General features: G+C 40.4%; 1 protein-coding gene across 1 annotated transcript; it reads left to right on the top strand.

Annotated features, from left to right (window-relative positions):
* Positions 1-33933: 33933 nt before the first annotated feature.
* On the top strand, positions 33934-137709 carry ATXN10 (ataxin 10; the record flags this gene model as incomplete). The annotated part of the gene is made up of 11 exons (XM_084272372.1): positions 33934-34058; positions 39871-40062; positions 43000-43082; positions 63674-63770; positions 64704-64868; positions 77557-77637; positions 83417-83582; positions 88650-88758; positions 92056-92225; positions 118560-118623; positions 137039-137709. 11 exons carry the CDS (start codon positions 33934-33936, stop codon positions 137224-137226), a joined length of 1440 nt encoding a protein of 479 aa, XP_084128498.1. The 3' UTR covers positions 137227-137709.
* Between the last annotated feature and the right edge of the window lie 6470 nt (positions 137710-144179).

The raw sequence follows: 144179 nt of genomic DNA, 5'->3' as shown, positions 1-144179 counted from the left end.
AGCAACTGCTTTTACAGGTTGCTGACTTGCACAGTGGCATTAAATAGTTTTATATATCCTCTCTGAGCAACCAGCCAACAGCACTACTGTTGGAGGAATATGAGAAAGAAGCATCAACTACTTTAGCTTACTTTCACAAGAAGTCAAAAGCCAAGTGTCCTGTGGGGCTGTCCCTGGCATTGCCATGCTGGGTGTCACATGGCACAAGTTGCTGGGGCATTTGAGAGCCCACACACAAGTTGAGCAATGTGCACCAGTTTTGGTGGTCGGATGCACCCTGTCTCGCTCCCTGAGCCCTCCTGACAGCCGGGTTGTCACAGCCTGCCTCTGTGGGCAGTCCCAGGGCTCACAGCCCACCACCTGCAGCAGCCTGCGTACGTACCAGGGCTCCGAGTCTGCCCTTGGTGCATGTGTCAGATGAGCACAGATCCCTCCACATCCTCTCCATCAGCAACTCCCCTATGTCACATGTCTCCGTGACTAATTTCAGGGGGGGTTTGTGAAGGTAAAACATTGCTTGCCCTTCCTCTGCAGAAATGGCTGAATGACAGAGGGATGTTGGCTTGACTGCATTAAGTGCCTTGTCTACATCTTGCCTTTGTCTAAATGAGATTGTAAAGTGTCATAGGTCATCTATGGCCTATGTTCTGTACTAGATTGGTGTTAAAGTTCCTGTAGAACATGGTTTGATTCCCCCAAGTTTGTGTCATGTAACTTTGTTTTTCTAGCAAATTGTGAGGACACTATTTGTAAGAGCAGCATGCTGCACTTGTGTCTATCTTTTGCATGATAATCTGGTGTGTCTCAAAACAAGCAAATGATGCTATAGACATCAGAATAGATTCTTTGGGGGGGGGGGGAGTTAAAATGAATCTGAAGTAATTCCAATCAGAATTTAAGATGAGGCTGTCACAATTTGGTGGAATCAGAATAAATAAATGTACTCCTTTCTTTTTTCATTTTTGGGACAATCAAAATCTGCTTATAAAAGCATTCTGCAATTTTTTTCTACTGTGGCCAAACCCACTGTCTTTTTATTATGTCTTCTCATTCAAAAGGTGGTTGTTTTCTATAGCAAGGTTCCAGTTTGGGTCCATCGACTGCTGCTTTCCATTTGGTTTTTGGTATGTTTAACACCCATCCAGAACTAATTAAACAGATCCCTTGTGATCTGTGGAAAAGGCCATTCTCTCCAAAAGGAAAAATAAAATAAAAAATCCTGGTCTTCCCTTAGCTGGGATTTTTTTGCTGCCTCTTTAAAAGACGTCAGCTGAGGTCTCCCAGGGATGCTCATTCCAAGGGCTTGCAAGCCAGTCACCCTCAAAAATAGAATTTGACTGTTCCCTCTTGGCTGAGTCTGAAGCAAGCAAGTGTTGATGCGAATGCCAGAGCCACCTCTGGTTGGCTGGGATGCACTTAGCCATGAGCTGAGAAATACCACTTCTCCCAAGGAAAGGGAGAGGGACCTGAACCTGATTTATACCTCAGGGTCCCGAGTTTGGATGAGGTTTGTGACCTGCCTGCAGGCAGCCCCGCACCCTCCCCTGCCCTCTGCGCCCCTCAGCTTCTGCCCATCGTGGCCGGGGCTCCCCGGGCGGCCCCGCGTGCCTGTGGAAGACGCCCTTCCCTCAAATTACCCGTCTGGTCTGATGCTGAGCGGTCCTCCCTGCTCTGAAGCGGGAAGGAATGCCAGAGCCCTCCCCCGGCATCGCTGCTGCTGCTCTCTGAGCGCCTTTGTTCCCCGCTGCCTGTGGCGAGCGCAGGAGGTGTGAGGCTGCGTGGAAATTGCTGCTACTAGACAAGAGAGACATAAAGTACACCCACCAAGTCTCCAGAATCATTGATCTGATGAAAGACTTTTCATTCCTGCTGTGGCTAAGAATGCGCTATCTGTTCCATAGTGGGCCCTTTTTTTGGTTTCCTTTCACCTTATCCTATTTCATCTTTTTTTTTCCCCCCTCTCCCTTTTCTTTTATTGGATTCTCTTCTCCCTCTCCTTATTTTCACTCCTTGCATCCATCTTTTTTTTCTTCTCCTACCACGGGGTGTTTACTTGTAACTGAGCAACAGAAGTTAAACATCTCCACCAGCCCCAGGAGGGAGACCTTGAATTGCTGCAGAAAGAAGACCGGTCTTGGGGCCACTGCAGACAGACATGACATGTTTCCGTAGCCCAGACACTTTGCTGTGGCACCCTGAATCACATCTAGATTGTGCCAGGATGGACACCTGCATGGGACACTTCATGGCCAACCTCTTTTAAACTTCTTTTCCTACAGCTAAATCCATGTACCTCATCACTTCAAAGTGCAATAGCCAATGTGAGGACTCAAAAGCCCTCTTCTGTAAGATACTCCCATTTGGGAAGGTACTTTGTCACTCCCTATGGGACAAGAGGCCACACAAGGGGTGGCTGAGCTTCCTGCATCTGTGACAAACAGAATATGTGAATCAACCATGCTTCAACCAGGCAGGTTAAATCCCTGATGACCACAGAACCAATATCAGCACAAGATACAGATGGGCATTTTCCCTTTTGCTTCCAGATCTGTTTTTCTGAGGGTTCCTCTTGCATGTGCTGTAGACGAGCGCACTGGCTGATGATACATGTCCTTCAGGCCTGCAGGGCCATTTGGGGGACCCAGCACACTGTTTAAAAGCTGCACTTCAGGGTGACACTTTCATCAGTCCCTCACCACAGGCCCAGACTGATGGATTGCAGCAAGTGGCACTGGGGGGGACCCCCTCATGGAGTCCGAACCACATGCAGACACAGGTTCCCATGCTATTTTCCATGTCCTACTGATAGCATGTTCTCATGTGCCACAAAATGTCAAGGCCCCTCCATGAACTCATGCTACAATCAGGTTCTTGGTATGTTAGAAGACATTTGGGGACTGCCTGTGCTAAAAGGAAACTGCCAGAGCTGGCTGATCTCATCAGAAGACCTGGGGACTTTGAATAACAGCAAGTTGGGACTTTCCCTCCTCTCCTTCACCCAGTGCTTGTTGCCCTCTGGGGAAACTGAGGTCCAGAAGCACAAGAAGGCTCTTTCTTGAAATGGTACTTCACAGAATCACAGAATGTTAGGAGCTGGAAGGGACCTAGAAAGATCATGTAGTCCAACCCAATGTTGGTAATGACAAAAAGTGAGGATTAATTTTCTGGGCTGATGGATGCTATTCTGGTAACTGAGTGTGTCATCCAGTCCCTCTGTGCCTTTATCTGTGCATGTGCCAGCAGCTCTAGTAACTTCATACCTTCCACTGAGCCACCCACCACGAGGAGCAGGGAGACAGGAGTTGTGACTCACTGCCCTCTGCTTCATCAATGGAAACTGGGCTAAAGGAGCTCCTCCTCTCTGTGGTAAGAGGAGCAGAGAATCTGACAATTCACAGGGGGCCACAGAGGTACAACGTGGGATTAAATGGTACACAAATTGTTTGAGATCCCAGGATGGCAAAGCACAATTATCACACCTAGCTTAAGTCAGGTGTTGGTATTGCTCTGCTGGAAATTGATCCTCTCACTGTATTTAAGTAAATTAATTAATTAATTAATTAATTAAAGAAAAATAGTTGTATGCCATCTGAGACCACAGGTGATAAATATCTTGGCCTGGCAATTCTCACAGAGTGACCTCTGCATGTTGATTCCTGAGACGGTGATTAGCTCTTTTGTTTTGCCATTAGCTGGTGGTTCTCACATGAGTGAGATCTGGTGCTAGTCAGGCAGTGAAGGTGGGGGAGAGCTGATAAAAGAGAAATGCTTCTGGGTTTATCTAGTTGGGCTGATCCTGGCAAAGGCAAGAGCAGCTTTCTCTGAACCTGCCCCATTGGTGACCTCAGACCTGCTCAGAGGGACCACCCTCAACTATGGATGTGAGGTAAGTTAAATTACATGCTGCTGAATTGTCCTAATACTGCCAAAATTTTGGGCAGAAGTTGTAATAATGATAAAAAAGCACCAGTGTAATGGATACCATCATAACTCTGTAACTACCGTTTAGGTTTTGAAAATTACAAATATGTGTTTAACTAAGGCTAACCAGAAAGTACTAGATGGTGCTTTAACTGTGGCCAGCTGTCTAGCATTTAGAAATTAGAAAAGAATGGGGTTTTTCCCTTCCAAAGTGGAAAAATCATTGTATGTCTGTATGTATCGAGATGGTGACCATTTGCCCTGCTCTACCAGGAAGCATCAGGTTATCTGTGGCATTGACAGATGACAAAGTCCTTTGTAAAACAACTGCACAAACTTTAAAGAAAAATGGACTCTGCAGCCTTCAGTTTATTATGTGTATCACCTCTATGGAACAGAGACCATGTTTGCAGTGATATGTTTGGGGGTTTTTTGATAAACACCATTAGTTTACAAGTTGTACTAAGCTTCACTTTCTTCAGCAAAAATGAGCTTCTTGAGTTATCTGTGAGAGACTTATTTTGATGACATATGCAGGCAATTCCATTCTTTCCAATTCATGTACCTCTGGCTGCTAATCTCTATAGAAGTGTTTATTGTTACAATTCCTTTTTACCCCTCCCTGGAGTAAGCTTCATACCTGATCCCTTGTACCACCTCTCTCTCCTTAAGTTTCTGAGATGTGGAATAGCTGGGAACATGGAAAGAGTATTTTGGCTGCCAATGTCTCTGTCAGTCAGTCAAACAGAATTGAGATGTTCTGCCCCCATAAGCCATAGTGTTTGTATAGCTTCTGGCTTGCTCCATGTCATTTGGAGACCCAGTGAAGAAGGTTATATGGACAGGATGAGCAGGTAGATGCAGCAAAGCATCTATCTTGGCAAGCCAAGAAGCGGGTATTAATGCAGTCTGAAAATGTGGGATTCCCTGAACTCCTCCTAGGCAAAGGTTAGGCTGAAATCATTGGTGGTTCAGGCTTGACTTTGTTTTTGATGTCTGGCCAAACACAGTTAGTTGACAGGTGTGTGTGACTGGAAGATTGCTCTCATTGAAGGGCACTGACAAAATGTGATGATTTTTTTTTTTAATTATTATTATTTTTTCCCTAAGCCCACAAGATTTCCCAGACCTGCAGGCAAACAGCTTACTGAGACAGGGCTAGCGAGCAGCTGCAACAGAGCTCCAAGACTAGGGTAGGGGTGGGCTTAACCTAGGCAGTGGCAGAAGGACTTTAAACAGGCCTGAGGGGTTGGTTGAGGTTGGATCTGGGGATCTGGTGATCTGCTCTTCAGCGGTGGCTTTGTACTTGATACTTGGTCGAGAGGCTGTCACTGAAGAAGCCTTTCCATAAGGAGACAGGAGGGAGAAGCAGCAGTTTGGTCACCAAGGCCTCTCTGATATCTCTGCAGAAAAGCCCAAGAACCCCTTCTTGAGACCCCATCTCCTCTGAAACATGGGGGAAGTGGGTTTGCAGGATGGACTGGGAAAGACCTGGTACAGCTTCTTTTCCATGGCAGTCAATTATCTTTTAGCAAAAATTGAGAAAACACTCCTGCTGAAGCAAGGAGAAAACCAAGATCCAAAACTTTTGATGTCCCAGGTGGGAAGCTCTGGGCAGAGCTGAGTGGACAATTGTGCACTGCTCAGAGCAGCTGAGGGGAGCTGCATGAGCCTGAGCCCATGGAGGGTAGAAATATGATTGTAACAGGAAGAAGGGTACATCAGGTCTTTGGTCTCTACGTAACACCAGGCACAGAGGGAAACTATGCTGGTTCTACTTGTTTCCAGTAGATTCTGTGCGCATCGTACCAGACCTGACTTCCTATCTGCTAGGGCATGGGTTTTGGTGGCTTCTCCAGTACACGCCAAGGAGGCCCAGTGTGGGGTTCCCAAGCTACCTAAAGCAATGTTTCACAGAATCATAGGGGTTGGAAGGACCTTGAGAGATTGAGTCCAACACCCCTGCCAAATCATGGTCCCTAGGACAGGTTGCACAGACAGCTGTCCAGATGGGTCTTGAGTATCTCCAGAGGAGACTCCACAACCCCTAGGCAGCCTGTTCAGTGCTCTGTCACGCTCACTGGGAAGACGTTCTTCTGCGTTGTTATCCAATTACTTCCCACAACTGCACTGGGGTTGGGACATTTCTATGTTTATTTCCCTTCCTGGCAACACTACTAACAGCCTAAGTTGGTGTCCATTGAAGTTAGTGAAAATTTCCTGCTTTGTCAGGCACACAACACTATACAGAGACCTTGGGCCTCAAGAGACCTAAAAGGGAAAATGAGGTTTGATCTAACAAGGAAAATACAGAATTGTGTGGACAAAAAAGCTGCTTTCTGTCATCTCTCCATGCTCCTCGGAGGATAAGCAGGAGCAGATGCTATCAGGAGAGGAAGGTGTCTATAAGCAGTGAAGAAAACCTGGAGAAAAAGCTTTTTCAGTATTATCTTAATGGAAGAATGCAGACTGGGTGGTGACTGGGCAAAGCAGCTGAAGAAGTTCAACTGAGAACTGACCAAAATGAAAGAGCAATGTAGGCAGAAGGAAAGATTGAGCAAGGAGTTAGGGAGAGCTGGCAGTTCATGGGTTTGCTTTTCCCTGTTTCAATCTGATTAAAGCAATTTCAGCCCAGTGGGCTTACAGCTAAGTGGCGGAGCGGCTGCCAGATACAATCAGTGCAACTGCTCAGATGAGAGAAGAACATTTGATAGCTACCTGTATGTAAATCAGATAACAAGTTATTTATAGACCACAAGCTCCAGCATATGAATCACTTGGCTGGTTCTTGTCAGAGAAAAACAATTAGACCTCCCAGTCTGCCAAAAGCTGTATCTGGGGAGACCTCTGTGTGAAGTATCACTGAGGGTCTGGGGGGATCCCTCTTTGGGGATCTATCAGTAGGATCTACCAAGTTTAAATCCTATTATTTTTCTGTTATGAATGATAAAGCAGAGTTAAATTAGGGTTTGTTTTTTTTTTTTACTTAATTCACTGGAAGCAAAAATCTCATCTTTTAAGCCATTCTATCAGCCTCAGTTAACTTGAATCTTTTTATTAAAGTAGCATTTTAGAAATGCACATACAAAATAAGCATGCTCTCATTTTACAAAAATGTAATATAATAAATAGACCAATACAGGAAACAGCACAAATGATGTGCCATAAGAATGACCAACAATGTCTTGTCAGAGGTAACTGTCACCAAAGAAGCTCAATTCTACCTGTAATCTTTGTTGCCCAGTGAATCTTCCCATAGGGCCACCAAGGGTTGGTAACTGAACCCTCTTAAAAAGGCTGTTGAACTGAATTCACTCCAGTATCAGGGTCTTTTTATAGAAACTGGCGTAACCTTTAAATAAGAAACTCTAAATCACCCTGTTCTGCTCCATTTAACTGGAATTTGAGGACTTCAGTCAAAAAGAAGAGTCTGAAAAAATCATCTATTGACAGATCCCCAGACTGGGAGGGAGGTTGCGGGCTTGATTCAGCAGGAAAAGAGGGAGTTATAAATGCTTGTTTTCTTCCACTTCTGCTCCTGACCACGAACATTTGGAAAAGTAAACACAGATGAGGTAAGTGCAGTGAGGATTCTGAGAGAGGATGCCATAAAGAAAGACGATGCTATAACCAAATTAGCCGTGGCTGATTGACAGTGCTGTGTCAGGGACTATCAGATACAGCAAAGTTCAACAAATCAGCTTCAAACCACAGGAGCCTCACTCAAGGTGTTAAGTCCCACACAGGTGAGATTAAAGGAAATCCAAGGATGTAATTATCTGCAGTATGTTAAAGACTTTACCAGATTTTTCTGAAGGAGGAGTTTGTAAAAGCAGGAATATTACAGCCTGTTCACGGGCTAAATATCAACCTGGCAATTATGTTGTGCTTATTTAATTTCCTTTGCAATTCTAATTGCATATACAAGTCTCCTTCCTCCCTGCCCTCTACAGCTCTTCTGTACCTGCCATGCTCTTTGGTATTTCTTTGGAATATCGTGTAAGCCACCGTGTCGATGCAAACAACCGCCGCTCTGTTCTGCAGCTAGTAAATGTTATTTGAAACTTAATTCCCACTCAAATAAGGAGCATTCAGGTAATTGCAGCCCTGGGTCTGGCTCATAAATGCAACATGCTAAAATAACTGAGCAGCATCCATCTCTGAACTTACACCACACATGTGTCCTGTCCAGACAATATGCTTTTATCCTCTCCCAGTTGCGGTTCATGGCCCAAATTTGCCTTCCTGAAGTCAATGGAGCATTGCCATTAGTTTTGACCAGAGAATTTCATTAATGACTGAACCTCTTTCTCTGTCTGCCCCTCTCTCCACCCCCCATTTTCTTTTTGTTTGACTCTTCTACAATGCTAAATGCATTAGGGCCTCTATTACATGTCACTCTTTTTATTTACCAAAAAGGAAACTCTCATGGGGGTAAAAAAACTCAACAAATATTTGATAGGTTCTGTGGAGCCAAAGCCATTTTCCACATGGCCAGATTTCTGAAGATGTGCAGATGCCTAGTGAGACTGTCATAAGAGTCAAGACAGATTAATTCTCTGTGGTATTTAGGTATGTCAGTGTGTTGGGGTTTTTAATCTATTCCTTAATCTCCTCAAAATTTGGCTGTATAACAAATAAGAAAGTGTTTGCTAAGGTATTTACAGAAAGGCATTTACTTAAACACCTTTCTTTCCTGACTAGAACATAGAAATAAAATATTTGGCTTGCTAGAAAGCACTTTCCCACTGCCCACCCTTAAATTTAAACCAGAGTTTATATACATAAATCTTGAAGCAAATCAATGATGGGACTGGCCCTCCGACGAAGACAGAGGGATAGAAATGCTGATACCCTGTAAGACACCAAGGCAGTATGATTCAACTAACTGCAAGCCACCTACAGAGCACAGCAAATCACTCCTTGTTGAATAGTAGAAGCAAGTCTTCTGGCTTGCAGCCTCTTTACCTTCGTCTCACGGTCAATAAATCTCATTTGGAAAGTAATACTGCCCACTTATCCTTTCAGCACCAACTGGCTGTCATCACCATGCTGTATTATTTCTGGCCTCACGGTATTTGCACTGCTGACCTGTTATTAGTCAAGTTATATTATCATCCACAACGAAGTTGGCTTGTCAGAAGCCAGTAGGTAGAACTGTACCGGGTCACTGTGGAGCTCATTGATGGAAATAAAAGCACTTTTTCTGTGGGAAGGAAGGAAAGAAAGATGAGGAGGACAGGTCCCTGTGATGGGGTGGCATCTTTTCTGACTACAGCTGGTGACAGAGTAGATGTGCACCCTGATATGAGGCTATGTGTTGCCTGAGATGCTTGGAAGCAGCAGGTTAAGACTGCATATTTAAATGTGTTACATATCTTGAAGAGGTAAGAAGCCATTCTGGAGGACTGAGCTTTACGTTCCTGCTGCCCTTGATGTTCTCTATGGCCTTGAGTGAATTGTGTAGGCTTTGTCTACACTAGCAAGTGGTGAAGCATAAAAGAATCTGATTGGAATGGGAGTAGGTAAGGAGTTGATGTTCACTCTCCAAAAACACATAAATCCTAGAGTATGTCTTTTTTCCTTGGGGGAAGGGGAGGAAGAAGTCTAACCCCATGTGTAGTACTGAACTGGAGGACATTAGGAGCTCTCTTGGTATGCGTCTTGATTGACTTTTGTCCAGGGTGAATCCAGTTGTTACTCTCACCTCTCCACAGTATAAACCAAAGCAAAGTAGGTGGGCACAACCAGGAGATTAGCTTCAAAAGTGCACCAATTCTTGAGTTATCACTTCTTTCTTCAAAAGACTTTACACTTTTGCAAATTTGTTCATTCAAATGGTTTCAGTGAATCACATTTTAAATTATTTTTAATAGAAATATATCTCTTTGGAAATATTGTCATCCTCCTGGCAGAGGGAAACTGGATGCTCCTTCTTCCAGAATAGCTGAGGTCCTTCTACAGACTCTGTCTCACAATAATACCACAAGTCTTATCGCAGAGTTGGGAAGCAGTCCATGTTGGGAAAGGACAGAAACTGTCTCAATGTTGTGATAGAGTACTCTACTTCAGCCTCGATATTTTGGGGACTGCGCGTTTACGCTTTTACACAGAAATGATTACCCCAAAACCCAGATGCTCTTTATGAAAACAAATCTGTTCAGTCCAAATCTCAGCATCCCAACAAATAAGAGGCAAAGCATCTTATTGGCACATGCTGAAGCTTTAACCTGCCACCAGTGGAAAGCCTCAGTGCACACATATGATGCAGCATAAATCTACGGTTTATATAGGCGCAAGCACCTAGTGCCTCTGTTGGCCAAGCTTAGAGTTCTGTGCATCCAGGTGACCCAACCCAGATCTGAAAGAGCAGCTCCATAATACTCAGAGGGGTTATACATCCTGTGGCAGGTGTCCTTCCCAAATCCAGTTTGAGAAGCTCTTACTTCTCAGCAGTCTTTTCAAACCCTGTGCGGTGTTTCACTGTCCCATCACTACAGCTAATGCATAACCCTTTAAGCACTTCTGCTGTAAAACAGGTCTTTCATGTTGTCTGTATTAAAAACATCACTTCTTTGCTGTAAAGGCATTTTAACCCAGGTGCTCTTAGCAGTCCAGCATATAGGTTATCTTAAAAGATCACACAAGCACAACAAAGCAACTGTAAATAGCACAAGAGTATGAAAAAGAACCCCCAAATTTATCTTGGGCTTACCACAGGAATAATTTAAACATAGCTCAATCTACCTATCTATGCTGGTAGTGACTATAAATCCTTTGTCCACAGCCTCCCTCCACAGTCCCACATAACAGCTGCGTTCTTTGGGCAGCTCGAAACGTGGGATGTTTATCAATCAGTCCCTAGAACCTGATGGAAATAGTTTAACCCCTTCTCCACAGACTGTGAGAGGTTTGGCATTTTTTTTTTTCCTTTTTGGATCTGTCAGTCCCAAGCCATAAAACTTTTGCCAGGGGGTGGAGATGAGGAAGTCCCACCTATAGAAGTAAACTAGCCAGTGTTTATTGCATCCTTCACGTTTGCCATGGGCATATAAGGAGGAACTCTTTCACTGTGAGGGTGATGGAGCACTGGCATAGGCTGCCTGGAGAGGTTGGGGAGTCTCCTTCTCTGCAGACATTCAAAACCCACCTGGATGCGTTCCTGTGCTATTTAGTCTAGGTGATCCTGCTCTGGCAGAGGACTTGGACTAGATGACCTTTCAAGGTCCCTTCCAACTCCCATTGTTCTGTTATTCTGTGATCCTAAGGAATAATTATTTCTAAACCAAATAAAATAAAAATCCTGCTGTGTTGTAAGCCTCCTAGCTTGTAAAGCCTAGGTAAACGCTTTAAAACCTAACCCCATCCTTTTTTTGAGCACCCAATTTCTGTAGAAAGCGCAGGGGTTAGTTGCATCACTTTCTAAAGCTACCTGAAAGTGCATTGGTTTTCTTTATCAGAGGATTCAAGTACAAGGATGCTGCATGGATCAAAACCACCTGGTGCAGCAAAAAAGGGAAATCTATGGTAATTGATGGAGACAAACTCCCAACTCTTCTGTTAGGTTTTACAGGAATTGCTGGCAGCACAGCCTACCAGTACTTCTGCTTAGTGCTCCCTGTTATGCCACAATTTTCAGCACGAGGATCTTGCCAAACTTTGTGTTTAGGCAGAAATTTTCTATGCCTCAGGTCAGTTTTGGCTTCATAGCCAGTTTTGGCTTCTTAACCAAAACAAGCCTGATGCTTTCAAGCACAAAGCTGTGGCAAATCACAGTGACTGCAGACCGGAGCTGAGGGGTGCCAGAAGAGGGGGTGAGCATGCCACAAAGGAGCACATGATGCGGTGCCTGCTGGGAATGAAAAGTCTACATTTGCAGTTTTCCTGTATTAAAGTAAGCGTGGATTTCTCTATTTTTATACCCTATTTTTGTGATGTTATAGGGGTTTTTGTGAATTTTTTTTTTTGGGGGGGGGGGAGTGGAGGTAGTGGGGTTTTTTTTTGTTTGTTTTGGTTTGTTCTGGGTTTTATTTTCCTGGCATGGTCTCAGGCTGCTGAGCAAGAGCTCCTTAATTCCTGGGTGGGATGGCCTTTCTGTAAGCAGGCAGCTTTTTCCATCCCCAAGAAAATCTACAAAAATACAAAGAACTGAGAAACTTTTGAAAACCAGCAGCCTATAAATGCTCATTCAATAGAGATATGCTTTAGCATATTTGCTATTTTTTTTAATTGGGCAGAATTTAGGTGCACACCTCTTACAAATCAAATCTTCAGACCTCACCAAGGTTCTCTAGTATCAAACCATCTTAGTTTTCCTCACCAAGTGCACTACAAGCTTAAATATCTGCCATGGAGCATGCCTGTGTCTAGCTAACCTTTTGAGGTACCTGCCTTGCTCACCTGGGATTCATGTATCGGATATATCTGCAGCCTCCCTGTTCCCTGGAAAACAGAGTTTCTCAGGTGTGTTAGGCCTTTCCTTTCACAGGCACTAGCCTTCAGGATAGGCCAAATATTCTGAAGGAAACCTGGTTGAAGTTAGAAAATCAACAGGTACAAGCTGGAGCACAGGAAGTTCCATGTGAATATAAGGAAAAACTTTTCCACTGTGAGGGTGACGGAGCACTGGAACAGATTGCCCAGAGAGGCTGTGAAGTCTCCTTCTCTGGAGACATTCAAAACCCTCCTGGATGCAATCCTGTGTGATTTAGTCAAGGTGATCCTGCTCTGGCAAGGGGGTTGGACTAGATGATCTTCTAAGGTCCCTTCCAACTCCCAATATTCTGTGATTCTGAGATAAGAAGAAACCTTAAAATCGAAAATGGGATTTGAAGGAAAAATGCCTGCAGTCATTGGGGTTAAAAAAAATGATGAAATTAACTTTTCTTCTTCAAGAAAGAACATTTATTTATATAAAATCTCTCAAACCCAAGGCAATTCTCAGTCCCAAAGGTTGTCATGTAATTGTGGTATGGCATTCAAGCTATTCTGCTGCAAGAGTCTGCCTTCAGCTATATTTCTTGAGGAAGATTAAAGGTATCCGATCTAGCTGCAGTGGCACAGAGCTGTCACAGTATTACTGTGGTTACTTTAGCTTAAGTCATTATATTTTGAAATGGAAATAATGAATTCAGTGCAAAGCTGGAGAAAGCTTTGTGGTGACTTTAATTACTCAGTTCTCATTGTGTAACTGGATTAAAATGGCATTGCAGAACAGTAGCACTCTACTTGACATCCCACTTTTTCTTCCTTAGAGGGTTTTCCACATCTTGAGCTACTTATTTTATTTTTTTTCCTTTCTCGTGAGATCTGGGATGCCAGTTTGGATGGTTTAGGTATGCTTCAGCAATATTAGGATTACTTAGTTTTCCTTTAGCTTTTATGTCAGGTTGATGTATTAAATGTAAGATGGGGAAAAAAAAGGTACTTTAAAACTATAGTAGGTGTCTTTTTCAGACTGTGTTTGCCATTAAGAGCTGCTTGTAAAAGGATGCACACGAGAAGCTGTTTGGGAGGAGTTTGATCAGGTCTGGGAGAAGTAAGGTCCATCTATTGAGTCTTTATCCATCAGTAGCTGGCATATCTACACACATCTCCCTTCCAGGATGTATTACTATGCTCATTTTTAGTTTGAGGCTTACATTTTGTGAAATGGAGCTGTGCAGTATGGGCAGAAAATGGCCAGAAGCTCAAAGGAGTCAGCACAAAACTATAATCTGGAGTAATGTCCTGGGAGAGCAGGAGGGACAATGCTGTGCTCCTGTCGGGTGTGACTGCTATGCTGCAACGTATTTACCCATGCATTTATGCAGAATTTTGTCTTGCCAGCTTCCCTGGGCATACAAATGAAGGGCAGGAACAAGGGCCAGTCTATCCGTCCCAGTCCCTTGCAGAGATAATGTTCTCGCAGTTAAGGAATTCGCTCTTATCCGGCCAAGGTCTGTAATGGAAACCAGGCTAAGCAGGCCACCATCTCTGCTTGATCTCTCTGGATCACAGCTCCTTTCCTGCTTTTACCTTTCCTGCTTCCTCACTGCTCCTCCAGCCCCAAGGAGACGGTGGGTCTCCCCTTTGTGTGCGCCAGCTCCTCAGCTCCTGCTTTCCAACAGCAGTATTTCCCTGGGCCGAGTTGAGCTAAGCGTTTCCCAGGTATCTGCTTACGTGCCGTGGTCTGAGACACAGAACTAGGCCTTCGGTGTAACCCACAGCTATTGTATTTGGTGCTGTCATGGGGCTACTGAGCTGTCCCTGACAGTAAGCAGGATGCAGATGTGTGAAGAGGGGCTCTTGGCTGGGGTTGCAAGTCCAGACACATCTCTCTCATGAGAAATTTCTCTTGCGCACAAACCAAAGAGTAGCTACTACTAGAGTTCTCATGAAACCATGATCGGGAAGAATCCTGTAGTCAGAATAAGCCAGGGAACAAAGCTTCCCTTTCTCCTGTGAAGAGGTTAACCCACAGGCCAGTAGATTTAGTTGACAAAAGGACTGGAAAATCTGATACATGCAGACAGATGCAGACACATATGAAATATAGAAAGTAGTTACCTGTAGGCCTAAGGATTAGAATACAAATGTATTAAGTCCTTGTGAAGGTGGGAACGTCAGTATAAACACTGAGATGCCAGTTTCTATACCGTCACGTAATGGTCCATTTTTGATGCTTGGTAACGTATGGGGCAAGATTACCTATTCAACTGATGAGCGCAGAAGCAACCTGCCCCTCTGATGGCACGGTGTTGCCTGGACAGGATGCAGAAATGATTCAGGTGTCTGAAATTTACTTGAGATCTATTCAGGATTATATTGAATCCTGCCTGGCTTCTTGCTGTCCCTTTGGAAAGATGTGTTATCTTCCATAGCTCCTACATCACCTCTGCCAGCCTGGCACAGGCATCTCGGCTAGCCTACGTAATCTCTTACGGCACTGTGCATCTGTGTTCAGGCACCTGAATCGCTCCCCTCAGGAGCATGTGTGGAGCCTGAATTCAGAGAGAATTATGGCCAAGCAGGCAATAGTGGATTTCCATCGTTGGGAAGAGCAATGCGCTGTGGAAGGAAGAAAAAAATTATGATAGATTACACAGGGATTGCCTGGCTAAAACGCTACCAGCTGTGCACAGGAGCAGGGGGGTTGTTAACTGCTAGCAAGAAAGGGAGTAAAATGCCCACTTTGTTAGCTGGGGGAGACCCAATTTGTAAAGTTCAAATCTGCATTCAGACCAAAGTCCAGGGTTATTTCGATCAAAGGAGGGTAGCTTGCTGGGGAGACAAAACACAATAGCTGGGCCGGCCTGGCAGGGAGTGAGCTGAAGCCTTCAGCCAGCCAGCTTCTCATCGCTTGGAGCGTTGAACCTGGATACAGCTGTCTGGGAGTGAATTAATGCACAAAGACGCTGCGTTTGGGAGCACCAAGGCTCTGTTAGACAGATAAGACCTGAGGAGCAGATTAGATTGCAGTGTGCTAAGGGAACATCTGTTTTGGGGAGCTGCAGGAGGAATGGAAAGAAAAAGATGGTACAATGCACAGAAGTTAAGTTTTTTGACTTTACTGTCAGTTATTTGAATTATTGGATTTCCAGTAAAGTTAAAGGAATAAAATTCCTGACCGGACAGAACAGCTCAGCAGCAGCAGATGCCAGCTTTGCATGATGGTTGCAGAGGCTTCAGAGAGCTCAGAGTGCTGCATTCCCAACGAGGATAACATCACTGACCTATTTCAGAATTTCACCTGCCTCCCACTGATAGATGGCTGCTTATTTTTATGCCTGGAAAACAGTTCTGCCCAATAACATAGGTGCATTGAGTACTGCAAAGGTCAAGCAGCTTGAGCATGGGAAAATATTTGTGAATGAGGCCCAAAAAAACTACTGAAAGAGGTGATTCCTGGCTTGAAGATTAGTCTTCATTTAGAGACTGAGAATTTATTGCCGCCCAAACCAGCATTATCAGCTTTCTGTCAGCAACAATCATCAGGATTTCCTTTCCCAATCAACGTGAGCTGTGACCTCATCGTTACAAAGGTGAAACCCTGACAGGGATTAAAGGCTAATAGAGAGAAATGAGGTAGCAGGGCTAAACAAAGAGGAGATTGTTACATGGCAATAGGGAACTCGGGCAGAATGTTACAGCTGAAACATGAACCACCGAGCCAAAGGGGAAAACCAGAATATTTTTAAGAGGAGCCTGAGTAAGGCTGGTTCTCTCTGTCTTTCAGTGGAGAAGGAAGGCAGCCTGCCATCCTCGCCATCAGAGATTTTTTGAAGCGGGATTAGCATAGCCTTGTGGTTTGTCAAGTGTTTAATTGCAATTCTGCAGGGACGCAGCCTGAAAGACACTGGAAACCAGTTTAACAATCATGCCTATCATTATATAGACCAAATTGCTCCTGTGCACATATAATATTTAGTAGTCTGAAACAGAGATGCTGAGTCTAGGAGCAAGGTTTAGAACATGAAAAGTGATGAAAGGCAAATACATGTCTGATCTTCATCAAAGCAATTTAATCCACAGCTGAACAGTGAAAAGAGGTAAAAAGGATTTTATGTTGTTCATCTGTGAGTTATTAATTTTTTTTCACTCATCCCTTCTACTTTCTGGAACCAGCACGAGAGGATATTTATTCTGGGGAAATTATCTTCTCCTAAAGGTCACTCTTGGCTGCTGCTGTATCTTTTAATCTTAGAGCTCACCACAGAATTGATTCAAGTCCCAGTGGAAGCAGTCTGTGCCATAACTTCCAGCAAGCTCTGGATCAGTCTCTTTGGCAGTCTCCAACCACCTCTCCTGGAAAGAACAGAGGTATGACTTGTGCTGCAGTCCAGATCCACGTGTTTTGGAAGTTCATGGCACCCCGGTTGTTTTCTGTGCGTTTCAAATGTCTTCAGCCCACATATACAGGGTACCATCTCCTCCTCCTGTGTGCTGTGCCCTTTTAAAAAGGGACCAGATATTTCTGTGCTCCAGTGGGACAGAAAATTCTCCTAACAGTGCTGAAGGTATCTTACTTACTGCGGAACCTTACTGCATCAAGTCTCCAGGCTGCAATCATCTGTGCGTGTGCAAGTGGAAGATTAGAAACCAAATCCAGCTCGAAAGAGCAAGAAGAGTATTGCATTTCATGTGGACCTGTCACATTTGATGTGGTCTACTTGCATTATGTGTCTGGCACAATGATTTCAAGTGAATCTTAAGCAGAAAGGCCATAGGAAACATTTCTGTTATGATTTGTGTGTGTATATATATAATCTCAGAGTCCATGCTGATACTGAGCAGCCTTCAGAAAGTACTCGGAATAGAAATATCTCCAGCCTAATTTTAAGGCTTTCTGTGAGGAACCACCACGTCTTTAAAACCCCCAAGGTCCTTTACTCGTTGTATTTTAGAGATTAATGTCAGCCACAAGTACAAGAAGGTTAAGTCCTTTTCTACTAACGAGATAACCAACTCAAGCAATCTGGTAGATCCCCAGCTCCCGAAAGGTGGAGCTGCAGGAACAGACTTCAGCTGCTTTTGAAATATTTTTAAGGAGTCACGTGTGGATAATCCCCAGCCCAGGGGAAAGCATTGAGATGCAAGGTTTGTATCTGCAGAGGGTAGCCAGGCTGAAATTTGGTTCCCAACTGATGATTTAAAAACACGCAGCAGCTTTCAGAGGCTGGGCAGAGTCAGTGCCCTTTCTGGGCAGAATTCTCCATTTGTGGCGTGGCTGAAACTTTTGACTCGAGAATGTTAAAATATTTAATTACATGAAAATCTTAAAGATACCAGAGTTTAGCAAAGCTATGGCTTTAACTCTGTATTTTTAATGCTATCGGGCTAACAAATACAAAGCCTACTGGGGTACAAATATAAAGAGTCCTGTAGCAAAACCCGAAGCTGCCCGACATCAAAAGGCAAGTGGCAGGCTTTAGATTTGTTAGACAACAGGTTTTGGAGAGGAAGACACATATATCACACTGAACCAAAGGGGTAAATTTAAAGTAGGCACAATGTAATTACCTTACCTGGAATCAGGCCAGGAAAACAGACTGGGTTCCTTATTCTCAATGAAAAGTGCATGAATTTATGCTTTGCAAACCAGTTACCATAAATAGTTTATTCATTTATATGGTCAGGGGTTTTTTTTCAATTTATTTTTTAGTGACTGACCACCTGCAAACAAAGCTAACTTCTTTTTTTTTTTCCTTCCTATCTTCAGCTGTGATCAAACACTTGCCAGGATCCATTTCAGTTGCTGCCTTTCTTGCAAAGTCCTTGTTTTATTTTATTTGTGCTTCTTGTGCTTCATGGATGACTGGATCTCCAGGCGCAAGGAAACTAAAAAGATTTCAAGATCTCAGCCTACTTAAATGTCAGGTTTGAATATTTTTCCTGACACCTGAGTTTGGGGGAGGTGTTTGTGCAGACTTTCACAACACTGGAGCGTTTTAAAGGCAAATCTAAAAAATTTCACGTTGTGTCAATGTGTCTTTATCAGGAACGACCACTGGAGGTTTCCCACTGGCATGTGGCATAAAGCACCTGCATCCCCTTCAAACTACAGGGTGTGCTGGCATCATAATTCCCACACAGTCCTGTGAAAGCTCTTCTACAGAATTAAGGTATGTTCATTAGAGATCTTTAGCCTTGTGTGTTTAAATACATTTTTATTTGTATTATAATCAACTTTAAAGCATGCCAACTAGGGAAAATAGCTGTGCTTTCCACAACATAACCTATTAAGGGCAGCGATCAGCATTACTCTGCTACAACTAGCAGAGCCCGCCTGGTTTCCTCCCTCTCTCTGCAAACACACTCCAATTTGGAGTGAGCTGGAACTATTTTTTCTTGCTGTATAGATTGAAGACAGATTTGATGTTTGCATTGGCCCAGGGCCTGACATGGCATTTGTGAGGATGAACCACAAGCATGCGTACTCCAGCTAAGCTATGCTAAGAAAATCTGCACTACAACCAGAAGCTACCATCTCCCCCCACCACCCCCTTTCCCAACCGATCAAGGCAAGGAGGAAAGCAAACTTCAGCCTTCTTTCTCCTTTCTAACTTGTAGCCATGGCTTTCTCACTTACACCTCACTGGTCTTGACAGGCACATGCTGAGACTGCTTCGCAGTGCTGGGGACAGTCAAGGCTGCGTGAGCAAGCTTTGTGGGACAGCTTTTGTGCAGGTGGTGGGGGGACACACATGTGGAAGCAGTCATAAATGGATGGCACCTCGCCTTTATTTTCCCCCCAATAATTTTCAAGGCAACACAGCTAAGCTTTTGTGGAGAAGTTAATACGCCCCTAATACCGGGTAGTAAATGAGCATGTTCCCAACTGGAACAAGGATGACAGAATGCTCCAAGGAGGCAATTATAACTCTACATACCAGTTTTATCAGTGGTGTGTTACTGGAGTAGCTCTGCCCCTAGCCCTGGCTAGCAGTAACTCTCACCACGGTGAGTAAAACACAAAGAAGTGTTTTGTAATAAGGTTAATCCAAAATGGTGCAATACAGCAGTTTGGCATGTGAAGCAGCTAATGAACTGCAGACCCTTTTGACTAGATGGTCATCAATTCAGGTCTCACCCAAGCTGGTAGCAGCCAAACTCCCCCAGACAGAGACTCTGCTGTTCTTGGGCATCTTTCGCAGGGGTTCGTGGCTTTCTCACCACTGCCCAAACATCCAATACAAATAACACCTCCCAGCCTGGTAGCTTGCCTGAGATAGATTGGTCCTGCTCCAACAGAGCTGGTAATTAATCGTGTTTCAACAGGTATCACTTTATAGTTCTCCCTTTGCTGAGGGTTGTCAGTGGAAGTGTTAGAAACTCAATGCAAGCTGAGAGCCAGCATCTGTCTGTCCCTTAGTATGGGAAGAGCCCCTGGGATACTGGCTTGATGGTATTTGGGTTGTACTCGTTCTAGGGGCAAACCCAGATGTTCTTTTCCAATAATTTCACAGACTGAGAGAAGGAGGAGATGTAACGTGTGTTAGTAGTGTTAGTACACATGAATCAAATCTGACTTGGAGCGTAAGGACTTTCCAAGGGCCAGGCCCTACAGAACAAACCAGCCCAGGTTCAGTACATTAAGCACAGTGCTCAGAGCAGCAATAAGTGATTGTAGGGTGGGAATGGTTCCTGTGCACAGAGATGCTCATCCTTGTTTGGGGTCAAGGGGAGTTTCTACATCCCGGAGTAACCTCCGCTGCCAGAGTAACTTACTCTTCATCGGTGCTCAGCAGGTTCATCTCCTGGAGGTAACTCCTAAAAATGACTTCATTCACAGAGTGGCTGGAAGAAATACTGTCATTTGAGGTCATTAATCTAATTTGACCAATATATTCAGTGGAACAAAGTGTGTTTGGTTTTTGGGGGGTTTTTTTTGCTAAACCAGCAAACTCAATCTGTACTTTTGTCACATCATTCCTTAAGACTGTATTGCTGGCATTTAGTATTTGCAGTTCCATATGCAAACTGTGACAAAAAAGTAGATGTGTGTTGTAATTTCTACCTAGATTAGGATGCATTCTGTTTCCTCTGGTTTTATCCAAATGCTGCAAAGCTTTTAATGAAAATTTCTTTCATCCTTCACATTAAAATAGTCCTAAATGTTTTTCAAAACCTGGATAATTTCAGAGAATTATCTATCTGGCATTAATAAATTTTCACTGCTTTCGAAAAAAATCTGAAAGACACTTCACTTAATCCAAATTCCAAATTTGAGCAAGATAACATCATCCAAAATTTGGAAAGGTTTGCTCAGCTCTGAGGCAGATTTATAAACTGCCAGAAAGTGGATATAGTGTGATGGGGTCTTTTTGTTTGGTGATTGAAATACAGAAACCTCTTTCCATTTAAGGTTAGCAAGAGCTAACTGAGACATTCCACCTGAGCATCTCCTCTAAGTGAATTATTAAGAATGGAAAGGCAGACACACTGAGAAACTGCAGTTAATATGTTCCATGACACATTCCTCAGTCATTTACACATCCTTTTTGTGCTTAATCATTAAATCAGTCAATCTTTTTTCTGTTCAGTATGAGTCTAACTTATATAGTTGCTTAGGGGCCTCAGATACTTTTATCCCTCAGAAACCCTGCAGTGATTAACGAGACATTTTTATAAATCAAAGAAGAAATCAGGAGAAGAGGTTTTGTCTTTATACAAGCAGACTGGCTTCACTTCTTCTGGAGTTTTTTTTCTCTTTACTTCTGTTAAGAAAAAATAATCTACCTAGTTTCTGGTGAAGTCCTCTTAGCAAGATTCTTAAACACAAAAGACGAGTGGGATGGTGCTATTAAGAGATGTTATTGGGCAGAGTGTCTGTAGAGTTGAAAATGCAACTTGAAAAAGGTGTGTTTTGAGAATCCTGGCTTGAGGAAGGAAGTTGGAAGCTGCTGCCTACCTAACTCTTTGTTTGCCAGAGGTCAGTGAGTGATGAGAAGATTATGCAGCAAGTAAATAATATTGACTAACGAGCTTTGACACTCTTCTGAAGCTTTAAGCTTGCATTTACTTTCACTTCTTCTGCATCAGTGTGAATAAATCTTCTTAATTAAAAAAAATCAACATCTGGAACAAACATTGATTTGTCATGTAAACCACAGTGCTTGACAAGTCTTCTTGCTGTGTCTGGCATCAGCAGAGTGCTGTGGGTGAGCATGTGGCTGTGCCTGTGCTGTGTGTCTTCAGGAGACAGACTCTGCAGGGTTATGTCCATCCACCTCTTCTTGGGGATATTTTCCTTGGACCTAATTGTCTAAAGCTTTCCCTTGACTGGCATCCTCCTGCTCAGACAGGTGTGGGCAGCCCCATGGCGTTCCATGCTGTGAGGGAAGAGAAGGGATGTGGATGGCAGTTTCTGGTTAAGGAGATGCCCTTGGCTTGCTCAGGGTCGAGTTTGGGCTAGGTCTGCTGTAACTCTGGGCCATGTCACACCAGTCTGGGTAGCACTAATTGTGAAGTCTATCTTGCTTTCCAGCTCTGACCCGCTTCCCCAAAATCACCCGCCCTGTCACACTTTGCAGGAAGGGTCATCCCACCCTCTCACGCTCCCTATCCCTCATTCCTGCAGGTCCCCATCTCCTCCCTTGTGCTTGAGTACTGAGCCACAACGTGATGGACCAACACTGGGAGCTGATCTGTGTGGACATAATGTGGCAAAAGCACAACAGTCGGATCAGGTCACCAACATATTGATGCGTGGCCACAGAAACCATTGCACCAGCACAGCTTGGGAGGTGGTGAGGTGTGGGATGTGAGCAACCAAAAGCAGGCGGAAGGAAGGAGGGCAGAGTCCTGGAGTTGCTTTCCAGTATTCCCACTGGATCAGCCCTCAGAATCAACTCATTCTTCTGCCACGTTCCTAGACCTCAATCAACAGAGTAAAGGTAGGAACCAGCACCTGGAGCGGAGCAGAACTACCCATTTCCAAGGGCTGGGAGCTCCAACTTATGTTTGCAGCCATCACTTTTGCCTAGCTCAGCTCCATGCGGTGGATCATTGGAAGTCACCACTGGAGCAGAATGGAGGCCAGACAATTTCAAGGCAGATGATTTAAGTCATCTCTGGTTTCTGAGAGGTCCAGGCTCCTATGGGGTATTTGCTACTCTTCCCCCACCCCCCGCCCCCATTCCTGTCTACCTGCCAGGAAATGCTGTGGGGTGAAAGGGGGTGAGACTCATTGGCAACATCTTCTTGATGTCTGCAGATGCACCAAGGGCTGAAAGGCCCCTGAACGCTAAGAAGGGCTGAAATATGCTCCAGTTAATGATACGCCAGTAAAATGCCAGACAGCAGACCTGCATTGCCCTTGTTTAAAGGAATATAGGGGAGGATTGACTGTTGAAAGCCAGGGTACCCTCTGAAATAAGGAGACGAATTCCTTAGAAAGCCTTTTTGCGGTGTATCAATATGCATTGCTAGGGGAGTAAAGCAACAAACTCATTTAAGACTGGGAACATTGTTAAGCTGTGAGCACAGTGGCTGAGTCTGCTGTGGTGTTCCAATCTCAGCCATCCTTAATGGGATGAGAGAAGGGAGGAAGAAAAGACAAAACCGGCCCGTTCACAACCGGCCCAGTCATTATGTCTTCCTTTGCAAACAAGGGGCGGGGGGGGGAGAAAGGAAAAGTGCTCTCATGGGAACCTGTACGAATTTCCTTAAGAGGGTGTACTTTAGATGGAGAATAAGCTCAACTCTGTGAGATATGGGGGTTACTAGGGTAACAATGCAACGTGTTGAATACGAAAGCAAATAGATGTATAAGCCTAAAGTAAATCATTAATGTGCATCAGTATTTTTGAGATGGGCTGGAGTGACTTATATATTGTAGTCCCTCTTTATTTAATATTTCAAAAGTGTTCTTTGATTTAAAAGCAAACACTTACTAGGCCTCTTTTCAGGCAATTATGCTCCCTTTTCTACACCGTGCTCTGAGGAGAGACTGGTTATTGATGCCACCTAATAGAAAGAACACACAAACTTGATGGAGTCGAACAGAACAGAGGGGGCTTTGGTACATCAAGGAACTTAAACGCAGGCATTATTTTAAGGTTGCTAATCATCCCAGAACTGCTCAGCTTCCTGCAAAATTGCATAGGCTTCAGCACCTTATTGAATTCAGGCTCACTCAGTCAGCCTGCATTATTAATTGCAGCATACAATTTTTTGGTAACTCTTTTTTAACTAAGCCTTTCTCTAGCAACAAATGCAAAAGGGGATATAGCATTGAGGCTGCAGATAACTTTTCCCCAAGCAATTCTTATTTTCTTATTCCTACTATTTCCTTTTTTTTTAATGCAATAGTTCAGTCCAGGAGACCTGTTCACAACTGCATGATGAATAACTCCTAAAGTAAGTTTAAAAACTCAACCAAAGAGATTTCTTACAGGATCATGACTTGGCCTTGAGAGGTTTGGAAGCTCTAGTTGCTAATGGTTGCTAATAATAGAGAATGAACTTTTCCCCCAAGATCCAACCATTGTTCCAACATCTTTCATTACTATTTTAGTGATAGACTCCAAGTTTGGGCTGCATGTTTAGCAGTGCTAAAACATGGTTGTTTAAACCACCACTAAGATAAAACAAATAGAGCTCAAGGTACTTAACTCATCAAAGTTTAGAACCAGCAACAGAAGATTACTTCCCAGAAGAAAAAAACAAAACAGTATGCCTAGCATTATAGAATGGAATTAAGCTATGATCTGTAGTTACAAAATCTCTGTAACTACTTTCATTAGTCCAGTAGAGAAATAAAATTCTTCTCTGATGTGGGAAGTGTTAAATATGTGGCAATTTATTCAATGCTGGAGCTTTTACCAGTCATAATGTATGTGGATGATTTAAAAAAAAAAAGAAGTTCTTAAGAATTTAAGTGGTGGTTCTTCTCAGGATTATTTTTGGAAGCTCCTTCTTACTGTACATCATTCGTGTCCCTTCTGCCTGAAATGTGACAGTGAGTTTGTAAGCAGCTTCTGCTGCAGGTCTGCAGAAGGACATGGGTAATGGCTAATTAATGTTAGTGGTCTAACAAAACATTTTCTTCTTGCAAATCTTGCCTCTTTTAGACCATTCTGACCATTCCCACTATCTCCAGATGCAGAGGACAGTGGCTGCACAGCTAAGCCTTGGCACAAGGAGGACAGGGAACTCTGCCGACCTTCCCTGGGAAGCTTGCAGCCGGATGATGGTGCCACACCACATCACTGCTGACAGCTCCCTGAGCAGATTCCTTCCATGGGTAATTAGCCTTCACGAAGCATGAATGGACTAGTTTTCTATCAGGAGACTGAATTTTAGCTGACAAATTAGACAGGTTCCCTGAGGCCAGAGTTATGCAGCTTTGCCAGTCTCACTAAAAATGTGATTTATAACAGATTCCTCGGTACAGGCACTCCTTGCTTCAGGAATGAAGGTACACGCCATACTCAGACTCTTCACCTAACATGATGGTCTTAAAAACTTTTGTCTTCTGCTAGGAAAAACTGATTCTGTTACCTGCTTTTGAGTTATCAAGTGACTCCTCTTTTGCCCAACTGAGCGTGAGGGTATTGGGAATCTACAGCCTGTATTCATCAGTCAGGTGTAAATTGCATTTTAGGGAGTATGGGGATGTTAGTTTGGGATCTTACACCAGATATAGCTGGACAGAGTTTCTAGCAGGGAAGAAGCTCGACATATTTTCTGTAAGATACATCTCTGGCTTTGGGTGATGTTGTCACAAACCAGAAGCAGCAGAGTGGAGACTGTGGCCTGCAGAGGTCAGGTCTCTCTCCTTGCGTTAATTACACAAGAAATAGCTCATCTTGCATTCCATCCTGCAGCCATCCTGTGTGTTCTCTGCATGAGGCCATGAACAGTGTGAATCCCTGATGCCTGTTACCTCTGAGCATAGCCCCAGGGGCGTGATGAGCCTGCTGTGATGATTCAACCTACAGGCAAGGATGGCTATTTCATCAAAGCACAGATAAAGGACAAAACCAAAGTCTAGCAGACACGAATGCCGTATTCTGCTTTGTTCACCTTCTTGTCCTGCCTCTAAATCAGACCACATGGGGAGACAAATGAGGTGTTTTCCCAAGTGTAATGGGAAGACCCAGAGTCTTCATTTGCGGAGTCACAGGTAACAAAAATGATGGGCAAGGAGAAAGGGGAGAGAGAATTCAGGGGGAAGGGGGAAGCATATGTTAGTTCTTACCCACTGAGGCTCTACCTCCAACTCACCACTGTCTCTTCTCCTTGTTTGCCCCTCCAGTGAAACCAGCATTTGTATTTGGTGAATATCTGTGCTTGCTCAGATCAAAAACCAGACTAGCCCATTCCTGACACTGTCTTGAACATGCCTGTGTTTGCAAGGTATTAGTATTTATTTTACTTATTAATTTATATTACTTAATAACTGCATGCAGCATTACTGATGTACCAGGCACATCCAGAGGCTGGCAAATGATGTGGGGAAAGCCTAATAAAACCCAGGCACTCGAGATCTAGCAAGTGGATGGTGTGTTGCAGATAGCTGCAGGCACAGTGCACTGATTTTGTTTCTACGGTTTCTGGGCTTAAGGAGGATACTGCATGGGTGAACAGATGGGCAACCCCTTCTTTCAAAATCTGCTTTTGTGTCCATGTGCACTGGGAAGTTTATAGCTCCATAGCTTTACTGCTCCCAGTCCTGAAAGGGTGTGGAATTTTAAAATATAGCAAATCACAATCCTGTCACATAAATACAAGCAGTGACTTCTGCAGAGGCTGAATCTTGTAATCAACATGTGCAGAAGGAAGGACACTATCTAATTTCATTTGTATCTGTGGCTGCTTAAGGAAGTTAAGATGGTGGTTTTAAAAAATACATATATATCACATAACTTTATTCTACTGACATGATCTTGGAAAGAAAAAAAACATAGAAAACATGAATGGATAGATACCAAATTAATTGAACCTTTTATGGTTTGAAAGAATCATAATTTAAAGCTGGTATAGGACATTTTTAAGAAAATAAGATCTGATTTTTTTTTTAACTAGATCTTCATGAGTTTCATAGTATTACAGTAAAATCAGTAGTCACAATTTTCACTACTCATATGACTATTAAACTTTTCTTATAGCTGCAAAAGTTTTATTAAGACCTAAAGAAAAAGGTTCTGGTGAATTTTAGTTTCAACCCTTTATTCCTCAGAGCTCTATATAATTGGATATATTTTTATCCTGAAGAGGATAAAAATAGGTACGTAGGTAGATACATAATGAATGTGGCAACATCTGAGTTACCAATAATGATTATCTTCTCAAATGCTGTTTCTTAAGGGGCTGTAAGACTGGACACAGGGGGAAATGGCCAGCCTCTTTTCAATGGTCTGTGGGGACAGGACAAGGGGCAATGGCTGCAAGTTGGAGCACAGGAAGTTCCACACCAACATGTGGAAGAACTTTTTCACAGTGAGGGTGACAGAGCCCTGGGACAGGCTGCCCAGGGGGGTCGTGGAGTCTCCTTCTCGGGAGATATTCAAGACCTGTCTGGACACCTCCCTGTGTGACCCGTCCTAGGGAACCTGCTTTGGCAGGGGGGCTGGACCCGATGATCTCTGGAGGTCCCTTCCAACCCCTACAGTTCTGTGATTCTGTGATTTCACAAATGCTCTGAAACTAAACTTTGTGGGCGTTTGTTTCTTAACACCCAAGATACAAATCCCAGACCAGCTGCCCTCATCTTACAAAGCTTATAGTATTGTACTTATGGAAAGCCTCCTGAAGCCTTGGGGTAAGCTATTTATTTAGAGCCAAATCTCACATTCCACAAACGGAATTAACTAATTAAAGGAGCAGGGACCATCTGCAGCGGATGGTGTGTTACCTGGGCAGGGCCGACGGCGGGAGGGCCGCTTCCAGGCCGGGCTGCGCAGCGCCGCGTCCCGCCGCCACTAGAGGGCAGCCTGGCGGCAGCGCCGGAGGGGCGGCAGCCCCGCTCCGCGCTCACGGCCCGCGGCGCAGCCACCGCCCCTCGCGGCGCAGCCACCGCCCCTCGCCGCCAGCCGCCGGCAGCAGCGCAACACGGGTGATGCTCCGAGGCACCACGGCTCGGTTTGTTGGGATGTTTCCCCCCCCCCCCCCCCACCTTGTTCTTTGCTCTCTAGCCCTTGTCTTTTCCCTCTAGCAAATTTCTCTGCGCTGACAAGGTCCGCCGGTGCTGACAAATGGGAGCAGCGCCGAGGCAGGCAGGATTCCCCCTGGGCATTTCCCGGCATCCATCCCCTCGCGAGGGGCCAGGCTTGACACATCTGCTCATGAGGACTACTTTGCTCACGAGCTCCTCCAAAATGACAAAATTAAGGCGCATTCCTTTTTACCAGCAGTCAGCAACCAGGTCGTGAGGGACCTTCCTGTTATTTCCATTCCTTTTGAAGGATGTTTATCTTTATTTTCCGAGAAGAAGATACCACTTCATAAAGTATTCTCACCGCTCCGACAGTATCTTTTATAAGGAGCCAGGCTGGACTGCAGGTTTAGCAGATGAATTGAATTCCCCAAGCAGCAGAATTGGGGGAATAATTCCAGAAACGTGCACAGGCTTTTGGAGGTTTTTGTGCCCAGCACCGGTGGCTTCTGCAGCCTCAAAGATAAGCTCCCCCTGTGCATCACTGCAAACATCATGCAAGCCCAGCATGCCTGGTTTAATGTGCAGGTGGAGAGCAACTACACACTGTGTGCAAGGCAGTGAGTCTGCTTAAATTCCCTTTCCTGTGTGATACAGAGTTACTCCCTGTATACACAAGAGCCTGGTGAGCTCAGTATGGAGCACAGGAGTGATTTATGTGTAAGTACTTAATTTTTGGATGCTCAGCTGTCCAGTCTGCTGAAGGCCAGTAATACTGTTGCTACTATCAGGATGCAGGAAAAGCCATGATTTTCAGAAGGGATGAGATCTGATTGTATCTGGGAAATCTGTATTATATGGCACAACTTCCAAACATAGCACTGCTCGTGGGAGCATTTTCACGTGGGACTCTAGAACTTAAAATAACACTGGATAGTTGAACAGGTCACAAAAGGAGAACAGTAACTGCACACACTCACCTTCACAGTTCTCAAGAATCATCATTTCCCACAAAACCTTAAACTTCCTTCAGGTCTCCTGTCTCTATGCAGCACGATGCATTTCTGGGTATACCTTTCTGTAAACCTGACACTTACCATCACCTTCCCCACATCCATCTTTCCTTCTTAATTCCCTTGATCAGCATCCATGGCAGCTTGCCCTGTGGAGAGCGGCTTTGTGATACTGCCTGGAGCATCCCTGTCCTTTCCTACAGACAATACACTGCAGTAGCTGCATTTTTTCCCTGCCAGAGTGTTAAACTATGTGACCATCAAATGACACCCAAGAAGAGAAAAAAATCTGACTTTTTAAGCATTTAGTTTCATCCAAGTTCAGGAAAAAGAAAAAGGTCATGCACAGCATCTTATGGGGGGTGAAATGGACTGTATCCCACCTTCTCCTCCACGCATCCATATTCTATTTTGGCCATGCTCACCTCCTTGGTCATTCTGATCCACACTTACCCTGTATCTTGCAAAAATGAGAATGTCAATGTCCAAGTGGAGACCAGTGATAAGTGGTGTTCCTCAAGGGTTGGTACTGGGACTGGCACTGTTCAACATCTTTGTTGGTGATAGGGACAGTGGGATCGAGTGCAACCTCGGCAAGTCTGCTGATAACACCAAGCTGTGTGGTGGGAAGGGGTGCCATCCAGGGGGACCTTGACAGGCTGGAGAGGTGGGCCTGTGCAAACTGCAGGATGTTCAACAAGGCCAAGTGCAAGGTCCTACATGTGGGTCTGCACAATCCCAAGCACAACTACAGGCTGGGCAGAGAATAGATTGAGAGCAGCCCTGAAAAGGAGGACTTGGGGGTGTTGGTGGATGAAAAGCTCAAATTGATACAGCAATATGCACAGGTCAAGGGAGGTGATTCTGCCCCTCTGCTCTTGTGAGGCCCCACTTGCAGTACTGCATCCATCTATGGACCCCCCAGTACAAGACATGGAGCTCTAGCAGCGCATCCAGAGTAGGTCCACAAAGATGCTCGAAGGGCTGGATTACCTCTCCTATGAAGACAGGCTCTGAGAGTTGGGCTTCTTGAGCCTGGAGAAGAGAAGGCTCCCGGGAGACCATATTGCAGCCTTTCAGTACTTAAAAAGGGGCCTATGGTAAGGATGGAGAAAGACTGTTTGATTGTCAGAGAGTGAAGTAGTAAGACAATGGGTAATGGTTTTAAACTAAAAGAGGGTAGATTTAGATGAGAGATGAGGAGAAATTCTTCCCTGTGAGGGTGGTGAGGCCCTGGCACAGGCTGCCCAGAGAAGCTGTGGCTGCCCCCTCCCTGGCAGTGTTCAAGGCCAGGTTGGATGTGGCTTTGGTCAACCTGGTCTAGTGGAGGGTGTCCCTGCTCATGGCAGAGGGATTGGCACTGAATGATCTTTGAGGTACCTTGCAACCCAAACCATTGATTCTGTGATTCTATGAGGAGGAACTTGATTTTGGGTACCAGATATCCTAAGTGGCATCTCACCAATCCAGCTGAATAGGACACGGTTTGTGTTCTTCCATATGTTCATGCAGTTGCCAAGCATGGTGATGATAATGCTGATCCTGACAAAAACACTCCATGCAGATGAGGCATAAAAATTTTGTGAAGGGCAGATGACAGTTACGAAATTCCTCATTCACTCTGGAAATTAAACTGTATCTGAAAAATGAGGCATGAGTGTCTGCAGTGACTCTGAGCCTGACAACTGCCCGGCACACAGCATTTCATCCGTATTTACTTCTTGGAAGACATCATTTGTTTCCATGACAAACTACAAGGGCTTTGAACATCTCCAGGGCCTTGCAGGCTTTCTTTCCAGACAGAGAGATTTCTTTCTTATGAAGAATTAAATTTATTTCTGCTATTACATAACAAAGGAGTGACACGTACATCTCAACATCAAATGCAACCGCTCTTTTATGGCCCTCAGACACATGTGTAACATCTCATCTGAAGCCAACTAACCTCTGGAGTTGTTGGCTTGGGACTGCAATAGCTATTCTTGGGATTAAGCCAGTCTGCAGTATCCATTTCATATGAAGTCTTCACTGCTCTTGAATGCCTCCAAGACCCATAAAAGCTATTTTGTGTTCCACCTCTGGTGGTTACAAAGATGGTACTATCTTCTCTCCGACGTGCTCTCCGTCTTCTTAATACAAGTGTTCAGAATTCCTTGGGTCATTACTATAATTTTCCTGGTATAAGCAGGAATCTGAGGACTGGCACGAGGGTACAGTGTGCTCCATGGCTCGGTGGATCCACCATGGGACTCGCTATTTGGCAACAAAGGCTAATCAAAAGCATTTTCCCGAGTGCATCAATCAATTTCACTGGATTCTATTAAATACTAGACCAAAAATAAATGCTTTGGTCTACAGCTTCAAAGCTCTGTGGCCCAAATCATACCTAATCTAATGCAGGCCCAAAATAAGAGACAGAAAACTAATATTTATGCCGGAAATACAACATGCTGTGGGATTTGCTTCTTTAGTGTGAAGTAACTTTTTCCAGAGCCCAAATTTTTTCTTACCTCCAATAAAAAAAAAAAAAGGCAAGGCTAGTATACATATTTTGATTAAAACAAGCGACCAACATCTGAGCCATGATGGATTCAAAGTCTCTGACCAGTTTTGCCTCCTGCAGAGCCAGCATTTGCTGAAATGGGGGAACACTCTCACTCCAGAGTTACTCTCACCTGTGATGGATCTTTCTCTGTGCTCAGCTTCAGACACCAGTGGCTCAAGAGACTGGTTGACCTTTTAATTTGCTGTAGAATGCTTAAAAATAGGTTCTGCATCTTTTTATTTTCAGATGGATTACTCAAGTTTGGGTGGATTATTTCCCTCTTTGTAGTTCTCTAAACCTGTACTAAGAAAAATAAATATTATTTAGACCGTAGGCTCTTTGGTGGGGAAACTGGACCTTTAAGGGGTCTGCCTGTGTTGGCAGGACCAGGCTGATCAGATGAGCTCAAGATTTAACATCTGTAAGTAATCTGGTAAAAATGACTAAATTCTATAATTGATCTCCCTAAGACTCTACAAAACTCCCTTATAGGAAGCCTATCTCAAAGTATTGCATAGCCTTGTAAGAAAGGTGGTTTTGTGCACGTTGCTGAGAATGAATAAAAGCATGGAAAGACTGAATTGAGGAAAGCCAAAAACGTTGTGGTTGTTTAAGGTGGGAAAATAAAATGAAAAGAGATCATATATATAGGCAAAACTATTTTTTCTGAAGGATCTATGAATAATAATACTATTGATTGAGGACATATTGGATGAAACAGGCAGCAAGTCTGAACAGGGTAAATCTGGCCTATGAAAATTGTTGGAAGAAGATATCACCAAGATCAGGACTTTGTTAAAATTGCCAGGAAAAAGACCAGCAACCAACAAACTTTTCTGTTCTGCATTGCCTTGTAAGTGTTTTTAAAAAGAAAATATTTATACGTGGAGCTGCTCTATGCTATCTTACATTGCCCCAGGGTAAGAATGAGTTACTTCTGTCTCTATGTCTGTTGGAGTTAAATTGAAGCCTTAACAATGTACTAGTTTCAATTAGGAAACTAATACATCCCTGTAGATGTCCTAGACATCTATGGTCTAGTCTGTATTTTCATCTATTTGATCTGAAGTATTCTGCAATGTAACTCCTCAGTGCACTGCCTAAAAAATCTGTACACTTAGTGAAGTAAAAGCTGGTTAATGGCCACCTTAAAACATCAGATGTCACTGAAAAGAAATCTCCAAAGACTAATGCTTATAAAGGGTAAACAAAAAATTGTTGCTTACAAGAGTTGCGTTTGACAAAAGACAGGCAAAATGGCAGGTAAAGGATGCTAAAAGTTGAATAAAGTCTGACTGCTGGGCACACTCTCTCCCTACTCAGAGAATAAAAAACAAAATACGCAATTACATACTTGCAGTAATTTTCAGAGAGCACATGTGTGACTCTAGTTGGATTTCAGTATACTCTACTGCTTCCTTCATTAAATTTGTAGCTTGCTGGTTGCTCAGACCCCCTGAATTGGTGGTGACAGCAAATGTGCAGAACAATGTTGTTACAGGCTGTAGTTGTATCTTCCTCAGAGTTATCACCGTTGGGTACAGCATACTGATGCTTCACTGTTCTCAGTCTGAAGTTTCACTGCAGTTGAAACAAGTTACTCTTTCCTCATGAACAGGCAAATCTTAAAAGTTGTAGGAACTGTTAAAAGGAAGAACTCACATGACTGCAAAGGGTCTTAACTGCCATCTTATACTTAAACAAATTCTACTTGTTATTTGAAGCTATTTTTACTATAGAACTGTCAAGAACAAGTTGTTTCTGCATTAGTAATACACAGTAATTACCAAGAAGAGGCCTGGACACGGCACTTTAAAAAGTATGAACAAGTTTGAGAGTGGACATAATAAAAAGTCCACACCACTGGTAATCCAAGACATACAAGTTTATTAAACAGAATCATAGACTCATAGAATGTGGAAGGTTGAAAGTGGCCTTTAAAGGTCATCTAGTCCAACCCCTGCTAAACCAGGATCACCTAAAGCAGGCTGCAAAGGCCCAGGCAGGTCTTTAGTATCTCTAGAGAAGGAGACTCCACAGCCTCTCTGGTCAGCCTGTTCCAGTGCTCTGTCACCCTCAGAGTGAAGAAGTTTTCCCTCATGTTCAGATGAAGCTTCCTGTGTTCCAGTTTGTGCCTTTTGCCTTGTCACAGGGCACCACTGAAAAGTCTGTTCCCATCCTCTTGATGGGCATGCACCCTTTAAGTGTTGATGAGATCCTTGTAGTCTTCTCCAGGCTGAAGAGACACAGCTCTCAGCCTTTCCTCACGCAAGAGATGATCCAGTCCCCTCATCACCTCTGTAGCTCCCCACTGGACTCTCCAGTATTGCTTTCAGGTTCCTTCCAACTATCTTTGTACGTTTAGTTTAGTTCCAGTCTAACAAGGCCTTCTAGAGTGTTTGGCTAGGAGGAGTCCTTTTATCTATGGGAAGCCTGATTCCTACTCATCCCCCCCAATATGTTTTCCATATCTATGCTTAGAACATGTGAAAATGCTTATTTGGACCACTTAGAAGTAGATATCTCCAAAAGCTACAGGGATGAAGGGTAGAACCACACCTGTGGCTCACCTCCAGCCTTCGTCCACTCCCCGTGGGGCACAGCCGAGCAGCAGCCCCGGGGGCCACCGGGGGCCCTCGGAAGGAGGCGGAATTGAAAGCCGTTTTTCACGGGGGCTGGGGGGGGGGCGGGCGGGGGAAGAGAGAAGGTGAAGTGTCACACCCCCACAGCCAAGCCTGCCATTTTACCGCCAGGCCCCGGGCCGGCCCCGCGGAGCGCCGCGCCGTGCGCACCGCCCGTCCGCCGGGGCCGGGCCGCCGCCATTTCCGCGCGGCGGGGGGGCGGAGCTGGGCTGTGCCGGGGCAGGGCGTACGATGGCGGCGGCAAGAGAGCTGTCCGCTGCGGCGGCGCGGCTCGGGTGCGCTATGGCTGTCGCGCCGGAGGCCCGGCTGGAGAGTGTCCGGGCGCTGGCGGGCATGTTCCGGGAGGCGCAGCCCAGGTAGGAGGAGGGGCCGTCGGCGGCCACGTGAGCCGGGGGAGGGAGCTCCGGCGGCGGGAAGCGGCGGTGCCGGCGGGCCTGGGTGCTTTTTGCGTCGGCGTGTCCGCTCGGGTGCCGGCCGGCAGAGCTCGCCTCTGCTCCGGGCGCAGAGCTGCCCCGCGGGGTGTGGGCTGTGAGCCGGAGGCTCCGCAGTGAAAGGGGCCCGCGCCGCCCGGTGCGGCCGGTCTCTGCTGGGAAGTTTCCGCTCCCCGGACCGGGTCCGTTCGTGCGGAGCACGGCCGTCACCCCTGGGGCCAGGGGGAGAGCCATCTGTCCCGTCTCCCCTCCTTTTCCTTGGGGTGCTGTGAAGGGCTGGCTGTCTGCTTGTGTCCCCGTGCACCTGTCAGGGAGGCCAGGGCAGGGAGGAGAGCTTTGTGTCTCACCAGGTGACGACAGTTGCTTTTCAGGGCAGGTGTGCTCAAATGCGTCGTGTCTGTGGGAGCCCTCGCAGGGAGCAAAAAAGCCACAGTTAGCCCTGCGGGGCAGCCTGGAGCGGGTAAGGAGCTGCCTGAGTGAGGCCCTGCTGGGTGATGGAGCTGCACCTGTGTCCCAAGGCCTGGGGACGATGGCTGCCGTAGGCTCTGGTTGAAGGCACATGCTCTGCAGCACGATGGGCCGCTGACTGCAGTGGGGCAAAGGGTTGGGTACCCCGTAATTGCCTTAAGAAAGGGAGAGAAAGTTCGTGCTTAATGGAGGAAGCAAATGGCTAATAGGGAGCATCACTGTCCCTGTAGCATTGGGAGGGGCTTTCACACTGTGGCACAACGCTGTTGGCTTTGGCAAAGTTTGGGCATGCAGGGGTTCAGCTGCGTGACTGGGCTTACAGTAAGGGTTCCAGGGAGGTAGCTGTGGGTGGTGTGAAGCTCATGTTCATCCCAACTGTAGCTGTTGAAGGTTATAACTCATATGAAAGAAGAAATGCATAAAATGGTAGTTGTTTGATTTTGTTTGGTTTGGTTTGTTTTGTTTTTTAATTCTCAGAGGTGGGGGAAAAAGTACTTTACAAATATTTTCCTAGGATCTCAGTTTCTCTAGGAAGAGAGGAGGACCTGTGTGGATTTTGTGCTTAGTCACTGATGCATTCTCTGCCAGTTTCTTACCTTCCTCCCTAAAACCTCTGCCACTGTTTGACAGAGGAGTAGATATTCCCCAAAACTACTGAGTTTTGTGGGTGCAGGCAAGCTGCAAGAGAGACACTGTAATTGCCCTTCCAGAAGAACAAAGCTGTAGTGTTTGTTAACTTATGTCCTATAGAATGTGACAGAACAGAGCAAACCGGTGGATGTTTCGTATTTGAAGGTGTGATATTCAGTTGCAGTTCTCTTATTATGTGATTGTTCAGTGCTCAGAAACCAAACAATTTTAAAAATGTGAGTTCTAGTGGTCTCAAATTCAGAAGTAAATAAGGTGAGGAAAGTAATGCCCCAACTATGAGACTATGGTGTGGAATTTGGTAGACTTGAATTCAGCAGTGTGCTTTACTTGAGATTTCCAGTGCTTTGGAGCAGGTCGCTTGATTTCTTTAAGCTTCCTTTACTAATCTACAATAGGAAGAAAATGTCTTTATTTCCAGGAGTATTACTTTAAAGGCTTTTTAGTCAATCTCTTTGCGGGAGTGGAATTATGTAAATATCTGAAAGATGAAACTTGAGAATTGCAAAGTTGTTTTTCACTTAATTCCTGACTAATGATTTTTGGAGCCCTAGCCTTTTGAATAGGGTTGCATTAATGTTTCTAACTCTTGCGTTCACTAGGATATTATCTGGTATAGTTTCTGGTTTTAGCAATCAAGCACTTAGATCTTCCACCGAGTGACAAGAATCTTCCTTTTGGCATGGATACATGAATTCTGACTCTCTGTTTTGACTTAACAAGAAATTGTGCGTGTCTTTCTTGTCTGAGGGCTGCACCCTTCTGCTTCCTTTTGTGTTTCTGCAGAATACTTGCTGCTGGAACCAAGGACAGGTGGCAGTAGCATATTGTGAAGGGCCTGTCTGATGCAACAAAACATAGGAAACAGAAGTCCATGAAATATCCCCAGAGCAGGTCTGTGTGAATGTCAAGGCCTGTTTACAATAGAAGGTTACTTAACAGGCACTTTGTTGTTTCATTGATAAATACTTAAAGATTAGGGAAAAGGTTATGGAAGGAAAACATTTTCCTTTTTAAAAACACATTTTAAATACTCATAGCTGCTGGTTTTGTCTGTATGTGAATCTTTGTTGTACCAGTGAAAAAAAGTTATTGTTTTGTTTGGGGTATTTTAATGAGGGTAAACATTGCTGTGGAGCAGTTACCTGAAATCTCTCTTGACTGATATCTTAATTTCAGCTAAACGCTTCCTGTCTTCACTAAATTGGGAATTTGGGTTTTTATTTTAATGAAAATGTCACTGTAGCATACAGCCAGAGTGCAATGATAAATGCTTAAGTACAAGAGTTGCATTTAAATTTTACCTGAATAGAATCCTACTTTACCAAACAGACTTTAAGCCATTCCTTATTTATATGGAACAACTTTTTGTTTGTTCACTTCAGGTTTTTCTTTTCAGTTGTAGGAACAGACTTGATTTCTGCCCAGAAAGTTATGGCTTAAGGACGCTAATTTTCTTTCATAGTATGTGAAGAGAAAGATTTGGAGTTCTGTCTCTCCTCACTGATAGGTAGAACTCCTGCTTCTGTGGTCACAATGAGGACAGATGCTTCCTTGTGTTCCTCACGCTTCTGCTGTTAGGGCAGGCAAGAGTTTCATCTTCATATTTTACTGGAAATGTCTGTATTCATAGGTGGTGTTTTACTTTCAATCTAATATTGAGAAAAAAGTTGTCACAATGGCCCAGTGTACTTGTGATCCAGTATCTGACTAAAACTCCTGCTGCATAACTGTAACAAGAGTAGGAATGTTTCCAGGTTAAGAATAGCTGTAAGGTATCTTTTTACCAGTAGTTTCATAAGTAGAGGCACAAAAGTACTTGGAGCTTTTTCATTTCTCAGTTTCAAGTAATTGAATGTTGTACATTCAGTGCACATGGTCTTGCACTGACTGATTTCTGTATTTTGAAGTTGGGTCAGGAAATTACCAATTGCATGTCCTAATCCAACACACAGTTTAGGCAAATACAAAGGAAACTGCAGTTGGGCTGAGAGTTTTCCTATTTTAGAATAATTTCAGTGTTTAAAAACTCAGCTGACTAACAGCTAATGTTCTGTGTGGCATCTTCACTCAATACAGAAAATGTGGCTTTTGTGTATTTGGGATGGGGCCTGGCTGGGTGCTCCTTTACCAGACTGTAGCTCTTGTGCTGTTTAGAAGAACTTGTGCCTGGATGCATTTAACCACATATACTGTGGTATGTCAGCTACTGAATCTTCTTTTGGCATGCGTGCCTGTCATGAAGCAGCAGGAGCTCTTCTTGTAAGTTGAAGGTTCAGGCCCCATGAATGTATTTTCTTGTGTCTTAAAAGCAAATTCCAAACCTTCTTCTGGTTATATAGGGTCCACTTTGTGACTGAGGGCCAGCTTTGCTTTTGGTCTTTGTTGTGCAGCTTTGATATTTCCCCATGGTATTACACTCCTCCCAATAATTCCCACTAATGCTGTGGTGGGGGTTGTTTTTACTGTGGATGGAGATCGTGTAAGTGTACTGGTCTTGCTCAAATGTGAGGTTGTAGAGTAAAATACATATTTCCTGGAGATCCGAAATCTAATTTTGTAATAATTTAATGATTTGTGTACATTGTTGTATTTCTTACAGTACATGGTGCTCTTCCTTTCTTGTAACTCTACTCCACACCCTAAAAGACCTTAATATTGGATGTACTGTACTGTCATTAAGATGCAGATGAACAGGGAAATGTCACTGTTGGAGCAACAAGAGTCATGAGAGGCGTGGAGAATGTGGACTGTCAGAAAAGGCTGACAGAGTTGGTTTTGTTCAGTCTAGAAAAGAGAGCATGGCAGGAGCAGATGTGGGAAATGTGACGGTCTTCAGATGCCTAAGGGGGTTATGGATGGCATGTGTAGACATGGCACTTGGGGACCTCATCTGGTGGTACACTTGGTAGCATGAGGCTGATGGTTGGATCTGATGATCTTGAGGGTCTTTTCCAACTTAAATGATTCTGTGATGCTATGGTTTGATTTGTGGATGTGTGGTCACTTAGAATAAAGAGTAGGTGGAATTTCTAATTGTGCAAGTATGTAAACACTTGAGCAAGCAGCAGAACACAGGTAATCCTGTGTCATCCACTAATGTTTAATTGAGAAACTTTAAAATTCTCGTTAGGAAGAGTTTTCTGTGTGAGCATGTTCTGTTTAATTTACATCTTATCTCACTTTCTTCTGTTCATAGTTTTGGAGATACGCTGCAATCTTATGTCTGAGATCGTAAATTTTTCTGTTTGATCTTGAGTACACAAGTCTGTTGGAGGTTCAAGGAAGCTGTGTGTGGATTTCCCTTTTCTTTGACTTGTCAGAAGTATTGGGTGAGCAGATTTACTGAACTTTCCTGTAGCAATGCCATAGGCACTCTTTGGTGTGGCTTCCTTTCACCAGCATGTAGTATCACAAGTGAGTTAGTGATGTTTAGAATGTGTTGCCCTCATGTCCTTTCTGAACTTAAAATCAGGGAAGAGAGTATGTGAATATCTGTAGTTTGGAAACATTGTGTGTATCTGAGTGGCAGATTGTCTGCAGATGTGCATGTCAGTTCTGGGAAGTTTGGTGAAGCCACCTGGTGCAGCAGGATCATCTCTCTCATCCATTCATGCAGTACCTCTTACATGCTTATTGTGTTGTAGTGTTGCTTTCCCAAGTCTTGACATTCTAAGAAGTGGCGTTTTTTGCTTTCTTTTTTTGTTGTTTGGGGAGTTTCTGCACAAGTGGACAGAGTTGGCTTTCATTTCTGGCTTTGATTCGCCCAATTCAGAATGATGCCAGGGAAGCCATGGGCATTCTTGGCGGCTCTTTCTCTCTCTGGTGGAATTTGTGGCAGGCTCTCTTATAATGGCGATTCTGATACCTTTTTCTGAAACACCTAGTGCTGGATATTCTGAGCTGTGTTCATTAATTAAATCCATTTCTGATTCTTAAACCAACGTGCCGTGTCGTGTGTACTCATGCTAACTATATGCGTTTGTTTGTTGGCTTTTTTCGATTCCAGAGAGCTGTTGGAGGACTGTAGGAATTCTGAGATGAAAAAAACTCTCCCACAGCTCCTTTTCTGCAAAGGCCTGTGGGGCAATTATTTGCATATATTTTGCTCTTTCTACTTGGAAAACCTTGTGTACTAAGGATAGCTGCTGATTCACAGATTCTTAGGGGTTGGAAGAACGTTAGGAGTTGGAATGGACCTCTGGAAATAATCTAGTATATCCCCCTTGCTAGAGCAGGATTACCTAGAGAAACCTCTCTGGGTAACTCATTTCAATGCTCGGTCACCCTCATGCTAAAGAAGTTTTTCCTCATATTGGGGTGGAACTTCTTGTGTTACAGTTTGTGCCCGTTGCCTCTTGTCCTGTCATTGGTCACCACTGAGAAGAGTCTGCCTCCTTCCTCTAGATAGCCACCCTTCTAAGTGTTGATGAGATCCCCTCTCAGTCTTCTGTTCTCTGGGCTGAACAGCCCCAGATTGATGCAGAAACATTTTCAGGCTTACAATAAGAAGCATGGCTGTTGTAGTATGCTTTTTGACAGTGACTGGGTTTTGGGAGTTTTTGGTTGGTTGGTGTGGCTTGATTTTTTTATTCACTACAAATTTATTTATTTATTTCAGAGAAATGGCAGAAGAAAGTGTATTTCAGAATCTCCTGGAAATCCTGATGAGCGCCTCAAGGGAAATTGAGCAGGCCTGCAAGGACTCCCGTGAATTGGTAGATCTAGACACCTGCCTGCTGCTCATAGCAGAGTGTTTCAGATGTCTGAGGAATGCCTGTGTTGAGTGTGCCAAGAATCAGCACGTCATGAGGTATAGTTATGATCCATTTTAACCCGTACAGAAATATAACCTTCTGATGTTTGTCTGGTTTTATATAGAGATTCTTATTTTACACTGTTGTGTTAGTTGATTTATTAACTGAGATTTCCTGCTTGATTCAATCACTTGAAATGAAGTATGCAAGGAACAAAAATAGCTGACCTATTTGTATTAGGGTTTGGGGCACTAAATGTTTGTGTCCTTAAGTACAAGTTGATTATGCAAATGACATTAGCCTTTTGGAAGAATATTGGACTGTTCTTTTTCATCTTTCATCTGCTTAAGTTTTTGGATAACACGATGCATAAGTAAGTAGTTTCAATTATCAGTTACAGGTTTAGTATGGTTTTTAGGGTACATCTAGATCTGTCTGGAACTCATGGCAAAATACAGCACATAGAATTGTGCCTATCAATCCTGATACATATACAGGTAAACTGATAGTAATGTATAATAAGAAGGTAGTTTTTAAAATACTGGGGAATATAAAGGTTTGTTCCTTCCAGAGTCAGTTTTTCTGCTGTTTGTGCTGTGAAGAAATCTGGGGTCTGAAGGAATGGGAAAAATTTTGCTTTTAATAGGTGGTATGTGTATACCAGTGTGCAAGTCTGTATTACATATTTATAAATTTATCTTTGGCTTCTCTTCTGTGTTAAAACTTGGTGGGGAAAAAGCATGTGTTTATCTAACAAGCATCTGCAGAAGACAATTACTCAGCATTTATATATGATCATAGAATCACAGAATGGTCTGGGTTGGAAGGGACCCCAAGGATCGTGGAGCTCCAACCCCGCTGCCACAGGCAGGGACACCAACCTACAGGCCTGGATATACAACCTCCAGGCCTGATGATGTGGTATTTTTAAAGTAACTCACGTCTGGGCATGGAGGTTTGGTAGAGATGGTATTGCTGCGTTCCCAGGTTTCAGCCGTTCGGTCTTGGCTGATCTCTACTCCAGAAAGTTTGACTGATCAAGTATGAATGAGTTAAAACCTGAGACCTTCCTGTCTTTATGCTGGATTCTCAGACTTTTGGGTTTTTATTCCTGTTGTGTGCACATCCTGGTCTGTGTTTTGTTTACCTCCAGCATTACTGATCTTTAGCTGTAGAATTATTTTTGTCATTTTTTATTCCAAGTGGCTTCACTGGTCTATATTCACTTGTTACCACATTTTTGCATGTCTGGAAGTGGCCAGGTTGGATGGGGCTTTTAGCTACCTAGTCCAGTGGAAGTTGTCAGAGTAGGTCTCTTCTGACCCAAACCATGATGAGATTTAACCTGTGGTTCATTCTCACTGGAAAAAAGGACAAATGATTACTTGAGCTTCCCTGCTTCCCTCTGGGAGTTTTCATAGAATCATATAATGCTTTGTGTTGGAAGGGACCTCAAAGATCATCTAGTTCCAACCCCCTGCCATGGGCAGGGACACCCTTCACTAGACCAGGCTGTTCAAAGCCTCATCCAACTTGGTCTTAAACACTTCCAGGGATGGGTCTTCCACAACCTCTCTGGGCAATCTGTGCCAGTGCCTCATCACCCTCTGTACAGAATTTCTTCCTAATTCCTAATCTAAATTTATCTTTTTCTCAGCTTGAAGCTGTTGCCCCTTGCCTATCACTACACTCCCTGGTGAACAATCCCTCTCTCACTTTCCTGTAGGACCCCTTTAAGTATTGGTAGGTGGTAATTAGGTCTCCCCAGAGCCTTCTCCAGGCTGAACAAGCCCAACTCTTGTAGTCTGTCCTCATAGAAGAGGTGCCCCAGCCCTCATCTTCATAGCCCTTCTCTGAACTCACTCCAACAGCTCTCTGTCTTTCCTGTATTGGGGACCTCAGAGCTGGACACAGGACTCCAGGTGGGGTGTCATGAGAGCAGAGTAGAGGGGCAGAATCACCTCTGTTGACCTGTTGGCCACGCTGTTCTTAATGTGGCCCAGGACACGGTTGGCCTTCTGAGCTGCTAGCGTATGCTGCCAGCTCATGTTGAGCAGTGGTAAGCAAATGGCTGAAGGCTCAGGCCCCAGAGGGTGACAGTGAATGGGGGAACATCAGACTGGCAGCCAGTCACTAGTGGGGTTCCCCAGGTCTCCACTTCAGTCCATTACAGCTCTTGTGAGTGTGACCAGCCAGCCAGTTCCTTATCCACTGAGTAGTCTATCTGTCAAATCTATGCATCTCCAATTCACTGACAAGGATGTTGTGCTGGACAGTGTTGAATGCCTTGTGTAAATCTAGGGAGATGATGTCTGTCATTCTTCCCTTGTCCACCATCTCTGTTACTCCATCATAGAAGACCAATAAATTTGTCAGGCATGATTTGCTTTTAGCGAAGCCATGTTGGTTGTCACTAATCACCAATCCTTATTCTCCATGTGCCTAAGCACAGTCTCCAGGAGAATCTGCTCCGTGATCATGACAGGCACAGAGGTGAGACTGATCGGTCTGTAGTGCCCTGGGTCTTCCTTTTTCCCCTTTTTAGAAATGAGGGTTATATTTCCCCTTTTCCAGTCAGTGGGGACTTGACATTTGTGTGCTTCCCTGTGAACTAGCCCTGTTGTTGGTTTGATGGTGGTCGCTAATCAATTTGTTGTGATGTTTATTACTAAGTATTGTGAAATTTATTACTAGGTAACCTATCTTGATACTTTTTCTGAACACTTAAACTTGAAATGAAGCAAAGTTTTTACATAAATAGTGCTGTTAATATCACAGGAATAAACTAATTTTTTACATCTGATTTAGAAAACCAGCAAAGAGAAAGGAAAGGTACTGTGTCCAAAATTGCTATATATACAGGCTGATGCAGTAAGCCAATGAACTACTGAGGGTGTTAAAGTGAAAAAACTTTTTGCTTTATTTGAGTGTATGTCATAAAAAAGTGCTTTTTTTTTCTTTTTTTCTTCTTTTCTCCCCCAATTTGTTAATAGGAATTTGGGTCTCATTTCTACATCCGTCCATTTGATCAAATTGCTCCATGGAATACAAATCAAAGAAGAATTGTTGTTGACTGGTAAGGCTGTGGACTTTGTTAAAGATACAGGGTACACTGTATTTTTTTATGTGGGAAAACCTGTGTTAGTATGATGTTACCTTTCTGGTACTGTGTTGTTTGGTTTGTTGGGGTTTTTTTCATAAGTAACCTTAATTGTTTCTTGAGTTACAGTTAAGAAATGGGGGACCTTATGCTGCTGTAAAAAAAACCCCTTGGCCCAAGTCAAATCCAATTGTATTTTCCCTAACCCTTTCCTGTAGATTGTTAAATGAAAGATATATGGAAGCTTCTTTAACCGGGATATTTGAACTGCAAAAAGGGAAATTTCTTGTAATACTTCCATCCAGAATATATGCTCCTGTTTTACTGTCTTTTTATTTTGTCTTTTTTTATCTGCTTCTGTGAATGTTGTGAAATGAAGAAATGCTCCTGTGTAATATTGATGACACACAAACTAATTTATCCAATTCCAGGAAATTAATTCGGGTTGGGGCTCTCTTGAAGTTACATTTTAATTTTTCTTTCTGTATTGTGGTTGCTGGACAGTCAGGTTAATATCTGCTAAGAACAAAATACTGATTTGAGTAGTGTTCACATTTCCTAAATGGATGAGGATTTTTTCCTTTCCTTTTATGAAGTGAAGAGAAAATCTACCTATAGGATCCTTCTTCTTTAATGACAGTTATTGCTACTGATTTCTATCAAACCCATTTCACTGGATATTAAGGCATTTTCAGTAATTTTCTCACTGTTTCCCTGTGTGTGCATGTGGAGCTCCATACAGGGCACCGGACCCCAGTCTTTACTGTCTGTGGTTGCAGAGTAGGGAACATTTGGTTTCTCCTGCTGCTATTATTTCTTTTCACTCCCTTTACCTAAATGAGGTTTTTACTGGGTTCCTGTTGCTGCTTTTCTATCATTTTGTGGAAGCCAGTGAAACTACTGCCATGCAGAAACTGACCCTCAAACACCTCGCTAGGAGGGAGCGGTGAATTTCAGGATACTGTTCTTCCTTTTGCTTCTATATTTGGCTCAAAACGAAGCCTTTCAGGCATGTGACGGTATTATACTTAAACCATGCTCACCCCTTCACCCCTTGATGGCATCCTACTTCCACGGAAGTGCCAGTGATGGTAAGCACAGCCTTCAGTGTGGGAGGAGCAGAACTAAACCCTGTGGGTGTCAAGAAGGTGGCCTCTTCAGTGATCATCAAGAGGAGGAACTGATTGCACACCGGAGTCACTCTTCAAGCTGTGACACAGGATCAGACAGGGAGAACTGAGAAAAGGCATGGAGGGCAAGAGTATCTTGCCCCACAGTTTTAAACACTTTCACAGACCAGTAAGAGAATAGGAAAAGTGATGGAAACTAAAATGCTGGTTTTGTTCAGCCTGACCTTGTCCTTACTAGGGTCCTTGACAACAGTGAGCTTGAAAGGCTGTCCTGGGAAAGTGGACTTCCCACCTTTGTTTATTCAAGGCATCAGGAGTTGTGGTGTAAGAATACAACCTTGCTGTGGTGCCTCTTAGCATCTGCAGGAGAATGAGCAGGGTGTGGTTACAAGCATGGCCTAAGGTCTCTCCTTCTCTCCTGTGACTACTGACCTCTCTCTGATGGGTATCATGTGCATGTGTGCTGTTCTCCCACTCCTGGGATCGGAAGAACCAGCAGTGAATGTTACTCAGCCAAAAAGAGAGCAGGGGGTGGGACCCAGTAATTTGATTAACTGCTTCAGATTCCTTTTTCTAGCCAGACAATGTCATAAAATCTCTTTTTGTCACCATTGAAAATTAAAGGGGGCGTTGACCAGATTTTCAGCTGACAGTGTTTCAATAAGAAGTGTTTTGTGACTGTTACTGTGTACAGCCATTCAACGTATGACTTGGAATTATTACTAAAATTTGATGCATTAATCCAGGAGAGAGGCTTTCTTTGATACTCTATGTAGTATTGATCTTACTGAGAAACAACTGTGGTGGGCATGGCTTTGGTATTCCATTTACATTAGTACGGCAAAAAAGATCTATAGACAAGCATTGCTAATTCCTTGCCAAGGGATCTGATGAGCTTTGTTCTAAGTGAAAATTAAGCTGGTGCCTAGAGCACCAGATCCTTCTGCAGGGTGTACCTCAGAAGTTAAATTATGTTCAATTGTGCAATATTAGTCATACTTTACAAAGTGAGGCAAGTTGCTAAATTGGATTGGAATAGCACCTTTGAAACAAAAGAAACCCATGGAATTAGTAAGCATTCTTGTCTTTATTAACTATATTCTTGCTTTGTGATCCTCCTTACATTTCACATAGGAATTCACTAGGGTAGCATGTGTATTTTGTTCTAGCAGATAATCAGGTGTTGAGTGGAATAATTCATGTCGTTCACTTGGATGTGTATCCTATTTCCTCCTTCAAATGGTTGCTTGGATTTGATAATCCCTCTTGATACCTATTTCTATCCTTAAGGTTTTTTTAAATACTTTCATGCTGCTCCCATAGCAACAAAATATAAGGATGAAGAGGTAATGCTGTATATTACAGAGGGAACGACACTAAATAATGTTTCAGTTCACGTCCCTGTGAAAAATTCCCAGAGCAAATAATTGAATGCTAAAGAAATTTGAAGTTCCAACATCATTGTATTTAAAAAGAAGAGAGATGGAAAATTCTTTATGCAGACACAAAAAAATACTTTAACTTGCTCTGGTATGTTTTCATTCTTACCCATTGGTAACTGCTAAGACTCGTAAGTCTGAGTGGTCTGGAAATTTTTGTAGGAAAGTTCAGTGTAGTACAATTTGTAATGGATAAAACCAGAAATGAAATAAAGTATATATTCTCTGGCTGCTACTGTGACCAGTGTGGTAGCTCTAAGGGAGGGGACCAACTGCCTGTTCTAGCAATACATGTTAAAAGCAGCAAAGGAGGAGGTGCTGTGCAAAGTGCTGTGATTAAAAACTGTTGCTAAGACTTGTTCATTTAAATCCAGGCTCCTTTGTATTTTCTCCAGGGGAAATACTTTTTTGAGCAGTTTATCTTAGGCTCAAATGTTATATACGTGGTTATCTTGGATCCTTACTTCAGTCTGTCTACTGAAGCAACTCTACTGCAAGTTTTCAGCAGATCTCTTTTTTTTTTTTTAATGCTATAAAAAAGTTAAATACATTTCTATAAGCTTGTAATGTACTTGTCCCAGCCAGCTGTGGAAAAAGCTGTTGTCTTGAGAACGTGATATGCCACTAAGGCAACGGGCCAGAAAACGTGAAGGTAAATTAGTATGTCTGTCCTGGAATAGCTCTTTAAGGCTTCAGATAGGTTTAAAAATAACCAGTTAATTCATACATATGGCATATAAAGATTGTTCAGCCCCACCTGCAAGCCAGCCATTCCTGTAATAATAATCTCCTTTCTTTTTAATACATATACAAAAGAACACTTTTAGGCCTTTCCCATGTGGTGTTGCTACAGATAGAGGTTTGTCCCCACTTTTCCTTGCTTCTTACTCCCCAAGTTAGTTTTAGTTGCATTCCATAGCCTAGTTTCTATTCTTGTAATTGCTTACAATACGGAGCAGTAATTTGTCTTAAGCAATTCATGTGTTGTAGTACTTAGAGAAGGAAAGTTGCTTTAAGGAGTTACACAGTGAAAACCAACAGCTAGGTGAGCACAGGAGGTTGGTGGAAAATGATGTTCAACAAATGTTTAACAAATTTTAGCCCTTCTGGGCAGCTGTCAGATGAGCCATACATACTTACAAATGTACCCTCTTTTCCTATGGCTCCAGCAGCCCTCCCCCCTCCTGTCTACAAGAGGTAAAATTTTTCTCTACTTGACTGGGAAGTTCTAAGTGCTGCACTTCTTGGATGGTGTATGAAAACTGGACTTTACCTCGGCTTTCTTAAAACTGTGCATGCTGAAGGTCTACGAAACAGGTGATTGTGTAAGATGCTACTTAACCTCTTTGATTATGGAATCTGGATTTCCCTGGTGGGAAGAGAGACAAGAGTACAAACAGTGCCCCTCTCTCCACAGTTCTGAATTAATTCTAATAGCGATTGAAGAAGATGAAGGAACTGTACTTACTGATGCAGAAATTCTGCACACAAGAAAGTCCATTACGTTTATTGTCTAACTGGTTTGAGACCAGAGTCTTCCAACAAATAGCATATAAGATAATTTTTTCCTGAAACTCCAAGTTTAACTAAGTCTCTGCAGAATACAGATTTAATAAAATTTTTTAATACCTTCTCCATGTTCCTTTTGTTTTAGATTTTTTTTAATTAAAAAGCCTCCTTATAGCAAGCTTTTTTTTCTGCTGTGGGTACAAAGACCAAGAACTCTTACCAGAGGAGCAGGCTGATGAAGCTGCCAGATGAACTTGAAGTGAACTTAAAGCAGACGCAGATCTCTTAAGAGCTAAGAAGTAGTTCAGTATGTTGGGGATTGCAGCAGACATAGGAAATATCCTTGTCAGAAGCCCAAGTAGAAAATCTCCTTCACTTCATCGCATGTGTCTTAGTTTGGTTATGGGGTTGTTTTGGATTGGGTTTTTTTTTTCCTTTTTCCCTATGACAAATCTGTATGTTTCCAGCAGACATTTGGGATGGTATGTTGAGGTCTGTCGAGGTGATGGATTTTTAGATTCCAGAGACCTGGATATAGGATTCATCTCTGAAATCTGGAAAAAAAAAAAAACAGATAGCTTCATTTTCCTCAGTAAATTGCAGAGAAGCAATGTTTTGAAGCGAACTTATTTTCGGTAGTCTGTGTCCCATTTGATCCTTTCATTGATTCCCATCCCTGCCCCATCCTGAACAGAAAGAGCTTTAATCTCTTTGTTTGTAAATAGACCTTCTCAAACCTTTCACCGCTTCAAAATATTGCCGAAGCTGAAGAATGTGCTTCGAATTCCAACATAATTGCTTAAAAAGTATTTATCTGCCAAAATACTTGTCTGTCCTCTAGGATGAAAAGGCATTGAATGTCTGGTAGCTGCCCTGGGTGGGACAATTTGTTGTGCAAGCTCTCTGAATGAGCTGATTGTACTCTCTGAGCAGAACTGAGTGCAACTGCACCTTATGGGCCGCGGAGCAATGCCGTGCTGTTGGAGTGTGCCTCAGAAGAGGTGCTTTGAGCATCACACCCGCATTGCTCGGTTCCAGGCTGCTGGTGATACTCAAGCTAGCTGTAAATCAAGTAGCAGGGGTATTGTTATGCTGTGCTGGTGCCATGCCTCTTAGGTTTTTCGGGGTTTTAACCAACTGGGAGGTAATCTGTATAAACTTGCTTTAATGGAAGAATGTTAACAGCGTATGTCAATGTCATGGGTACATCTAGAGATCACAGTCAGGATCAGGGACTGAATGTGCTAGCTGCTGTACAAAGATTCAGGTTGTTCACAGCTCTTAATGTTATGAAGTCCAGAAACATTGGGTACATTACAGTGGATGATAAGCTTGAATCCTCGAACAGGAATTTGCCTTTGCTTCCAACTTTCTGAAGAGTATTCAGGTGTAGTTAAACTGCAACAGATACTGTATTCAGAACAAAACTTAAAACATTCCTTTAAAAGCAGTGATGAAAGATGAATCTATGAGTTTTTTTAATACTGTGCTTATTATAGTAACGGGCATTTTCTGTTAGGATGTTCAGCAACATGAATATCATATGCCTAACACCTGTTCGCACCTTTCTTGAGGGAGGATGTGTGGGGAAAATACGGAATATCTGGTTTTAAACATTGTTAAAATACTCCAAATGCCATGTGCTTACAAGGGGCCTATAAAGAAAGGTTTCTTGCTTTGGGCATAAAAGAAAGCTTGTGATGCTGTTCGGGTAATGATAACCAGAATGAATCCAAAACTTTCTCTTTTTTTCTTGTTTTGGGTTTTTTTTTTTTTTTTTTGAGGGGTAGTTGTTTGTTTATTTGTTTTGTTTCACCTCTGCCTGCCAACAGCTTTAATAACAACTTGGGTTCAGCGTCAAGCGGTATCAAGTACTCACACTGATTTGGACTGGATCAGCTATCTGCTGTATTTTCTTTTAGTTAATGAAAAAACAGTGGCTCTTGACGCATTGCTGCATTATGGGTTGATAGTAGTCTAGGAACAAAGTGTGTTGGAAAGTAGATTTTAGCCTGCCAAAGTAGAAGACGAATACTTTGCAGAAGAAATGGCAATGAGTAACCTTGGAGCTCAGAACTCTGCAAAAATAAAAACAACATTGCTCCTTCATAGAGATTAAAACCAAAAAGGCATAAGGTTGTGTGTGTGTGTACCTCAAAAATAAGAGGTAAGGAATTTATAGGCTATATGTAGCTTCCAGAGATACTAGCTCTTGCAAAAGCCATATGGGAAGGAGGCATTTCTTTGATGAAATAACAAGACAAAAACTTTGTTTTGAGATCTGCAGGAGGAGAACATCACACAACTGAGCAAAGAAGGATATTTGATTTCTCTTAAGGCTCTTGAAGGTGAAGGCATGCTGTGTTGAAAAGCCACTGAATGAAGCTGCAGGAGTTCATGCAGTACTAGAAAATCATGTTCACAATTTGTTATGAGAGATTCCTGAAAAGAAATGGAGGAGAGGAGACAAGGAATTCCCAGTAGCTGCACCTGGGTACCTTGTCCCTTCTAAAAAGTTGTTATTTCAAGGTCATTTTCAAGCATTTACAGAAAAGATGATGTTTAAGCAAATGGTTTTAAATCTAAGTAAAATGGCAGCTTGAGTTACATTTGCAAAAGTATTCCTGAAAAGAAAAATGAATGACTACCAGTTTAAGTGATTAAAGTGATTTATACTTCCTCAAGAGAGACCAGGAGAAATAAACATTTTTGTTCTGTCCTAGTCAGTGAAATGAAACATAATATGCTGCCTTTCTCTGACCTGTTCCTAGTTCTGTACTCAGCCATTTGCAAACTGGAATTGCACTGGAAAACAGAGACCAGCTAATTTTGAGGAAAAGCAGGGGAAGGTGACACTCTCAAATTTGCCAAAGATCATCACATTAATTTTTTCTTCATTCTTTTTTTTTTAAATGGGCATTCATGTGTCATTAACCATTTCTTGATTCTTATAAATATCTATTTTCTTTCCCTAGAAGGCAATGGCAACAGCAGCACTGTTACTTTTTGGTCTCATAAAAAAAATTATGTACTGGCAATAGGAAAAAGGGGTAGAAATAAATACTCTGACCTTTTTAGGATACATCTGAATGCTCCCTCTGCCGAACCAGTTAGCTTGAAAATCAGGACAGCTAGGGCTTAAGTAATGGCAGAGGAGTATAATTATCTATGACCTATTTTTAAAACTTTCTTTATTTCTCTACATTATCATTTGGAAAGATGGCTCATTCAGCAATGGAGTTTAAAATGGCAGGAAAGCAAAACTGAACAGTCAACTATGGAACCTAAATATTCTTTATTGAATGCCAGTATTGACCAAGGGAGTCTATTCCTTATCTCTTCTGCTTCTCTTATTTTCTGTTCAGTATTTTTCAAGTTTGTTTTGTTCTGTAAAACATTTGCATTCTGCTTTCACTCCCTTTTTTAGCTTAATCACGTTACACTGAATGGTTTGATTTCCAAATTACTGCGTGTGTTTTATATATGAAAAAAATATTTTGAAATATGCCTGGAAAGTGGGATCAAACAGTAAATTTCTGTGACGGACATCATAGCTGAGCAAATATCCAGAGCTCACGCAATGCTTTTGGGGAACTATTGCGCAGTTTTACTGCCTGTAAACGGAGATCCCTCTTTGCTCTCTGAACAACAAGTGTCTCCACACAATCTTGGTTTTATGGATTTGATTGTAATGTGACTACAGTTGAAGATGTAGCTTTTAAATTGCATCCTGGAGACTCTTGAACACACTGGCTACTATATTTAAAGCAACAGGACTAAGGAAGGAAAGCTAATCCTTCCTCTCTTCCCACATCAGTGCCCTCTATATTTATCTCTGGAGGAGGAGATAAACTGTTTTGCTGGGGGATTATTTTGTTTTACATTTGTTGTTTTGAGGGGGTTTTTGTGTGCAAATACAGTAAATTATTACACTGAAGATTTATGTGAGTCATGTTACATGCTGATTTAAGTGGAATGAGAGAATAAGTGGTTAGAAAGCTTGAACCGTTTTACTTGTCGTACGGAGTCAAAACATCATGAACAGTTAATAGGTGACATTTGTCAATGTAAACTCGTATTCATATTAGTTTTTCTTTCAAGGGAGTGGAAGTGGGAGAGAACAGTTCCTGAATGTACCCACAGTCCTTGGGGTTAGTTCCCAAAAAGCAGCATGAAAGGGGCACGTCTCAGTCACTTGGGAGAAAAGAGAATTTAAAAATCTGCACTTCCATTTATTTTTGTATTTGGGGTTTCCTTTTGCTTACTGCTAGCGTAATTAAGCTACTTATATTTTACAGCTTAAATACACCAGATGCTAATTTAAACAAACTCTTTTTAGCCATATAAATAAGGGACAGCCCTGGTCTTCAGGGTTGCCAATTTCTGTGTGTGATCTTTGCTTTGTCTGTCTAGGCTTTTAGTATGGGGGACTGGTGCCAGTACTTTGCTGCCACTATTAAAGTGAAAACTATAATTACATTGTCAAAATAATATTTATAGTATTTTCGGGGAATAATTGTGGGAGTGTGACGAATATATTATACTCATCAAACTTTTATGTAAACATAAGCATGAGTTTTTTATTTGACTTATTGGTGTTGTTTTTGGCCTTTGTGTTTTTCCAATCTGTAAAAATAATATTGGGATTTTCATGGTCTTTGTAGCATTTGCAGAGTGTATGCCCTAACAATCAGTTGATACACTATCTGGTAGAAGGAAACTGCTATTTGCACTTGTATGGGGATTTTGGTTTCATGTTTCCATAGTTTAAGAAAATCCTCTGGGTTTGAGTTTTGCTATCCTTTAATTATTATAGCTCAGAGCATTTTACTGCTTTGCCAAACAGGAAAGTTGTAAGTAATTGGTTTGTTCTCTTGGTACCATTTGGGGTTGTTCAGGTTTTCTTGGGTCCTTTGTGTATAGCTTATTAATTTGTTTGGGTTTTTTTTTAAATTTTATTATTCTTTTTAATTGCAAGTGAGTCTGAGTGTTTTTGCAAGGTGACTGTGAGCATTGCCCAGAAATATCTATGCTATGAAGCAAGCATGAGGTTTTCTATTAACAGACAGTTGCCCCTTTGCCAGTTAGTGGTGCTGGCAGGACTCAGGCATTGTCCTTGATAGACTATGGTATGTTACCAGATGTAAAACTACTCTAGCCCTGCCATGTGCTGCAGTTTTAACTTTACAGCTGCTCTGTCCGTGCTGTGTTTTGGTGAGTATTGCCACAGGTTTTTAATGGATTGTCTACAGAAGATTCGCAGCGAGGATGAGCGCTGCGCAAGCTGCACCCTTCCGAAGCCTATCAACCTAATGCCACCTTCTGAGGGCACAAAGGTTCTCTTGGTCCTTGCGGTTTGGTCGAAAACCCATTAAAGGCTGTGGAAACACTGATTTGCATGGGCTTTGATGCAGGTCATTGTTCCAGGTCTCTGTTCTTTGGCCATTTTTCAGAAACTGCAAAACAGGGAGCCAACTTTTACACTTCTTTCAGCTGTCCACAGAAGGAAAGGAGCCAAACCTGGACTAAGATGATGAATTGTCCCGACTTAGCAAACAGTGAATTCTCTTTAGCTCTTGTGTGTGCAAGAGCGATTAACTCTCCAGTCTCACACTGCAAAGCCCACACTTTGAATCTTGTGCACTGTGTACAGGCACACCTAACTGTGCCCAGCATGGTTAGTACCCTGAACTGTATATTTACATGATACAGCAATAACAGTAATTTTGAATAAATGCCAGTGTTACCGTTATTTTCAGCCTGACATCTGTGTTCATGCACATGGCTTGGCAGTGGCTTCTGTTATTAATACAGGAACTTTACACATGCCTTAATTTCTTTTTCTCATTGTAATAACACCTGGAGTGGAGTAAGGTTTAAGAAGAGCCAAGTTCAGATCCACTGAAGAAAGGCAGCTTTAGGAGCAGAGGTGCTATTAAAATGCAGCAATTCCTTATCTCAGTGGGGGAAGGGGAGAGGTAAAAGAGGAGGGAGTGAGACTTCCAGGAGAACCTCAATCATCATTAGTAGATCCTGGATACCACAGGCAGCTGTAGTAGTTGTAGGACCTGTTGTGTTTGAGTGTAGTAAGCTGCTTCTGTTTATCCCTTGTTAGGTCTGTAGAAGACTTCCTTCTTATTTTAAAGCCCTTTCCTTGTGGTCTAGATGTCCTACTGAATTTGAATCCAATGGTTCTTGGTAGTGGGGTTTTCCTACCTTGGGCTTGATTCTGTACTCAAGTCCTGTTGCTCTTATTGTCACTGACTGACACAACCTCTGCTGAGCTGAATTACTAATTTACCATGGTCTGTGAGTATAGAAGTTATTGCAGTGGCTTGTTGTGGTGGAGTTTGAACTACTAACCAGATCCTACCTAATGAGGTTCATCCGTCAGATACTGATGACATGGATGGCATTGGAAGCAGGTTTTGAAATAGTGACAATAAAGCTAGTGTTTCCAACAGTTTGATGGTTTACTGATGATGAAAACTGCCCATGGAACTCATGGAAAGTTTGTTTGATTGCTGTACTGGGCAACAAGAGGCAGTAACTGTCACAGAGTCAATGTAATTCATTTTGCTCCTTGTAGGAGAGAGACTAAACTGAGCTAATACCCGTTGTTATAACAATTAGTAGGTCAGTGGGCTGTTCTGTGGGTTTCCCTTTCCTCGTTGTTGATACTGCTTTTAGGCAGTGCTGCCTGCTAGCTGCCTTGTTGTTTTGTTTTTTTCCTGGTCTTACAATTTGGAGGCTTTCTAGTACAGCCTGCCAAGATGTTGCTGATTTATGACACATGCATAGTGGTTTTATAATGTGGACTGATACCCACTTGGAGCACAAAGGAAATGGGAGTTTGCTGATGTCTATTTAATTAGAATGGTTTCTGGTTACTTTGGTTGAGGCTTGAAATGAATGGTAATGCCTATATTTCTGTGGACCTTTAAATACAATGTTCTGTAAGCCCTTTCCTTCCTTCCTTGCTCTTTACTGTCCCCTACCCTATCAGCAAATAAGATCAACAAGATTAATAACGAAGCAGGTTTTGCATCTACATAAATACATGTGAATCAAAGCTTGCAGAAATAAATACCTGTAGATGTAAGATGGTCACCATTGTTTGACTGTAAAGGTGGTGGTAAATCACTGTTCTTTTATGGATGGAAAGTTTGTTCCTAGCAGTTTTGTTTTGATGTTTTTGCTTTGCCCTGGCACGGTGTGCTGAATAGGTAGCTACACAGGGCAGCTCTGTGTAGCTGCCATGGAATTTCTGATCACCTTATCTTGCAGCAGCTGCTCAGTGGCTGTTTCTGGCTTCCCTCTACATCAAAGGCAGAAAAAGGAACCAGTGTAACATGCTGCTAGGCTTTGGCCAGAAAAGAGCCATCAGTGGGGTTTGCCAGTTGTATACTGACCCTAATAGATCCTAAGGTTACTGGCAATAATGGGCATACTGCAGGTCACATGATTCTTTCCCATCTTATGGCTGTGATGGAGGAGAAGAGATACAGGATACATGTATCGTAAACACTATGTTATGTTCTTACAGGATATGACCAGATTGAGGTTGGCTTTGCTTTTCTCAGCAGGGATGTCAGGATCGTAAGATCAAGGTGGGAAGAATGGGGCAGACAAACCTTTTAATGCACAGAGCTTTCTAAAGACAGTAGAAAAGTAATTTAACTGTTTTCACATGTACTGAGAGGAAATGACCCTACTAAAGAGTCTCCCACAGAGGCCCAAGAGTGCTGTAGATCTTCCTCCAGGGAAAATGAAGATGGATGAAAAAGGCAAGGAGCTGGAGGAAGATCCAGGCATAGAGAACAGTGTAAGTCATCTGCTTGTCTTTGGGTAAACTGTCATCTATTTGGATATAGATCCAGGTAGTTACAATTATGTAGAAGTTAACCATGGCATTCTCTCAACCTTATGATTGTCATGGCGCAACTTCCAGGTTCTACAGTTGGGTATTCTTCTGGTGGAAGAGGAGGGGGTTTTCCAGACACTATCTACAAGATTTGGTGGGGATTTTTTTTCCTTCCATTTTGCTGCATCCTTTTTCACTAGCAGCTTTGGGCTTGGAGAGAAATGCCTCATGCCTGTTCAGTGCAAATTCAGTGAGAATTTTAGGGAATATTGCCAGGGTAGAAAGGAAGAGTTACAAGTAGACATCGAGCTATTTCCCTCTTGTACCAGAAGACATCAAGCTATGTCCTCTGGACAATACATTATGGTGATACAGAATGGACTAACAAGGCAGTGACAAGGCAAGCTGCTATTATATGTATAAAATAAATGAATAAATAAATAAAGGCAGTGGCCAACAGTGTGGGTACTAAAGCTGTTGCTATATATTAATGTGGGTATGCAAGTGAAAATACTATATGTAAGTTTACTACTTGATCTCTGGGTATTGCAAAAGGACCGTGGTCTATATATTAGCCAGTTACAGAATGTAAGTGGTCCAGTGTGTGTGTGTGTGGAAAGGTCTGATATCCTTTCCATAGACTTAGAGCAAAGACATTTAGCTTTCCTAGGGAAAATATAAGCACTTCAGTGGAAATTTTGGTTTAAATGAAACAACATCCACAGTATGCCATCAAAAATAATTGGAGAAATTTGCTCATAATCTTGGTTAGTGTTTAACATGTTAATCTGTTCTTTTTTTTACCCTCCCAGACCTGTACAAGGTATCATGTAGTAGTGTGTCATATGGTTAGATACCGCGAATAACACATAGTGGGTGGCCAGCCCTTCTTGTTATTTTTCTTGGTTTCCTGGCATGCTTTAAGTCCAGGTTGAGACTCCCCAGTACTTCAAACTTGCTGATTTTGCTAGAGCAGGGTCTTTAAAGACATATTGTCTGCTAGGTTTAGGCTCAACTTTTAGGTTGATTCAAGAAAAAGATTTTTACATCCTAATGCATGCAGGAAGCTTATAAATGCAGTTCCTAAGTCTGCAAGCACTTACACGTTTTTTACTTCACATAGGAGAGTAATCTCAGGCATGTGTTTTTGCTGCTTGTGGGGGTAGAACAGGAGTCCCATTTATTATGCTTTTAGATTTTAATAGATAGCTTATTAGTCTTGAACACACAGTGTTTATTTTCTAAAAATGATGCAATTAAAATGCAGGAAGGTAAAGAGAATGGTACAGTTAAACGTATTTAATAAGCATTGCTAATACTTTATGAGTTGGTATCAGTATGAAACTGGTTAGGCTGTCAAGATGACTCTTTTCCTAGTAAATGCATAAGTAGTGGTTTTTTTTTTTTAAATCTACTATTAGGAGGTTGTGCTAAAACTTAATTAGATGCTAATTTGATGAGTGGTCAGATGGTTTCTTCCAGTTCCCCTCTAATTCACTTGTAACTCCACACTTTTAATAGTGCGGTGGGGATTTTTCTTGTCTCTGAGTCAAATTCTCCTTCTTAGTAGGAACAAAGTGTTGATATTTTGCCTAGATGTTTATCTTCCAAGAACAGAATGGTTGTCCAGTCACTGCACATAATGTTCTGTTAATATTAGAGTTGGCATTTCTGAAGGGAAAGAAAAAAAAAAGACCCAAGAGTGTTAGGTTCTTTTGGAGGTGGAGGGGTTGAGGAGTGGGAACAGAAACTTATTAAACACAACATTCTTGGTATTCCACAAATGGTAAAAAAAAAGGGGTTACTAGTCTGCACTGCAGCAAGTGCAGTATGATCAAGGTGGAAATATAATCGGTAGCTAGACGTTCATTTTATTTACAGAAATAAAATACTAAGCACTATTTTAATAACTTTAAATGACAGAACCCATATATGTATTGTACATTCAATCTGAGTAGTCTAGACAGACTGTTTTCCAAGGAAAATACATTTTCATCAGTATTTGTGGTATGATTCATGGTGGTGAAGAGGCAAATAACTCTTTTTATGACTGGAAGTTGCTTTAACTTGCAGCCACAAGGAAACAAGTCAATGACCGGATGATAGTGGTGGAAACTAGCATTTTATAGTAATAGAGGTCTACACCTTATGCTGAGTTGAAGGTTTTATTTTTCCAGGGATGGCAATTTATCACAGAATGTTCAGCTATTGTTTGCAGACAACCAAAGGTGGTCATTGTAATGGCTCACAGTCCAAAATTTAGATTTGCAAAGCTTGCAGGCAACTTGAAATGTGTACAGGCTGTTGGGAGGCTGTGAGTTGGTCTAAGTAGCTGTAGACCTTCATGCATGCCCCCAGTGCAGAGGGGACACACCAGTTTATGTTTTACGTATGGTTAGCAAAGCATTAAAGGGAGATAAGCAAGCTTGCTAGCCTTGTGTTTGTAGTCTGGCAGAGATACTGTGTAGCTTCATGCGTGTTTTGATTGGATTTATTTTTTATCTCTCTGTAACTCCAGTAAAGGAAGAGGATTCTACTTATAACTATCTCTGTGCTGTCTGCCCCAAATAAAAAGAATGGAGATCTCTTGTTCTGACTGTAGTAAGCTTCTGCAGCTTTTGTTTTTCAAAGTGTTTGGTAAGTGAGTTCATGGGCTCCTGTTCTTGACTAGAATACTGTAGTAGGAGTTTGAAAAATAATTCTGATTATCCACCAGGAAAAAATCTCACATTCTGTAGGGAAGATGTAAAAAATTGTATGAATATGAACTTTTAAATAATATATACTAAAGCACAGTATGTTTCATAACAACGTAATGGTTGTGTGTAGAAATCTAGTCAGGAAATCTACTGGGTGGAGGAGAAATTACAGTTAATCCTGTTGATAGAGCCTTATCAGCAATAAATTCTTCTAAGTACTGGAACTTTAATACATTTTTTTGAAATTTCACCTCGCTGTATGGAGCAGAAGGAAACAATGTATTGTGTTTTTTAAATCATAATGCTTAAAATCTTTGTCCTAATAACATGAAGAATTACAAATTTTCACCTAACACATGGTCTGATTCTGCAAATGGCACTGTGAGATGACGTCTCCGTGAGGAGCAAGACGCAGGGTTGGGCCAGTGAGAGGTTCGTGTGTGTCCTTCAGACCATCTGGGTAGTGCTGCAATGTAATCATTGCATGGAAAGTGTGAGCTAGAGCTTGGATCTGTTACTGTCTGATCATAAGCAGCTGAAAGGAACAGAGCTCTGACCTTGAAGGCACTGAGCTGCTGGAGCGCATTTAAACCATCCCCATGCAGGGCCATAAAGTATCAGCTGCATCACCTTTTGAATGGGTGGCGTTGAGCAACTCCAGAAGATCAGTTTTACATGTAGATGAACATCTAGGTACCAAAATTGATTAGGAAGTCAGTGTTTTCCCTTGTACACGTGGCCCTGTTGTATAAAGAGGTTATTATTGTAGAACCTAGAAAATTGTCCATAACCCATTGCTTGTTGTGAAAGTGGCATGTAATCCGAGCATTTGCATTTGCTGAAGGACCTCCTGCTTTTATAGGAAGCATGAAATCTCAATGGGAGGAAAAATTTCTTCAGCTCTAGGGTTGATCTGTGTATCAGAAGTTACATCTTAGTACATGTAATTTCACAGTGGTTGACCATCAGGTTAAAAATAATCTTGTTGACCACACACAGCGTAACGTTTTTTTTTTAAACTAAAATTTAGTTGTACCAATAGCTACAGAATTAGTTGTTAAAGTCAGTGCTTATTGACACCAACAGTTAGGGGGTGGACTTAGGACTGATTTATTTAACACTTTATGGAAAAGACATACTTTTTTATAAACGTTACAAGTAGTATTTCCCAAATATTATCTAATGCAGCTAGGAAGAGTGGTTAATGAATACTTTTAACTTCATAAAGATCTGTAAGCTTTCAGGGGGAAAGTGAAATACTCTTGTCTTCTTTTTTTCCTTTCTTTTCTCTTTTTTACCTTTTCAGAAAGCATGTGGCTTATTGAATGGATGGCAAAATAGTTTCAACTGGTGCACTGTGCGATGGAGTTTGTCTTAATCAGCTTCTAGTTTTTCTTGTCCTTGCTGTAAGGACAATAATACTGTGGAGGAGGAGAAAAGCAGTATCTGTATTGTAGAGATTTGTAAGCATAGTTGAATTATATGTTGCAACAGTCAAGTCCAATAGAGTTAAAACAGAAAAAAGAAATGGAAATTGCATGTTGAGAAAAGACTTCCATAGTTGGGAATGCAACACTTCACTTTTATTGTAGCATTTACATTTTTTAACACATTCAAACCTTGCTGTGAATTAACTGCTATAGTGGGATTTAGATATCTGGGGGCTTCTTCATTAAACAATAAATACCAAACCACGTATTTCCAGTGCTCCTATCAAAATTAAGTTTTTCTTTGTGCTAGACCAATATATTTTACCTGGAATCATCTTTGGAGAGAAACACTGCATATGAGACATTTGCAAACTCCCAAGACCATCAGGTGTACCTGTGGGTTTTTTTGGGAGAAGTATTTGTTTGTTTTGTTTTACTTTTAAACATAAACATGCAGGATACTACTGTGATGTGATTCAGAGAACATGATGTGATAAGGTTCTCTGACTGTGGTGGTGTAATGACTTTTAATGCTATTTGCCCCTCTTCATCATTGACTTTCCATCTGTGACTGCTGGATGTGGAACATACAGAATGGATGGAGTTGGAAGGGACATTTAAAGACCATGTAGTTCCAAGCCCCCTGCTATGGGCTGGGACAACCTCCACTAGACCAGGTTGCTCAAAGCCCCATCCAGCCTGGCCTTGAACACTTGTAATGATGGGGCATTCACAGCTTTTCTGGGAAACCTGTTCAAGTATCTCACCACCCACATCATAAAAAAAAATTATTTCTTCCTTACATCCAATCTCAACCTCCCTTCTTTCAGTTTGAAGTCATTACACCTTGTCCTATTACTAGGTAAAAAGTTGCCCTTAATCATTTTTATAAGCACCTTTTATCTATTGATAGGCTGAAATTTTGTCTCCATGGAGCCTTATCTTCTCCAGGCTGAACAAGACCACTTCTCTCAGCCTTTCCTCATGGGAGAGGTGTTCCAGCCCTTTGACCATTTTCATACCCCTCTTTAGATTCACTCTAACAGGTCCTTGTCTGACTTGTACTGGGGACTCGAGCTGGATGCAGGTCTCCAGGGGAGGTCTCCACCATGTAAATCTGTCTTGTTAATGAAGACTGTCTTGTCCCACTTGGTTAAGGTGAATCTCACCAGCTCCCAGAAGACCCAGCTTCTCAAAGGACTACAGAAGCCAGAACATAAATATTCAGAGTCCAGTACAAGAACCATATTTGGCATATGTCATTGACCTGGCATCACACTATGTACTCTGAAATGGTTTATATTTTTTGTTATAAGAATTACTACTTTGTTGTTGGGAAAAGTTCAGGCGTTGCAGAAGCAGTGCAGCAGTTGTGAGAGAGCATATGAATTGATTTGACAGATTGTGAGGTAGGTCCTGTTACGTCCTGTTGTGTGTGAGCTACACAAGAGGCAGCTCAAATTACCTCAGGTGTTTGTAGAATCATATAATTCTTTTTCAATTGAGATTCATCACTTGAGATTGCTTGCATGGGGAAATGTTGTGTCATCAAGGCATCCTCTTTTTCTGCTTAGTTGTGAACAGACACAGGAGCTTTTGTCTTGCAGATTATCCACTTGCCCATATATTGATTTTTATCCTCTAACTAAAAGAACAGTGATAACCATGAGTGGTTAAAAACAGGCACTTACAGATGAAATCAGGCTTTTTTTCCATGGTATATCCACAGAATCATGACCTTTCCTTGGATCCTTCTTGCTTGTTCAGGACATGACTGTTGAACAAGGGCAGTTGGTATTGGTTGCTTTCATGAATTTTAATATCACAGAATCACAGAATTGTAGGGGTTGGAAGGGACCTCGAGAGCTCATCGGGTCCAACCCCCCTGCCAAAGCAGCTCCCCAGCTCATATTGCACAGAGAGGCGTCCAGACGGGTCTTGAATATCTCCAGATAAGGAGACTCCACCACCTCCCTGGGCAGCCTGTCCCAGGGCTCTGTCACCCTCACTGTGAAAAAGTTCTTCCACATGTTGGTGTGGAACTTCCTGTGCTCCAACTTGCAGCCATTGCCCCTTGTCCTGTCTCCACAGACCACTGAAAAGGGGCTGGCTGATTCCCCCTGCATTCCATGCTTAAGATACTTATAGACATTAATTAGATCCCCCCTTATTCTTCTCAAGACTGAACAGCCCCAGCTTATTCAGCCTCTCCTCATAGGGGAGATGCTCCACGCCCTTAATCATCGTTGTAGCCCTTCTCTGGACTCTCTCCAGGAGATCCCTGTCCTTTTTATACCAGGGAGCCCAGAACTGGACACAATACTCCAGGTGGGGCCTGACCAGGGCAGAGTAGAGGGGGAGGATCACCTCCTTTGACCTGCTGGCCACACTCCTCTTGATGCACCCCAGGATCCCATTGGCTCTCTTAGCCACCAGGGCGCACTGCTGGCTCATGGCCAACCTGTCATCAACCAGGACCCCCAGGTCCTTCTCTCAGAGCTCTTCTCCAGTGGGTTATCCCCCAGCCTGGACTGATTCAAGCAGTTGTTCCTTCCCAGGTGCAAGACTACACTTGCTTTTGTTGAATCTCATCTGGCTTCTCCCTGCCCAGCTCTCCAGCCTGTCCAGGTCTCGCTGGATGGCAGCGCAGTGTTCCTGCGTGTCAGCCACTCCTCCCAGTGTGTGATTAATGAAGAGTTTTTAGATATGTCTTACTGAACCACAAATGCATTCATAGCATTTCCTCTTCCTTACTGTAAGGATAGCAACTTTTAAAAAGTCTTCAGCTTTATTTTTTTCTTTCCCTAGTCTGTAGCATTTTTTAACAGCGTACTCAAGTGTAACTAGTAGTTTAAAACAGTCATGCAAATTTCAGGCAAATACTAGAGCATAATTATAATCAGAATATAATTAACCAGCCTCATGTCTCTTTGAGAGATCTTTCTCAAAGTAGAGCAGGTAATACTACTTGTGGTGAAATCCTTACCCTGTTCCTGGGATTCACTGCCTTGTTGGGGTTTTTGTTTGGTTTTTTTCCTAGCAGGGAAGCATTTCCATAAAATGTCTGCTAGAAAGGTATCGTGCCCGTGCTTGCTGTCCTTCAGCAAAAGTCTGAGTCAGCAGGATGAGAACCAGATGGATGGGAGAACCGGAAGCATCGTGACGAGCAGAAAATAATCTTAAAAGTGCAGATGTGCAGGGAGGGAGAGAACAGAGATCTTAAGGACTGAAGCATAAAGGAGAATATCATTCAAAATGCATTATGGACAGAACATAGATATATTGGATTTTAAAAATATATATGGAAAATAAGTTAATATTCCCTAAGGCCAAGTGACCTCATTTTAGACTTGCTTTCTTTATGTTCCCAAGAGGACATATGCCCAGACCTCAGTAGGAAATCTGGCTGCCAGCTGGCACAGCACCTTTCAAAGAGACCTAATTTTATATTTTCAGAATCTGGCAATCTTGGCCACCTCCAGCAGTAATAGGCTGCTGCTTCTAATATCTGTTAAACTGCATTTTAACATACAGTCTTAAGTTTCTTTGCCAACCTATTAATAAGGGCCAGGCTATTGAAAGCTGTCAATAGAACCAGAAAAAAGTGGTTTAATGTTGCCAGGTCTGTGGGTTCATGCTTTTGTTTTTCAGGAGTTTACATCTTTTGGCAGGTTACAGGATACTAACTCATATAATGAAATATTATCTTCCCATATATTTAAGTCTGTACTGAGGAGACTGGAATAAATCCTTTGTAGCAATAGTAGAAATCTGCCATATTGAATTCAGTGTTAAAATTGGAGGCAAATTACTTGGAGTACTGGCTTTAATTTTTCTGGGATAGAAATCAGAAACTATTGAGCACATCATCATAGTACATAATGATTTGTCCAGCAAAATAGAATGTAAAGTGGGTAGCAAGGGAAGAGATTCAGTTCTCTGGCTCTATCTCAGGGAGGATGCCAGGGGAGTGCTCTCAGTAGCAGGCAGAGAAGTCTGCTCTTGCTGAGTTCAGGTGATGACAGGCAGCCTATTTGTGTTAATTTAATACCAGGAAGAAAGCTGCCTCAGGTTTGGAAGAGGCAAAATGACTACTGCCATGTGGCAGTCACTGGTTCAGCTTGGGTCTCCTTCAGTTTCTGCTAACTGTAGCTCCAAGTTTGCAGTGATTTCAATCAGTCTTAAACCCTTCAATTAGTTCTTGTAATCGCTAGTAACCAATGTTTGATATTCGTGTAAGTCTGAGGGAAATAAATTGATTTATTTTGGGTATAATTGCAAAATCCTCTGTAAAATTCTTTTCATTAGAAGCAAAAATGCATGTATTTATGAGCAGTAGCAGTGAAATACTGCACTCAAAGCTTAATTGCAGTGGATTCCCTAGTATGTAGCTGTAATGTTGAAGTTTGTCATTTATGTGTAATTTATTAGTGTTCCTTTGAATCCCTGTTAATATCTTTTCTGGTTTTATTGGTTGGTTTGTTTTCTTTTTCCAGCTCTTCGTTGTAGTCTCCAGTTTCTTGGAAATGTTGCAGCAGGAAATGGAGATTCCCAGAATAGCATTTGGAAGTGTGCTTTCCCAGATCTCTTCTTGTAAGCATGGATGCGGGGGGGTTTTTTTAAATGTAATTTCTGTGGTTATATTGAAATCTTTTTTACATGATAACGGTGACTCTGCTAGCACCATGAAGCTTTGAAAAATAACTTTGGTGAGAAAGGGATGGCTGAGACCATATCCTGTAGGTTATTTTTTTTGTTCATCAACCACAGTGCTTGTTCTAAACTGACAGTAGATTGATTTCATTTAACAAAAACTAGAAGAAAACTCTATCTCAACTTCTAAGATTGAAACATAAACTTTGTTTCAGAGGTGTTTTTAAATAGTTACAATAATTTCCAAGAACATAGCTTTTTTTTTCTTTTTTAAATTCACTTTAATGCTTGTGAACCTGTCAGTATTTGTGGATCAGATGGAATTTACAAAAGTCATTTGATCTTTGTGTCTTTCAATCCTTTTGCACCCCTCGTAGCCTCAAAGACTCTCATCCTGCAGGTTTGACAACGAATGTGTAACAAAATGTTACATAAATGATTTTGTGTAGATGCATGACAATATTGTTGATGTGTTTGGCTGGGTTTTTTTGTAGTGAGCTAGCAACAAAGGCACATTCATTCAATTTGATAATAATTCTGAGTGTGTTTTTGGAAGCCCATTTGTCAGCACTGGCTGTAGAAAGACCTTACGATAATAAAATCAGATGATTATTATGTTTTTACCCTATTTGTAGATTTCCAGTTAGCTTCAGTGTTTCAGGTTTTGTAAATTGCCTGTTAAGTTGGACCATCAGCTAGGAGTTGGATGTTTTTCTTTGTAGATCACTTCTATCCCTCTTGGCCAATGACAAACTCCAAATTGTCTGAAAGGCAGCAAAGAACAACAGCTCAACGAGCTGAATACCACTAGCCTTTTTGTTTTTCCAGAGTCAGTTTTAACTTACTGCCCTTCATCTTTATTTTCTTTTGAAGGAAATGCCTAACGTACACTGATGAGAAAGTTGTTGCCTATTGTTGTATGGTGCTGTTCACCTGCCTTAATCCGGAGAAAGTGAGAGAACTAGTGGATCCTGGGAACTTGACTGTGGCTCTTCAAGTCCTGAAAGTCTACAGAGAACAGTTGGAGTCTGAGTGGTCGTATGTATCTTAAGACTTTTATGTTTTTTCTCCTCTCTCACTTAAATGTTTTTCTACTGTAAATCTCTGTTTTAAAATGTCTAAATTTGGGATAATGCTAAACAAGAAATGAAGATCTATTTAGCAGATAGATAATAAATAATGTTTTGATTGCTGATAAAATGTGACTCTGTTTTTGTTAAGGATATAGCCAGGAGTTTTAAAGTCATGGTCTGGTTGTTTGGCGGATTTTTTTTGTTTTTTAATAAAACAGGGTTCTAAAATTCAAACTAATTTATACTTGTGTGCTGGCTTAAGGAGATTTTTGAAATAAAGTTAAAACGTAATGTAGTCTTACAGACTGCAGTTACTGGGTTATGCTAGCAAGACTTGTGTGCCTAATGCTTGTGAGTACTACATAAAATGGAGGGAGGGGGTTGGGTTTGCTTGGGTTTTTTATCAGGTGTTTGTCTAGTGCAACATGCAATCATTTTTATACCAGAACAGAGAAGATGTTTTGTTTGTGAATCTTCTGCGTTTCATTTTCATACTATAAGAGCACCTAATCAGTGGTTTTACTTCATTGAGCTTTTACATTTTTTGCTAATAGGCATTCTTGCAAATATTTTTGTCAAATGAGGATACACACCTGCTTTGGCAGGGGGGTTGGACTCAATCTCTTGAGGTCCCTTCCAACCCCTACAATTCTGTGATTCTGTGATATACATTCAGTTAATTCTTATATAATGCATTGCAGAAGAGGGGGGGAAGAATAGGGCGTATGTTTTTGTAGTATTCTTTTGAAGGCCATGTTTAAATTCTGAATTTAATTAGGAAGGTTTGTCAGGGTTTTACTAGTCATTTGGAAGGTCTTTAAACAGAGGTAAGATGATGGAATGAAAAACAAAATGTCATTTAGTAGTTTGCTGTTGTACTGGAAAAAATGACTTGAAAATTTGTTTGTGACTGGGCTTTTTTCATCACCAAGTCCATTTGCTTAGGTCACACATAGTTTTCAGAAAGTAGACTTAAATTTTCAGGATCTGGTAACCAGACTTCTATTTCAAAAGTGGAAAACTGAGTCTTTAGTTTTGACATCTGTCAGTAGCAACACACATGAAGGATTGCTTTTCAGATAATTATCTTGATTATCCTTCATCTTCTTTATGTATTGAAGATACACTGAAATGTATTTTGACTGAGATATGAAAGCCTGGAAGAGCTGGGAGAGGTTGTCACGGTGTTAAATTTATATTTTGAAGGTAATTGCAGAATAAATGCAGTGTCAGAATAAACACTGAGGTATACATTTCCCTGATCTTTCTAGTTTGAAGTGCATTCTGTTGATGATGTGATGACAGGTTCGTACCTCCTCTCTGGGTGTTTGACATAGATGGGAAATGGTCTCTTTTCAGAGTAGCCTTGAAATGCAAAAGGAGCAAACTTCTGTGAAGACATCTGCCCATGATGAAGGAAAAGAGATGGGTATAAAAGAGGAATCCTAGTCCTACCATAAATCAGTTTCAGGTTGTTTCCCCTCTAATTCTTGTTAGAATGCTGAGTACCTCATACAGGGAATATACAAAAAACCATTTAATTGTTTTCCAGGCATTGAGAAAATACTTGTATTTGGTTTTCTATCATAGTACTTAAATGTTGACTAGTTAAGTCTCAAAGCTCATTATCAGTTTTCGCAACTGAAAAAGCAATGAGTTTGTAGTATAAGTTTATTGGAATACTGTTGTCTTGAAATGAAATTGGAATATTTCCATTTATAATGTTGGCATTGTTGTCAAGCCAAGACAGGTGAAGTGCATTCACAAGTGCAGAAATCTAAACCTGAGGTGGAGTGTATCATAACAGTGCGGTATCAAGCAGTGAATAGATACTCAAATAGTATGACCTTGAAAGTGAAAAAGATAATTCCTTGTGAGAAAGGGACCGGCTTTTCTCTCTTTGTAGCTCTAAAGCTTTGTTGTGATTCATCTTGCACCTGTTTATTGATCCTCACTTAATTTATTCTTCTAATACCCCATTTCTTATATCTCCTGTGTGAAGAAACATGTTTACTCTCTGGTTTTCCCTTGTCGTCTTCTGTTCTTATTGTGAGATAATATTTGCTGTGGCTGAGGATAATTTAAATGGCAAACTAAGTTGTGTCTTCATATTAGGTTGGGTTTTCTAAGTGATTTCTATCCTCAAACTATGATATATTACAGTACATGTAGTATCTTTGGTCTGTTTGGTGCAAAGGGGAGATAAGTAACATTTTCATATGCTTTTTTATATTAAAAAATGGTGTAACAGGCTTGTTTTTCATCTTTTCAATGGATGTCTGCTAATGTATATCTTTCCCTTTGCAACACTGATTTTTTTTTTTCTCTGTTTTGGGTTGTGATTTTTCTTTGCTTTCTCTTTTTTTTTTCTCCCCTTCCCATTCAGTTTAGCCATAGGTGAGTGTGTTACACTGATACAATGCTGTTATCTTAAACCATACTTGCACCTTTTTGAGCCTTTATGGCATGGTCCATTTCTGTCTAGTTAAGGGTTTGGAAGAGCCTACAAAATTAGTTGTCTTGTTACAAGTAGAACAATCATTGTAAAGTCTTGTAACATAATTTGGATAAAGAAAGGAAAAAAAAAATATCAGGAGTGTTTTTCTTAGCTTGCCATTACTAACACAGCATGTATCTCATAGGCAACAAGTTTAGCGTTTTCGTTTCTAACTTCAGAGATTCACTTAATCCTTTAAATGACTGGCTACGTTTTCAGAAGGTACCTGAAGCTTGTATCTTGGGTTCTTCTTTGCATTTCTCTGTCGTTTTTCCATTGAAAAAGCACATACTGTATGCGAGTTCACAATATTACACCTGAAGTCATACACCTGCACCTCCTTGTGCAAATAGTTGTGGGATTTTTCCTAGAACATTATCATTGGTTTATTTTGAGGATAGTTATGAGTCTGAAGACCTGTTCTTTTGTTAGCACTAATGCTTCCACTGTGAGAAAAGTGATGGATGGATACAGTTGTGTAGTGGGTGATCATACATTCTGTCGCTTGCTTGCTTTTTCCTCTTGCTGAGCAGCAGGAAGCAAGCTAGCCAACTCTTGTGCTGACTTTCTTATGTCCTGCCTACTTGAGCAGTTTTATCTGCCACTTCTGCAGGTTTAAGGCGAAGCTGTACTGATGCCAGTCATGCATCTGTTTTCTGTGGCAAAATGTTGGGAAAAACTGTTAGTAAACTCTGTTTGCTAAGATAAAGTCCTGCTCTGTTCCTGCAATCAAACAGAGCAGGCAGTGTCCAGAAATTGCTTCCCAACATGTGCTTTGCTGTCAACAGAAAAGCTGAACAATAAATAGGATTTCTTATTTTGATTGAAATAATATTGTTTAATTTGGCTGGTGGAAGTTGAAGATGCTTGTCTTCGGTATAAGGAAGTTTTGGGGTTTTCTGACAATGATAAATGAAAATCTAAGCTTTGTCCTCGGGTCAGTGTTGTTCCTGACATGTAATGCTGTCTCTTTAGGGCAGCTTTTGAAATTTCGCATATGCCTTACACTGGTAGAAGCTGTTCTTTCATTAGAGCCTTCTGTTTCTAAAACATTGTTGGTTATAAAATGTGTTGCAGTTTCCTACAATTAGGTGTGAGAGAGACAGACACAGTCATTTTTGTTTAGAGTAAGCTTGGACTCTGGTGTATTTCTGTTCTTTCTTTGGTGTCATAGAATCGTAGAATGGTCTGGGTTGGAAGGGACCCCAAGGATCATAGAGTTCCAACCCCCCTGCCACAGGCAGGGACACCAACCTCCAGGCCTGGATCTACACAAGGTTGCCCAGGGCCCCATCCAACCTGGCCCTGAACACCTGCAGGGACGGGGCATCCACCACTTCTCTGGGCAGCCTGTTCCAGCACCTTACCACATTCTCTGTAAAGCACTTCCCCCAATACCTAATCTAAACCTTCCCTCATTCAGTTTTAATCCATTCCCCCTTGTCCTGCCATTGTCTACCCTTTTAAAGAGTTGATTCCCCTCCTGTTTGTATGTTCCCTTCAGGTACTGGAAGACTGCAATGAGGTCCCCCTGCAGCCTTCTCTTCTCCAGGCTGAACAAGCCCAGCTCCATCCACTTCTCTTTGTAGGGGAGGTGCTCCAGCCCTCCCCTGTCCATTTTTATCTTTGCATATAATCTTCCTATTTATAACTATATCTGGGTTCATTACTGGAGCAGGTTTTTTTTTTTTCTTTTTCTTTCCCTCATTGAGTAACTGTTACTCTCTGATATGGGAGAGGATGCATGAGACAGTCACGTAAAAGTGCATGAAAAGTTTTCTGTCCCTCTTCTCATGAAGTTGAAGGTGAGCCTGAGCCGCCTCTCTGGCTGGACTGTAGAACAAATATTTTGTCAGCAATTTATTGAAAATTTGGAGCTGCACTTCGTCTCTCACTGAAATACATACCACTAGGATTGCTTAAACGAATTTACATAGCCGCGGTATTTGCAACAGAGCCAGTGCTCTGTTGTAAAAATGTGGGTCCCTCACGCCCCAGCTAACAAAGTGCTCAGGAAACATTTTTAAACAGCTGTTACGGCATTATCTGGCTGAGCCAAAATACAAACTTTTGTTCCAGGAGGTGATGCTTGCTGCTGGACTCACAAATTACTGAAATTAAGATGCTCTTTCTGTTGAAGTTAAAAATATTACTTAATTCCTGCCTACCTTCTTGTCTCTCAGCTGGAGCATCCGGTTTTGTATTACACCAAATAAGAAATGAATGCCACAAGTGTTTATTCTTCTTGGCTGGATTTTCTTGCTGTCAAATGCTGCTTTTAGGTATTGAAAATCTCTGAATAGCCGGGGGTATTTTGCTTACAGGCAAAACTTTTATTCATAATTTTATTCCCTTTTCTTTTGCACTGAAACTTATGATTTAATGTTTCTCTCTGTTAGTGTCCAGTGAATTCCACAAATAAACACTTAGGATGCTCAATTTATTTTTGCAGTTGCTGCCATGAACCATTAGGACAGAGTGAGGACGTCCAGAACAAATATTTGGATTTAAGGCCATTGGCTGAACTGTAGTCTCTCCCATGGGGTCCTCGCTACTGCATTCGGCTTGCACATGTTGGGTTTTCTACTCTTCACCCATCACAGGAGGGCAAGCATGTCTTTAAAATCTTTTTGTTGTTGTTGTTGAATTGGCAATTCCTCCTCTGTTCATGATCCCATATTCATATTTAGAATCCAGCTTTCCATGTCCTAGCTGGAAAACTCCTTGGGGAAAGTTCAGGAGGAACCTCTTTCCAAGTATGATGTCTTTGGCTTCTCCTTCCAGTCTTGCAGCAGTTCTGTAGGGAGAACAGATGAAACCTGAGATTATTCTGAGCAGTTTCTCAGATCTGCTTTTTTAGAAGCAGTTGTTGGTAGTGGACCTTTTGCAATTCCTATTCTGTCTGCCATAAACCCCTCTCCCAGTTTAAGACAGCAGAGGAAGTATCTTGGATGTAGCTTTCTGGAATTTTCCTGTCAATTTGCCTACTTCTGAAACTGAGAGATCTTTAGTAGAAGACAAGCTTCTCCTGTTGGGGAACAGGGAATGTTTAAAGTGTTGGCTATGCTTCCTGAGACGGGTAGATTATGGGAGATAAGCCTCAGTTTAGCAATTTCTGAATCCAATCAGTGATGGAAAGCCAAGCCATCCCCTTTCTAAGCCGTTTTTGAAACAAAGGGAAGCTATTTTTCAGATCAACATAAGGATATTTTGAGACTATAAGAACAGATTAATTTTATGAACGTGTTTATAGGGTGACTGCATAACAAAAGTTGCTTCAGAACTTGGAAGAAAGGGAGGTAACAGTGCTGTGATGCATGCCTAAGTTTCTCTTCACAAGTGATACACTTTCTATTAAGTATTTTCTGTGGCCTGCTGTAAAGTGAGAAATAGTTAATAAATTTAAGAAGGTATTCTGTTATACAGGGAATGCCCTGGTCAAATTTTGTGTCCAGTCCTTGTATCATCATACCTGTTTATCCAGACCAGATGGTTTGAAGACTCATTTCATTAAGCTTGTGGTTACTTGTGAGCATCAGAAATGTTTCTGTCTTCTGAAACCTGTGAAGCTGCAGAATGTAATTCACACGTTAAATATTGTCTTGATTTAAGAACCGATATCACCTCCATTTCTCTCTTAGAAGCTTGATCCTCTACACAGTTCCAAGATTTTTGTATTGTTACCCCTTTTTCCATCCTTAATATTGGATGCTGAGTAGCATTTTAAAAGTGCATTAATTAACATATATTAAACAATCTGTTTTTAAACTGCCTCTAAACTCTAGTCAACACAGCTTCTGAACTTGTTTCAGGATAGGAATCCTGTGATCTTAGATACTAGGAGATCTTCTTAAGGTTGCTGTTACTGGTCTGACTCCCAAGAGCAATGATCTGAGGAGGCAGATTGTGTATCTCCAGCAAAACATTGCCTGACTGGCTGTATACCCCTTTGTTTTGTAGCTTTTGGCTAAAATGTTAGAGCAAGAAGAAACTGGAAGTTTTCAGGATGGAAAGATGTTGCAGCTTACCTGTCTGGTCCTGAATGTTTGGATCCACAGATGGGCTTGCAAAGAGTGCCCAGAGCTTGCTGCCCTCCAAAAGTTTCAAGGAGTCTGATGTTACAGAAGACACTTCAATGCAAATGTCTTTGCAAAGACACTGGCTCTGCAGAAACAAGTTAATTTCCTTTTTTTTGTTTTGATTTATGGCATACACTAATTAAATGATCCTATCTCCTTGACTGTTCCTTGCTGTGTAGTTGTCTTCTAGAAAATGTGGTGGTGTTTGCAACATGTGCTTACTATCTAGGCCATTAGCTTAAGAATTAATGGCCTCTAACCTCGATGACAGATATCGGTGCTGCTACAGCCTGATGCATGGGTGACCATCCCTGCCCTATCTTGTCCTGAGACCTTGTCCCTAAAAGTAGGCTCTTCTCAGAGGTTGGTTATGATCAGTTGCATCTGGCTTTCTCTGCTTGTGATTGTAGTTGTGGGATTAGCATTACCTCTAAAATACTTCGTACATGGGAAGTGTTTAAAACTCTCAATGTCAGTTCTGTTGTTTCTACCCACTTGTGATCTTTTTTTTTTAATTTTAATTTTTATTTCTTTTAGTATTTCTTAATTCCTTTCTATCTGTTCCCAAATACCAAAAGATCCATCTCTCACATTGTGATGGGTCTTTCTGCATTATGCATCTGCTTCTTCCACCCCTCCACCTCTTTCCATTCAAAGGGATGAGCATGGTTTTCAAGCCCTTGTGAGACAATAATTTATTTTCTGTGTATCATCCATCTTTCCAGTTTACCTCCTTAATGGTATGCTGATGTAATTCTTTTGAAGTGTTGACATATGAAGTTGAGCATATCTTAAATATGTAAGCAAATATACTTACTCTGTAAGCTAATACTCCTTTTCCAGTGCTACTTGCTTTCAACAGCATCTGCCTAGCAAAGGATGGGAATTGGACATATCCTTCCTTTAGGAGACAAAGCTGGAATACAGTGTTGACTAACTGAAATGTATTTCCTACTCACTGTGTTTCTGTGTGAATACTGCCAAGGTCTGAAGAGTTCTCTGTAACAAACTCCCTTGCAGCTCCAAAGGAAGAAGAAAGCACAAGCAGTATCCCGTGTCATATGTGCAGTATGCTGAAAAGGCTTGCCAAGCACTGCCTTTTTTTTTCCTTTTTTCAGTAAAAGCTTTTGCTGAAAACATGCAGAGAGCTATGCCTTAGGCTCTGGAAAATTGTGGACACTTTTAAAAGGTATTCCTCTGTGTTTCCCCACACATCCACATCCACTCCCTTTTCGGTTTGTATTAATCAACAGCAGAAAAGCGTGTCTCACAGTTTAGAAGCTACTGTATTTAGAAGAGAAACCAGCACAGAATGCCACACGAGATCTATTTTTGAATATTGAACCTGCAAACATATGTGTTTTGTAAAATAATTAGGAAAAAGTAGTACAAAATTACATTATAATTTATCCTAACCGAGACCAATGTGTATTCTAAAAGCTGTTTATTTTAGAAATACTTTGGTGGTTCCATTAGAGATGAGGGTATAGCTTGTGTCATCAGTTTTTCCAAATGTATGCATGGGGCAGTGTAGCTACTATGGAAAGAAAAAGCAGGTTGTATTTTTGATTTTTGAAGAGCAAGGAACAAAAATCCTCCATTTTTAAAATGAGAGACATAATATGCCTTCTGGCTTCCAGAAAAACGATATTAAGAGTGTGGTCAACTGTTTGGCATTGGAAGTAAGATTTTCTGAACATCCACTCTTTTTCAAACCACAGCTCAATGATGACTGTAAAGTTTAGGATGTGGGGCTCCCCCTCCCCGTTTTTTGCCTTTGGTTATTTTGTCCTGGCTTATGGAAAGAAGTGTGGACAGAAACTAGTGCTGCTGTGGCAAGGAATCTCACCCATGGGCAGAGATTTAAAGGCAAAGATGGAACTCCTCAGTAGAGTGCTCAGTAGAGTGCTTGTTGCTTAATTGGTATGCGTGTGGTGGAGAAACCAGAAAATGTTACTTTTTTTTTTCCTACCCTTTTTTTTCTTTTTTTTTTTTTTCATTTTGGGCTGGCAACTCTTAACAGTTGAGGGTGTCCCCCACCCCCTTCTTCTACTCTCCAGAAAGTATTTCTTATTTTTAATTCCAGGAAAGTTGGAGTTGTGTTGCAGGTTCCAAGTTCAACTGTGGTTTTAAATAGTACTGTCAATTGGAAAAGTTTCCTTAATTGTAGAGATCTGAGTAGCTTCTACTTTCTATTTGCAGTAGCAGTGTGTTGGCACAGCTTTCCTCAGTCTTTCAAAGCCCAGTCACACATTTATTTATCTTGTCACCTCTTTCTTCTTGTGTATTTTGTGGAGAAGAGGGGAGCAGGAAGTTATTGTATTGCCAATCATCTTCCATTTTTCTCTTGATAGCTTTTCAGGAAAAAAAAAATCCAACTTTGCACATAAGTAAAAATAAACCTCTTTGTAGTGGCTGTCAGATGTAGCTATCAAATGGAAGGTGTCTTCTGAGTCAGAAATATGGCAGATAATCTAAACTCGGTCTTCTAGACCTGAGACTTGACTTCATAGACAGTATTGTGGTCTGTAAGGAGGATGCAATCGCTATGGATAATGCCTTTTGAAGATGGAAAGTTGTTCGCTGTTGTGCTTGGTTCAGCTTGAGACAGGAGTATGGGGATGGTTGACACTTGGGGTTGAGCCTTAAACAGGGAAATGTGTTGCCTTATTCTTCTTTTGATAAGGATGGGCTGGTGTTCAGAATTAATCACCTAGTTTCTAGAGGTCTTTGACAGCACACACATTTCATTTCTCATTAAATAGCTTTATACTTGTAATTGTTTTCTAAATACTTTTGATAAGGTGCTTATATTTTTGTGTAGGGACAAAAATACTTCTGCTTCTAAAATATGTTCTGGTCTGGAACAATTCCTCATGAAGCATATTGCTTTATTTAGTGTCTAAAAAGGTGATAGAGCTTTGAAAGGCTAGCTGTCTCAATTTTCTTTATTCTTCAAAACTTGGAATGATTTGTTACATTTGTTTGTTGAACTGCAATAAAAATAACTATTTTGTTCTTACTAAATATTTTGGATGGAGTTGCACTGTTGTAGAATGATGAAAAATACTTCTGGTTTTGAGATCGGAAGAAAAGTTTGCTGATCAAATAGGGAATCACCATGTCTTTTTCTTCTAAAGCATTTGTTGGGGGGGGTTCCCTCATTTTCTGAGCCCAAGCACACTGTTCTCTAAACTTGTTAATGGGATCAAATCAACTTAGTATGTAGCATGACATTTGATGATAAAGTTGATTGCTTACACCCGGCTTTGATTTGAGCAAGCTTAGTGGCCATTTGGACTATACTGAGTGCAAATGTAGCTTATACCATTTCATCTTGGCTGCTTCTCAAGTTCAATTTGGTACAATGCAGCCCTTGTGCTATTGTGAAGTCTTTGAACTGAACATCTCCTCCTGTATTTATCTACTGTGTAAGCACTTGATTTTTTTTTTTTTTAGGATTATAGCCAAACAATTTTTAAAAAGTCAAGAAAATTGGCATATTTAACACTGTTCATTTGTTACTGTGCTACGCTTGCATAACAACCTTAATTTTCACCATTTCCTTCACTAAATTACAGTGGTCCTCAACTTATCCCAGTGGTTCTGCTGTTGGCCCCCAAAGACAGTTTAAATCTTCAACCAAAGTCTTTTGTGTGTATCTGAAATGTCGTATTAAGTCAGTAACCCAAAACTGAATGTCTTTTTTTATTTCAGACTTGTGGATGGTCTTTCTTCTCCTCTTCTCCCCTACCCAAAATGAAAACCAGGAGAGCTGAAGACTGAAGTTATTAAATTTAATATTCTGCATCCTTGCTTAACTACCACCAAAATTTCAGGGCATGGTAGCTAAAGTGTGTTATGCCACTGCTAATTCTTCCGTAATCTCTTGGTGATGCTCTTGTAAAATATGCAAGTGCTCTATTCTTTATGATACAGTAATGCAGGAAGAGGATGAGGGAAAAGAGAAACTTAGGTACAGAAGCACAAATTTCTGAGGTGTCGCATCTTGTCATGAAATTAAAAGGGTAAGAAGCACATATAGTAGTCTGTGCTCCTTTCTAAGCAGAAGCTGTATTCTGAAATACTGCAGGCACCTCAAGCAGTAGAGGTTTAGTCTATCCACAGAGCATGGAAGATGTGTGTAAATAAATACAAGTGTGCAGACCCAAGTAGTGACTAAAACACAGGTCTTCCACTGTGCAATAGTAATCACAAATGTGCACCTAGTAGCATTAGATCTTTTTGTGACCATTAATCGCTTTTTAACTACAAAGCCAATAGCCGAGACTTCCTCAAAGTATTGCTAATAATGGCAATTAAGGTTTAAATTCATAGTCCCAACTGCAAATTTGAAAAAATCAGGCTTCAGATTGTCTCCTTCAATACTCTTTTACCACAATTTCTTGTCAGATGAAATTTGTATGTTTGTATGAGGCCAAGTATGCTGTCCTGCACAGCTCCGATGATCATGATTTGCTTTTGCAGGTCCAAATAAAAGCCTTTGCTTCCACTTGGATCCTTAAAAAATTAAGTCATTTGTTACCATTCTGAAGTTTTAGCAATTGTATGCTGTGAATTGTTGGTTCAGAAACTGTGGAAGTATTCCCCTTGACTGCCTTGCTGATGGCTTGGTTGGGTTGTTAGGGCTGAGTCTGCGCTGCTCAGTTGGAATACATTTGTGCTGTTGACTTTGGGAAAGTTTGTAGCTTCAAATATGTATTGAGAAACCCTTGAATCAATGCTATGCTGCTCGGAATGCCAGTTTTAAGATTCCCTATGCCTGTATTTTTTTCTTTGAATGTGAGTACAAATATTTAAAAAAAAAAAAGCACAGCAAAAAATAGCTTTTCTTTTCCCTCCTCCTCTTAAAAATGTCTAGTTTACAGTAACTGAACCAGATGCTTGCTAAGTCCACAGTTACCATTAGAAATATAATAGCTATTAATCTTTCAGATCTCTTGTTCTCCTTTTTCCCCAATTGTCATTGAGTATTTGTCCAAAAAATACTTCGTTGCAGCTGGGAGGCTTCTTTGTGATCTTCCTGTTGGCCATGTAGTGGCTTATGGATGCGGAAAATGAAAGGCTGCCAGCACAGTGAAGAGTAGGGAGGAGTGGGGGGAATATTGAAATCGCTTGGGTTGTATATTATTTTAGCTATTCTTTCTCAGTAGCTTCCTCAGCTCAGACAGTGCCCTGAAATTTGACCTGCAATTATTTTATGTTTAGTAGATAGACACTTGACTTTAAAAGTGCATAGCTTAGTATGCATATATCTATGCAGCACAGCTTAGTATGCCTACACCTATGCAGCTTATGTAAGTAACACTGTTAGTACTCAGGAATGTAATTAGAGGGGAAAAATATTTTTCTGGAAGTTGGGTTTTTTTCACCATAATGCTGAGAGTACACAGCATCTGCTGTTCACTGCTGTGAACAGTGCTGGGGGAAGTGATCAGTGTAAATACTGGTGGAAGCACAAGAGTAGAGGGAGCAGACCTACCTGCCTCGTAGAGTAAGAAGTTCGGTTTGGTTATCAGCTCAGGTCCCTATTACACAAGAAGGGATATGTTTTGCAAGTTGGGAACAGTATTTTGCTGCCTTGCATCTGACAAAGAAATTTCTGTTTGATGCTTTGTTAGTACATTTTGAAGAACAAAATTACTTGAGCACTTTTTGGACTGTTTGATGGGTTTAAAAGCAGTGTTGTGATGAATAGTGTGATAGCTTTCAAGCTTGAACTTTGGCTTTTTGCTGAGATGCATAAACAATTGGATGGGTTGGTTTTTTATTTGAATTGTGGTGTGCCTTTTGTATAACTGGCAAAAAACCCTCTAACCCGCTTTCCTTCAAGCATTTGAATAAAAGTGTGCTGAACTGATGGGAAATGACCATTGCTGCATTTGGAAAAATACAGGAGAATATTTGCGATTATTTTGTGACAACTTGTATCTGCCAGCAAATAGGACCAGAAACATGTCACGTGGTCATTTACAAGTAAAAATAACCAGCACCATTTGGAACAGATGCTGGTTTTGTAACATCAATAACACTTTTTCTTTTTTTTTTCTCTTTAGGTTCTTGATTGTTACAGACCATTTGCTGAAATGTCCAGTGTTGGTAAAAGCCCTTTATGCCAAACTGAGCAATCAAGAAAGGTAACCCCAAAAACCAATGTGGCTTTTAGTATTTAGCATTCCATATAGAGTATCCTGTTCACATGATTGAAAAACTGTGTGGTTTCATAGTTGGCACAAAATCTCTAAATACATGTTTCTATGTCAGTAATGGTTTTAAATTGGTTGGTTAACATTACAGCTTAGCCACAACTGGCAGTGATTTATGTAGGGTTGCAGAATCCAGGTTGGCGCCATTACTTGGTAAAGAAATACTTCAAAAAAAAAAAAAGGACAAGATTTCATGCCTGTGTCTTGATTCCATAAGAGCACCACACCCTGCAGTGTTTTACAGCCGTATTTGAAATGTCCTCAGCTGTTCATACTCCTGTTGTAATTTCAAGAAATTAAAAGGAAGCCTTTACTGAAGTTGGAAGTATGTCTAATGCTGGTTAGAAGAACCTAAAAAATGTAGATGTGCAGCTGCCCATGATTACTTAATCTTGTAGTACTTCTGTTACTGAAAATAAAAAGTGCTTCAACAAACTTTCACCTTGAAAGAAAACTAGTTTTCTTTTTTGCTGAGATGCAAACTCAAGTGTGTGAGTATATGTAAACAAGTTTGACCATATGATCACAAAAGCTCATTGCTGTAATTGGGAAAATGCTCATTTATAACTGCTTTAAAGAATGGTGGGAGATAAGAAAATATTTTGTTAGCATAATCAACTCAGGGAAAACCTGTGCTATAATTCTGCAACTCCTCCAACTGCTTGAAGATCTTGTGATCTTGCTTATGTATTCAACGTGGCTGCTTTGTTCCCCATTTGCCCCTGTAGTTTTTGCAGGTGAAAGACAAAGCAGTAACCAAAATTGTCCCTAAATGGTTTTTTCTCCCCGTGTTGTTGGGTTTTTCTCCTCACTAAATCCATGGTGTTCCTACAAATGGGGGTACGGATGATAATGGGAGATTATAAAGAAACAAAAGGGATGGCAGGCAAAGAGACATTATATGATAGCTTGAGGACCACAGATAAAATATAATTAGTGTATAGGTATGGGATGGAAATGATAGAGGGGAGTAGTGTCTTCCTCCTTTATTCAGGCTGATCAAATGGGAAGGAATGAGCCATGTGTGCACTGTTCCTGGAGGCAGGGACTCCTTAAACAGTTAGCAGTAAAGGCTGCTTGAAGTGATTGAGCTAGGTTTAACTCTTTTAGGGGATGTCATGAATGGCATGCATGTTTGCTTGTTTTCAGAATCCCTTTGAGGACAGCCAGGACTGGGTTAGGGTGTTTGATTGTATTGAAAGCAATAGCTGTGATCAGTTTCTAGAAAGTCCCAGCTGGACTTCTTGCACGCAACATGTGTGATCAGCTACCTGGATTGAAAGGCCTTTGACATAAGTTTCATATGGATGATCACATGTGGGATGGCTAGTCATAGCGTACTCACTAAATTTTATGATCAAATATTATTCTGAAAATCAAGTACACTCAGTTTTTCCAAAAATATGAGCACGGTATAGCTTATTACAAATTTGATGCTGATCAATTTACTGTCAGACATATGAATGGGGTATAGAAACAGTCCTTTTGCATGTGAGCTATAAAATAAAACCCTGCCTTTGCATATCCATATATAATGTTAGCATATTTAAGAATGCATTCTTTTGAGATGTATAAGGAGACAAATCCGATTCAGATAAAAACATCTTGACTGTCATTAACTGGAGAAAAAAGTAACCGTCTAAACCAAAGCATAGGGAATTCATTGTTTCAAAACGAGACAAGGAGCCTCCACCGCAAGAGCTGCCGCATTGGGTGTCCAATAAGGCTGACTAAGTCATATAAATTAAGAAAGGACAGATGTGGTATTGAGGTGTCTGGGGAGAGCAGCTTGAGCTCATGAATATATGGTCACTCTCAGTTACAGTGTTCTCTATCATGCTCGTTAAATGCACTTACTTTGAATGTATTTACTGAAACAGAGTTAAATATGCTGAGAAAGTTTGCGAATACATACGTTAGTGGTGACTCTTAAAGTTGGCAGTTGCCTTGGATAACCAAAGGGTAGGCAGTTGCGTAACCGCAGTTATTCGCGCTATCCGCAGTATTCGCACTATCCAAAGTATTTCCTGTAATTGACATCTCGCGCATCTGCGATCCTGCAGCCATGGCGCATGCCACCAAGTAGCTCCTGTAGAAGGGGGTCTGGAATCTGAGTTTTCAATTAAAAGACAAATTCCTGACTTCTGGACAACTTTCTCTTTTATTTCCAAACGAATTGAAACACTTTGATGTTGCACATTTGTGTTTGCAAATGGCCTGAAATGAATACTGTGATAATATGATCGACCCTTTTTTCAGGCTTTGAAAAGTGTATGATGGTGTGACAGGGCCTGATGTTTCTCTGCGAGGGATTGTTGCAGAAACATATGGCTGCAGTATTGAGCCAGAAGATCGTAGATTCTTGAATTCTTTGCCAGGTTTGAGATTCTATTGCACATATATGCAAGTATTTGGCAGAAACGTTTAGCAAAAGCCTGCTTTGCTTTAATCCAAGCTAGTCTTGAGCATGCGTGAGGTAAATGAATCCTTGGTAGTCTAAATTGCATTGTAAAATCATAAAAATGAGTATATTGGTGTTGTCGCTTTTAGGAAGGGGACGTGCTTTACTTAACAGCAACAAAAATGCAACTGAGTAGCTTCATGTCTTTTTTAGAAAGAGACTCAACTACTTCCATCTTTAGTTTTGATCTTTGTGTTATTTCATGTGAAGTGTTCTCCATGAATGACGTTGCCGTTGATGGAATTACCAGCAGGGAATTGGACACTGAAGTAACATAAGCGGCACCAGTTCTTGCTTATGGTCGGCTACAGGGTCTCTAATGTTAATGTTGTGTCGGGCTTTTGTTCTCGGTAATGCTCACAGCTGCAGAATAGCTGTGGAGGTAGCATTGGGTCATAGTTCTGCTGATTGTTATTTAATAGACTGCTTACAAGTATCGTTTGAAGGCGAGAAAAATGGAAGATTTTGAGAAAGGACCTAGTTTGTCTTGTACAACCATTGCTGTCAGTGAAGTGTTTTGAGAAAGATAAGTCCCAATGGAGAGTTTCTGGCACTTGGTAAGAGGTTACAAACCAAACACACTTGATAGAAAAATTGTTTGGTGATAAGAAATTTGCTAGAATTTTATGATACTATTTTTAAACAGGCTTATCAGGACGTTATTTTAATTTGCAGTAATGAGCTTCCAGATTTAAATTACACTTTAATGCTATGGTTTATTTGCAGACTGTAGGAGACAGCGATGTATTTTACTGAGGATTGCAAATATTTTATGCCAGTTGTTCTAAGTTCTTGCCAGTTTGGTCAGCTTCAGGAATAACTGGTTTAAATTTGGCTAAGGGGGTGGGGGGGAAAGGCAACAGATTGAGAAAAGGTTTTCTATGTGGAAAAGAATGATCACTTCCAAATAGAAACATAATCATAAACATAATGTGTAAAATTATATTTTATATATTAAACTGAGTGTTACAAAACTCCAGATGAGACATGCCAAAGCTGATACTAACAGTTGTCATATCTGTTGTGCTTAGCTTTAGGCAAACAGGTAGGACCAAAACCTGCTGTCTGAATGACTAAACAGTTGTGAGACTGTTTAAAAGAAGTAAGGGAAGCAATTGTGTGGGAGAACTAACTTGGAAAAATTTGTGTGAATCTTGGAGGAAAACTGAGCGAAACAATAGAAGAAAGGAATGTGAGGGAACTTGCATCTGTGCAAAAAGTGTTGCTCTCTGAAACCTGCTGTCTGAATGGCATGACTTTCCCCTGAGTCTCAAGCAAGATGGGCACGTCCTGAATGCCTGGAAGAAAATTCAGAAAAATGGTTTTGACATGAGTGCCTGAAGAGAATGGAAAACTTTAAAAGAGATTACATACAGGTTGTGTTTTAATGCCCCTCCTAATTCTCAAAAAGAATTATGGTTGCCTGAAAGGGCAGCCAGTTGTATTGCAAGAGGAGGAGTAATGCAAAAAATTCCCTTGTTGGCAACAATTTCATCTCTCTACAGTTTATGCAAGTACATGGTGACCCTCCCTCTTCTTTACAGAAGGATTCCTTGTCACGGTTAAATGTCTGTTATATGGGCTATTGGTGCAACAATAGCTGACTGGAGTTCTGTTATGCAGGAGATATGATTTACAGAATTATTCCCATAAAATACTAAAGTCTGTAACCAGTCTGTTTTCCTGGCTGAGCATATGCTGAAAAGGCTCTACACTTGGTAAAAACTGGCATGTGAAATGTAGCCCTGTCTAGGGGATGAATGACACGTCTGTGCACTGAACTTGATTTCTGCGTAGTGTGCCAAATCGGAAAGCCATCGTTCGGTTGGGCATGTCGGGTAACTGGATGCTGGTAGTTTGTCGATGGGCAAGTGTGTAGTACCCAGCTGTAACCTGCAGAGCCAACAGAACAACTGTTCCATGTGGGTGCTCTGTCAAATGCCTAAGTGAAGCCTGTGAGAGAGGTTACCAGTGTTTGACAGCCTTCTGTCTGGAGCCCACCCTTTCCCAAATGTGAGAGTGCATTTCTGTGCTACTGTGTTGAAAAAGCTTTTTGTCCTCATTCAGATAATCATTTAATGCAGCTGTATGAATGACATTGAGGGTTGAGTTTAGCAGGACCTGAGTAGCTGTTACGTGATTAATAGGGACGGCTTCTCAGAGGTTAATAAAGTAGTGATCTTGCTTTTTCCACAGAAAAATACATTTCTTTTCCTCTTGTGACAACCTGCTTGGTAAATTTAAAATAATAAAAAAAAAAGGGGGGGGGGAGGGGAGGAGGCGGCGGCATTTGAACTATTCCACATGTTTTAAATGTTAGTCCTTCCATCTGAACTGCAAATACTTTAGTGAAAGAAGACCCTGAGCCTGCTCTTGAATTCGTTCAATAAATAGTGCTCTTCGAGGTTGAGAGAGTTACGGTGGGACTGCATTAACCCACATGCTCCCCTGCGCCAGAGCTGAACAGGAAAGTTGTAGGAGGGCTTCTGCCACGTTAAAGTCCTGTTTCCACAAAATACTCAAGAGTTTGCCCTAACAACACGACGGGATATTGGAAATAAAGCTACGTTAAAGCTGTTAAAGTAAATGACCCAAGTACATTTTATAAACCAGCTTCATTATGTATCCACTTACTTGCTGGTTTAATATACTGAGTAACTCTTACTGGGTGTATATGTGTAATTAACTTGGATTTACTGTAGTCCAGCTAGTGGCAATTATAAAACAGCTGTGAAGAACTGAGTGTACATATCAATTTTTATTTCCCGTTTCTACTCTGAATTTCTGAATTGGTTTGTGCTTGGGGAGGAGAATTAGTGAAGGATTGTGTGCAAGGAAAGGGCTGTAGAAAAACTGGTATTTTCAGAGGCAGACAAATAGTCTGGGTTAATTTTGCTGAACTTAACAACAACTTTTGAGAGCTGTTTTGGTGGAAAATTTAGACATACAGAATATGCACTCAGTAATGTTACATCAGGATGTAAGAAATTAAAAATTCAGATAGATGAGAAAAATATTGAATGTCTGGCCATATTACATTAATTGAATGATGAATTTAATTAATTGTATGCAGAAAGAAACCAGCAAGCAGGAACTTATTGCCAGTGTTAATAGAGGCTTCTTTTTAGAAATTGGCTCTATTAGTAGTATGCTAATTGTTTATCATTTTTAACAATTGTATCTCATTATTCTACTGATAATTGTATATGGCTTAGTTAATTTGCTTAACAAATTATTTTCTGATTCTAGAGTTACATTGTTAGAGCTGATAATGGCAAAAGTAAACGACAAGAACACAGTTACCAGTGAAGAAATGAATGTGTTGGTGAAGCACGCTGCCTTCATTGCAGGCTGTTTCCAAGAGAAATGTGAAGCTGTGCTCAAGTTAACTTCTGCAGCAGATGCAGATGATGAGGTATGATGGATAAAAATCCTTCTAGTACTAGATTCTGAAGTGGTAAATCTTCATTGCAACTGTTACCCAGGTAGCACATGTATATGTTGTGTACTTAATAGTGACAAAACAGTGACAGAGTTCACACGAGATTCTGTAAGACAGCAGCTCAATTTTTTTTTTAATTTGAGACTGACAAAGAATACAGAATTTTAAGATAGAAATAAAACCATGACATTGTTAAAAAACCCTCAAAATTTAAAAAAAATCTTCAAATTTTCACATATTTACTCCTATTAACGTTCTTACTGAGGACCATGTGGGTTTGTTCCCCCCCCCCCCCCCCCCCCCCCCCAGCAGTAAAATAAGTAAATCCTGGGTAGGTTGTTTTTTGGGTTTTTTTTTTAAACCTAAATAACTGATGATAACTTGATAGTTAATACATTATTAAGGTCCCAAATACTAGTACTTTTAAAGTGTATTTGGCTACTTGTTAGTCACAGGTGTTCCTGTTGTGTTTGGGACCTGGAGCATAAGGGTCTCATCATGGAGGGCTGTGGGGTATGTGTAATTGGCCTGGTGCAGGGGAGCTATCTGAAACAGTCATCCTCCCTGCTAACAAGGGCTCTCATTACTGACACTTCCCCATTTCCCAATGATTTGGAGCTCTCTGGTGGACCTCATGTGGCTCTGCCAAGGCAGCACTCCTGGAGCCAGCTACAGTCTGCAGCATCAAGTTGCAGAGCTTGCTGGGCTCTTAGTGGCAGACAGCTCCTGTCTCCTGAGCACCCGGACACTTGCCCCAGCTCCAGTCCACTTGGAAGAAATCTGTTATTGCTTCAGACTTAATGAGCTGGTTCTGTTGAGGATGGCCACAATGAAGTCCCTTTGCAAGCTAAATAGGAAGGCTTTTATGGGTCACACATGGTTTGTGGGTTGCACTTTGGGAGCCTCTGATGCAGAGTTGAGTCCTCGATGGCTTTATTTTATTTCCTCCTTATGAAGTATCAAAGAGTTGCTGGCTACTTGCCACACCATATAGTGCAGTAAGGAGGTTTAGGCCATGTAAGGGTTAGAGGCCTTTTCAAATCATCTGGCATTCTATTTTTCCTCTTACTTTGAACAAGCTGCTTGAGGATCCAACAATGCCTTTGGGAATACAGAAAGCAACTTGCACCATGACTTATGGGGACTTTATTTGTGCTGTGTTAAGTTGTCCTACTGTGAGCAGGCAGTGCCAGGTCATATTGGTCTTGGTTCTTGATCCCTCTTATGTAGGCAAAGCTTTAATGTTTTCAGCCAATCTAGGGGTGAATTGTTTTTTTGGTTTGATTTGGGTTTAAGACAACTAGTCGGAAAACTAAAAGCCTGAGAAATCTAATATGATTTAGTGAAACATAGAATTAGCTAATCACTGATTCTTAATGATGGATCTTCCTTAGGTTCAGCACTGTAATTAATGTATTTTCTTAATAAGATATTTTAAAGGATATTTTTTAAAAGTCGCATCTAGCTTCTGTCTTGCCAAATAGCGACAGTGGTACATTGAAATTGTGTTAGCCAATATGTGTGCGATCGGAACCATACTGTAATTAAAAGTAGCCTGTAATAGTTTTGTTTGTAGAAACTCTTGAGAATGGCTGTCATAAATAATTTCCTACAAGAGTGAAAAAAATTGATCTTTAAATGCTTTTGTATGATAGTGTTACACAGTGTTTTACTTGCTGATTTTTTTGTTTGTTTAAAGAGATGCAAGGATTTCAAAAGTGTGTTGAGGGGTGTGATGAAAACATCAAAAATCACTGAGATGATAGCTGGCTGCATAAAAAAATACCCAACCACCACACTGCAATCTCTCTTTTAAGTGTCTAAGAAGCACAGCTTTCAGCACACACACCCCCCCCCCCCCCCCCAGACCCCAACAACCCCCTCCCCTCAACTGCTTAGTCTAAGTTATGTTAAAAAAACTGACGGCTATTGGAAAAGGTATCAGTTTGGCAGTAAGAGGACATATGCTGAGACAATTCCATACTTATATTTCTTCTCTTCCCTCCTTCTCTCTCTACTGCTCTTCCCACCCCCCCCCCCCCTTTTTTTTTTTAATCCTGTGTAGTTACTTTCCAAGTATTCTGTGGTTTCAGTTCTTGGAAAAAACCACTTGTTTGCGCCTAGCAGAAGGAGGTCTCTGTCCAACTCGAAGGTGCTGGGACAGCAGTATTGAGAGTATTGCTGCATAACTTGGCCTGCTTGACACTGACTTTTTATCCTTCTCTGACATAAAGACAATGTACGTTAAGTATCACTATTTGGTGGGAAATGCGATTCATTTAATGAGCACAAAATAGAAGTCATAATAGCAAGATAAATAGAAAGCAATGGCAAGAACAGTTTTTAGAATGTTTGTGGATATACGTTACATGTATATATTTATTCAAGATATATGCTTGCCATGGGAAAAGAGAAATTTCACCCTAAATTCATAAACCTGTTTCTTTTCTTGATAGAAATGATAAAAAAAAATTGCACAATTTTCTCTTCCAATTACATAAATGTTCTAGGTTTTGCATAAGAGTTATACTTAACTGAAAAAAAAAAAGCAGTTAGGCATATTGAGTCTGCCACTAAAAATGCTTTAGGCAACATCTGTGATATGAAACTGAACTGGACTTTTCCATGGCTCTGATGCCAAGTGCCTTGGTCAGGCTATGTTGGTACTAGTAAGTCATCTTAGCCTCCCAAACTGGGAGGCCACATTTGAAAATTGCCTTTTGGGAACAGTCCTTGACCTGGCCTGCTTCCCGAAATGTTGTCTGGGTGTCCCATCCAGGGTTTAATTTATTATATGTAGAGTCTGCTGCACTCCCCCCCCCCCCCCCCCCCCCGAGGAACCTCAGGTCTTGCAGCTTCCATCTCAAACCAGTGAAAAGCTAATCATATGCTTCTGCAGTGCTTAAACCAATGTTTAAAATAGCTTTTCTGTTATAGGCCTGCCTTCAGCATCAGTGTGCTTTCACTAACTTTCAAACATATGTGCAAATTAAAACCCTTCTCTGGATTTTAAGTTCTTACTTCATCTGTTTATGAGGAACATCTTTTCTGAGTCTCAAAATATATTTATTTAAATACTATTTAATTATTTCCTTATTTACTTTTCAGATTATGTCCAGATCAAGGTGGCTATCAGATTTCAAAATATTTTGGGTTTTGAATAGCATCTTGTTGCTAAGCTTAATACGGAAGTATTTTGCTTTATTGCCGTTCTTTTGTATAGGCAGAAGGCAAAGAAAACCCCAAAGAAACCCCAAACTTGTGGGGGAACCAATCTGAGATGTCTGATTTTCGTTGAAGGCATAAAGTTTCAAATGGCCTTCTGCCGTTCTTTTGTATAGGCAGAAGGCAAAGAAAACCCCAAAGAAACCCCAAACTTGTGGGGGAACCAATCTGAGATGTCTGATTTTCGTTGAAGGCATAAAGTTTCAAATGTAGATAAGAATTTGGGGGTTCTCTTGTGCTTTTTTAAATAATCTGATCCTCTTCTCAAATTTAAATAGAACAGTTGCTGAACTGAGCCAGATCTTGGAATAAGGGAAAGGAATAAGGGTGATGTTAGTATAAACCCCTGGAAGAAATGTGTAGAGGACAGTGAAAAAAGGCATTATTAGAAAAAAAAAATTAGGGCTGAGAAAGGAAAAGCCTCACCTCATAACATCTGCTGTTATAGGGCTTCTATTATGTTCATGGCAACTTGGTACGCATATGCAGCAAAGGCTGTTGTACGTTACTGGTGTGATTTATAGTTGCCTGTTGATACTTGTTTACTTTATGGTTGTAAAGGACATAACCTTTTCTTGTGCAAAGGTAAGTGTGTGAGCTGAAGAGGCTTTTGGTTAAGCTACTGTCTTGTAAGAATGCAAGATGGCTTAAAAACTGTAAATCTATACCTACTGTCTGTGAAATACAGTTGGGGTATTCCTATTTTGTAACAAGGCAGTGACCAGTGTATACAGAGGCTGGTTTTGTGCTGTTGAAAGCAATTTATTCAGTAAGTTAGGGTGAGACCTGGCAGCTTCCTATACCTGTGTGAGGGAAGAAAAATGAAAACACAGTTTTAGGGACCCTATACCATTATATTTTTTTTTTTCTTTAAGGAGCATGAGAGACAAAGAATGGCTATAATCATAGTACTTAATTACTGAGCAATAGTGTTGGTGATTTCAATTCTGTTGTATTGATTATATGGATGTTAAAATCTTACACTGCTGGTAAGTAAATGTCTCTTCGTCCTGGACCAGACAAGGCAGGAATGGTTACTGTGACCTATGCCTGAGCCTTTTCATGGCTACTTGCAGTTTATGTAACACACGTTGTGTGGAATCCTCTTGCAGTCGCAGTCTGGTTCTTGAGCAAAAAGTCTGGTGTCAAAATTAAGCAGTATGCTCTTAAGGTAGTTTCTGTGAGCGTTGGATTGTCATTATAAGCACACATCAACATAGTCTGTGAGAAAAAAATAGCTCTGGCTGAACAAATAATATGCAAATAAAATTGTGTGTCTCATACCTAACCAAAAGGCTGCATCTGTGATCCCAGTCCTATTTACCCAAGAATAATGTAAATTCTCGCAGCCAAAGTTCATTTGACCACAGAACTTTACAGAATTCCTGCGGATAACAAATTGGTGTCTTGCAGGCGGTGTTTGTGTCTTTAAAGTGGGACGCTCCTGCTGAATAAACTCAAAGAAAACATTTATACAGAAATAATTTTCTCAGCTAGTAATTTTCTGCATTTCTGCTTTTGGAAGCTACTGTGTTTTTGTTAAAATTTTATCCCTTATGTCTCTGTTTTGGTTTCCCCATGATTTTTCAGGTCACATATAACACTGACTGTAGAAAATAAGTTATTGCAATGTAATATGCTATTGTTATTGTAGAAGGATGTCCTCATTTTATATATAAATTTGTTCTTGGCAGGTTAGGAGATCTGCAAAGAACCTGAGGTGCCGAGAATTCTGTCCTCAGCTTAGATTGTCAGATTTATGTTGTTATGGTATCCATTGTAAACCATTTTCAGAAATGTAATGTTCATTTACAGGAAGCACTGGTTACAATTCGTCTTCTTGACGTTCTTTGTGAAATGACATCAAACAACGGACAGTTAGAACATCTACAGGCTTTGCCTGGTTTGCTTGAGACAGCCATAGGTGAGTGAAAAGCCACAAGGTTTATTAAGTGTTGGCTTCCTCCAAGTCATGTTGCTCTGTGAAGAAAAACATGTTTTTCACGGCCGGTGGTAATTATTATTCTGACCTTTTAATAAAATAAATAAATAGGAGATTGAGTTAATCTACATTTTCAAATATTTGATTTGTTCCTGGAATTTTTCTGCTTCTCTACTTGCTCTGTTGGCTCCTATTACCCAACAGAGCCTTGATTCAACTGTCTGCAATGTGCTATTTATACAGGAAGAGTTGGGCAAAGGAAAGCTGCTTCCTATGTTCTTCCACTGGCTGAATGTGTGTGGAGGAATTTCCTCAAGAAATAGAAAAAGGATTTTTCCATGCCTGTTCCCTTTCTGTTTCCCGAATTACTGAACACTGAAACTAAGTATAGTTTGCATGTTCTTAACCAAATGCAGTGACTTTTAAAGGTCAGTTTGAAAGAAGCTTTCTTGTGCTGAGAAACAAGAACTGAAGAACGGTACACAAAGTCAGTTAAGCCATGATAGTCCAGAGACTCCCTATGTACTTGAGGAGAAAGTATGTGAATACTGACCCGTGCCATCCTTAATCTTGGCACTTTGAGACCGACACATCTCACCGTTTTCTGATAAAGTTGTAAAAGTTTATGGATTTTAAAGAGAAGTAAGTAATATTTTGTCTTTAAAACAAACAAACAAAAAAAAGCCTGAAACAGCTGTTAACTATGAATATTTCGAGATGTTTGGAGGGTCCTTGCTGTTAAAAAAAAAAAACAAACCCAAACCTAACAAACGCACAAGAAACCAACCAACCAAAACAAATAATCAATAAACAACAAACAAACCCTTGTTTTTGATGACAGGTTCATAGTTACATTGCGTATAGTAACTAACAAGAAGATAGTGTGTGTGTGTATCGAGGGAACTTAGAGTTATGCATTGTATCATTGGAATGCTTGTACAAGTCTTTCAACTTAAGGAAGACTTTCCAGGAATTGTGGATTAGTGAAGTTTCACAGCCTGTAGGTCAACCCTCCTTTCTATAGCTGGGCACAGGCTGACTTTTCTCTGCAGCTGTCCCCAGGCTAAAACAGGTGCAGCCTGAAGTATTGCTGCCATGTTCATCCTACATAGTTCCCACAGGCCCTCCTCAGCCAACAGGAATTTACCAACTCGCATAGTTTGTCTTTAAGACTACATTTGCCTACATGATTCCTTTAATTCAGGATTAGCAAAAAAGGGAAAAAATCCATGTTGATCTTTGACCTTTATTTAGCATCTAGCTCTGAAGATCAGAAGAAGGATAGACAATGCAGAACTTCTTCATCTAATAGATGTTTTGATGAAGTTGTTCTCTTCAATTTATATAATGAGAAATTTCCCTGTTGGAAATCACTAAAAGATTGATTCAAAGATCTGCGAAATACCTGACTGATCTTTATGTATCAACTAAAGAGTGTGTTTTGCTATTTCAAATAATCGTTGGGTGAAGTTACAAAATAGTACTGCCACGTTAATATCTTTTGCACTGTCTGCAGCTTGATTGCACAGTGTTTGGGCAGGTAAATGGTCTTTTGGGTTCAGGGCTATTTTGGAAGAACTGCTCTTTGGGATAATGCGAGAACAGCAGACTGAGGTGTTGTAGAGAGCTTGGGTGACACCCTGAGAGCAGTGGCTTTAATGCGTTGATATGTGGTGTTTGAGTGGAGCAGTTCTGTCTGGGCTGGCATCATGCATGGAAGGTGGCTGTTTTTCTTCCACCTTTTCTTATCAGGTAGGTGCATTGCTCATTGCATTTTCCTCTGCGCCGTAATAAAACTTGGAGAGTTTTATTTAATTATTTGTGTGTGTGGGGGGGGGTTACCTTTTTTTCTGTTTGTAATTCTTTCATTCAGGGGTCCCTCTTAAGGGCAGGCAGAAGGTCTGGGAAGGCTGTGGGATTCTCTCATCTATTTGTGTGTGAGGAAATACTAAGACTGTAAGGCAAGGGAGCACACAGTGGATGCGAGGAGAAGGATGTGAGATACTGATGGCACTTTTGAATTTACAGGACCAAATAAAGTTATATGAAAGATGATTGTGTTTAAAAGCTGGTTTATGATGGTTGTCTTTTTAGGGGCAATCAGGAGATTTATTGTTTTTTTCCTAGTTTAAAATACAAACAAATGAAGGGGTAGCTCTCATGCAGGGAGCCTCTAAGCCCTGTTATATAGTTGAATATTTAAAAAAACCCCCCACCCCTTACCAAAAATTTAGTTCACCTTTTTATCAGCACATAACATATCAGCATATAGATATCTTTTTCTTCTCCTGTATCAGCCATCTAGAACTGAAACTGTAATATAAGTTTCTTCTGATTTAAGTCAAAGAAATCTCAGTCCCCTATGGATGTTGTCACACCTGGAGCAGAAGGAGCATGGCGCTTAATTACTGCCCTGTGCCACAGTGTGGTTATGCTACGTTGTTACTGTTCCAGTGTCAGTTACACAAAGCATCCTGGGGACAGTGACATGTCAGACCCTTTATCGGTATTTCAGGTTGCGTAGGGAAAAATTGTTTCTGATTTTTAAATGTAGGCTTAGCTGCTGGTGAATTGGCTTCTCAGAGATATGGCCTTTCAGGTGTTCACAGGAGTTCAACTTGTCTTCTGGGTGTGGTCTCTTTGTGGAGTGTTGTTTTCAAAGGTTTTTGTTTCCCTTCTCCCTGATTTCTCTCTGGAGAGAAGTAAAAAAAAAAAAAAAAACAACCCTTGTTGCTGTAAACGGGCATTTATAATACAGGAGCATCAGCATTGCTCAGTTGACAAGATTATGGCACTAAAGGATTTGTGAAGACGTGTCAAAGTGCTCGATGTACTTGAAATCTTTTCTCAACAGAGCTAGAAGCAGATTGGAGAAGACAGGAAAAAACGTAATTCTGGGGTTAATCCATGTTGCTGTAACAAGTTTGAATTAAAGGAAATTATCTAAACCCCTTAGTTTTAGAAATACACTTATGGTGCCTGTATTGTCAACAGATTGTGGCTCTTCAAGTAGAGATGGATAGCACCACCCTTCAGACTTTAAGCACTATACAAGCATGTAAAAGGGATGCAAACTACCTGCTAACCTTGGGATGGCCTTGTATGCTTATACTAGCACCAGCTAAGAAACTTAATAAAACTCTCAAAGTTCCTTCGACATATTGCACAACATCTGAAATTATGTTGATTAACTTTGAACCTAACAATTAGCAATAAAAATTTGTGCAAAGTGATGATTTTTCATGTGACAATTAATGAAAGTATTTTTGTTTTCTGTAGATACCCTGAGATTAACTCATCTTGCTGGGAAACAGGCTGTAAATGTTTTCACTGCCACACATGCTATGACAGAGCAGGAAGAAATTTCACATCCAGCTGTGGGCTTTAAATCTCATCTCATTCGTTTGATTGGAAATTTGTGTTACAAAAATAAGGAAAATCAAGACAAGGTAAATTTATACATTTTTCTGTAAGAACATATAGTCAGGCATACACCTCTGTTCATGGCTCATGTCATGAGTCATGTATTGTTGTATTGTTGTAAATGTATTGTTGTTCTACAAATAGATATTAGACTTGGTCTTGTAATTTACTACTTTTTCCTTTACTGTCTGCATTGGTAGAACAGATGTGTTAACTTCTTAATGCCAACATAATGTCTGCCTATTACTTCAGTCCCATAGACTGCAAGCCCGGACCAATTCCTTTATTGTTTTCACATTTGCACTTTCTTTGAAAATAAAATGTATGAGACTAAAGCTCAACTTCACTTTGAAGGGAAATGGATGGGACTTGTTGCATGAACTTAGTTTTTAATCCTTGAGTTAGTCTCTAATGCTTTTTCATTCTTCTACCCCTTGTATTTTTTCATGCCGCTCTAAGAATGTAGGTGTGCTTCTATCAATTAGAACTCTATGGTTAGAATTCCTCTATGGAAAATGTAAGTTTGTTTCCACAATGAGGAGCAAGACAGAACAGCAGCATGTTTTTAACTATGAAAGTCCTTTTTCTTCACATGATAAAAGATGTGGCTTTCCTCCAAGGCTTAGACTAACTTAATTTCAGCAGGAAAAGCGGTCATGAAATAATGTTGTCTTTTGGTTCCTCTGAGTACCATGAAAATTAAGTAAGTTATATTTCTCATGTGGCCTAAACAACTATAGTCTAGACACAGTACATCGTGTATAACAGTAGCCTGAGCCTGATGAAAGCTTTCTGTTTCTCTGGCTCATCCTTGTGAGTTTCGTGTAGAGAAATCTTCTGTTGATTCCCATATCTGTCTTTCCTCTTAGGAAGTAATATGGTCATATACATGGGAAATGCAGACACGATCCTCCCTTTCCTCATTAACATTATGGTGTAAAACAAAGGATGATAGTATTTCTGAAAAATATTACTAATCCTGTTAATGGCTCTTGGATAGCTCTGTCTCTGACCAGTTATGCTGCAATATATGTGTGTATGTAAGTGAAATATGTTTTTGTGCAGTACCTTCTGCTAATGGAGATGAGGGGCTTGCTTTAATTTTGAAAGGGTTGATTTACTGCCTATTGTTCATTTTTGCTGGGATTTTCAAAGGGCCCTGGAGCAATTAGGCATGTAGGCTAAGTGTTTTCAATGGAAGTTGGGTATTAACTTGCCTTAAACTGCCTGCACATATTATTGCTTTATGCTGTCTTGAAAATTACTTAGATTCTTGTGTGTGATATCATGGAATGTTACTTGAGGTCTGTTGAAACTTTAGAAATGCCAATATTATGATATCCTGTCTGTACCTTCAGTCTGTTTCATACGTTCAAATTAGTTCTAATAAATGCACTTGGCATTTTTTTAAGGCAGTTTTCATACTTAAACACGTGCTTGTGAGGATGGGGCAAGCAGCCCATATCATTGCACAGATAAGAAAACTGAAGTTTTGAGACGGGAGCGTATTGTTTAACGTGGTGGATGCGTCAGACCTAGAACTGAATATAGATGGGTTTAGTTCCTGGGTTCCCACAGATCATTTAAGAGCAGTATCTCACAATATAGGTGTTATTTTATATCCGTTACTGGGTTTACAGGGGTTTATTTTCTCTATTCAGTGAAAAGTAATGTAATGCAGGCTAGATGGTGTTTTTTATGTAACAGCCCAGCTGACCAATGCATCTGAGAGACCTTGGGCTTCCCTACTGGATTTTGTGTGAATTGTAGACACAAGCTGGGGAAGTGGCTTTTCTCTTCAGTCAGTTTATCTAATTTTTTGGCATGGGAGGGCTGCACGTCACTTACCAAAGGCTCTTGAAGGGCACTGTTAGTATTCTGACTCTTTAATGACCTGAGGCTGTCACACTTATTTTCTCTAATATTTTTCAGTAATTTCCAGTACAGGTCTTTCTGGGCTCTTTTCCCAGTAACAATGATAATGCAGAGTAAACAGAGTAATAGCATGCTATTACTAATTATTTTTATAATATAATCCTAGTGCTTGGTGTTGGTCTTCCTGACCTGTTCTGAAAACATAAGTAGTCTCCCAAGACTTGGGGCTTGAATGGTGACTTAGGCTAAGCACTGTGAGTAGACAGTGTGCTGTTAGTGTCTCTAGGAGCTTCTTCAAGAGTTGAGTGACAACCTGCTTGCTCCCTGGGAGGCAAGTTGTGAGCCAGGCTACGCCTCAGGAAGCATGTGTCTCTTGAAGGACCTACTGCATGAGGCACTGGTGACAGTGTTAAAGCAAGAGCAAAGTGGGAGTATAATTGCTTTGCAAAGGCTGCTTCTTCATCTCTGTTTGTGGTCTCCATCTGCTATAAAAACTGTAATTGCAAGGAACTAGTGCACTGGTTTATTGGTAATGGTGAAAAATCGTGTAATACTCTGGAACAGAGAAATATCTTGCTAGTGCTTTAATGCTTCTTCACTTTTTCAAACCACTCTTTGTTTTTAAAAAGCATTCATTAGCTTGTAGTCTGTTAACATTTGCAATGCATTCTTTACATCTTTTCTTCCTCATAGCTTTATTTACACTATTGTGATAAGTTCTTAAGATATAAGGGAGTGGGTAGACATTTAAGCCATAAAGCAAGATGCAGTTATTAAAATGGGTCTTGGCCAGGCTCACTGCCCTCTTGCCTGTTTTGCAAGGCTGGATGGCTTGGCATTTATAAGAAGAGTGTCTGATAAAACATTAATTTTAGACTGATAAATGTTGGGTACATGCATGTCCTGAGCTGCACACACCTTTGCATGAAAAACAGAACAAATAAAAGGGTGGGGAAAAAAGTCATAATGTGTTGAGCTAGTTCTGCATCAAACCTGCCAAGAGCCTGCAACAGATGTGCAGTTCTCCCGTGCGTTCTCTCTCTGCAGGAGGAAGACATGTCAAGCGCTATTGTCATACAGGTGGGGCAGTCCTGTGACTTGTATTTTGCTGTGTCACCTTCACAAAGATACGCTGTATGTTTTGTTAAATATACTGGAAGGGAGGAGGTGCGTTCTTGAACTGAGTGGATATTTGGGCTAGTAGTTGGTGTATAAAGTTATCAAAAGGAAAAAAATCACCTCTGACCTTGCTTAACTTGCCTTCCTAACACCTCAATTTTATCATCTGGACAGAATTTGTATTGTTTTCTTGATTGGAGGCTCTAGGCACTTATTTTCCACTCTCACTTTTAGAACTATGCAGTCATGGATTCAGTGCAGCTCTTTCTGCTGCTTTAGTATAGAAGAACTGTTATGATAAAGAATAAAATGTAGGAAAGAAACCTAAAGAATGAAGTGTTCATTATTTGATGCTGTCCGGAGGGACCTTGACAGGCTTGAGATGTGGGCCCATGCAAACCACATGAAGTGTAAAACGTCCAAGTGCAAGGAACTCTACAAGGGTCAGGGCAATCCCAAGCACAACTACAGACTGGGCAGAGAACAGATTGAGAGCAAACCTGAGCAGAAGGATGTTGGGGGTGCTGGTGGGCAAGAAGCTCAACATGAGCCAGCAGTGCACACTTGCAGCCCGGAAAGCCAACCGTATCCTGGGCTGCATCCAAAGAAGTAGTGTGACCGGCAGGTCAAGAGAGGTGATTCTCCCCATCTACTCTGCTCTGGTAAGACCCTACCTGGAGTACAGCATCCAGCTCTGGAGTCCCCAGTACATGAAGGGTGTGGAGCTGTTGGAGTGAGTTTAGATGAGGACCACAATCAGAGGGTTAGTGCACCTCTCCTGTGAAGACAGGCAGAGACAGTTGGGCTTGTTCAGCCCAGAGAAGAAAAGACTCTGGTGAGACCTTAGAGCAGCCTTCTCATACCTAAAAGAGAGTGGATTTAGATGAGATATGAGGAGGAAATTCCTCCCAGTGAGGGTGGTGAGGTGCTGGCACAGACTGAGAGAGAAGCTCTGGCTGTCCCCTCCCTGGCAGTGTTCAAGGCCAGGTTTCTCTTCCTGTCTTGTAAGGAGAGGAATTAACAGACTTCAGTCACATAACCTTGCTGGAGTTAGTAAATAAGGCACTGAACTGATGTAGAAGGCTTGACAATGCTTAATTGCAGTCTTCATTCACTACTCACCTTGCTTCACTTACCTCTGAGTTCAGACGGGGAACCTGAATTGCCTGGGGGTTCTGTCCAGTGAAGACTGTTACTGAAGGGTGCAGCATTGTCTGGAACAAGCTAGATGCAAGATGTGAGCTGTGTTCCTTGCTAAGGGGGGAGCAGTCAGCTGGCAGAACATTGGCATGCTGAGGTCATGCTGTATTGTTGCCTTTTGAGAGGGATCCTGCAGAGAAAAATGGTGATGTTTCTGAATGCAAAGTTAGGCCTAACTTAGAACAAAGCACTTAAGCCTGGGTTTGGCGTTGTGATCTCGCTCCTTTTTTTTTGCCTTTGTCATCTTTAACTGACTCTTGTTATGGATATGGGTAGTTTATTGCTACCTGTAGACTCTGTGTAGCAATAGTAAGTAGTAGTAAGCTTACTCTGTGTAGTAATAATAATAATATGCTGGGGTAGTTCGACACACACTGAGATATCTCTTTTCCCTGCAGAAGGGTGAATACACGTAAGTAAATTTTAAGAAGTCTCTTTTAGTTAATCAGTCTGTTAAAAGCAAAACTGATGCTCTCAGGTAAATTAAGCAGTCCATACTCTTATGGCAGGGCCATTTCAGGTACTGGGGATGCTGATGTATGATAGGATATTAATCTCGGAATGTGTTTCATTTGTAAATGGTTCTGGTATTTATGTAGTGGGGAAAAAATGTTAAATACAAAGTTGGTTTTGGTACTGGCACCTGGCACCTTCTTAGCCTAATTGGAATCACTCTAGTGAGGTGAATAATCTGAGGGAAATCTTTTCACATACCTGGTTTTTATTTGAGGTGGGAGCAGTGCTTCCTCTAATACAATTATATTGGGTTTTTTGTCAATGCAGAGGTGAGAAAGGAAGTCTTCTGGTAGAAAAGGGGTGGAAAGCTTTTACAGTTAAATCCTTAATAAAAGTAGCAAATAAAACATCTGGATACTATTTAGTGTAGCTTGGACTTTTTTTACATACATCGAAGCCAAATTATTTTAGATGAGACTAGCTCCCTAATTTGAATATTTTTCTGCCTGAAAGTGTGAACAAAATTTGATTTGTTTGGAATTCAGTTTTTCATTATTTTTTTCATTGGGGCAGGATGTGCCTTGGTGAATCCAGTGTATGAATTCACTCAGAATACAGTTAGAAAGGTGCCAGCATCTGTCGATCGAATTGTGACCATTCAGCTCCTTAACTTCAAGACGAATACTTTGCTTTATTTAACAATTGGCTTTTTCTCACCTAAGGTTTTCAGAAAGACTGTGTGAGGTTATCAGTTCTTTTTCTTCAGGCTTATTTTAACTTTTTAGAGTAATTACTTTTATTTTTCCTCTAATTTAGAGGATTTGGGCTTATGCACAATGAAGAACATACCACGTTTATATACATATGCTGTTGAGAGAAGGAGCAGAGAAATAAACCCCTTTGATGTAATCGTTAGAAACTTACACAACTATGATGATTATATTCTCCTAATGTTAAGCATAAGCCTAAAATTGAAGAGATTCTTGGTAGTCAGTAGTAAAGCTTAAAGTCTACTTTGTCACAGAAGTACTTTAGAAGCCATGGTTTTGCTGTGGAGATGAGATCTCTGCTTAACTTAACTCTGCTTATAGAGATACCCTGAGTAGAAAAGCGTCTGTGGTTCAAGAGTGTCTTTATAAGTATCTGTTGTGGCATACAAGGTAACTGTCTCTAGTCTTGGTCCCAGGTGGATTTTATATTAATCTTCAGTACTGTCTCAACTTTGAAACATTCATGAAGTGCCAAGATTTTCATCAAAGTGGTAGAGACTGCTAAAGAAAAAAAAACAAACCCATGCAATCTCTAAGTGGTGGGACGATATGGGCAATAAAGGCTTGGTATGGAGTTTTCTTGCCCTGAGGTCGAAGATGCATGCTTAATGCATAATAGTTTGTAAATTGTGGGATTATTTTTTATAACAATGTGATTTATTGGTTATTAGAGAATAATACTTTATTCTGTTGTTCTGCCCCTTTATAGGCGACAAGTTAATGTTCCCTCTTGAACTGCTCATATTCCCCACCCATTTTTGTAATTGATGCAGTTGATCCAGTCATTCCTTATGACTTGTTCAGTTTGACTGATTTCACTTGAAGCCTTGATCATGCAATGCATAGAAAATTTTCTCTTGCAAGGAACTGAGATGCACTTAGGTACAGTTGAAGCTCCACATCAGTAGTACATTAGCTATTTTGTTTGTTTACTTTTCTTTAGGTTTTATTTTAAACAGCTTCCACTTGATATGTAAATTGCATACTACATAGAGACATCTTCATAAATTGATTGCCTGGATATCCTCAACGATTAGGTGAAGGCTGACATACGCACAGTACCATACTTCCCTTCTAGTATATTATAGGTCTACTTCATGTGGAGGATTACCATAATTGCCATCTAACAGATAAAGGGGTATAAAGATCAATCCATATATTATTATGTTCTCATGAATCATAGGCTGAGACTTTGACCAAACCTTGAATATACATACATGTAAACTACTTTGGCTTTTGCCAATGTGGAGATGTCTGTAGAATGATGATTTTAGGCAATATACATTTGCCAAATGCAAGAGCAGGATTTGGGCATTTTGAAACAAAAGAAATACTGTGGGAGGAGGTTTATTCTTGTGAAGTTCATAGTGTTTTAAATTAAGATGTTGGATAGCTCTAGAAATGAAGTTAATTGTTTTGATTTATGGTGGAAACTGAAGATAGAAAGGAGTAAGATGACTAGATGCCTTCTAACGTTAAAAATTAAAACAAGCTGGCTCTGCATACATTTCCAGTCAGTACCAGCTTGCAGGCTTGTTGGCCTCTCTTTGACACTGAATGGCTTTTTTGAACCCTATTTGGTGTTGAACCCTATTGCCATTGTGGCTCAGCACAGGAGTCCAGCCCTTTTTAAAGGAAGGCTCAGCACACCGTTGCCAAGCAGCCGTTTCCAGACCATTTGCAAATTCCCTATAACCGCTTATTCGAAGCACTGAAGCTGCGTCTGTAGCATTGATACTTTACCTGCCTGTCCCAGACAAGCAGCTCATGCACAAAATACTCATTTTAAGACAGACTGAAATCTAAAAATAAGATATATACCTTATATATGGAAGAATTCTGAGAGGTTCCTGTGATTCATTTTCTGGTCCAATGGGTTGGGTAGTAGTTGTCATACCTGTGGCAGACACGAATTAAACTTTGTGTCCAGCAGAGAGTATTTCAGGCAGTTGCAGGCTTTTCAGTTTGTCAGTTTGCAGAATGGCCCGATGTAGTACTTACCTGAAAGGTGTGTAGTGTAGCAGTCCTCGCTGCTTGGAGTAATTTCTGCAAACACCAGCTTGCACCATATAATAAGGGAGTTATGGCTGTGCTGTGGATACTGCAGGTCGTTCTTAGCGTGTTACCTCCTCTGTAAAATAGAGGAGTGTCCTCCTGGGCTTTGCAGGTGCTTTCTCTCTTCAAGAGTAGCCTCAGCATGAAATTAGAAAATGTCTTTGCTTTCCTCAGCAATTTTGATCAACCTCATGATTTCTTTCTCCAGGTGTATATTTTGAGGCTTATAAAGATGAGAGGTGATGTGACCTTACTTTCTAGAAAAAGGAGTCTGAGAGTCATGACAACCTCCTTTCCTTTCTCCAGCTTGGATTCAGATGCTTTTGTGAGACATGGAATGTTAAAGTTCTAGTAGCTTGCAAAATATTCTGAGGTATTCAAAGACCTTTGTTGTTATTGTTATTTATATATCATTCTCAGTTAAGTGAAGAGCAGCACTATATCATCCAAAAATGTTTCTTGCTAGGTTACTAGACAGTGAAGAACAGAATTTGTTGGGGATACTCAATGCTAAGAAAACTGCTCCTAAAATAACCACAATCTGATGTGGCTAATTTAATAGTAAAAAAAAAAAGGCTCTGAAGGCTGTTCCATATATTGCAGGAAGGAGGTTTTCCTGTGTTTCCTGCATTTTGCCAGTGTAACTGATGGCTGGGAGCAAGACCACCATATGTGGAAGAATGTCTACCTTTCTGAATACTTTTTCTCCAGCTCAGATCTGAGCCGTTAATCCAAATTCTTTCCACTTTTACTGGTGCTAGATACAAGTGACATATATTTTCCATGACTATAACAAGGAATTCCATTACTTTTCTATGTTGTTTTTCATTGTTATAACCCCAGATTGAACTTTGAGTTTCCCTGTCTCTTCTTAACTGCCATCCCACATGGCAGTTTCAAGGCTTTTTTGTTCTTAGGTCTTTTTTTTTTAAAGTTGCACCAGATGTCACAGAGGACTGATGTTATAATGCTGTGAGTGTTGAACATGACCCCTTTTGGATCCATAAAACATTCTCTTCCTTTCCATTTACAGGAGGTTGTTTGCTGTGTTAGTTACCCAGTGAGGCGCAGGAATCAGTCATCTTGTCATCTCTTTCCCGGGTAGTTACTAAATTTTGGTTACTGTGAGATATTAAAGTTTCTCAGCTTACATTTTTATGGCAATCCCAATGTTTGTAAACATAGGTTAAAGGAAAAAAAATTCTTTTCTGTTGGGTATTGAGATTCAGTCATCACTACTTTTACTTTTTCAGTTCATATTTTGGAAACAGAAGTGAAATAGTTCAATTGAGAAAATAATAATGGAGGATGGCATTCGTGATAGTACAAGTAAAACCAAGAGTTACTCTGGTAAATTAATCACAAAATATAGTCTTTGTGCTGCATTCAGGGTGAGTAGGACATGAAGGCATACTCATTGTGTGTGAAGGCTTGAGGAAGGGGTAGTGGAAGATCCCTTACCAGGGATCAGCAGGCAGGATGCTGAATGCATGCCACTGAGTCCTGATGTTAACTTTCTCATCAAAATCAAAGAAGCATCGAGCTAGATAAAGCTCACAATTGTGCTTAGAGAAGTCTGGTTTCATTGCAGTGGGGTTCAGTTACGTAACTCCTGGGGCAGCCCTTTGTCAGGTTCATCAGAGGTGTAATGTCTTGCAGGCTTCAGCCTGGCTTTGCATTATCCAAAAAGCCACTGTGAGCCTTGAGTTAAGAGAACCTTAGCCTGTGTGCCTTCTTTCAGGGCCTAACTTTTGTTACCAGCCCTGAAAATTGTTTACTGAAACTCCTGTTGAATGACATGAGGCTGTATCAGAGTACCCAATCTTCTGATAACAGATGAAGCATTTGGTTTTATGAGGGTTTTTTTTTTCACCTCTTTCTCCTGTGTTTCTTTATGACTTTGGGAAGAGAAAGTGGTGTGACTCTCATCTGCAGTTTTGAATTTCTGCCATTGGGTGATGCTGTTTGTTCTAAATTGTAATCCTGCACTACTCTGCTCCTTGCTGTTCTGCATGGCAATGCTTAGGCAGGTTTGGTGTATTCCAAAGGGAACCAAAGTACTTGAATAGTCTCACATCTAAAGGCTGCAGAAGTGTGTGTGTGTGTGTGTGTGTGTGTGAGGGAATAATGAGGATTCTCGTCTCTGTGTAGGCAAAGGTTCTGCCTGCTCAGCTCTTATATGCAGGATTCCATTAAGTTATCTTTTCTGCTTGAAATGCAGGGTTCTTTGAAGAGCCCAAATATTATTAGAGGGCTGCAATAATATAAAAATAAATGCTGATCACTTCTACGTCCTTTTATTAACTATAGATTATCTAATCTCGTTACTATCAATAGTTAATGATTGGAAGAAACCTACCTAGATTTTCATGCTGCCTTTTATCTATCCATGGTGGAACAGGTGAAGAAGAGAGAACTTCTTGTAATCTTTAAGGAGATTTTAGAAAAATATTTCGTAAATAGTGAGGGCCTTCTGTCTGTGTCTTCATGGAGGAAAGACTTAATATTCCCGTTACAGTCTATTAATATCTTTATTTTGGCAATTCATATTAACTGTGCTTTTCGAAAATTTTCTATTCTTTAATCATAGAGTCAGAGAATTGTTTGGGTTGCAAGGGACTTCAAAGATCACCTGGTTCCAGCCCATCTGCCGTGGGCAGGGACACTTTCACTAGACCAGTTTGCACAAAGCCCCATCCAACCTGGCCTTAAAACACTTCCAGGGATGGGGCTTCCACAACTTCTCTGGGCAGCCTGTGCCAATATTTCCATAAAAAGTGGTGGAGATAAAAAATTTCCTCTTTAGTATTTCAGTGTTTAAAACTGCGTGTCTTCAAGTTGGCACATCAGAATTGCAGTCAGATTTGATCAGATTGTTATGGCAGAAGTGGTTTGCTGGAAGGATTTCAAAGGGACATTGACCAAAGATCTAGTAAAGACACTAGAAAAACAAAACAATCCTCTGCTGTTTGTGAAATGAATTAAAACCTCTGCTGTTTGTGAACGAGTTAAATTTGCAAAATCCATGCCATGATTGATTTTATGTATTAAGCTTTAGTTGATTAGAGACTTCTATCAAGATTTTTCCATCTACCTTCTAAGCACTTCCACCAGGGAACACCACAGGACCAGTTGTTTCCATCACACATTCTGATGCTAAGCTCTTCTCTAAGGAGAGGAGAGACCTACACCTCCAGGGTGATTTTTCTTCTCAGTTGTAAGGTTATCACTCAGTAGGGGCAAATTTAAGTGCTTGCTAATAACCAGTGTATATATATCTGCACAGGTTTAGCGTGAGAGAGAGTAACTGAACAGACAACAGCATTGCACGTTGTTTATCTAACTTCCAGACAAGGATACAGGCTTCAAGGAACTCTAGCAGTGGTGTTATCTGCTTGGAAATGGGATAAGACAAACAATCCTATTCTCCAAGACTGACTTACAAATTTTCAGCTGTATCCTCACAGTCCTAAATTCTGAAATCTACTTTTTTGCCACTTGATTGAGGATTGAGAGAAAACAAGAGTCTGTATGGAGGTTCCAAATAGCTAAAATAGTTGTAGAAACTGTTGGCAGTTGTGATACACAAATAAGAGATGTTTTTGACCAATCTTTGCAAGATAAAGCAAGATAAAAGTTCACTATATAACTAATATGTAATCATTCTGGTGGATTATCATAGCTGTGTACTGTAGGTGTAAAAAAAATAGTGATTCCAGGCGGTGCAGAAGAGAGCTTTGCTTAGTTTTGCATGTACTTTGATCACTAACCCACGCACTCATAGTAATTTCTTTTGGAAATTGCAAATACAGCCTTTCTGTCAAACTAGTGGTCTTGCCTTATTCTTTGTTGTTCTCATTTATGAGATGGAGTATTTTCCATAATTCTAGGAAATAGGAAAATGCCTACTTACATAGGCACTTGTGTGTTATATATAATATTAATATATATATATGTTCATTTATGTCTATATATAAATACACAAAAAGCATGGCTAGCAGGTCAAGAGAGATGATTCTTCTTGTCTACTTTGCTCTCATGAGAACCCAACTGAGTAATTCATACAGCTCTGGGATCCTCCCAGAGGAGAACCATGAAAATGGTCAGGGAGCTGGAGCACCTCTCCTATGAAGACAAGATGAGGTGGGCTCAAGGGAGATCTTATTGTGGCCTTTTAGTACTTAAAGGAGACTGATAAGAAAGATGAGGGACAGACTTTTTACAGGGGCTTGTAGTGATAGGACTAGGGATAATGCTTTTAAACTGAAATAAGGTAGGTTTAGATTGGGCATGAGGAAGAAATTCTTTCCTGTGAGGGTGGTGAGGCTCTGGCACAGGCTGCCTGGAGAAGCTGTGGCTGCCCCCTCCCTGGCAGTGTTCAAGGCCAGGCTGGATGGGTCTTAGTTGATAGCAAAATGTCTCTGCCTGTGGCAGGGGTGTTGGATTAGATGATCTTTAAACGCTCTTTCCAATCCAAACTATACCGTTATACTATATATAGTACATATTTACATATGGATACGCTTGCACGATCTGGTTGTTGCTTCAATATACTCCTGGGGGGGCTTCATTGGAAAAAATACAGAAGAGGGGTGGGGTTTTTTGTTGATGCTAATTGCATTGTACATAATTGATGTACTAATCTTCCCACAAGCACAGCTGAGATTGTATTACTCATATATACTATGAAAGAGATTTTCAAATTCAGTAAGAATTATAACTTTTGTTCTATTGCTGGGAAAAATGTTGCATTGTTAACTTCTATGCACCTTGTTACATCTTTTTTCATTAGTGGCAAGATGTTTTGGCATCTCTCAATTAACTTTGTTAAAAAATGAGGTATGGACCAGTATTAATGATGTGGAAAAGGAAAAAAGAGAAACACCACTGATACTTGAAAACATGAAAATGTTTGTGTGATCGTAAATTTTGTATGAATTTTCAGAGGTGGAAAAAAAATGTTATTTTGCAAGCCAGCATTACTTTGAAAACGACAAATGCTGAAAATGTGATTGCCTTGAATCATGTGTGTATCCCACTGTGCAATGATGCAAACCGTGGAAATTATATTACTCTGATGATGGTTTCCTGAGGAACAGAACACCCAGTGTAAGGGATGTATTTGCAATAGAATGGGTATAACTGGTATTACTGTTTATGTAATTTCAAAATATAATTTTTCTACTTCTAAGTGTAACAAACTTGAGATAGTTGACTGCATCTAGCATGCTTCATTTCAGTCTAATAATTTTGGAGGTGCAACACTTCAGGTCACTTTAATATTTTTAAGTTATTACTGGACTTCACATAAGGATTGGCTTTATCTTGAGAAAATAATGGAGTTTGTATTCTCTGTAAATTAAGTATTTATTTTTTGTGTTGTAGTACTACAGTCTGCTTTTGTTTGACACTCATGTCATGTATGATAAAATGAGGATTTAGATTTTTGTCTAGAAATCACTGTTCTAGAGCACAACTGCAGAGCTCAGTGAATTCATATTTAAGTTGGCGAAATTTCTGTTGAGTTTTTTAGAAAGGGTAAAGTGCAGCATTTACCTCCAAATTGTTGGGTTTTTTCCCTGTCCTTTTTAGAAAAGGAAGGGTGCTAACCATGGAGCTGTTTAGAGCTTGGAATTTTCCATAGGGCAGTTTCCAACTTTTCTAAAAATCCTTTCTCCCTTTAGTCCAGCAAAATTAAGGTTGTGCATTTGCCTTTGGAAATATTTCAGGGTATTGTTCAGTATCACAGTTTAAAAAAAAAACACCTAAATTCAGTGTTTTGCCTGCAACAAAATCAGAAACATTTTAGTGAAAATTAATAATAAAATGGTAAGTTCACTTGAACTTTTGTCTAAATTGTGTTCCCTTGTACTTAATTAGAGGTCACTACCGTGGTTTTTTCCAACCAGGTCTATTGGGTTGTCTCAGCGCTGCCTGTTCCCTGCAGCTCCAGTCATGAGAAGCTGATGCAATTTCAGAGGGCATTCACTACAGCTGGTTCTTCTGGAACTTGCAGTCCTGTTGGACTTTCTGGTAGCTCGGTGTGCCTTCTTTTAATTCCAGCTCTTCAGTTGTGCAATTCATGAGCACCTCACCATTTAACGCATTTTTTTGGAGTGCTTTTAGAATTTGTAGCTGCTGTGGAAAAAAAAGCTTAAAAATGCTTTCTTAAGTTTAAAAGTTAAAAAAGTCATTTTTAATGCCCCTACAATAGATCAATCTGGTGGCAGCTGATTGAGGTTCTGATTCAACACTTTTTCTCCTCTCACCTTCTGACCCACCATTACTGTCAACCTACTCCTGCAGGCTTTCCTATAAAAGTGTCGACCTGTCCCTTTGAAAAGCAACTTCAAAGAAAACAGTGTTTATTAATAAACTCCTACAGAAGTTTTCTTTGTTCTTTAAAAAAAAAAAAAGTGACTTGTAGATCTTAAGAATTTTTTTTTAATGTTTCTAATTTTATGATTGCATTTATTTTGGTACAAATTTCAGCTATGTATTCAGAAATGTACCCTGCAGCTCTGTTCATATGACTTCTTTTGTTGTTGTTTGTTTTATGGACTTGCTAGCAAGGGTTGCTGTGCATGTGTAGGTTTCTTTTGATGAAGTTTTAATAACACGGTGCATGTATATAGTTCTGATCTAGTTAAAGGTGCCCCTGCTTCCTGCAGAGGGGTTGGACTAGATGACCTTTAAAGGTCCCCTCCCAGCCAACACATTCTATGATTCTACGTAGAGTAATGAAACTCTTGTCTTGAAATGAAACAAGAACTCTTTCTAGTTTTCAGTTAGAACCTGCAGTCTTGACTGCATAGGTGCAGACCTGTAATCAAAGTTAATGATAGGTTGCAGGAAAGGAAATAACAATATAAATAAAGCTAAACAGAAAATTTAAAATTGTAAAACAGTTGGCTTGGTGCCTGAGGATATATATAAATGCCTTGTTTTTTAGAATAATATTTTTATGTAATTTGACCAAATGAAATGATACATTTATTACAAATTTTTTAAAATAATTTGAACAACACCTCTGCAGAATTAGAGTTCTGTTCATCCTGGATGTGTGAGGTCAGCTAGAATCTGGGAATTTTACTTTCATAGTACCTACAGTTGTTATTACCAGACTGCAAGACATTTAGAGACACAAATACTCAAAAAAACCCACCAAAAAACCCTCTGGTAGTTGTAATTTAAAGGTAAATTAAGAAACTAGTATGCAATCTCCTTATGTACAGCTTCATGTATCATCTCGCTCAATAGCCTGAGGCATTAGCCAGCTTTCAGCATGAAATTTAGTGCTAGAGCATGCATACCTGAGTTATTGTATATCATGCATACTAAATATATGGCTTTTATAGACATATAAATCACAACATCAGGATTCTTGTGTTTTCGAAATGTAAAGTTGATCTTAATCTCAACAAGGTGGCTAAATTTATCTTAATAAGAGAATCTGATCCTGTGCAAAGGTTATGCTTCATGAATTGTTAGAAGAAAATACGTATTCTTAGAATTTCAGGCAAATGTAGAGAAGAATTGCTCAACTTTGTGTAGGTCTGGATCATCAGCTAAGAAACACAGCCAGTATCACATGGGGACCGGGCCAGACCCTAGTGGGTACAGCAAGTAAAATGCATTAGGGACCATTTCTAGCCTTGAGGGCAAGTTGCAGAGTCTGTCATGGCTCACATCTCTGTGACAGAACTCTCCTTTGTGGGCCTCTCTTCCTTTAGCTTCACGTTCCCCCAAATCACAGAAAGGCCTTTCCCATACCTCCCCTTGGGAAGAGCTCATAGCCTACGCTGTGTACCCAGCCATTTCTCAGTGTTGTCTGGATGAGTGCTAGTTGTCATGAACCAACAGCCCCTCAGGAACCATCCAAAATGTACCAGAAGAAGGGACAACCACAAGGCAGTGCCAAAGTCTGGCATCCTGGCTCTGTGTCTCTTACTAATGCAATTAGCGGCTCTGCTGAAATGAGTTGGAATGACTTGAGTTTGTTGCAGCCTTCAGACTTTACTAGTGTATTGTCCACCTAAGAGGAGGTTGATGATTCTTTTCCTTCTGCCCTATGTTCTGTATCTTCTCTAATGATTCTTATACTTATTTTGACCACAGTCAGAGGAATTAAACCTTATGATCCACTGGCTCCAGCCATGGAGACCCTCACCTATCTAGGTAAACCTTTGACAATTCATTTGCAGATCTCTTGAATTGCAGCACGTGAGTTTGAAGTTGCTGTGCCCTGCTTCTGTATTAACCTGTAGCTCCTAACCTTTTCAGTAGTTTGTTTGCCTTGAAAATAGTTTTCAAAATACAGGTAGCTCTCACCTGCAGGAGAAGTTTAAGTATTGCATTTGTCTGTTTGTCAAGGGGTGCTCCAGGGGATAGGTATTTGGAGCCGGTAGTGGCATTTCAGAATGCAGTTAAGCTGGGTTGTGAAGCAAGTGGACCGTGTCATTTGATAACTGATTTCCTCAGCTGTCATGGGGATGTAGTGTAAGGTGCAAGGATTTATTCTGCACTTACATATTGGTATGTTAGTGGGTAACTTCTGGAAGAGGTCAAATACTGCACCTAGTGTAACTTAGAGTATAATTTGGCTCACGTTCTAAATCTTTTTGTGGTTTGCCATTGGCAGTTTGGGACTTTGCAAAACTATAATGGAAAAGTTATGAAAACTTTATGCCACCAGAGACACACTTTGTAGTGATTGTCAGTGGGAAAACACTCTAGCAGTTATTTTTAACTGCAGTTACATTAACAAACGGATCACAAGTACCAAGAATGATGAACAGTCATTAAAGGATCAATGTTCAGGTTTCTTTTCCAGTTAAAAATGAACCACCATTACTAGCAAAATCCTGGAATTGTTGAAAATTTGATTCTGTTTGTGTAAAAGATGTAAAGACACCAAAGCAAAACCTTTTTTGTTCTGAAATGTGATGAACATAAAATGCTTGAATGGTATGCATGCACAGGGATTTCCCCCACTTACTTACTTAAGGTGATAAAGAATAACACTTCAATGCAATTATACCAATTTACTAACCTTAGACTATTATTTTTCTATTTAAATAACAGAAAAGACTGGTTCATCATCTTCCCACACATTGATATTTCCATGTTTAATTTTAGCATACGGTGCTGGTACACATTCTGTAATAGGTTGTCAATTTGAACCACTTTCGTTAGTGCATCCCTACTTCTTGTTAAATTACTATTTTATATGACACAGATGATGGGAAATTAAATTTTTATTTTTAAAAATATGTATAATTAATTTTTTAATTACTGTTTTTTAGGAGGTGCCATAAAGTGGGAAAAACCCATCACGTTACCAATTTTTAACTCAATTAAAGCTTCTCTTAATGTATTTGAATGCTTTTTTCCATAGAAGAGTTTCTCTCATGCCACAGTTACCCTTCCATTAATTCTATGAAATGAAAGTCTTCTGTTCTCTTTCAGTGTTCAGTTTCAGCATTTGAGAAATAATTTGGTCAGTTTGGGATGCTCTGTTTTTCAGAGAGCATCTTCCTCAGATAAATTGCTTAACTATGAGATTTTTAATTTTTTTAAAATTCATAAAACCACAGAATCACAGACTGGTTTTGGTTGGAAGGGGCCTTAAAGATCACTTAGAAGAAACCCCTTTGCCATGAGCAGGGACACCCTCCACTAGACCAGGTTGCCCAAAGTTTCATCCAGCCTGACCTTGAACACTGCCAGGGAGGGGGCAGCCACAGCTTCTCTGGGCAACCTGTGCCAGGGCCTCCTCACCCTCGCAGGGAAGAATCTTCCTCATGCCTAATAGAAGTCTACCCTCCTTCAGTTTAAACCCATGACCTCTTGTCCTATCATTACAGGCCCTTGTAAACAGTCCTTTGGAAAGATCCGTGACTGTAGTTGTCTCAGTAGACTTCAGCTGCTGAAGTAGCTTGTGGCAATATTTCAGTCATGAAGAGATAAATTCAGCCTGACTTGTAAAAAAGAATGCTAAAACGGACCAAAAGGTCTTCTGTTCACTTTATAATCAGTTAAGTTGCAGTGATTTCATATTTTTGACATTGCTTGCCAACAATTTGTTTTACTTTGCAGTACATGTTTTCTGCGCAAGCAGAATACCAAAAAGATGTATAAGAAACTTAAATTAACCCCAACACCTTTCAGTCTGTTATTGCTCCATGTGAAGTCAAGGTTTTAAAGAATATTGAAAGGAGCTTTGACTTTGATCATGTTTATGAAGTTAAGCTGAACACTTCAACCTTTTCTTACCTTTCCTGAATGTTCCAGTGAAAGTTGTTGGGATTTTTTTGCATACTGAGCATTGAATTAAGAAAAAACCCAACAAGCTAATATACTGAATTTGGTTATAAAAATAACCTGGAGAAGGAACTAAAAGGGCTTTACGGGGATGTACGTAGACCAGGTTTGATATTTTGTAGAGGATTATAAAATAAAAAGGAAGCCAATTAATTACTTTTGAAAATGGACTGAAAGTGAAGCTGCTTTGCTTTCTATTTGAAAGGATGTGCCACCTATTCTATTTTGGATGAAGACTACTTTGTGATGTAAAGGTGTCATAAAGGAAAAAAGGTATTGGGAAGAATATATTAATTGGTCTCATCAGAAATAGTGCATGTCTAAAGCTTCTTTCCTCCCAACTCAAGGGTTGATTTGCACCTGCATTAACCTGCTTTCAAACTGTCCCCAGTAGGCTGCACGTTTTGCTTTGCAGTAAGTTGAGACCACATCTGTTAGTCCTGAAACAAAGCAATTGTTGTAATTGCAAGATTTGGGTTTGGGTTTCTTTTTTCTTTCTTAAAGGACCACAGTTCTGTTATTTATATGTTTCTTGAAAAAATGTAACATTTCATATAAAAGGGAGTATGAAATTGGCATTGCTTAATGTGAAGTATTATTTACTGTGGTATTAAGTGATGTAGTTGTATGGCTGGCAGCAGACTTCTGAAGGTTTCCCTGACTGGCCTGATTTAAAACACAAGCAGCAAACAACATTAAACTGTCTTCTGGCTTTAGTAGTCAGCCAGGTCCCGTAGTCTACCATTTACAACTTCAGTAGAGCCCTAGAAAGGCATTTTACAGTCCTTTCCTGAAACACTTGCTTTAGTTTACTGTGCTTTAACCTAGTGAAAAAATTAATTATCATCAAGGATAGTTTTATACTTGACATGTAATAGAGTGCATGCCCTTTACACACGTAGTAGAAAATTAATGGTTTGTTCTTTGACCCGTCACTAAACTCCTGGAAGCTCTGTGTCCAAGGGAATGTGAAAACAGAGAGTAGTGAATGGCATCAGTAATGGCTGGGTGCTGCTTCCAGTCTTCTTGCCTACTGGCTTTCCCCCCCTTATTTTGTTTCTTCCCACCGCCCCCCTCCCCCTTGGCTGTGAAGTTCGGGGCGCTGTAAATATACCTAATAACTTGTTCTTTACGGTTCCTCACCAGGTTTTATCGCTACTAAAGTCGCTTGGTCATTGCAGTAGGAGACTCTGGGGGCTTACGGTGAAAGCTGCCGCTGCTTGGGTGGCTGCGGTGCGTCGCTTGTAGCCTTGAGCCTGTCACTGCGCTCCTGGCGCTGCCAGTCAGCGTGGCACGCGGGTGTGTTCGGCTGCGGAATTTTACCGTGGGGTGCAGTGATCCTCAGCACAGATGGTTGTAGGCTTTGAAATCGTCCTAGATCTGTTCCCACACGGTTTTCATCGTTTGAGTACTGCACACTGCTGCCTTCGCCGCAGATGAATTTGTGTGTCTGCTATTTAATTTCTTTCAAAACTCTTGGTTCAACGTGAAGTAAAAGGAAGAACATTAAGTCATGCTGGACACAGCAAAAGTCATCCTTAGAGCACAGACAATCTGATCAGCATTTACATTTGCTTGCTGAATTCAGAAGGTTCCTAGGAAGAGCTGTAATCCCTGAAGTTGGGAGTTGAAGCAGTTTTGGAATACAGGAGCAATGAGGAAGTGTAATGATGCATGTTGCCTTAGTGAGGGTATGCATTCATCAAAAGAGGGTATGAATTTAATTTGCTTTTCCTCACTTTTCCATTCCCACTGAAAGCTGTAGGCAGCCAGCAGCTTTCAGTGATATTTCAGCTGTACTAGGTTTCAAGAAGTAATTGGAAAAAAAGTTACCTTCTTTGCAGGCTGCTGGGGAGAAATAAAGTACTGAAGTTTCTATAAGCCATAGAGCAAAGAAGTTACTAGAGAGTCACAACTGTTGTGCTGATTTTTGACTAGAAGTATATGATCATGTGTAGAACAGTAATGAGGAAATTTTAAAAGAGCATTCTGTGATAATCTATTTTTTTGTCAATGTAAATGGTTACTTTGTGGTATACTTTATGGAATGCTTGAAATTTGGTTCCAGAAGAACTATTCCAACATAATATAAAATGTGAAACTGAAAAAAAACCCCCAAATGCAGAACATCCCCTGCAACCCCTCCTCCCACCCCCAAAAAAAAGAAATCTACTATATGCAACCAACAAAACTAAATCCCTCATTTTAATTGAGAAATACTTAAAACACTTTAAGGTTGATGTGGAAGACAAATACTACTGTAGTCACCAAAAAAGTTGCAGCTTGCCGGAATGATTTGGAACTTCCTGTTGCAGTGGTGATTAAAATGGCTGAAATGAATCATGTGACTTACCCAACCTTTATATCTGGGTTCTTTTCAGAAATTTGAAGTAGTTCTAAGCCTCTGTTTTTCACTCTGCTTTGGGTCAAAATACAGTTTTAACTTTTTGGTGATCTTTTGTAAGTTGTGTCCTCAGACCAGTTCTAGTCACATAGGTAATGCTTACACTTGATTTCATTTAACTTTCTTTTTTTGTTCTGATGAAAGAAAAAAACGGAGAACCTCTTTTATAGCATTGAAGTGAAATCAGTAAACCAAGAATATCTGGTTACTGGTTTCAGTGGACTCAAGTGGGGACCAAAAGTTGGGAAACATATACTCTGTTGTTGATGTAAATTTGTACAAATTCAACAGACACAAAGCACAGGGGTTTAATACTGGATGATGTTTGGTACCATCGTTTTTTCTCTAACGGCTGCTGCCAGGGTAGGCAACAGACCTCAGTATCAAATATTATGTGTTTCAGGTGACATCTTGTGTTGGACCTTACTTTATCCACGTTAAGTAGTAAATCTGAACCTAAAAAGAGCTAAGAGCCTGTTCCTCATAGCAACATCTATTTGCTACTGAAAAGTGGCTTCTTTTTCAGGAACTGTAAATAAGGGAATTATGAAAGTGGAATTGTTTTTGTTGTTTTTTTTTTTTTTAAATGAACCAATTGTGTTCCTGTCTCTTGTGGGAACCTATTCTGAATTCTCAAGTGTTTATATTATCATCTCAATGGCTGGAAACTCCTGTGTTTTCACTTGGAAAGACTAGTGGAAAAAATTATTCGGTGACTGAGATGGCTTGTTACCCTCTCCTAGTAGCTGGACACTCTAGCTTCTGCTTGTTTTGGCTGAGGCCTGATTGTGTGCTTGATACCTTCATGTTCGCTTCTGTTGCCTCGCAGTAAGGCAAAACTGTCACCCTCTAAACCAGTTCTCTGTGGAGAGTTTTAGGACATCAAAAAGGAATTCTACTTCTAGATTCTAAGATATTTTTTTTCAATTCTTATTATATTTTTATTTCCCAGAAAGAGGCAAGGGTCACCTTTTTGGGGAAAGTGGAAATAAACCTTGTGTCACTTTGGGAAATAATGGTGAGAGAGTGAGGATATATTTGAAACTAACGTACCAGAAGCAACAAGCTTAGTTGCCATGATTTCAGAATTTCAGACATTTAGTATGTTAAATGTATGCAGTGTAGTAGGTTGAAGAGCATTGTGGGGACACTGCCTTGACTGAGAGGGACGTAAAGGTCTCGCTTAGATCTCAGTCATTTGTGCTGGCGCAAGGAGCTCTCAAACTAGCTAAGCAAGTCTGCTGCGATGTCCTGGAGAAAGGAGCCTCTGTCCACAAGTATTTCAGTAGATCTGCAGGATGTGGTGAACTCCAATAATAGACTTGATTGCCGCAAGCCACAGCTGCCTCTGTTCTAAGCCAAAGTGGCTGTAGTCTGCAGTAGACCTAGGAATCCACTAGTGCTAAGGGATTAAAGTGTTCCTTTTGTCCTTAGAAGTAGAATCTCATGTCTATTTCCTGTCACTTCTGCTGGGGGGGGGGGGTTAGGGGTGGGGAAGGACCCCCCTCCCCACACACACATAATCAAGACTCGGAAATTAATAATAGAGATAACATCTTTCAGTACTATCATAACTGCAGAGAAGCCAATTAGTAAACCTAACCAGTTGATACATTCCTACTCTTATTAAGCCGCTCTCTTATTCAAATTGTATGCTGGGCTCTGACCAGATGTCTAATTACTAATTTACCTAACTTGTTGAGCGGGCCTCAGAGGAAAATTGACTCTTGTTGGTCAGCTTGTTTGGTGGCAGGGCCTGAAGGATGTATTTCTCATGACCTAGGCATTATGTAGTCCTTTTGCGGTACGTTCAGAAGGAATAAGGCTTAAACTTTTTTTTTAATGGTGACCAAAGATTGGCAAGAAATCACCAATGTGTATTTCATTGTATCACTTTTCTGTGGCATGATTTATTCTAGTATGATTTTCTGTCTGAGAAAGTCAAACAGACTTAGACAGAAGAGTTTTTAAAGGGTCATAACCATTCACCTGTCCACAGAATGCGTTTCCTTTTGCTCATCTATGGATGCACCAAGCAAAGCTGGTAAGCAATAGAAGCATTTCTCTGGCTGAAATGAACACGTTTCTCATTCTGCCTCAACTGAAGGCTGAGATTCAGTTGCATTCTAGCAGAAGGACGATTTATGCTCAAGCTGTTGTTATCTAAAGGCATAAGTGAAACGTTTGCATTATATTGTTCTTATAGCTGACTAGGTAATGTTTCTAACACCTGAAGTGTTAACACTTCTTTGAAGGGAGCATTTTTGCTGGAGGCTTTCTGTTACTGTCTGTATAGCTGCTGGACCTGAAGAGCGTAGTTGCGTTTCACTAGATGTATGCAGATTTCTTGTTCATCAACAAGCGCTGTCATGCTCAGAGAATTTGCATTCTTACCCCTGAGCTTGGCTCCATTGCTGCTATAAGGAAAGATTCAAGAAACAGTCTGCAGTTAATTTATACTTTCTCTAGGCTGTGCTGTGAATGATTATTTAAATGGTAATTACCTCTGTGAATTTCATAAGAAAATACTGGGAATTTATCAGAGGTAGATCTGTTCGGGCAGATATCCCGAATTATTCTGGTGACCTTATTTATATATTAGTCAATAAATGGGAATTCTGTAAGAAAACATAAAATCTTTTGTGTGAATGTATTCATTGGTTATCAAGATAAAAAGCATAGCTTATTCCTCAGGACTGATACATCCCAAACCATCCAAATAAAACATTACGTTGTTCCTTGGCTGGGAGAACAGTGGGCATATTTGGTCTGGGTTGGTCACTTTGATAAGCTCTTGTTTAATACTTACATAGTACCTCTGCCTACATGGGTTTTTGCTAGTGTCTCATTTAAGTAGTTTAAATAGATTGTTAAATTACAAGAGCACAGAAAAAGGAAAAAACACAGCAGTTACTTCTTCACTGAGGAAGGAATTTTATTTCAGTTGTAACACATTCACATTTTGCATTGACATGATACTGATTCTTCGTTATGTTTCAGAGGCAGGTATAAAAAACAAGTGGGACAGCAATATAAAGCTGTGTTGTCAAAGATGTCTGTCTTAACTGGCAGAGATGGACACCTATCTTTGAATGCTTGATCTTCTATCTTTCTGCTTTTTAGAAAACAACTTCAGAAACTGATACAATGGCATCGGAGTAAACTTCTTAGCACTGACTTGACTGAAGGACTAGAGAGGACTGGCTCAGAGCTGTACTTTTTCAATTTTAAACTTGTCTGAAGTAACCTTTGCAATTAAATGTGGTTGAGATTTCAGCCTACACATAGGATGCGGCTTCATTTATTGTTTCAGTGTAATTCAGAAGAAAACATAGTTCTTTATATTCTTGACTTTTTTACAGTCCTGGGCAGTTCTATGTTATTGGTCATCTATGTTGTCAGTAATGTAAATGGAGAATAGCATTTGTGGTATTTTATAACACAGGCCAATGAGCAATTAGGTTTACAGGGCAGACATCAGAACTGTCCTATCCTTAGTCCTGGCTATATTTTTTTTCCAAAATCTGGGTGGATTACAGCCATTTCACACCAGCCCCATCATGTTTTATTCTTGGGATATTTTTTGCACCTTGGTCAAAGTGAGATTTGAGGCTTGTGTGATACTGACTTCTTTCCCAAGCCCTGCAGAAGATCACTGCAAAAGGCCCACTACCTTTACACTGCACTGTGCGTTTCACAAACATTTCTCTTTAAAGATAAAAGTATGAGGCCAATAACTAGTTGCAAAAAATCACAGAGTCTATGTATTGGGCAATGTAGTTCCAATAAATCTGTTTAAGAGGTTGACAGTTAGTGAGATGGTTTCTTGATATTCACAAAGCCTGCTGGTGTGGGAGGTAACAGGCAGATGAGAGTGAGAAAATTTGAGACAGTCTGGTGGGAGACAGTTGTTCCTTCCTTTGTGGCACTCTTGTTGCAATAACAGCTCTGCTATGTGAACTGGCTCACTTTGCAGCCTAGGTTATTACAATGCATTGGTGTAATTTTAGGTTACCATAAAATGCTGATTTAATGGATCACTGGTGGTTCTTGAACATGGACTGGAACTTCTCTAACAGTAGTTGCTTGGGAATAGTAGCTCTATGCATCACATATTACTCTGACAAATATATAGATTTGTCCTGCAGAGATACATCATATGGTTTCCTCTCCTTGCTTTGTTTCACTGTGTAGTAAATCACAGGTGACATAATAAAGCTGGAATCATGGTGACAAAAGCTATGCCTACCTTGGTGAAATTATATGTACAGTTTAATTGTCTGCTGTTCAAGACACTCTGGGCATATAAGGCAGTGGTAGTTAGCAACTGTTTTTTACGTTGAGGTATCGCTAAGGCTGTGGTTTCCTGAGTTTGCTGACTTTGAAGGAATCTCATTATAGTCCAACAGTAATTTTTTTGGCGCATGTGGGGATTTTAATTAAGATTTTCCTTTCCCTGAATGCTTATGTACTCTGTTAACCAAGTGTCTTGTTTGAACCGAACCAGAACAGATTGAATGGTTTATTTCAGTTGACAGCACTTAATCTAGATTAATTTCTACTGTTGAGCATTTCGCTGATGAAAAAATAAAAGGCATATCAGAGTTCAGCTGTAGCTTGAAAATCTAAGAACTAATGTTTCCCCAGCATGCACAGGTACTGTTTTTACTTAAGGGTCAGTGTTCAAGGTTTGAAGTAGGACATCATACATGAGATACATCCTACTTTTGAGGAAAACCACAAATTTTGTGGAAAGATCGGGTATTTTAATACCTGTGTTATTAACTGTATTTTAGGTTAAAATTATTATTTATAGTTATTCATGTTAGCACAGGTGTGTCAGGTCTTAATAGCTAGCAATGCTTTTTGCTTTTCTTACATGTAAGCCTTGCCTGTTTGTATATTTGTCTCTGTTACTTTTAGATTGTCAGGTTATACTGTGAGACAGACACTGCAGCAAGTTTATCTGAAAAGAAACATGTAAGAGGCATGGGCTCAGATTTGTCTCTGAATTCTGAATGGATAGTCTGTTTTGGATTTCATACCTGAATCTCCTCTCTTACTATATATACAATTGCGGATCTGTCCTACAGCGTAAACTTCGTGATTTTTTTGTTTCACATGTTATATAGAAATGCATCTTATTTGGGGGAAAAAAAATGGAAGAGACAATACCATCATAAAGTCACCACCTAACTGATGTTCTATCTAAATTCCTTTGCCTGCTCGATTTTGGTTTGAAGTTTGATTTTAAGGCACTAAACAATTCAAGATTTGTACAAGTGCAGTTTTGCTGTCAGAGAACCATGGAATGGTTGAGGTATTTTCAAGGTTGAAATTTTGCAGATAATTTAGAATAGGTTTTCATTTAAATAAGTAACACTTTCGAGAGTTATACATCTGTATGAAGATGTATGGTGTTATAGTGTATTTCAGAAGTCTAGATAAATTCCTTATGGAATACTCCTTTCATGAGATGGTAATGCTTGTATTTATTGTTAACATCAGCTTGTCTCAGTTGTGTGTATATGTACAAGTCTCTTAGGATTATACATTATTATCTCATCCACATACACAAATATATTAGTATAATTTGTGAATTCACATCTGTGTGTGTATATATAGACAATTCAATATGACAAATCCCATCTTTGCTGGTTTGCTAGTAATAGAAGGAAAGAAAAAAAAGTCAGTGGCTTTTACTTGTTAAAAAGAATTTGAGCTTACGTACAGGTAACACATTGCTTTTGAAGGTTTCATAGATACAGAGATACCTGCCCCATGCTAATTTGTGTGCATTTGTATATGTATTTTTCAACTACTTTTTTTCTTATTTTTTCAGTCAGTTTTTTGTGGTCCTTCTTTCTTGAAGCAGGCATGAGCTGTCAATAGTAGCTTTTTCTGGCCCAGTGAGAGAAGTACAATGTAGAAGATACTTCTAGTCAAAGAGAAAGAATGTGAAATTAATGTCTGCTTGTGTTACTCTTTTGTGATACTTACTGCTGATGATGCCAGATTTGCTCTGCAATTTATGTTAAAATGTGTAATATTTTTGAAGAAACAAACATCCCTGCTATCTTTTTATATATTTCTTGCATTGAGTCATCATTAGTATTGTTGAGACATCTCTTAAATTGATTTTTTTTTTTTTAATGTAGGTTTATGAGTTAGATGGCATCCCCTTGATCCTGGACAACTGCAGCATTGATGACAACAATCCTTGTATCCTTACAAAAAAAAAAAAAGTAATTATTTTATATAATTCATAAAAAAAGGTGTGGGTGTTTAATATGTTTATGCCAGCATTACTTTCACTCGGTACCTAAGTCTAACTGGCCTCATGACTTTCTAGGTTGTATTTAAAAGCTTGATTCAGCAGTGCGCAACCTCATAAATATTCGTTATTGAACTGTATTCGAAATAAGTTGATCTGTGGTTATTCCCTGTGCCCTAAAATAATAAATATGACTGCTTTGCAAACATCAGTGCAGAGAGCTAACTGTGATAGACGTTTGAATTAAGAGTATTTATGTTTTGTATCAAATTGTGGTGCTTTTGTATCAGCCGAAATCTATTCGGTAGACTGAAATGAGTAACCCATCAATTCTATACACGCTTATTTAATCTGAGTGGAGAGCTTATTCTAAGCAGAAAGACAAGGCTAGGAAGCTGCAATGGAAATGTGTGTAATTGAGAGAATTAATTATGCAGATTACTGAAACGTTGGGGAGATTTTAATATAAATGACACTGTGCTTCATATTTGGGATTTTTTTTTCCTGAGGTTTGAGAGCAGAGAGATAGACTGCTGTTAGAGAGAAATAGCTTTGTATTGAAGATAAGTAATTGTTAAGCAGACTTATCTGTCTCCATGAATCCCATAGTAATCTTTCTGGTGTGTTCAGTGGGTTAGCTATTATTTTCTGTCATCTAATCATTAGCTCCTTGTAAGTTTTCTGCAGAGTGCATCTGGAAATCAAATGCCTTTCCTGTCTAAAGTAATGTCAGCTTTCTTATAATGAACACATAAACCAGACTTTTTTTTTTAGTTACTTGATACAAAAAAGCTCACTCTTTAGCAAGTATCATTAAAAAAAGTTGTGCAAATGTTACATTTTCTCATAATTGTGTGCCATAGAGCATCACCTACATATAAATACATCTTGAAAGGATAAAACGATACAGGGACAGATGATAGGAAGATGTTAACAAGCTGGGTGGAGGAGCAATGTGAGTAAAGTATCCTCTGAGTTAGTCACTTTGCTTTATGTGCAAGGTTTTTGCATTCATCACTGTTTCTATAATTGAAATTCTGACAGTATGTCTCTTGACAGTGCGTCAAGTAGTAGGGTTGGACTTCCATGGTCCGGTTCTGGTCAGGGGCACTGCTGGATGCAATGGAAAAAGACAAGGAGTTTCATTTCCATAAGCAGAAGAGTAGCACTGAGAAAACCTAGTAAGGAGATTTGGTCCCAAGTTACTCTTCCTTTGCTGGAAAGCACAGCTGTGCAATGACTTTTAGAATTTCTCTCTAGGATTAATCCTTTGTTTTAGCTGTTAGTAAAAGAGGATAAAGTTTGAGGCCCTCAAAGGATAGAATTGTAATTTATGATCTTGAATGAAATGAAAATAAAATACCATGGGAGCCTTTACTGCATTTTAGGCAATGTGGAACTTCTTACACCTTTTGATACAAGCTGACATTTTATGGCTGTACTATAAACTTCTTACCAGAAGATAAAAGTCTGCTTACTTGGTTTTTAAAGACTTACTAGACATAATGACACCTCTTAATATGAGCTTTCACCACTCATCCATAGCATACAGCGTGGAAGTGTGTGAAAAAGCAGGTAGCCCTTGGGCAGCGGGGAGACTAGCTTGCTGCCATAGTTTGCGGTGTCAGCTATTGGAGCGCAGCTTCTGGCTGCTACTCTGTTCATCGTTTTGACCAAGATTATCCCAGTGGCTCTTGTGTTACCTGAAGTTAATGATCTCCTACTTCTGCCTCCTAACATTCCTCAGTTGCTGCATTCTCAGCACATCTTTTGCAGGGAAGCAGAAGAGCAGTTTGCAGTTTGTATCTGTCTAGTTTTGCCTGCCTTGTAGCATATTTTGCTACACTTAGACACCACAAACCAAGTCCTTAGTAACGTGTAGGTGCCTGACTACATTGCATAACATTCCTGTGGAGAGATTTGACTGCTTCTCTCTTCTGTCTGTGCACCCGGGCCTGCCTGGCACAAATCATTTTTGTGATGCTTGTAAATCAGAGTAATGCTCTTACTAAGATTTGGAAGCTTACTTAAAATCTTAAAATTACATCTTCAAATCACCCACATTATAATTTTGTGATCCAGAGTGAATATATTTCATCTCTTTTCTCAGGGAAGATTAATTAAAAGGAAGTATTTAGGCAGCTCTTGAGCTGGGTGTTGAGAGAGTTGCCAAAATTCAATTATGATCACTCTGTGGTGCTGCAGCTTGTCAAGGTGATGTAGCAAGCTGCAAGGGAAAGCTCATGTAGCTCTTCAGCCAGGGTTCCTCTGGGGAGTCATGTCCAGAAGCTTCTTTTTATGGTCTTGTTTCTAGTGCCTGTTTTTGTGGTTTCAGGCTTACTTGGATTTCTCCTTGAATAAAGCTGACTGGCCAAATTTGCATCCAGATTCTTTCAAGAATCATAGGATGGTTTGGGTTGGAAGGGACCTCAAAGATCGTTTAGTTGCAACTCCCTTGCCATGGGCAGAGACAACCTCCACTAGACCAGGTTGTCCAAAGCCCCATCCAGCCTGGCCTCGAACATTTCCAGGGAGTTCCCTGGAGGCAACCTGTTCCAGTGCCTCTCCACCCTCACAGGGAAGAATTTTTCATAATATCTAATCTAAATCTACACTTCTTTAGTTTAAACCCACCATCCCTTGGCCTATCACTACACTCTGACACACAGCCTCTTTCCAGCTTTCTTCTAGTTCCCTTCAGGTACTGGAAGACTGCTTTAAAGTCTTGCCAGAGCCTTCTCTTCTCCAAGCTGAACAAGCTGATCTCTGCCTGAATTCATAGGAGAGGTGCCCCAGCCCTCTGAGCATCTTCATGGGCCTCCTCCAGACTCGCTCAAACAGCTCTGGATATGGTTGGCTTTCAAGGCTGCAAGCACTCATTGTTGGCTCTTGTAGAGTTTCTTATCCACCAACAGCACCAGGTCCTTCTCCTCAGGGCTGCTTGCAGTCTTTTCTCTGCCCAGTTTGTAGTTGTGCTTGTGATTGCTTCAACCCAGGGATCTCATCAATCACCTCCTATTTTCAGTGTGCCTTAGGATGGTTTCTGGGAGGATCTGCTCCATGGTCTTGCCAGGCACAGAGATGAGACTGACTAGTCTGTAGTTCCCTGGGTCTTCCTTTTTTCCCTTTTTGAAAATGGGGTTATGTTTCCCTTTTCCCAGCCAGTGGGTATTTCACTGGACTGCCACAACTTCCCAAATATGATGGAGAGTGGCCTAGCCACTTCATCCACCAGTTCCCTGCGGACCAACAGTTGCATCTCATCAGGTCCCATAGACTTGTGCACCTTCCGGTTTTTTAGATATTCTCAATCCTGATCTTCTCTAACAGTGGGAGATTCTTCATTCTCTCAGTCCCTACCTTTGCCTTCTGTGACTTGGACAGTGTGGCTAGAGCTGGGGAAGACTGAGGCAAAAAAAATTTGGTCACCTCAGCCTTCTCCATATCACCAGGTCTCCCATCACTTCCTCTTAGTTGGGACGCATTGCTTCTGAGCTCGGAGGAGCTGATCCTTTAATATTACTAGCCATCTATTATTTTGAGCCCCTCTTCCCTCTAAGGCTACGTTCTTTCATATAAGAACTTCATAGATTTTTTTAGCAAAGTCTTTGTAGGTGCACATTTTGAGTTTTATCCGTTTCAGAGACACCCAAGCTCTACAGTTAAGATGTTTTCTACTAAAAACAGAGTTCATATACTGATTTTCTACATTTTAGTTACTAAATTCTGCCTTCAAATTACATATAGCAGTGTTTTCCAAAGAAAAATGTAACTTTTATTCTAGAAGTAGTAGGATTTTTTTTCTGGATGGAAAAAAATACTTCCCTAAAGTACACAATTCATCAGGGGAAGCTGGACTGCCCTGTTAGATGTTAAAAGAGCGCTCTATTAGCTTTGAGAGGAGAAATCCTTTGATAAATCTTTTTATTTGTAGCATATGGGAATGTACTGAAAGAGGAAATTGGTCTGCTCTTACCCTAAAATAAATTTCTTTGTAAACCTGTCATTACCTTGAAATTGCATCCTTTCAGATCCTGAAAAGTTCTGCAACGCACATAGAAATATCAGGAGATTTGTCACTTAGGAGATTGCTAGCTGAAGTTCAACTGACATGTTGGCATCGCTTTAACTTTTTAGGTTTTGCCCCCGTACTCAGCATTGGTGAGACTGCACCTCGAGTACTGTGTCCAGTTCTGGGCTCCTCACCATGAGAAGGACATTCAGGTCCTCGAGCAAGTCCAGAGAAGGGCAACCAGGCTGGTGAAGGGGCTGGAGGGCAAATCCTATGAGGAGAGGCTGAGGGAGCTGGGGATGTTTAGCCTAGAGACGGGGAGGCTGAGGGGAGACCTTATCACTGCCTACAACTACCTGAAGGGAGGTTGTAGAGAGGTGGGAGATGGTCTCTTCAGCCAGGTGACAGGAGATAGGACAAGGGGAAATGGCACAAAGCTGCACCAGGGCAAGTTTAGATTAAATATTAGAAAAAAAAAAAATTACTGAAAGAGTTGTCAGGGCCTGGAACAGGCTGCCCAGGGAGGTGATTGAGTCACCATCCCTGGATGTGTTTTTAAAAAAGGGTAGATGAGGTACTTAGGGATATGGTTTAGCTTAGGATGGGAATGGTTGGACTTGATCTTCCAAGGTCTTTTCCAACCTTGTGATTCTGCGATTCTGTTTGAATTCATCTTTCAGTGCCCGATTTGGGAGAACCTCAGCCAGGCTTGTATCTTCTACAGTTATACAAACAAATAGTATTTTTGCCTTCAAGATGTTTCATGAGTAAACACAAGAAAAAAAAAACCCACCCTTGTTAGTAACAGACATGAAGATGATTATGGACAGTTAGGAACATCTTTGCAGTACATCTTGCAATTATTTAAATTGGTACTTTAAATGTTCAGCTACTATAACTTTACAGGGTTTCAAGTAAATTCAAGAAGAAATGCTGAAAGATGCCAGATTTTAAGCAATTAACTATTGGGCTTTTCGCACAGGGCCAAAGGTAAATGGGATGAGATTGGGGGGGTACAATACATTATAGATGTTGAGGTCTGAAGAGTCAAACTTTAGAGAAGGCTGACTGTCGGTTTAAGCTTTTTCTCACATTGGAAAAGACCTATAAGGATCATCAACTTCAACTCCAAAATGAAATAATCACCAAATCAATAAGCTTCTAACAGAGATTGATGTGTTGGGATTGTTTTTTTTATCCTAACTGTCCTTCTGTATTCAGAAGAGAAAAGGGTGTTTCAAAACACAAGTGGACTTGTTTGGGTGATTAAGAAGTTCTGTCATGAGACAAATTTTTGGGTTGGAAAATTCAGTTTCTTGTTCTGCTTCTGAAAAGTTGGGAGCTTTGTGCTTTACCTATGTAACCTGTGTTTAAAAACAAATAAATTAAACTTGCCACAGAATAACAGGGTTGGAGATGCCTATCTAGGTAATACCAGTAAAAAATTGACTCCAGATCCTGCTTTTCAGGTTATTTGGGTTGAAAAGGTGTTCTAAATTAAAATATCTTATATTTTGCTCTCTGAGCCACTATCTTCTTCATCTCTGACAGGCTCTAGCATCAGACAAGAGCCCTTCTTTTTCTTCTTTTTTTGTTCTTGTCTTTTACCTCATTCTAAGTCTTGCTGCTCCTTCCAGCTGACCTTTCACAGATTCCACTTCCTTAAAGCAAACATAAGGAGGGAGGCCAGCCCATTCTGATCGACGGACTCTTGCTCTAATCATACAAAAAAGGTGCTAAGGAAGACTTTAAATAAACTATTATTTAAGACTTTTCAGTTTACCTGAGTTAAGTAGGTCTGTTCATAAATTGATTATGTGAATATCTGAATTTAATTTGAATGACCTTTTGTAAGTGTCCATATTAGGTTAACCCCTAATCAGACATGATTTTTTATTGGCCAAAAGTGCAGTATTGAAAAACCACCCTGCTGTGAGGGGTGGGTGAGTGTATGTATAAACACACACATATTTATTTATATATATGAATAAGCACCCAGCCAGCTATGTTTTAGGAGCAAGAATTTTCAGCATTTGTGAAAGTAAAACCTTCTGTTGTTGTGGATATCCATACATAGGCCCATTAGCTTGAATAATAGATGAAAATCTAGAGAACTTAAGTCAATTTTAAGATACTCTTTCCCTAAGCTGCTGCTTCTATTATATTTAGTCTGAAAGTCATCTGAGAGGTAGATTGAAAACACTTTTGACTTCATGGCAGCAGAAAGTGTAATTGTGGTTCATGAAACTTCTGGCTAAAGCTAGAAGAAATTGAGTTGCTATGGTCTACAACAATGGCAGTTTGTTTTCGTGAGATGCCAGCGAAGACTTTTGGGGAAGTTGAAAGACATTTTATGTCTAAGTTACAGAATGCAACCTAAAACAGGCCACATACTGTAAAAAAGCCTCACAGCTGAATAGAAGCCAGTAGAAAGCAAAAATAGGAGTGTGAGTTGACTTTTTGGAGTAAACCATCATACAGTTAGCCACATTTACGTGAAAACGCTTATCTCATGTATGTTGGCAGGAAAATACAGCATAATGTTACATCAGTTATGGTTGCCTTTCTTTGGAAAGCTCACTTTCGGCACTGCCAATGCATGTAGTAGTTTGAGGTGACCGATTTGATTCTGTATTTTCATAAACATACGCAAAATCGTATTTCAGTGGATATGGGCAGTACAAAAGACCTAGACTACTGATGAAAACAGTAATGATCTCCTTATGCTCAGTCAGATTCTCTCCCCTTGGAAAAAATTACCCTTTTCCTCATCCTGTTGACACTTGCTTTGCTGTGCAAAGAAGTTTGAAGTGTACCTCTACTAAATGGAAGTGTTTTCTTTGGGAGAGGGCTTCAATTTTGCACTATCACAGGTTCCTGCTGCTTCAACCCTTATCCTTGGACACAGAGACTATTAGAATCTTATTTTCTGTAAACCACTACTGATGGTGTTGCTATGAGTTCAGCAAAAAAAGTAGATAGTAAGTTTTCAGTGACCCAGCAGCCATTGAGGTCGCCATGGGGCTTGTCAGCACAGGTAAAGATCAGAAACTTGTTAGCCTGAACCTTTAGCTTCATAGTGCCAAAGACAACACAGAGTATCAGCTGAGTGGAAGCCAACTGCCATAGGTAGAACTAGGATGAAAAAAGAAAAAAGGTCGAGCAAGAAGAAATCACTGTGTTGTATTGGTTCAGACTAATTGAATTCCTACATGCTGAGAATTCTTATTTACAGAGAGAGTGGAGACAGCAGAGGATTTCTGGTTTGTGGCGTATGCACAAACCTTAGCTCCTTCCCTGTATCTTGCAGTTATATTCAGATGAACTGGTCAGACTAGAAGCTGGAACAGGTACAACTGTGGTTACTCATTGAGCAAGAACAGTCTGAGAGGGGCTTATTTCTTTTACCTTATTCAGCAGACCAAATCCTATCCTGTTCCTGGAAGTTGCTGTGAGTTCTTTATAGCTCTATTTTCTTAGATACTAATGGAGCCTAGGGTCTGTGTGGCTCATGGGGGAAAACCCTCAGTGCTGTATGAGAAGGGGTGGTGGGTTTTTAGCCTGTGTTAGTGCCAGTTTCCCAAGTGATTCTTAAGAGTCTTCAACCTTTTTGTTACTTCTCTTGGTGAAAGGGGAAAAACACAGCTACTCCCAAACATGGCTTTTGGTTCAGTTGAGAAGGTCATCTGCCCACCAATACCTGTTTCTGTCACTATTTCTCAGGGTGTTTTACGCTCTTGAAAGAAGCATTGCTAGTAGCCTTACCCTGTCTTGTTCTTTCAGAAGTGTTAGTGGACTGAAGAGGTCTGGATTCCATTCTAAGTAGGGTTTTTCTATACAATATTGAATAAAGTGTCCTGAGTGGGATTATTGTAAAGCTCTGAAGGGGAGGGATCTAGGTGCATGCTCCCTGTTGAAAAGGGTACAGAAGGCATTTGTGTGAACCTAATCTTACTTTAAATTACTCCTGACATTGGCTTCATATCTGAAGAGTTGGGTTAATACAACTTCCATGTCTTAACCTATTGTTTATTCTTTCTATATGTGGCAAAATCTTTGGAACAGAACTCAGTTAAAGGTGAAAAACCAAGCAAAAAAACCCTACCCCCATTAGGCAGGCTATTTTGTAGATCTGAATTCTGACTCAAAGACTGGATTTCTGAGATGTTGATTGCAACTTTTTAGAATGAAAACAAAACTGAAGTTTTCTTGTGAGAAATTCTACATCTACTTGCCGTATCAGTAATCCACACTGTTCCCCAAGAACAAATTTTCTTTTTTTAAATGTAATATTCTCCTAGTATGAAAAAGACCCAAGACAACAGAAGGAATGCAGTGTGCAAGATGGGAAAAGATCTCAGAATTGACAGCACTGTCCCTTTTTTTTTTTTTTTTTCTTCCAGAAAGGACCACAGATTACATTTTGTGTTTGGAGATTTTAAAAAGTTCTAATTCCTAATGGTATGTTTCAGGCTGCAGATTCCATAATTTCCGTGTGCAGTTTTTTTAGTGCATCTGCAGGATGATTAAAATACTAAAGTTCAGAGTTCAGGGGCGGGGGAGTATTAATTTTCTTGACAGTATACATAATGCCTAGGCAGAATTGTAGAGATGTAAATATGAAGTCTTTTCTTCAGTATTTTACTTCTACCTGTCTGCAGTAAGTAACAACTGCGATGATCCAGGAACATGGGTAACGTACAGGGTCCTTCATAGAGCTGGAGGAAGTTTAGCAGAGGTATACAGCATGCAAGAAAGCTCTTTCAAACGTTACATTATAATATTTCTAATCCCTTGAGAAGAGTAATCTCTGTAGGCACCAACTCATGCATGTAAAAGTGAGGAATTAAAGTTAATAACTCTATTTCTAAACCAAATATTGACATATTTGTCCTCTGTCCTAATCCTCTTGGTGGATTTAAATCCATGACAGGCTTGAATTCTTGAAAGAAAACAGATCTTTAGTTACCAGGAGCACCAATAAAAAAAAAAAAAGAAAAGAAGAAGAAACAAGGAAAATATAATATTTCACTGCTTTTATAGCTCGAGCAACTTGCTTGATTTTTCCTCAGACTCTCTTTCGAAAAATTCCCCTCTGGGCTGAGATGGAGCACTAGAAATTTGAGACCCAAAGATTTTTGTTTTTTTAAAATAAAGCTAGGAGTGGTTCAGAAATATTGTTGAGAATGGAATGCCTTCTACAACTACCTTATCATATTTCAGTCTGTCGTCTTGACATTGTTTCTTTCATGCCTCCAAAGAATATTCAGATGTCATATGGCCAGTGCTTTGCATAATATCTTTATTCTGACATTCTTCTGTTGTCCCATTTTCAGTCACTATTATTAAAACAATCTGTAACTTCAGGTGGGGAATGCATTGTCCTGTGAACCTCCTTCCTGATCCTTAAATAGTTTTCCCTCATTTCCCCAGATCTTTGTTTAAACTTTGTCTTTCTATTTCCAAAATGGTTTCTAAAATCTATCCTTTCTTTTCTCACTAAAGAGATATTTGTAGTCCATTCCATGGACTGTGTTGGTTTGTTCTTGTCTCTTGGTGTTCTGAGATTTCTTCAAGGAGATGCAACCATTTCCTGAAATTGTAGCAGATATAATTGTGGCTAATGGCTGTTTTGCAGAACATGGGAGAAAAACCTTAGATGGTTGTAATTTAGCTGCATCTTTCAAAACACCCATTTATTTAACAGTTGTTATTTTTGGATGCACACTGGGCATCATCTGGTGTCTACGAGACTGGAGCTGGAGTTTCATTTACCTTCATTGTTTTGATTATTTGTCATAAAGTGACATTTGAAATTACCAAAAACAGCAGGGGTGGGAGTTGGGCCACATAAGTTATTCAGAGACCCTGAATCAATAAAATACTCACGTACAGTGCTGAAAGATAAGCTGGCATATAGATCCTTGTTGAATCTGTATAAATAGGTGAACCTCTAGAGATTATAAATAGAAAAAGAGCTTCTATCCAAATTGCGGGTCAGCTTATCTTGTCATCTGTCTTTAGAGTGATAAATTATAACTAGCTTGACCACATGTCAGGTATTAACTAGGTTGGGGTTTTAAGTCTATTGCCAAGTTTTTGAAAGTTTTATTTGACTTCTATAACTTCCATTTTAAAGCATTTTAGAAAAGCTGTTTATTTTTGTATGTATGCATGTAAATGCACGTGAATATATTTCTGTATGTAGGTGGAGCTTTTTTCTTTACATGTCCAAGGAAATGTAAAATTCCTGCAGCCTGCCTGATACTTAATCAGTTTGTGAACACAATTACCATCCCCCTGTGCTTTAGTGCTTTACATCTTAATGTTTGCGGTAGGTTTTAATAGAAATTTGATACACGAGTTTCAACTTAATGGAATTTTGCTTGCTTTTTTTTTCTGTACCTGGGAAAAGAAGATAAGCCAAGGCATTCTTAACAGTTAGGTAGCAGCAATTGAAGCTTTTTATTTTAATAAAACAACCTGCTGACTCTCAGTACCTCTTACAAATAACGAACAGATTTAGTTGTCATGAATTCTTGAAAAGGGATTAGTATAATAGAAGGGACTGTAAGAACAGAATATTGTAGCTGTGGATGGAGCATTAGCTTGAGATTGATCAAGAGTGTGATTCTTTCTGTTTTAAAACCAGATGATTTATAGTTAAGCATAGATTATGGGTTTCTATTAAAAATGTAAGTCATAATTTTAAAAAACCTGGCAGCCTAAGCAGCAAAAATGAATGTGTCATATTCATGGTTTTAAGCTAGTATTACAAGTCTGAGTATAGGAAAAAGTAAAACAAACTAGAGGTTATGGCTTAATTTTTATTTTTTTTTAAGTTCTGTAAGTTTTGGCATAAGAGACATTATAATAAAAGTAGCCTGACATAGCTAAATGTGTACTATGGCTTTTGTAGCTCTGGAGTACTTGACTGAAGTTTTGTGTTTAATTTCAAAGTTTACTAAGGTGCATTGGCACTGTGCTTTGAAGCCCCACAAAGCATGAAGGGGGCCCATGGAGTATGGATTATATGTTGTTTAGCAGGCATTAAAGACTAGTAGCAGTGTGCATATCCAAGACTGTTCAGTGGTGTCTTGTATGTTCTGTTAAACTATAAATACTAGTGATTTGGGGAGAAAAATCCTGACATTGCTGTAGGTAAAAACTGTCTTAGTGTAACCCAAATTGCTGCAGTAGTAAACAGCACTCTGATGAACATGGGGTGCCATTTCCCTGGACATCACTGAAGTGAGTATGTAGTTCAAAGAAGTCAAGCCTTGAAACTAAGAATAAGCCTCATGATTTGGCTCTGTCTGTCAGGATTGGACAGTGCTGAAAATGTGTTTCTGAAGGACCCGGAGAGCATGGATTCTGCTTGTGCAATCAAAGCTAGGAGGAAGAGGGCAACAGAATACTGTGAGCTTTTATTTTTCACTTTTTCTCAGTTAGTACTCCATCCAGCTCTGGGGCCTCCAGTGTAAGAAGGACATGGGCCTGTTGGAGCGAGTCCAGAGGAGGGTCACAAAGATGGTCAGAGGACTGAAGCTCCTCTCGTATGAAGACAGGCTGAGAAAGTTGGGGTGGTTCAGCCTAGAGAAGAGAAGGCTCTGGTGAGACTTTATTGCAGCCTTCCAGACTTGAAAGAGGGTAGATTTAGATTAGATATGAGTAAGATAATTCTTACCAATGAGGGTGGTGAGGCCCTGGCACAGGCTGCCCAGAGAAGCTGTGGCTGTCCCCTCCTGGCAGTGATCAAGGCCAGGTTGGATGTGGCTTTGGGCAGCCTGGTCTAATGGGGGGTACTCCTGCTCATGACAGAGGGGTTGTAGCTCGATGATATCTGAAGTGCCTTCCAACCTGAAGCTTTCTATGATTCTCAGTAGCCAGAAGAAGCAGGCAACTTTGTTGCACCTGTAATCAGACATATAGCAAATTTTGGCAGAATTTCTTGTATAGCTCTGGTGCCTTTGCTTCAAAAGAGATTCAGAAAAATACAAATGGAGGGAAGAGATACAAGAATTATGCAAAGCTTTGAATATTTTCCTCAGTTTTCTTCTGGTTCATGCAAAGATTGCCTAATAAGTGCCTTGATTAGGATATCTCACCTTTATTTTTTTTAAACCTAGAATTGAAAATCAGTGTTTGGACTCAGTTCTGAACAAATCTAAACCAGAAATAGATCACAGACTATAATGAATATTTACCAACTGAAACAGTTTTTTTAGTGACACAGTGAATTCTTCAGTCAGCCAACAGTCAACGTTGGATGTCTTTCAGTAAAAGGCATGAAAATACCTTGTGCATGAAATGGAATCATCAGGCTCAATTTCAAGAGCGGCTGACATTTTGTCACCTGTGTTCTGTGTAGAAGTGTTGGGTAAAAGAGATGGTCCATTCTGGTCTTGAAGTGTATTTGTTGGCCATAGGTACTCCAATGGGTGAACTTTCATTGAATGTTACACGTGAGATACAACGTGCCTGTGTGTTGATTGTACAAAAGATATCAGTCCCATTTTAAAGAAACCCTATCCATAAGGCATGCTTCAAGAAATGGATTCATCAGTACTGATGGTACGTAGGGCATTCAGAGACTGATAAAATATAGGTAGCCATAAAGATGGTGTTTATCTGCCAGGTGAAGAGAGAACTGCTGGAAGAAGGCGAGAGAACTGGAAAAAATATTTCAAGTAAAATTATTTTCTGCTATGGTTGATTCCTAATTTCTTTAGGCTGTGAATTAGAGAATGTTGCCTTAGTATTGAAACTATTTTGATCACTTCAAACTGAGTAGTTCTGCCCATTTGTCTCTTCTGATTGTATCATTTGAGATCTTTGTCTGGCAAAGCAATGTTCTTCTACAGAGTGTAATTAGAGATGGAAACCGCAGTTCGGGTTTCTGAGGATAGGCTTTCTGTTGTTACCAGAATATTTTGTGGAAGCAAACTTATATGGGGAGTGCTTGCAGTAGGCATCAGCAGTCCACACTGGTCTTCCTGTCCCGGTGAGGAATAGGAAAGGGGATCTTATTTCATACGTTTCCAGTGAAGCTTTGCTGCCACGTAGTGGTGGAGATTGAAGTTCATTTGGCAGTGGATGGTCCAACCCTTCCCACTGATCTCTTGGACCAGGTGAGAGAGTTACCTGTAGCAGAATTGAACCTCTGCTTTAGGTTCCACAGTGTTACAAACCTTATCCCTAGAACGTGTGATAAGCAATAAATATCTCTTCCAGCATCCAATGATGCCTCTCCACCTTGGAGGCTTGTAGGATAGATGAGTTGTGTTGTGTCTGCTCTGCAAGAGCAGGGTGAAGCATAGGAGGAACAGAAGGAAGGACGTTCTCAGCTGATAAACCCAGAATGTGGTGAATGCAATCATAGGTGCTAACAGCTGCTATGAAATAAATAAAAATACAGACAACCAGAATATTTTAGACTCTTCTTCAAAATTATAGGCAGAGTATTTTAAGTTTGTATAAGCTGAATTCCTGAAGTTTTTTGATGCTGATAATCTGAATTTGTGAATAGAATCCAAAGCGACAATTCTAAAAATATAAATCAGCTTCTTTAAAATAAGTTAATAAATGAAGATAAAACCTTTAGTTCTTTACATTTTCTGTGATTTTTTTTTTTAATGTCTTATGCACTAGTAAAATTTATGTAAAAAATGTAATGTAGTTGTAAGGAATTGCCAGAAAGAAACTTGTAGATCTTTGTAAACAATTTAGCTAGCAGCAAGGGACCAAAATCCTGACTGTCTACTTCCTGTGGTCAGTCCTACACAGGACATTAATCCAAACTGTGATTAACAATTGTGGTAGCTGTTTAGAGACCTCTTTTAATAGTGAGAAGAATTATCTTCAAGTAGCTGTGAAACAGAAGTACTTTAAAGGACTGAAAGACCAGAAGGGGAAATGATTTACGTCTTTTCAGTGTGGTCCAGTCAGGTCTGTAAGTGGAAGTGATTCTTCAAACGTAACACTTCAGAATTTCATTCCTATCTACAGAAGTTTTATTGAGAATTGGGTTGCTTGTTGAAGACCAGAAAGAAATATAATTAAGAAGAGTTGTATTATCTCTGTATCTAATCCTACTGAGGTGTTCCAGCAAAGCTCTTAAAGAAGTTGGGTGGCTTCAACTGTTGCATAAATGGCTCATTTGAATAGGGTTCCAACCCATGTGAGCTGTCTTTCTTGATAAACATTTTGTATCTCTTCATCTATTTGATTCAAATGTAATTAATACTTAAATGATCATAAATCAGATTTACATGCGGTAATGTAATTGGGAAAGAGTATCCTCTCTTTCTTATTAGGCCAAATGACTTGTAAGGAAGAAGGTTTCACAAGTAATCCTTTACTTATTGAAAATAACTCATAGTGCAGGAAACAGTCTAAACAAAAAACAAAAAGCATCTACACCAACGACAGTATATTTAGAAATTCCTCAGTATTTATAGCTGTCAGGGGGACTTTAGCAAACACGTATGTATATCATTCCCCTTGCCACCACTCTGCAGTATCCTATATTAATGATACTTTTAAAGCTTTCTACTTGCCATTTTTAAGCAACGTATTTTCAAGATTACTTACACATTGTTGTGTATCTCCCTTGTTGCATTCAAATCTCACTAATAATGATGTCTACTATCTTCCTTCCATCAGATCGAAGCTATTTTACAGACCAATTCATAGGGGTCCTGATGGCTGAAGTAAAAGTGCTGAAAACATTTAGTGCAAATTGGACCTTGTAATATGAGGATGAGAAGCTGGAATACTCTCTTTGGGCTTGTAAGCCCTCCTCTGCAGTAATGCATCACAACAGGATACTGGGTAGTGACTCCTGATAGGATGTGGTTGTATTGTCATGTACCATTAAAACTGCAATGCAGCCCCTGTGCTATTGCCTGCGTTGACTCTAGCAACTCCTTGTAGCAGAATCCATATAAAAAGAAATGAGAGTTGTGAAAATTTCCCTTTGTAGATAATGGCAAAACTTCCTCAGGACTTAGTGGCATAGATTTTCATAGTTTATGTTAATTCCAGATAATAAAATGTTTTATCTGGTAGGGCAGATTGCCAGCACATTTTCTCCACCTCTCTTCCTTTCTCCATGTATGCTCCCCTCTCTGATGATTGAAGCTGTGAACCAGAGTTTAGGTGATAAATTTGCTGTATGGCAACATTAGCACAAGTTTGGAACACAGGGCAAGTTGTTTCAGTTTTGTTAATGTTTGTATTAGTCAAATATAGGAATCCCATAGCATACAGTACTGACAGATTTTGAAAAAGAGTTGCTACAAATGCATACCAATGTTTTTCATTCCCTAAACACAGGTAGTCTAATAATGAAACTCCTGCAAAATTAAATTAAAACTTCTTTGGTATACCCTAAAGGTTTTGTAATTTTTACTTCCTTGTCTATAATATTGATTAATTTGAAAGTGCAGTATGTCCTCTTAGAAAAATCTGGACAAGTCTACACAGTCAGATCTACTGTGCTTGCTGCATTTCTTTCCTTTTATGCAGTTTCACAACAAACAGGCTCATGCTCTTATTTGTAGTAACTATGGAAACTTTAGAAGTTCCCTTTCTAAAGCTGAGTATACAATAAAGTGCTTAAATTGTTGGTAGGATTAGAGACTTTAGAATATGTTTAATTTTCTCTCTGTGTCTCTGTCTTTGGAGAGGAGCAAGAGGGTAATGTGAATATTAGCTGGGGACTAGCTTTAATCTCTGCTGACACTTAAGTCTGTCTAGGTCTGCACACAGCCATCCAAAGGTCTTAGCCTCACACAGCATGCGAACAAGGGAAGTCATGCATATTCATGACTGAATTTACAATGGCAAACCTACAGACAGAAAAGAGTTTTTGAATGAGTGAAAACGTTATTGAAACCATTTTGCAGCTTCAGCTACAGTAGTCAATAATGATAAATGCCATAATGATGATAGAGTTCATAAGATAATGGGGATGTCTTAGATATTATGTAAGCATGAATGGATATGATAATAGGAAAACATCATTTGCTGTGGGGTTTAGCAGTGTTTTTGTATTGAAGGACATAAAGAGGATGGTAACAGGATTATTCCCAAGGCTAATACATTAAAAAAAATTTTTGGAGAGTACTTTTTCTCTGTGTGGCACTTGGCACTTGTGATTTAGAACTGTTACTCTTTGAAAATAACTTTTTAGGAGATAGTCTTTTACTCAGATGCCATATTTTATGCAGGGTTGTATTTTATGAACACAGCATCCCAGGACCAGAGCCAGGAAGGGTGGTAGTATGTTTCTCACAGTCTGCTGGGAGAACTTCATGTTACTTTTCATCAATCATGAAATAACTTAAATCAGACCTCAGAAAGATCTCCTAGGTATCAGCCTCGGGCATCTATTAGTTCCTATATATCCATCAGCTTTCTGAAATTTATTCTTGCTGTAGGAGCTGCTGAATGAGGTTCTGCTTATACATTATTTGGTTTCTTTAGTACTTTATTGTTGGTTTATGCACTCAAATGTAACCTGCAGTGAAAATATACCCAGTTTATGTAATTTACATGTAGCTTGGCACTGTCTTTTCAGTTAACCATAGCAGTGATGCACTGACAGAAGAGAATACAGATACCCAGCTATGTTCACCTGTTACAACTTTGATGTACTTGAACATGAAAATAAATATAAACTGCTGCTCTTAAAAGGCAGGGGGCTGTTTCACTGATGGATGCCAGTGCTGAATTGTTCCCTGGCATGTGTTTCCTGTGATATTTGTCCAAGCTATTCTTCATTTAAACCTTTCTCTCTGTTTGATGATTCCTCATGTGCTTTTTATTTCAGTCCTTTCTCTGTCCCTATTTTGGAATCTAAGTAGACCTGTGGTTAGATAAAGTCATCAACTCTTTTAGGTCTCCCGTATTCTCAGTTTATCACTTCCTCTCTCTTCAAATGTCAGTCTTTGAAAGAAGGGCTGTGTCTTACATTAAGAAAGCTGCTTCTGCTACGTTCTGTTGTTCATCCACATTGCCCAGTGCATCCAGCAGCCCATCATGACACACTGCCTCTGCTGAAAGGGTAGAAGCCGAAGGGGTAGTTGGAGGTGGCAGCAAGGTGGGCACAACAGTCCATGAGAGGTGCACAAAAAATGGCAAGGTTGCTGTGGTAAGAAGGTGCATGCAGTGGCAGTGGATTTTCTAAATGTTCTTGTGATGGATTGTGTAACAAAGTCCAGATCCTGTATTTTATTTTTTTGGCTGAAGTTCCCATCTTCCGCAACTGAGTAGTTTTCCCCTCCAGTCACCCCCTGGCAAATGCCCATAGGAACACTGTCTTATCTCTGTGCGTAGACACTGTCCAACCCAAAAGACGTCAAGGAGATGAGTAAATTATGCATATTCCTCTACTGGATGTGAAGCTACATGTAGTAAATAATTGGTGCCCTGCAGGCAAACCACTTTTTTGTGTGATTCAGAATGGCTTGCCTCCCATATGGGTAACTTGGGAAAGATTGTATCATAACAATCGGCTGCAGAGTTGGGACTCACATCTCTGACACTTCATAAAATGAACACTGTAGTTCACTTGGAAGATGCCTGACTGACAATCCTGGGGATTTAAATCCTTTGTCTGTGGCCCCAACATGTGCCTCGAGGGACCACCTTAGAATGTGAATGAGTTGCTGCTTGTGCCCATTTAAACATGAGCAGGAGCTACCTGCTGGTGATCTTCACGTCTGTTCTGTTGGCAAGTTTATTAAAGCACACAGGCATTAAGAACCGAGTTTAGATAATGTTAGAAGTTAAATATTTGCAAGTGACTCCCACGGTAATTGTGCTGTTTTCAGTTGTTAACCTGGATAAGATGTATTTCTCTCTTTTTGCATCTTCTCAGCTTTTACAGTGAATGGAATAGTTGTCTTCTTTCTTTACCTGATTTACAGCTTATTTTGTTTGCCTGTCCTTGGAAGTGTTCAGATCATAAACACAGTGACTGACTTTTTTTTAAATCTCTAGGAAGATCATTGGAACATTTCAATTAACTGTAATTTTGGTTGCAAACAACATGTCCTTTTAAGTCTTGTAGTTCATTTGTGTTAAGTTTATTGGTTTGGGGTTTTTTATTCAAGATAAAAACCTAGTAAACTTGCCTGAAGTTAATGGACATACCTCATTAAAACCTAAATTACCTCATATACAAGTATTTGCAGGTTCAGAGTTACTGCCTGTAAATGTCTGTTTTAAACTCTTGATTTCTACTGTTTTTTTCTGGGATTGAGGGATTGGGGAGGGAATGCAGTAAAAATATAGGCATTTTTTCATCTTTAAATAAATTCATGATCCTTAACTTTGTCCAACAGTTGTGAACCAGTGGGCGGTATATGCTATCCGAAATCTCACTGAACAGAACACCAGAAACCAAGAGCTTATTGCACGGATGGAGCAGAAAGGGCTGGCAGACAATTCTGCTCTTGAGAGTATGGGTTTAGAGGTAGAGAAGCAAGATGACAAGTTAATTTTGAGATCTGCCAGGAAAAAGCCCTCGTGAACAAAAAATTAAGAACAGTCAAATGTTACAAGAGGGCTTCCTTTTGAAAATATTTTTCCCCATTCAGCCAATCAAGATTTCTTCAAGTTTTAGTTCCAGTCTGCTGGAAGTCTTATGGTCATTCTCAGAAAGGCTGCCCAATGATACTTCTGCCTCACTGTTGTAAACAAAAGGACACGAACACGTTTTCTGAACACCTAGGTAAATTAGCTCATGGGAAAAGATCCTTTGTTTCAGATGGTCAAAGTTTCGTTACTTTCTTGGTTTTGTTATTAGAAAAGATGTCACGCGCAGCATGGAGTTGTTTCAGTTTCCAGTGCTGAACCTGAAGATAACTGTCATTAAAAACTCCAGAAAGAAGTAACTGCTTTGCAGTCCGCTGCCTTCATTTCAAAGAGCCATGTTGTCTGGGCTAAATGAACAGAGTGTCTCATTCTTGATCATGGTGCTTAAATAACTGTACTTCCATAAGGGTCAGTGAAACGTTGGATGTGCATAAATATGTAGTGAGTTAAACACAACGTGCCTTCTGTGTATTTAAATTATTAGCAAATTGTCTTTTCTACCTTGTTACCTTTCAGTCCTCATGACAAGTATATTAAAAACAAAGCTGAAGCTGTTTTGGCAACAGATGCTACATTCCTTTGCACTGGGGCATGTCTCTGTTTTGGAGACTTGGGTGTTTGTTTGAATTTTATTTGTTCCTTTGGATGGTAAGTCAGCCCACTTTCCTTTTATTTTGCACTTCTCATGGGTTTTCTGAACTCTGGCAGACTGCTGAAGAGGTAGTTTCTCACTGTGATTAATTCTAGCAGTTTCTTTTCACCCCTCTGCCTTTCCAAAACATTGACAAAACTCATTTCCAGTTAATTAATTCAAGAGAGGCAGAAGAATAGAAGGCCCTGCCTCTTCATTTTGGGTACCCTCCTATATTGTTGTTGGACCCTGCCACTGTGGAATGTGGCATGAATGAGATGGGGGGGAGAAAGGGGGGTGGGGGTGAAGAGAGGCGGGGGGGCACAGTTAACTCTGTGTGTGCCATAGCTTTGCCCTGGTAGCTGAGAAATTTAATCCCCCATGCATAAGCAGAACACGAATTGCAGCTTAATATTACGAGGAGTGGTTGTGTGTCCTTGCTGTTGTTTGGTTATCTTCAGTTGTGTCCAACAGAAAGGTGCCAGAAAAGTTAAGTGGTCATGTTATTGCTGTCATTTAATCCCATTCTTAAATGGAAAGGCAAGCATATGTCCTAAAAATACGTGTGCATGTAACAGCCATGTGCACCAGCTTTTGCTCCTCCAATTTGTTTTTTTTAGCTATTTTATTTTGGGGATTTTATTTAAAAATGGAAAGAAGCGGGTGGTATTTTGAACTATGAGAAATACATAGTACTACTTAAAACTGATAGTGATAGCTGGACCACTAAGGTCTTTTTGAGTTAACCGTAATGTTTCAGCGTCGACTGTGCTGCCCAGGTAGAACTGTGGAATTGTCCCACAGCTGTGGGATTTCAGTCACCTGTTGGTTTTAAAGGCAAAGATACAAAACTGCTGTATTGAGCCATCTATTAAGTAAAGGATGTATTTAAAGAGATGATGGCAATGGGAATGAAGACTGTAACTTATGCTGCTTTTAGTGACTTTTTACTTCAAAAAAAAAAGGGGGCAGAAGGAGATCTTTCTTTTATCAAAGAATAAATTTTACTCTAAGCAAAGCATTTTATTTGCCTTTTTAAAGTAATCTGACAGGAACATTTCAGCAGGTACTAAAACTTGTGTTTAAGTGCTGGCTTATAAAGTAATTTCTCATACAGGTAGGTGCTTTTTGCTAGCTGAATGGAAAAGGATGTATGGCTTTGGGTCTTCTTGAGCACATGGTCTGTCAGATTGTGGCTTCTCAATGATTTCCATAATCCTTAATTCTTGTGTTTAGGCCAGAATTAATTTAGCAGTTTAATTACTGTGTCACATAAGATTTACAGCTGGTTTTGTTTGGGTTTTTTAGTCTTCATCTCCATAACACAACAGAAAATTCATACTTCTAGCACCTAAATGAAAAAAACTCACCAAAACACAAAATACATCTGCTCTTAAAAAAAAAAAAAGGTTTTTATTTAGAAGAGTACAACTTTCAGATTTAAATGGAAGGAATTAAACAGTTGCTAACAAAGGAGCATCAAATATAATAGCACCTAGAAATAAAGTTGTTTTCAATTAAGTAATTTTAAAACTTCAAACATTTTTATTTTAGCAACACTACTTAGGACACTCGTGGATAATTTAACAAAGTGATAAAAGAAAAAAAAAACACAACCCCATAATATCCTGAGCAGAAAATGAACTTTCTGTGTAAGGAAAAAATGCAAAGAATTTCCTTTTATTTAGGATAATAAAGAGTTAAAATCCTGTTCACAAAGCAAATCCAGAAAGAACTTTGGTTGTGGAAAAAGCAGTGGGAGTCCCTTTTTCCTTTTAAGCAGTTGGGAATAGACAGGGTTGTGGGTTTTTTTTTAACTTGATGGTTGTATACCCACCAATGGAATACACACAAACCCATAAATATAAGCCAAATAATAACAAACGCAAGTAAATAAAAGGGTTTTGTATGTTTCAGTAGATAATGAAGTAATAGTTGTGTTTTCTAAATGGGAAATGTAGGCCTTTCACAGTGGAGAACATGCTGATTACTGTATTGTGAGTGGCTGGCTTTTGATTTTCCTAGATGGATTAATTCTCAGAACACAACAGCTTCCCTGTCTTCCCCCAGTGGAGTCCCAGTCTCCAATAGGCTTGTTTTATATGCTAGGGGATTAATACAGCACAGCAATCAGTCATAAAAAGCAAGCTTTATTGAGTTTGTAAAGGGGCAGAACAGTCAGATCAAGTCTTGTGACCATCTTATTGCTTTCGAGTGCTCTCAAACAATAGTGATCAGATCTTTTTTTTTTCTTTCTTTTTTTTTTTTAAGGTCTATTTCTTATTAAAGGGAATAGGGAGTTGGTTTTTCATTGCAAGTGGATGGATTTTTAAAAGAGCCTTCTTCCAAATTGTGAGAACTAAGCTTAAATGTTTGCAACGCTCTGAATTTTTACTGCTTCTGATTATTTAGGTGTGTTTTGCCCAAAACACTTGTAAAATACTTTTTTTTAAATGCAAACAGTAAAGTGCCAGGCAGTTCAGGCCATTGTCACAATCTTTATATAGAAGTTGCTTGTCTGTTTTGAGGTTGATCTGAGTGGTGGCACAGCAAGACCCAAAGTAAATTAAAGAAAAAATCCCCTGTATTTGCAAATGGAAAAGGACTAAAACTGTGAAGCTGGACCCAAAATTACCCTACATCTTTGAACCTGGCTTTATCTCTATCATTGGCTTATGTTGACTTAGAGTTTGCTCAGACTTAAAGTACTCTAAGCAGACTTCTTTGTATTAAAGCGTTGGGGTCGTCCGGGGGGTGGGAGGGGTGGGGGTTGAATTGGGAACTAACGCAAAAGAAGGAACTTTCTCCTGCCTTTTCATTTTCCTTCTTCAAATCCCTGAGGCTTCCTTATGCCCTATACACCACTCGGATATTCGCGGGGTGCAGAGGCAGCCGAGGGGGACACAGGGAAGGACCGGGCACCCTGCGCTCCCGGGGCTGCGAGTGGCCGCAGCCGGCGCGGCTGAGCTCCGCCGTGCCGGAGTCCCTCCGGTGCTGTCCAAGGTTCTGATAAAACTGCCCCTGGCCCTGCAAAACCTCCCGTGCCCTTGGACGTGGAGAGCACTCTCACGCTTTGATCGCCGCCGTTCTCCTCACTTCACAGAATCGTAGGGGTCGGAAGAGACCTCGAGAGATAGTCGGGTCCAACCCCCCAACTTCCTTCGGAGTTTCTTTGCCGTGTGTTGAGGGCGCAGCTGGGTGAGAGCCTGCGTGCTGTGTATAAAGTATGCCCAAAGAGACACTTGTCTCGCTGTGTTTACACGTGGAAGATATTCTAGGTCTTTGTTGTTTAAGGGCAGACCTGTTAGCAGTGTCTCTGTTTAGGGTTAAATGGTGCTTTTCATGTTAAGATCCGGTTCCAGTTGCTTGTAGCTCGGCCAAATCGTAACCATTCAAGTGGAAATTTTCCACACTGCTTTAGGCTTAATTGGTTTCTTTATGGGAACTTCCAGTCATTTCTGATAAGATCCAGTAATTTTTGAGGACGAGAAACTGATTTTGGGGTTTGTATATGTTAATAGTATCCCTAAAATAATTTTTTAAAAGACTAAGTATTCCAGTCATAAGTGAGGGTTTTGCATTTTCCTCCTGTCATAATCCAGTTCAGATTTGGCCACAGTGTAAGCTGTGGAAATCCTTGGTTTATACATTGTAAGTAGAGACTTGTGAGAGCTGAGCTACTAAATTTGCTGAATTTGCTTTGTTCCAATCATGAATCCATGGTCTGTGCAGGGCGTTTTCAACAGCTCTTGCGCCTGACTACTGTGGTGCTGGTGAAAGAAATCAAGAACCAAGAGATTCTCTGCATTTCTGCCTGCTGGTGTCCATGTAACAAGGCATAAGGAACTGCTGAGACAGGAGATAGCAGCAACAAATAAAAATGGATCTCAGAGGGTGAGAGATGGAATGGTTAAGGTCCAAGAGAAAACTTCTAAAAGATGGGGATGTGTTACTAATCCGTTTGTAAAATAAACAAAAGGAGTATGACCATTTTGTATCATGCCTTCTAGACTGTGACAGTTGCAAACATTTGCTTTCCAAAGTGTATTCTTTACAAAGAGCCTCCCCTCTACAGAGTAAGATTAAAGCAATGTCGCATTAAAATGCCCAATTTTATTTTGGGCAGGATTGACAACGTGCTTCTATTAATTGCTTTAGGAGAATCAAGGATGCTCTGCTATCTGGCTCAATATTTTCTCTAAAGGTAGTATATAATTTTAAACAAAACAAACCTTGAAGTATTTAAATTGAAAACAGAAAATACATAAAGAAACCAGAGAATTCTGTATTCTCTGGTGTTTATGTAAGAAAGGAAAAAGCAGCTGGAGGTAGGTGGAAGTCTAGACCATTTAAAATTAACCTCATTCTCTTTTTGCTTCATGGTGTCTCCCCTCAGATCAGAAGCACAACTAAAGCCTCAACGATAGTGATGTACAGACATCATTGAAACTCCCTTGGTAAGACACACTGTAATCTGCATTTGGTCTTGTTTGAGGTGACTTCCATACCTCACGTATGCTAAACTTAAAGGTTTCTTACAATTTTTGGGTACACACAAACACAGCTTTAGAGACACACTCGCAAAAAAGGGATTTCTGTTTGAATTTTCATTTTACCATTCAAGAAGTATTTCAACCTCTCTGTCCACTTGTGCAGTTGTTATGCAATGCCTTTGGTTTCGGTGGGGTGCTATGTAATAATTGGAGTTATGAATATCTTAACACCGGTTGACATGTACATAGTTAATATTTCTGATAAGATGAGCAGTACAATTTTTTTCTTTTTTTTTTTTTTTTGGAGGGATTGTTTTTAAAAGGTTTTCTTCTCATGGGGTTTTGAAAATGTGATCAAAGTAGGCCCAAAAGTTATGTTGTCTAAGGGAAAAAAAAAATTAAAATCTCAAAAATACATCCGAAATGTATTGATCACTGTTGACCTGTTTTTCAGAAATAGATGTTTGCTGTGTTCACAGCACAATAATAAGGAAAAAAATATGGATTATGTAATTTATGTTAAATATCAAGTCCTAACTCGGGATATAGAGGAGATTTTCAGCTGTTTGCTTGGGCAGTTTGGGGTTTGAACTGTGTTTACTGAAAGTTTTTATAAAGCTAAGTTGTTTTATTATGATATATCTTTAAAAATCTGTTCTTTGTGAGCTACTTAGTGAATGCTTTTAAAAGCATTTTCTTGGGATTTTAAGATAAATCCTTTATATATTGCTCGTTTTAAATAAACAGCCTCAATTATAAATCAATTTAACATGAGCATGTACTGTGGTGGTTGACACATTTCTCACAGAACAGATCAATATGGGGTGGTGGAGGGGTTGTAAGATACATTGCATATGTGGATTTTGGGGAAAAGTTAGGGGAGCAAGCATTCATGACAAAAGACTTCCGTGGTGCTAATGACTTACCTAATTCACCACCTGACTAGCTAAACGTTAAGTGATAATACCTTCCCAGCAATTTCTGAAAATATATTTGTAATTGGAAATGTAGAGTGATGTCTGGGAAGAACAGTGGAAAGAGAGGTAATAACCAGTTGTGTTCTGTCTCGAGTGCCTGGAACTGGGCTTTGTAATGTTTTGTGCTTAGGTTTTTTCAGTTGGGTTTTTTTGGGGAAGAGGTGTAAGAATATGCTGGTGTCTGCACTTTACCTGTTTGTTAAATGTGGATGAAGTTGCCCACATTTGCTACAGAACTTATTCAGCTCTTAATGTTATATATAAGAAAACAGAGGAAGGGAAGAGCATGATGGAAGAATATGTAAGACAGCCTGCCTAAAAATAAGAAAAAAATTAGATAAATCATATCAAAATATCACATTATCCCAGATGCAAGGTGTAGAGCAGGTCGTATTTCTGTTCAGTTCCTTACCCCATTTGTTCTGCACCATGCATTTTGTTTCTTCTGCACATCATAGACTGTTGCACTTTTTATACAAACAAACAAACAAAAAAAAGCATTGCATGTGCACTAATAAATGGGAAAATATTAGGGGAACAATATTAATGCAGAGAAACATAGAGCTGCCTTGTATTACTCCATGTTTCCCTTAAAACTCATGGGTCAGCCCTCCTGTTCTGCTTTTTATAGGCCCATCCTTGATGTGCTCTGCCAGAAGTGATAGTTTATCAACAGGGCTGACCGTTCTGCATAGAGGGCTGCCTTCCAGCCTGGTTCAGAATGTTTAAGATAAAAGATTGAAACCCAGCTTGTCTGTGAGATAACATGTATTCCCTCTGCCTCTGA

Source organism: Gallinula chloropus (genome assembly GCF_964237585.1).
Source record: "Gallinula chloropus genome assembly, chromosome: 1".
NCBI lineage: Eukaryota > Metazoa > Chordata > Aves > Gruiformes > Rallidae > Gallinula > Gallinula chloropus.
Note: the sequence above shows the minus strand (reverse complement) of the source record. Positions and strands in the feature narration are given on the sequence as shown.